Raw genomic sequence first — 126,351 nt, forward strand, 5'->3', positions numbered from 1 at the left:
TTTTTCTGTTGTTCTTGACCTGTTTGACAGCTGAGGGCCCTGCCTGGATTCTTCATTGAAGAGGAGCTGTTGGTTTTGTTTTTTTTTTCCCCTGGGGGTTTTACCCTTTCCCTATTCCCATTTGTTTTTTTTCCTGGCGGTGGTCCTTGTGCACATCAGGGGGAGAGAGGACAGTGCCGAGCAGTTCGACCAGTCGAATGGAGTGAGTTAGGGTTGTCTTTTATGATTGGGAGGATTTTCTTTTTTGTTGTTGTTTCCCTTCCCCCTCTCCCTCTCCCCTTTCCCAGTGTGTGGGAAAGGAAGGGAGGCCCAGTTTTTTTTTTTTTTGGTTGGTTTGGTTTCTCTGGCATACCCCAGTGGCACAGGACACTACAAGTTCTGCATCTCCAGTGATCCAACAGCGCCACCTGGTGACTGGCACAGGACACTACAAGTTATGCATCTCCAGTGACCCAACGGTGCCCCCTGTTGACTGTGGTTGGAATTGCACCAAAGAATGCAAACAAAACTGTTTACTTTTTTTTTCCCCTTTGCTTGTTTATTGGTTTGGTTTTGAAGGGATTATCTGTGGGTATAAGAGTACTGTTTGTTTGTTTTACTTGTTTCTTTTTGTGTTTCTGCCAATACACAAATACCTTTTAATAAAGGGCTGTTATTTTTCCTTTTCCATAATTTGTTTTCCTTCAATCGGAACCTCTTGATTTCAGATTTATAATTGCTTAGAGGGAGGAGTTTGGGTCTTTTCTCATAACTCATCCTCAGCAAAAGACCTGTGTCTCATTTCAACTGGGACAGTCAGGGATGCCTCCCATGACTGTTCACTAAACTCCTGCTAAGTTTTTGGCTCACACAACTCATGCTAAGGCCTGATGTATGCTGGGAGCAACACCATTAGGTCAAAGTGAGAGCAACAGGTTGGTAGGACTCAAAGGACAGAAAGAGATAAAGATGATTATGCAGCCATTACCACTTGCAACTTGTTGTCTCCTGCAGCCCAATTTTTGCATATTGATTGTCTGTCAGCCTATTTAGAATCCACTAACTTGTGGAAATGGTAAAGACTAAACTCCCAAACTGAGACGTATAAATACATCAGCTTATCCAAAAGGTTTTTGAAGGGATCCAATAGCAACTGAACTGTTGTAGTGGTTTTGAGTCCAGGCCTTCCTTGGTAACCAGGTTGTAACCAAGGAACCAAGGCCATGTTCCCAGTATTCCATATGATTTTTACATAAGCAAGAGTATAAATAAGAAGGGAGAGGAAGCTCTCTCTCTCTTTCTTCCGGTGGACTGAAAGTGAAGGTTCTTTGCTATCACTCTACCTGGGTGAAGGAGTGAGGCCTAGTGCGCCTGGTTGGCCTTGAGAAGAGGATAGTGCAGGCGACTGTATGGTGCAGTTCTTTGCTATCTTGAGGAAAATATTTGTTTTATGTCCCTTTTTCCCTTTCCCTTCCTTTTTCCATTTTGGGGGGTTCCCTGTGGTTGATATCTTGTATATAATTCTAAATATATATATAAATGTGTGTTACTTGGAATTTGGTTTGGTTTGGGTTCTTTTGATTTTTATATAGCCTTTTTGGTCTGTCTGAAGACAGGGAGAGGGAGGGGGAAGGTTTGTCACTGTGCTCCAGGCATTTGGCTGGGAACCAAGTCCAACGTGGGACATTTTTTGGAGGTCCCACTGAGATCAGAGTGCGTTGTTTTGGTAACAATTCCTGGGCAGGTGGTCAAGTTCTTGCCAAACATAGACTTTGTTTGGGAACAGTGCCGGGAGAACTACCAAGAGAGGCTTGTTTATATAAATACACCTCTTGTTTAGGAACAGTGAAAACAATCATATAAATAATGGCCACTTTCTTAATTTTCAATGTAATTTTTGCAGCCCTCGCACCTGTTCTGGGCTACTACATGTGGGAACATCCAGATCCAATGGTGTTCAATTGGCGAGACATTTGGGACAGGTATTCCTCCTTCCTTGACATTAAAGGCTAGATGATATAGATTCCCAAACTGACCCTTGCCTCTAATTATTATCTGAATTGTGTGACAACAATTTTGTTAATGATGAAGGTAATGGACATATTTAGAATTGGAAGGATTGTGTTGTGCTGGTTTCCTTGTTATAGGAAAGGCCAAACCTCGAAGGGATTAGCTGGAGATTTGGAAGAGGGTTTGAAAAGGGCAGTTCCTGGTTGGCAAGGAGCATGGGAAGATTTCGGTAAATGGATAGGGTTTGTGGCACCTCCCATTACTTGGGACTTCACGTCAGAATAGGCGTTTGATCCTAGTGAGATAACTCCTCATTTAATGGAGGGTTGTCTCATACGAGGCTCTAAATACACGAATCTCTGCTCTGTGCTGGGGCCTGGCTAGTGCTTATCGAGTTGCCGTAGACCATGCTCAGAAGGCTAAGGCTGATACAGGGACACAAACTCTGCCACTCGGAATCAGTGATGTTCCTATGGAGTCCACCAAGATCAGAGTCCAGGTGCCACTTGAAACCAACGCTGCTTTTAATGAGTCGACTGAGTGTAAGACTAAGGCACAACCTGATGCCAGCACAGCTTCTGTCAAACCCACTGACATTGGAGTTCCAATTATGGACTTTATGAACATGGGAACTCACATGACAACACTACAGCCACCTCTATGACTGAGACCGGGGCCCATACCACAAATTCTGAAATCACTATTGTCCCTGTAACAAAAAAGAAGATGTAGATAAGGGAGGATGCAGGACCCACAAGCCTAGTTCTGAGATTGAGGAGTGTAATTGAAGAAGAAGAAGAGGGAGCAAAGGGACCAAGAATTACACTTTGCAGGGAATTTATCCCATCTGAGTATCGACTGAAGGAAGATGGGATGGCTGCAACAGAGGAAGAAGTAGCCGTGAGAGAAGGAGCACGCCCCAAAGAATTAGGAGCATGTCCAAAAGACAAGGGGACATGTCCAAAGGAAGAAGGGGCAGCAGCACAGATGTCTGATAAAACACAAAAACCACCAAAGAGAATGTTGACACCTGACTATACCCTTCTTGACTGTTCAACAGAGGAGATGGAAGACTATCTGAGATCCTCATCCCAGGGTCTGGAGGACTATTCATTACCTACACCTGTGAGAAGCCCATCCAGGCACTGTGCTCAGTCTCCATCTCCACAACCTAGAAAACCATCCCCATGGTGTACCCAGTCCCTGCCTCTACCTCCACAACATAGAAGTCCATCCCCGTTGCATGCTCGGTCTCCACCTCCATGTGAGAGAGGCAGAGAGAGAGTGGAAACAGTTCCACCTAGATATGTCAAAAGAGAAGTGAAAATGGATAGGAGGGACCTCCATCCTGAAGCGCGAGTTGTGCAAAGGCTTGAAGTATTACGATCAATGACCCCAGCAGAGCTCCGGGATTTAAGAAAAGATTACAGTTGCCTACCTGGTGAATGGATTCTAACCTGGTTGGTATGATGTTGGGATAATGGAGCTAGAAGCCACATGCTGGAAGGTCATGAAGCACAACAATTGGGATCCCTGGTTCGAGACCGTGAGATCTAACAAGGAATTGCAAGACAACCATATAATCATAGTCTCTGACTCCGAGTCCTAATTCTGTGAGAGAGAGATATCCATTTAAAGAATATTTAACGAGTTCTCCAGGAAAGCGGATGACTGCAGAAGAAGGTGTTCAATACCTACGGAATTGGCCATGCTTGAACTCATCTATTGTAATCCGGACTATTACGATATTTTAGACCCCGCGAATCTCCCATGTACAAATCCAATGTGGAGAAAAGTGATTAAAGGTGCCCCTGCACCATATGTCAACTGCTTGATCTCAGTATTCCATCCAAGGGTAGGATGAACCGGATGTAGAAACCATGTGTCAATGGATATGGAGCATAGCAGAGAATTTGGGAGATCTCTCCAATGTCCGACATCAACCCACCTGCTCTAGGGAAAGAATGGAGAGAGATCATGAATATTCCAGATATGAGGATGACTACGAAGACAGAGATGACAGAGATTACTGAGACTACAGAGACAGACCAGTAAAGTGGTCTAGACCACGAGCTCAACCTCGATCTTGATCTTGGTCCAGATCTCAGTCAACAACTCCTCCCCTTACACGCAGAAGGGAAGACCCTAAACGCAAATCACGTAACCAACTGTGGTCTTACCTGCGCAAACAGGGAGAGAATATGAAAAAGTGGGATGGGGAACCCACTTCCTAACTTGAGGACAGAGTAAGAGAGTTGAAGCAGAAGGAAGCCAATAAGAAATCTGTCTATGTGGTTGATGCAGATTTCTTGGAAAAGGAATTATGATCTCTGAGACACAAGAAGGTTGAAGTCCACTTCTGTGACAACAAGAAGGCCTCTGGTGGAGCAAAGAGGAAATCCGACAGTGAATGCTCTGACAAGGACCAATAGAGGGGCCCTACCTTCTGCCAGGAGAAGGAAAGGGACCTGGAAGATAATCGGGTTTACTGGACTCTGTGGGTTTGATGGTCTGGCACATCAAATCCACAAAGATAACGAGCTTTGATAGACACTGGTGCCCAGTGTACATTGATGACATCTGAACATAAGACTACAGAGACTGTTTCTATTTCTGGGGTGACAGGAGGGTCGCAAGAATTGTCAGTGGTAGAGGTTGAAGTAAGCTTGACTGGAGACCAATGAGAAAAGTATCCCATTGTGACGGGGCCAGAAACTCCTTGTGTCCTTGGTATTGATTACCTCAGAAGAGGATACTTCAAGGACCCAAAGGGGTACCAATGGGCTTTCAGTGTAGCCATGGTGACTGAGGAGAAATCCAAGCAATTATCTGCCCTGCCTGGCCTCTCAGAAGATCCTTCTGTTGTAGGATTCCTGCGAATTGACAATCAACAAGTGCTAATAGCCACTACAACAGTGCATAGGCAACAGTATCAGACAAACCGAGATGCTGTGATCCCCATTCATAAGATGATCCAGAAGTTGGAGAGTCAAGGGGTGGTCAGTAAGACTCACTCACCCTTCAACAGCTCCATTTGGCCTGTACGCAAATCCAATGGAGAAGAGAGATTGACAGTGGACTATCGTGGCTTGAATGAAGTCATGCCTCCATTGAGTGCCACTGTGCCAGACATGTTAGAGCTCCAGTACAAGCTGGAGTCCAAGACAGAGAAGTGGTACACCACTATTGACATCGCAAATGTGTTTTTCTCTATTCAGTAAGGTGTAATACAGAGGAAACCCATACTGTGGGGGAGGGATAAGGGAGAATCCCCTCACCTTTAGCCAGAATACTTTGACACTGCCTCTGTAGTTTTTCTTCCTCCAAGGACTGAGTGACTCATATACTTTTTAAAGTCAGAGTCTAGATTATGATTATTGTATTGTGCACTGATTATTAAGAATTTGACCTGATCTGCAGAGGGTCCAGGTGACTGAAAAGTCTAGGTAACTGAAATTTTAGCTAATAGGAAAGACATGCTAATTGCTACAAAATCTGTGTAATAAGCTATTCTGATCACTAAATTATAAGTAATAAAGCTCTAAATATAACTACAACCCTGGGGTCAGTTCTTATTCTACCAAGGATCCTTAAAAGAACCTGCGTGTCCCCTTAGCACTCAGTGATAAACCTTAACAACCCTTTTGTGCACAGATAGTGTTGTCCCAAAAATTCATTACCCAGTGTGCAGTAAGTTCATCTCACACGCAGAGACAAGATATTTGTTTATTTCATATTTGTGCAAAGATGGGTGTTAGGTGGTAAATCCACAAATCAAGTACACTGATTCTCAAAACTTTACATTATTTATACATTTTAGCAAACAAAGGAATCACAGTTCATTAGCTACAAGTTACATAGTTCTCGTTAATTAGTATTCTACCTTCTATTGGTTGAATGATTCTCTCACTTCTCATGCTAATTAGTCCATATGCTCAGTCTTTCTCTTCTTTTGAGTCAGTAAGTTTCTTGAGTTGGTGGCTGTGAGTCAGTGGTACTGATCTACCCCTGTTGGAATTACCTTTTAACCAGTTGGAGCTGATTTAAGCACAGTTGCTCAGTTGGCTTTGTTAGTTTCTTTTTATCTCTGCCAAATGTTTTTGAGGTCTGTCCACTATCAGTAGCACAACCTTCTTCCCAAGCTCTACTGTAAAACCCTAGGCCTAAACAAACTAAGCAAAACAATACATCCTTCCCCTCCCTTTGAGGCTATGAGGCCTGTTTTGCAATTCACTGATAGAGCAAGACCCTGTTTCACAACCCCTTTCACTTTCTTTGTAACTCTCTGGGCATATTATTAATTGTCCGACTCTTGAGATATCATGAGCACCCCCCTTTTAACACTGATATTGGATAGGCAAGTTATATTAATTGTTATGCAAGAACATGCATTTGTGTTTCAATAGCACATTACATAGCAATCTTGAGTTCATGGAAGAAACTTAAGTGAAAAGATAACTCCATCTCAGCCAGACCCAATACAATGGTATGGAATAAGGGTTAGAGATTGCATCAGGTGTGTCTGTAATGGAAGTAATTTTCCCCATTGCAGCACTCATAATGCTGTGCTTTGTATTTATAGCTAGAATGGTGTTGACAAACCCCCAGTATTTTGGTTACTGCTGAGCAATGCTCACACAGCATCAAGGCTGTGTCTCCACCCTCTCCCCCAGCCACAGGGTCCCCAAAGACTGGGGGTAGGCAAGAGGTTGGGAGGGAACATAGCTAGAACATCTGACTCAATCTGACTAAAGGTACATTTAATACCATATGAGGTCGTGTGCAGCAATATCATCATCATCATCATCATGGCTAGGCTTCGCGAACGAAGATTTGAAAGGGCTCTACCCAGGCTTGCTACAAGCGCGCTGATGGCTAGAAAGGCCAATGCGAGATAGACAAGTCCGGTTGCAGAAGGCACAGCAGAAAGACTCCCCAGGTGATACAGACGAGACGCGATTCTTTCTGCGTTGTCTTTTCTCCTCGAGAGTGATCCTGCGTGTGTTCTCAAAAGCAGCAGCAGCGTTATAGATGGTGTGTCTCCAGGCCTCCCGATTGGAGGCCAGGGTAGACCAATGGTGAAGATCAATATGGCCAAGGCTGAGGGATTGTTTCAGGGAGTCCTTGTACCTCCTCTTCGGGGTTCCTCTCTTGCGGTAGCCAGTGGCAAGTTCCCCATAGAGCACAATCTTAGGGAGGCGGTAGTCCTGCATCCTGGAGACGTGCCCTGCCCAGCGCAGCTGTGTTCTCAGCAGCATGGCCTCAATGCTCGTGACTGTTGCCTGTTCAAGGACAGACGTGTTGGTCACATAGTCAGTCCATTGGATGTTTAGAATTGTGCGGAGGCAGCGCTGATGGAAGCGTTCTAAGAGACGCAAGTGGTGCCGGTAAATGACCCATGATTCGGACCCATATAGAAGAGTAGACAGTACAACAGCTCTGTAAACGCTGATCTTTGTACTTTTCTTCAGGTGTTTGTTTTGCCACACTCTTTTATGGAGTTTACCGAAAGCTCTACATGCCTTTGCTAACCTGTTGTCTATTTCTGCAGCAATCTTACCGTCTGAGGAGATGATGCTACCCAGGTAACTAAACTGCTGGACTGATTTGAGTTCTGTTTCACCAATGGTGATATGGGGATGATGGGAGACTTCCTGAGGTGCAGGCTGATATAAAACTTCTGTCTTCTTCAAGCTGACTTCCAGTCCAAACAGCTCAGCAGCCTCTGCAAAGCAGGATGTTAGACGCTGCAGAGCTACTTCTGTGTGGGCAACGAGGGCAGCATCATCAGCGTAAAGCAGCTCACGGACAAGATAATTTAAGGTCTTAGTGTGGGCCTTCAGTCGCCTTAGGTTGAACAGGCTCCCGTCCGTACGATATGGAATGTAGACACCGTTTTCATCATCGAGGTCTGCCGTGGCCCTTTGGAGCATCATGCTGAAGAAGACTGTGAATAAAGTTGGTGCAAGAACGCAGCCTTGCTTCACACCATTGGCTATTGGAAACGGCTCAGAAAGTGCGTCACCATGTCTCACTTGGCCGCGCTGGTCCTCATGAAGCGAGATGATCATTTTGAGGAACTTGGGAGGACATCCTAAACGTTCCAAAATCTGCCACAGACCTTTTCTGCTCACAGTGTCGAAAGCCTTGGTGAGATCAACAAAGGTAACATAGAGTCCTTTGTTCTGTTCCCTGCACTTCTCTTGCAGTTGTCTGAGAACAAATACCATGTCTGTGGTACCTCTGTTGGCTCGGAAACCACACTGGCTTTCAGGTAGAAGATCTTCTGCTATGGTGGGTATTAATCTGTTCAACAGAATTCTTGCAAGGATTTTACCAGCAATGGAGAGCAGAGTAATACCTCGGTAATTTGAGCAGTCTGATTTATCTCCTTTCCTCTTGTACAAGGTGACGATGACAGCGTCACGAAGGTCTGAAGGTAGTTCACCTCGTTCCCAGCAGCGCACCACAAATTCATGAAACTTAGCACAGAGTGCTTGGCCACCGTACTTCCAGATTTCAGGTGGGATTCCGTCAACCCCAGCTGCCTTGCCAATTTTCACCTGCTGTATTGCTTTAAGAGTTTCTCCCATGGTGGGGGCGGTATCCAGTTCAGTTTTCACGGGTTGTTGTGAAATGAACTGCAATGCTGAGTCTTGAACTACACGGTTAGTACTGAAGAGAGTCTGAAAGTGTTCAGACCATCGATTCAAGATGGAAACTTTATCTGTGAGAAGCATTTGGCCATCTGCACTGAGTAATGGGCTTTGAACCTGGCGTGTAGGACCGTAGGCTGTTTTCAGAGCCTCATAGAATCCCCTGTAGTCACCTGTATCTGCGCATAATTGGATTTTTTCCGCTAGATTGGTCCACCACTTGTTCTGGATGTCACGAAGTTTCTGTTGCAGCTTGCTGCATGCGAGTCGAAAGGCTGCTTTTCTTATATGACAAGATGGCTGAGCAAGGTGGGCTTGGTGAGCAGTTCTCTTCTTCCTCAACAATTCCTGGATCTCAAGATTGTTTTCATCAAACCAGTCCTTGTTTTTCTTGAAGGAGAACCCTAAGGATTCTTCAGAGGACTGCAGAATGCTACTTTTAATAAGTTGCCAAAGTGCTTCGGGAGAGGAGTCTGTGGAATGAACTTTGAGCCTGGATTGAAGATTTGCCTGGAATCTGTCCCTCACTGTAGCTGATTGAAGACTGTTAACTTGAAGTCTCCTTCTAGGAATGCTGCCCTTTTTAGGTTTGAATTTAAGGTGGAGGTTAAGTTTACAGCGCACGAGGCGATGATCCGTTTGACATTCTGCACTAGGCATCACGCGGGTGTGACGAACATCGCGGATATCTCTCTGTCTGACCAGGATATAATCAATGAGGTGCCAGTGCTTGGACCTGGGATGCATCCAGGTTGTCTTCAGACTATCTTTCTGCTGAAAGATAGTGTTGGTGATGGTAAGCTGCTGCTCAGCACAAAACTCTAGCAGAAGGCGACCATTATCATTGCAGTTCCCAACACCATGCTTGCCTAGTACTCCTTTCCAGGCTTCAGAGTTCTTTCCTACTCTGGCGTTGAAATCACCAAGGATAATGATCTTATCATCTGCAGGAACCTTTTGGATAAGGTGGCGTAGGTCGTTGTAGAATTTATCTTTTTCAGCAGGGTCAGCTTGGAGGGTTGGGGCATATATACTAAAGAGAACAGCATGTTGCTTGTTGTGTAGTGGGAGGCGTAGGGAGATGATACGATCAGAATGACCAGTTGGCAGATTTTCGAGTTTAGAGGCAATAGAGTTTTTAATCATGAAGCCAACTCCTGAGAGATGCCTTTCAGAACTGGGTTTACCTGACCAGTAGAGTGTATAACCGGCACCATGTTCTCTAAGGCTACCTTCCTCATGAAGACGAACTTCACTGAGAGCAGCGATGTCGATGTTGAGTCGTGACAGTTCATGGGCAATTAGAGCGGAGCGACGCTCAGGACGGCCACTGTTTGCAGTATCGAGCATGGTTCTGATGTTCCAGCATGCAAGTGTTAATTTGAGTACACCTTTGGAGGCAGGTGTGTGCCTTTTGCTCTTAATCTTAATTTGACCGCAACAGAAGGTGCCTGTTGGCCGCGGCTAGCCAACCAGGTGAAGGATGGAGATGAGCTTTGGTTAGGCCACCTTTTCTAGGCCCCTCTCCGTGTGGAGCAAGCAGTGCTCTCCTTGGAAAAGGCTGCTTGGTCATTCAGGATGCTGCCGAGTGAGTCTGTCATCTCCAGGGTGAGACTCAGGCGACCAATGTCCTGAACCGCCTGCATGCAGGGTTAGGACTGCAGCTTCCAGTGCACCTTATCCCTCACCTGTCGCTGCAGGACTTTACAAGTGTGGGTATAACCCTAGAGCCTGCGCTGTGGATTTTTTAGGTGAGGCTCAGCTTGCACAGAACTGATCCCACCCTTTACTCCTGAGGTTCATCTGCCAGGGCCTAGCAAGCTTGGACGGTGACAGTGAGGTCCTCAGGATGTAGGTTTTATTAGAGTATCCTTCTCTTGGATGGATGGCCTTACAGGGCTAAGCGAGCTCCATCTGCCCGGGTTTGAGATTAGAGTTGTCCTTCTCTTAGGATGACCGCCAGAAGGCTGGTGAGCTCATCCTGCCCATGGACACATCTGACCCTTCAGTTTTGACCTGTCTGGCATGGGAGACCCTACCGGAGGCATATGCCACCGTCAGCACAGCTCGCAACCTCATAAGGGCATACTGAAATAGTTTGGACAAGCCCTGCTCTCCCAACTTTTCCTTCACAGCTTCCTACAGTTTAACCCAGGGACACTTCCTTGCCCTGAGCACCCCTCAAGACATTAGGAGAAGAAGAAGGGAAAAAAAAAAAAAAAAAAACCAAAACAACCACACAAACAAAACAAAAACAAACAAAGAACAAAAACAAAACCAACAACAAACACCAGCACAAAAACCCACAGAACAACAACAACAAAAATAAAAGCACACCACATTCCGGGGCAGAAGCCACTAGAAGCCACTAGCAAGCCGAACCCATCATATCCCAATTCCCACTGCGACAACGCCTGAAGAGCGGTGATCCCGGCATACCCCCAGGCAAGGGCGGACACACGTGTAAGAAGTCCCTGTATTCACCCTAGGCTTGGGCACCCTCCGCAACCCCTGCCCAGCCAAAACCCCCCAGCCTCCAGAATAAACCCACTACCCACCCCAAACCTCAGCCCCCAGCGTGCCACTGCAAGCTCCCCTTTGCACTGCCCGTCCGCGGCCCCCAAATGAGGCCGCCCCGCCGGCCCCCCCACGTTGGCCCGGGGAAGCTTCAGGTCCGTCCACCCTCCCCCCTGATCCTGCCCGGCCTGACCCGGCATGGCTCGACCAGGGGATCTCCCCCCCGCGCTGAACGGGACCATCTACCCGCCCCCCCCGACGGTCTGGGGAACCCCCGGGACCATCCGGCCCCCTCCTTGCACCTGCTCGGTCGGACCCGGCGCGGCCCGGTCCCGCGGCCCGGCCCCACATGGCCACCGGCCATCTGCCAACCGCTCCGCCGTTCCGACGTCGAAGCACAGCTCCCGACGGCTTCTCCAGGAGGTCGACTGCACAGATCGGTGCTGCAGCCTTTCCCATGCATGCAGGGCCACGACGAGCCGCGAGAGCAGGAGCGGGTCCCTCACCACCCACCACCCAGCTGCAGGAGCACGCCGAGCACGTGGCCGCCTGCCCGCCCGCCATCTTGGCCCCCCCGCTCCGTGACTACCTGAACAGGAAAAGACTGAACTTACCTAATGGAGTATCTTTTGGGCATTTGGTAGTGTCTGGGAGATGCTGGTAAGGGGTTCTTGTGGCTGCTCATCTTTCCTGCTGGGGAGCGGGCTTATTGTGGCATCAAAGTGATGTGGTGTGTTGTGCTGAGGCAGGTGTGCTGGAGAACCTCGTGTATTGCTAGGGCCTATGATTGCTTGGCAGGTTAACAGGATTGATTTCTCACCCCTACTTCAGCTTTGTTCAGATGAACAGCTCAGCTTTAAACCAAGTGTTTTGAAATCAGTCCAAGAAAAAGTTATTTGCTGCTGAATCTGGGATTTGCCTGGTCTGTTTCTGCAGCAGGCACCCACCACAGCTACCCTGTCAGCTTCTTTTGCTGCCCAGCAGCACCCACAAGCACAATGTCTGGCAGAGCTCCCTCCTTCACCTTGTCTGTAAATATTTGTATCCTTTCCTTGTCAGTCAGCAGCCTGATATTTGCACAGAGAGAAGATAACAGATGTTTGAAGAATTCATTTTCTGTGCAGCCCATTTCCAGGAGCTATGTAGGAAGGCTTCTTGGTGGGACTGTGGTGTAATAAATAAAGGAGAGGAAGCAGCAACGATTCCTTCTCCTATGTAATGCTGCCAAGGGGTATGGTCTCAGCAATGTGCCTCTGGAGCTTTATGGGACACTGAGTTTATCTAGCACCTGCCTGCAAAACAGGAGGTCCTTTCAGCTTGAAGCACTAGTGTTTGTGGGCAGCTACAAAGAACAGGACTCTCTGTAAACTAATCACACCTCTAATCTCTCATCTTCTAGTGCTTTCCTGAATCAAGCTGGTTACAGGTTTACAGTTTCTTTTTTCTAAGACTCACAATGATTCTGCAGTAGCCCAGTTGCCCAGCAGCAGGACACGGTGGGCAAGGCATCTCTTGCCAGCACTCCTGCAGAGCCACGGCTCCTCTGGGATCAACAACATTCCACTTCCAGTGCAGGTTTCTGCTGCCATGTGGAGCAAAGGGAGATGGTGGGGCTCTGATTTGAGCCTCCTTCTGGGATCTCAGTAGACTTAACTTCCTGGGGCCTAGCTTGGCAGTTCCTGCCTGAACACCACCCTCCCTTCCATGTGCATGGATTCATCAACATTGCCTTGGATCCACAGCATGAGGGTTTCTGCCCAGCCTTGTCCCATCAGTGGCTGTGTGGTGGATTGGACCAGGTGTCTGCTCCAGGTTAAAACCCTCTTTTCTCCTGATGGATCCTTCACCATCCTCACAAAACCCAGGCGTACCTTGTTCCATCATACTAGAAAAGTGGCTGATAGTTTTTGAACTGTCATGGCGTCTTGATCCCACTCTTAGGGGTGGTAAAAGGGAGAAGGATGGGAAGACAAGCCAGGCACAGTGAAAGTCATTAGCTTAACTTCTTCATCTCTAAACTGCTGTAATTGCTGTAGAAGATGTGATTTGCACCTTTAGGAACATGTACATGGCAGTCTTTGGATGAAGCTGGTCTGTGGATTGGTGTGTGCTCTGTTAATACCACCCTTGCAGCAGCCTGGAGCATGTCAAACACCCCAAGCAGGATGGTTGTTCCCATGCTGATGCTGAAGAAGGCTCTGTTACCGCATCCTTCTGAAGCAAAAGGAAGCTTAATGTACTGCTTGACATGATTTCATTTCCAGCCTTTTCCTTGATGCTGTTCAGGAATACTAACCCTCTCCCTGCTCAAAGAAAGAAGCTTTTGGGGAAACATTTGCCTAATGTTTCTCTTTGCAGTAACACAAGCTTAACTAATGCTCCCTGTTCTTGCCTCCTTTATCCACAACACCAGAAGTAAAACAGAACTGATCCAGGCTAAAAATAACGTGGTAAAACTGATGGTTTAGGTGTTGTTGCTGACACCGCATGTAACCATGGTCAGAGATGTCAGGTGGACTTTCCAAGAACTGCTCTAGGTTTTTGGGTACAGGCATGTTTTGTCTGAAAAGCTTTACAAGGCTGTTATCAGAAGAGTTTTGAGAAATGTGCAGCTGCTTCTGCTGGCACGTCAGCTTTTGAAGGTAATTACAGCATATTTCAGGGCAAGGAAGCCCACCAGAATTGGCCCAAATGAGTGTGAATGATGCTCCAGGGAGGTTCTAATGTTGTTCCATTTTCTGATTGTCTTGCTGGGGAGATGTTTGCCCTTGTTAGAGGGGTGTAACACTGTCCCAGAGTCAGAAACTCTTATTTTGACCTAGTGAAGGGAAAGACAGCAGCAGAAGAGGTTAGCCGGCATTAGCCCCCAAGGAGGCAAGAAGGCAGCTGGTGTTTTCACTGATAAGTTTATGCCTCCTCCACTTGCATATTTTCACACTGTATATTCCCACTTCCTCAGGAAGTGCTCATTTTTTTGAGTGTAATAGCAGTTTTATTAATGGCTTTGCTGGGTTCAATGGAGAGATATTTGCTTTTTCAGAAATGGTTGTCGCTTTCTTTGCTCAGTGCAGAACAGCTGATGGCCCTGTCTTGGCAAGTCCAGCCATGGTCTGTCCATATTTTTTGCCTGTCTCAGGGCACTAGAAGGAAGATTTTTTTAATACTTTCTTTTTTTCCTTTTAATTCTCCTCATTTCTCACCTTCCTTGTCAGTTCAACTTGGGGCAACCCGTATGAGGAACTAGTTGTTCTTGTTTGCCTGAATGTAAGGACAAACTGGCCTGTGTGATAAAGGTCTGGTTTGCACGTCCTGTTATATGAGACAAGGCCAGTCTGTCTGTAGCCTGGTTGTACATGTGGTTTGGTTCGTAGCCTAGCGAAGCTGGGCAGTGCTCTCCCAGTGACAGCTGGGCCGTGGCTGAAGGTGGTGGCATGCAGCAGGTTGCTTGGGGGAGTGCTGCAGAGCTGGCTCTTTCAACCACCCCCACACCAGGGCAGTAAAACCTGCTTGCAAGAAGGGCTGTAGCCTTCATATGATTTAAGGAATGGGTATTTAGGGCCACAGCAGCATGGTGTGGGGCTCAGGGGAAGTCCTGCCTGCTGTAACATGGTGGGGCTAAGCCACATCTCTGCCTCAGCCAGAGGTTGGTCTCCAGCCAAAGAACGTATAGAAACCCCTGGGAAGAGCTGGAAGTGAAACTGCTGTTCCCTAGAAGGTTATCCTATTCCAGGGGAGAGTCCAGAGTATGCTAGAGGTAATATTTCCTCCTCTTATTCTCCTTGGTTGCTCTGTGCCCATCCTTGAAAATGGTGGAGACTGGTGAGGTACAAATCTCTTGGCTACTTGCATCTCACATCAGCATGTCAGTACTTCTGTGTTTACAGGGTCTCCTGAAAGGGAAAGTGCTGGGAAAGCCCCTTCCCTCAGCATACTACACTTCAGTTCTCTTCAGAGGAGAGAGCTGGGTTTTCCTGAGGACTAGAGGGGAGTCAAGTGCCTGAGCCTGACCAACAGGGACATAATGTCTGCTTCCCTTTGACCTATTTCTGTAGCTCATCCATTTGGTCTGTGATATATTGGGAAAACTAGGCCTGTAGCATGGGTGAAAATTCATTTCTGACCTTTGTGGGTTTTGCATGTAGCCAGTGATCCATGAGAAATGTGCCTCAGTTACAGGTAAGGAATAAATTGCTGTGTGATTTCTGCCCTAGTAGGTATTAGGTGAATGTGTGAATGAGTGTTCTTTGACAAATGAAAACACAGTTGATTTCTGGGTTGAAATGTCCTTGGTTTCTTGGGATGTGGTAGCATCTTGCTGTAAGCTGCCACCACTTACCCCAGCTGTGGCTGTGCCTGAGATCCCTGCGGAAGCGTCTGCTGTGCTCCTCCCTGGAAGCAGAAGTATTTCACTACTGGGCAAAGCAGCTGTGTCATGCTCAGTTCTCGTCCAAAGGCTACCAATTAATTCCTTACAACACAAACCATCTGTTCTCAGTCTCTAAGCTCTTGAGATAGGGGCTGTCTTTGCAGTGTGTGCTTGAGCAGTGCTGCAGAAAGGAGTCCTGGTCTTGAGCATGGTGACAAGGAGAATACTAAACTCCTGGTGAAGTGGCTGTGAGTCCTGGTGCTCCTGTAGGCTGATGAAGCTGTCACAGGAAATGGCCTGTTCTTGTCCTTTTGACCACCTGCAGAAACCACCACAATTGCAGAAGCATGTCTGGTCAGTTTAGAAGTGTTTTACTCTCCCTTGTGTAGCTGCTGTCCTACCATTTTGGGTACTGCTAAACCATGCAGGTCTTTTTTCCTGCTGTTTTTTTACTGTCATGTTTTAAGTTCTTAGGCTCTTCTGGAAGCATGTTAGCATGTAGCTGAGATTAGTCTCTTCTTACGAGTGGTCCTCCCATAACTGTATTTCAAGGCCCTGCTCTCCAGAAGGAAGTGAGGGTAACAGTGCTGCTCATCAGATGGTGAATCCTGTGCTGCCTCCTGTCCTTTGCAATGTTTATTCCCTGGGCTGCAGGCTGTGGTTTCAAAGCTCCTGGTAACAACATCAAAAAATATCCCGGCCCCATGATGCAAGGCACTAATGACCAATGTAAACTCACTTTTCTGGTTCAGATTCATTAAATATTTTCAGCAGGCTGATGAGAGAGCCTTGTGCCACATCAGGAGCTGCCTGTCTCCATGTCCCGCTAACTGCATGTTGGACAAGATACTGCCTGTTTTCCTGCACAGAGACAACATAAGCTCTATTAACCATGGCTAATTGGGTAAAAATTAGATGTTCTGCTCATGCAAAACTGAGATGAAATGTATGGTGTTGAGTGGTTGGAGACCAGTTGTAATCATGTCTCGGTAGACAGTGCTGCTCCATCACTGGGTCTTTTACACTGCTGGGAGTGCAGGTGCAGATGCTGATGTGGCTCAGCTGAGATGTGATAATTCTTTGAGTCCCCATAGGTTTTAACAGTTGAAATCAATTGTTTCTTTCACTGAAAAATTGTTGCTACATGACTTCACTTTGCAGCCTTTCAAATAGGCACGTCTGTCAGACTTCGTTTTTAGTGTTTTATCATCTGGTATTTTCTTTTTATTAAGAGTGGAGCTTTTACCAAAAAAACCCCATCTTAGTCACCATCTCGGTTAAAATAGTACATCTAAAGGTCAGCTTACCTGAACTCATCTTGGGGAATGTTTTAAGGACAGCATATAAAAACCCCAGCATCCACAATTGTAAAATTTGAACAGCTTGTGTCATTCTCCAGGCACTGGCAGAGAGAAGCTGTGATCTGCTTAGTTTTCATCCTTGACTTTGCCTATATGGATAATTTAATGTCTGTTCATTAGGGAAAAAATTATGTACGACACTTTCTGTGTATACATGGAACTGGAGTCCCACAACTGGTGCTCTGACCTTCGCTATGCTCTCCAGCCCAGAGCCTGACATGCCACATCATCCCATGGGAGTGTGAGAAGAGGGCAAGGGAATCTTTTCATAATTGTTATGGTCATCAAAAAGTCAGTCCCTGCAGCAAAACTTATCCTGGGGAGCTCGTTGCCAGCTGTGTGGGCAGGCTTAAAGCCTGGGTCATGTGGTGTGGATGCAAATTCAGTACAACTGAAAACTGAGTTAAGCCGGAGGGCTGTTCAGTAAGCCTGTAGAGAGCAGCTGTTGTGGCAGCAAGTAAATGAGTGGGAAGGGAAAAACACTCTTGTTTCAGAGAGAGAAGAATCTCTGCCTGGGGCCCTGCTATGTAAGGAGCTGTGGGGCTGCATGTCAGGCTGTGGTTTGTATCGCAGGATCGATATGGGAACAACTGTCTTGGCTATAGACCTGAAAGGATGGAAAACCCCACACTTCTGTTTCCCAGAGTATCTAATATGTGTCCAAGAGAGTAGGCAAAGTGATAGTGAGAGGCTCCAATGCCTCCAGAGGAGCAGCTGAGGACTGCTTGGATATCAGAAGGGTTAAGCAGTCTGGACTTGAGGAATGAGCTGTGGTGCTCCTTCTGTGATTCAAAGAGGGAAGAATGTGCTCTCCCTCTCAGATGCTTCCTTCTGTCCAAAAAAGGCTAAATAGGCTTAGTGAAAAACCAGCAGAGGCATTCCTCACGTTCTCTGGAGTAACTGTATGTAAAAGCCCAGATTTAAAGGGCTAGCTTGCAGTAAATTAAATTCAACTCTGAGAGGAATTCACCTTCTGCAGGAAAGGTGGCTGTGGTTTTGTTAAGGAAGGACGAGCTGGGGGCTAACTAGGGAAAGACAAGGCTGTGTACAAGATGGGTATTAACAAACACAGATGATTCATAAGTCATCACAGATTATTAAACACAGGAGGCCTATTCATCTTTTTTATTTTATTAGGGACAGCTTACATGCACAGTAATAACCCCAGGACTCAGCTGGGCTCAGCTGCTACCAAGCACCCAGGTTAACAGCGTTAACCCTGATGCAAAACCTGTTCAAGTCAATGGGGGACTCTCTCCTGACTTTCAACATGCTTTGCAGCACAACCAAAGTGAGTTTACTGAGCTCCTAATATATTCTGTGATCCTTCTGCAGCCAAACAGACTGTGTTTTGTTCCCTGGGCCAGGACTGCAGACACTTACTACACCATTTGCTGGTGGCTGTCTGCCTGTTGCGAAACACGTGTGAGGGCTGGTTTGCAAAATCACTTCCACGAAGTGAAAAGCCACCTCTGCCAGCGAGCAATGAGTCACAGAGGCAACCTGGGGCCTGAAGGAGGGGTGGGGGGCAGACAGATCTTTAAAAGTGAAAGGAAAATTAAGTAAGTAGGAGAAAGGGGGGAGGGTGAAGATGATTGCCAATGTCAGTGTGATGGGGAAGGGAAGAATCTCTGGCAGATAGGTACTATGTTGTGGTCCTTCCCTCTCATCTCGAGCAAGCAAGAGATGAGAGCCCATTTTCAAGGTGGATAGATAGCTGTCTTGCCTTCCCATCTGGACCAGAGCTGGAGAGAGGTCTGCTCCACTCTGCTTGTTGCCCAAAAGCAGAATTTCAAGGAGGCTGGGCTATGAACCATCCTTGTCCTTGGGCCATCCTTGTCCTAGGAGATGAGCAGGAAGGTCTCTCTAGGCCAAGGAACTTTGGCACGGGTGGCACATACCAGCTACTCTGGCAAAGAGTAGAGTGAGGTCTACAACACATCAGGCTTTGCTACTGGAGAGACACTGGACACTTGTCCCATCAGCCTTCATGCCTCTGTGGGGAGGGGTTAGTGGCTTCTTTTCAGATCCCAGTTCTGTTTGAGGTGGAGTTTCCCACTCCTATGTGAGCATGGTTAAAACTGTGAAAAGTGAAGGTTAGGGGATAAAGTGTGGGTAGAAGGAAAGCAATTGGTATGGGGGTTGGAGGAGGTGATCTGGAAGAATGTTTCAGTCACTTTGGGTGGCAGGTTTTTTTATTTCCCTTGGGCAGAATGACTTTCTGGGTGAGTGGGATGCAGAAGACTAGGTTTCTTCAGCCCTGAAGTCAGGGCTGCCTTTGCTTGGACCTTTATATCTGGGAAAGAGCTTTAGGAAAGTATCCAGAAGAGAGACCAGAGATTGCAGGGGGTGGAATCGTGTGTCACTCCTTAGCTGATAGCTGCCTTTGTAGGGTAAGGATTATGCTCTTCACTGTAGTAGCTTCTGCAAATGCCAAGCCTGGGCAGCACATTCTCCCTTGCAGTGCCTGGACAGAAATGTTGCAGTTTCTCAAAATCTAACCTGTATCTGTTGGTGACTTACCCTGCAAAATTTGCTTGCTTATGTAGGATGCCAACCATGGGGCTGCCAAGCTGCAGGTCTTTCCCTACTACCTGCTGGCAAAGTGTAAGTTTTATGGGGTGTTTGACAGAGCAGGGTCTTCTTGCTGAAGGGTGCTACTGGAGCATCTCACAAGGGTCACAGTCCCTTGATCACTTTGCATATGACTTGCAGACACCTTAGGAGCAGACTGCATCCATCCATTCTGGGGGGTACTGTCTATCCTGGCCCCTGCATGCTCCCTGAATGGCACTGACATATTGATGAGGACTTTGTGCAAGGCTGCCAGGAGCAGTTACTGTCGCTTGGCGGCACTTCCATTCCAGTGCTGTGTGAAGGCTGTGGATCAGGTCCTCTCAGCTGGGTGAGAACTTTCTGTGCATCAGTGCCTGGTGGTTCCCTGAGCAGTTTCCCATCTGATTTCTGTGTTTATGGTGTGCCTAGAATGTAATGTATATGCAAGCGTTTTTCTAAGGAAAGGTGTTAAAAGTTTCTACCATGAGCAGCAGGGTTGGCTTCACTTTTTATTACTGGGGAAAGGAAAGAATTGTCACCAAATTCAAGTAGCTTTTAATGTAAACTTGATTGCTAAGTGCTCACCTGCAGCAAGCTTAAACCAACTGAGAAACCACCCTCTCTCCCTCTCCCTCTCTCTCCTGCCAAGTGCCTGACTCTTAAGTAGCACAGATCACCCTACAAAATCTCATAGATCTCCTACTAGGTGAAGCGTTGTCCAGAGGTGGGAATACCCACATGGATTTTCTGTCGGAGCACAGTCAGCCTTGACAAGGTTATGAAGCTAAACACAAGTGTGTTTAAAGGGAGGGAAAGGAGATGGTTTGCCTTGGCTTTTCCTTGCAAGGAAATGCCATTTCAGAGGAGCCTTGGGAGAGGGATGCCAGGACTCAGGGAGCAGGACACAGTGACTTCCAGAAGCTGTAGAGGGGGAAGGACTGCAGTGAGGTTATTTGGACCTCTGCAAACTGAGGGTGTCAGGGAGTGATTCAGCTGGCTGTTCTGCTGTTGACTGCCTGCAACACTTTGGAGCTCTTAATAAGCTCCTGTTGAAGGAGCTTATTAAATGGCAGACACTGGTTAGGTCTGCCTGAAATTATCCAGCTTGGATTTGCCAGATGTGTTCCAGGGGAGACCATTCCTGGCTGGCTGAGGGCATCTTCAGGCAGACTTGTTGGCTTGCCTGCAGCTGGAGATTGCCAGCCAGGGCCAGCATCCCCAGGGCTCTGAGCAAAGAGTTGAGCTGTGGGGGCTGGGTACGGGTGGCCAAGAGCCATGGTGGGAGTCCCCGAGGGCCCAGCGGCTTTGCAGCACTTCCTTCCCATTGTGCCTTGGTGCTCAAGCACATGTGGGGTGCATGGGCAGAGCATCCTACTGGGAGGAGGGAATTGCTGACCCTTGGAAAGTAAAGGATAAAGGGAAGCCTGGTTTAAAATTAGGTTCTCAGCATTTGCCTTGGTTTAGAGTCTCAGAAGGACATCAGGGTGACACTGGCAGAGTCTCTGCTGTCTTGAGTAACCTGGAAGAGAAAGGGAGAGGAAAGAGAAAGTCAGGAAGACAAAATACAAGTGGAGAGGAAGAATCTCCTGCCTGCACTGAGTCTCTTTCTTGCTGTGCTGAAGTTATCTTCTCTCAACTTGTAGACTTCTAAGCTGCTTGGATTGTCTTTCCCCTCACCCCCTGTTTTTAATTCTTCAATCTGAAAAGGCAATTACTAAGTGAAACCAGGCAATTGGAATTTATTTAGGAGTGTGAATCAGTCTTTGCAACAGCGAGTGCCCAAGGCTCCCAGCTGTTGAACTTGCACACCTGGACATAGGTGAAGTGCTCAAGGGGTTTATTTCTATGTCTACAAGTCTCTTATTTTGCTCAGTTTAAATTGGCTGCTGCTCCTTCTTGCTGGTTCTACCTGGCCTTTAGGGGAGTGTGTACGTGGATTGCAGGCATGGTCAGGGTACAGGAGTCAGGAGTACATCTCTCCAACTCACCTCATATTCCTGGCCCTTTTCCCAGCTTTATTCTGCCTTTTATTTAATTTTTATATTTCTATGACTTAATAGTCAGTAGACTGAAATCACAGTGTATATATCACTCTCCTTCCTGTCTGCTTATGATGTGCATCAAATCTCTGCAGGAGGCTTGCATCTCCATTTACCGCTAGGGAACCAGACTGTACTTTTCTGTCTAAAGAACCAACATTTTGATTCCTTGGGCACCAGTAAAATCCTTGACACATGAGCATCACTTTCCTGATACATGAGAATGTCATAAAAATCACAGAATCATGGAAGTGCTTTAAAAACTTGAAAGAGCACTGAGATCTACCTTCTAACAATTTTTTTCTCTGTGGGCAGAAGACTGTCTCTCTTGTATTTGCACTGCTTTAGACAACAGTAGAGATTTCTTTGCAGTCACAACGCTGGTCTTTGAGGAAGAAGCTCCCGTCTTAAGAGTCATGAGTGTTGGAAGCTGGAAAATATCTTCCACTTTCCCTCCCTAGTCTTGCAAAAGGAAATAGGTAGAAACCCTTGCTTCTTTCTTTTTGTCAAAAAGAGCATTGAAAGGGGTTTGCGGTGGAAAATACAAAACCAAGGAAGATTTTGCATGACCTCTTCCCCAAGACTGACCTGTTCCACGTGGCTGCCCTTTTCCCTGGCAGACCTGGGTCTTTTCCACAATATTTCCTATTTGCATCTCTGGGAAAAAGCAATACTTTGAGGCACGCATTTTGGCTGTTGCAGCAGTGAGCAGGGCAGGTTTCTCCCTCTTGGCCACCAGCCCTGGTCCTCTTGACAGTGCTGGACTGGCAGCCCCATGTCAGGGCAGTGACTCAGTGCCTGGCAGAGGCAGGAAGGGCAGGCAGCAGCCCCCAACCTGCAGCCAAACAGGCTCAGCTTTGTACTGAACATCTTAAAAGGAGCTTTATGAGTCCTCTCAGCACAGCATGAGCCCCAGCTCCTGCACAGGCTCCTCTTTGTGGGGGGATGACGTGGCCCCTGGGATGGAGACAAAGCCAAGCAGGAGGTGGGGAGCAGCCCTGCTGGCGGGGTCCATCAAAGGGACTGAAACTGGGAGAGGGTGAGAGGCAGGGAAACAAGACCCCAGGATGCTTAATTCTGATTCTCCCAAGAGGAGGTAAGTGCGCCAGGGATCTGATCCAGCCCTAAGTTGATGGTGGTCCCTAAATGTCACTTAGAGTCACTGAATGCATTGTTAGGTGTAGAAGACTGCAACTCTTGCAAGCTGGTGTCAGAGATCCCAGGAAAAGATAGGGGAATACTTAAGAGGGCACACCTTATCAAGAGTCTCCTAATAATGTGTACATAAGCAAAATCTCATCTCTACAAGGCTTTTATTCACACTGCCTCTGATTGGTTTCACATTAAAAAAAACCATCACACCTCTTGCAACTGCCTTCTCTCTTGATTGCAGGGACAACTGTATGAGCAGTTGCCTTTGCTATTTGTCTCTCAATCCAAAATAGCAATTTTTGTTTTGCCTGAACTGAAAGGTTTCTGGATCATTCTGTCTGCAGATGGTTTCTCACTCTTTTCTCACCTATTTATATCAGTGGGTAATGAGGACATGAGATGTTCTCAGCTCTCTCTTCCTGATGCCTCTGCCCAGACGGCACATGTTCATGCAAGGCACATTGCTTGGAAACACAATGGCCAAAATTCCCCTTGCTGCCTCTCCCACTGGCTGTAAGCATATTAATCTCTCCCTTGGACTCACCAGGCAGACATCTGCTGTTGTTTTTCCAGATGGTGTCATGCTGGGGTGATAAAGCACAGAGACGGCTTCTACTGCTAAGCTGCCTCTTAAGACTACCTAAGACTTAAGCTCACCACCACAGTAGTACAACACGGTCAAACACTGAGACCCATCATGCACCCTGCATTATGCAATGCCAGAGGGTCTCCAGGAAGGGAGCTATTCCATACTTATGCTGATGGACTCCTTCGTCAAGGGCTGCACTGTATCATGTTAGGAGGATATCCACCTGTTGATGGTGTTTATTGCAGCATAGGGGTGGGAAATGTCTCTTCTGCAGCTGTTGTCTAATTTTGCTTGAATTCCACTAAGCAACACAAGAACTCCCAGGCAAGGAGCTAAAATACAAGAATGTTAAAACACTGTTTGCAACCAGGCCACTGCCGACTCCAGTGTTAGTGCTCCATCTCTTCTGTCGTATCACCTCAGTAACTGGAGGGCATTTGCATGGCAGAAAGCTTGGAGTGATGCAAGATGAACCTGGTCTACATGTGTAGAAACACGTGAAAGTCAATAATTTGTCTCCTAGGTATGCCACTGACTCTGAAGACAAGGCTGCCAGGTACTATGACAATACTTGTGTGATAATAGCAACACTAACAGCAGCCATGCTGAGGTCTGCTGGTGCTGGGCTGGTGCCCAGATGGGTGTGGGAAGCACCAGTGTCTACAGGTAAAATACCCCTGCTTACAAATCGAGACCCTGAGCCAGGTTTCATGTCTTTCTTGTGCCCTGCAACTGGGTACAACAGTGATGGCATCATGGACTTGGGAATGGATCTACAAGAGTGCTCTGAACCAATGGATGTGGGGCATCCCAGACCCCCAAGTTCAAGCATGAGTTGCTCTGCTAACCTCAGTGGTGCCCTTGGGTCGGAGCTCATGTCTGCACTCATGAGCTGGCTTGGATGCTCATGTCTACATCTAGTTCCAGCCATGTAGGTGATGTCCCTCCTTAGAACACAGAATTTTTCTCAGAGGAAGTAGTAATAATGAAGCTAATCCTGATCTGACTTAAGGGAGAAAGCTGTGTGAAGGACTCCTGGAGGAAGTAACAAACTGCTTTGTGAGCAGTCACATCTTCCTAGCCTTGACTTACCGTTGTGTCCCAGACAAGAGCAATTTGTGATGGCATTAGCACCAGAGGAGGGTCAGGACAGGCAGACAGTGCCAGCAGAGGTGCCTGCTCGGGTCTTGGTGCAGCGTCTTGATTACCCCGGTGATAGCTCTGTGTATGTACTGGCAGCTTCAGGGGCATTTTCCGTCTCCGAATCACGTCTGACTCCGAGGGCCAGCTCTTGGGCCCAGGAGAAGTGGGCACAGAGCTTGTCATGCTGCTGGACTTGGAACAGCATGGGACCTGTTACCCATCCATCAGGTGATGTCCAGGTGTGCTTGTGGTCACACGATTGGACACAGCACCCACCCTTTCCCAAACTGCTGAGTTACAAAATTTACACACCCTAAGCCTTTTCAGGAGCAAACCTAGATGGACAGAGCACTGCCCAGGTGTGCAGGAACAAAACCATACAGGGTTCTCCCCTTCCTTAAGGCTTACTTGAGTAACCTTCTCTGGATCAGCCCTCAAAGGCATCAAGCTTGTTGAGCTTTGATTGGACCACACAGTATGTACAAGCTGTTACATATAGGGAGAGTCCTGGGAATTCCTCCTGTCTCCAATTAGTCCTGTCCTCTGATTAAATTAGTGATGTTTTTGGACTGGAGAGGATCCATAAATGAAAGGTTTTTCCCAAATTTAGGTAGGAGTGCTTGAGGCTGGCAGGATGGGATCACACCCTTTTGGAAGCCTGGAAATACTTGCTGAGTGCTGGGCTGCTAACTGGCATTTCTGAGAAGCTTTTAAGAAAAATAGCTATTATATGTGGGCCTCTGCCCAGAAACCTATGCAACTATTTAGCTGGGAGGAGCTGGATCACCTGAAACTGCTGCAGAAGAGCATGATGCTCTTTTAAATGTCCTCCTCATCACAGATTACAAGCTCATACTTGAAGTGAAAAAGATAGCATGCCTCTTTAAAGTGGGAAATACTTCATTTGCAGACATGGGGATACTAAAGCCAGGCAACAGCTATTTAACATGGCTATTAGCCATTATTTAGTTCTTGAAAGTGGCAAGGTATATTTTTATCACCAGAATTTTAGAGGTTTTAGGTACAAAACCACCTCAAAGGCTGACAGTCAAGCCTGCTTTACTGAGCCCCACAGCTGTGCTTGGGGAGCCAGGCATTAAAAAAGTACAATCCATGTAGCTGGAGAATTCAAACACCATCTGTTGCAAACCTCATTTGCTAGGAAGATGAGGCAGGGCCAGGGAAAAAATTGTTAAAGGGGCATTTTTCTGCTCTTGTACCTCTGTGTTGAGAAGGGTTTGAGGAGATTTAGTAAGAAAAAAAGCCCAGCTCCCGCAGCAAGAGGTATCATAGCTCACCAGGGCACATACTGTCTTGTGACTCTTGATTTAGGTTGCACACAAAGTCTGATGAAAGATGAGCTCTTGAGGAAGGAGGGGAGTTTTAATCTGGTACTATGAAACTTGCTTTTGCCAAGCTATTTGAGGGAAATATCTGACTATTAGGAGAGAGATTTGTGAGCAGGTCTGCCTTAGAAGGTTCTTCTTTTCTGAGCAGTGACACTAGGGCTCATTGCTGTCTGTGGCACAGGTATCAGTTAAACTAACCCTGTAAAAAGGCTGCAACATCCTCTAAATTAATTTTAAACTGGACTTTCCTCAGGATAGCTGCAGCAGAGCTCTGAATCTGTGCTGGTTGGATGAGTTGCTGGGTGGGTAGCCGGAAGGGCTGATGGGTCTCATGCTCTCCTGCCACACTGTGACAGGACAGTAAATTTGGTTGTAGGGCCTGTGGGATGGCCAGGCTTACTTTTCTAAGCAACCCTAAAACTTCCCTCTCCTAGCTTGCCTCAAAACTCCCAGGAGAGCAAGCAGTCACTTGAGGCACATCCAGGCTCGGTCCCACCCAAGTTTGCTGAGTCAGGAGACAAGATATAAACTCCATCCCACCAAGTCTTAGGTTTCAGGAAAATGCTTTCTTCTTCTTTATGTCACAAAGGAGGTTTCCCTCAGTTGAGAGGACGGTGACATGCAATTTGCAGGACTCCCACAATAGAATTTAGAGGGCAGGAAAATTCCCTCCATTTTGCAGGTCCTGAAGGAGCAAAAGGCCTAAGCTCAAAGTAATGATATTTATACATTAGGATCCAAGACTGCTGGTTGTCCTTGGAGCTGGGCTGGAAGAAATCCCACAGGAATTGGAGGGAGACAAGGTAGGGAAGAGGTAAACTGAAGATGGTGGGAGACAGAGCTGGGTACAAGGAGAGACAGTTTGAGATATTGAACAGGTTATTGAGCATGTTAAAAAATTGTGTTTCCTGGCATGCTGTGCCAAACTCCCGTGATTTACAGGGACAAAATCCATGTTTTTCAGCAATGGCAGTTTAAGTACAACCCCGGGACTGATCTGGACCCTCATGTTCCCCTGAGCAGTCTCACGCATCCTGGGGGGAAAGTCACATGACCTTTAGCAGATCAGGTCCATCAAAGCAGGCTGTTGTCCCATCAATGTCCTCATGTTCTGCTGCCATAGCGACCAGGGCTTCCACCCAAATGCTCAGTCCCAGTGCTCTCACTCTGCTGGTTCCTCTGCTTTGCTGCAAAAGCACTAGTCAGAATATGTGTTTTCCCCTCAATGCGCTTCAGGTGCTTTAAAGAGCTGGGCTGTGACTGGTCAGCCTCAGAAGGAGGGTTGGAAGGAAGATGAGCAGGTGGGTTTCTGTTGGCCATCCCCAAAGTGGGTGGCCACAGGTCAGACAATCCCAGGAGAAGGTGAGCTGTGGTGGGAAAGGTCACCTAGAGAGAAGCCCAGGAGGAATGTGGCCCCTCCAACTACAGAAAAGAGGGACGATAGCAGTGTTTGAGAAAAACGCTTTGTTGCCTGCTAATTTATGTGGCTGATTCCTCCTCACTGAGTCCAGACAGGCCTTTCGGGGAAAGTTAAACAAAGCAAGCAGTGTGCATACAGTAGGGCAGCTCCAATACAGTGTTGGGGGTATGCTGAAGGGCATTCACACACAGGCATAGTGGACGGGGGCCCTCCCCAATGCTGGAGGTGCAGTGTTCAAGGCTGCCTTGTGTTGACTCATCAAATATTTGTTTGCATCTGTGACCTTCAGACTTTCTCATCCTGGGGATGATTTCAGCTGCAGGTGTGCTGGCAACCACTTTGAATTTCAGTATGGGACAAGAGCAGGGCAGGATAGAAGAGCTCCTTATTAGTGCTGTTCCTCTCACAAGGTTTAATTCCAGATGTACCCAGTGCCAGGCCCTGTTAAAACTCACCCCTGCCCTGAGGACAAGCCTTCTACCAGCACTCTTTTTTTCCAAAAGTTTTTTTTGAGCAAAGATGGTTCCAGGGGAACCTCTGTACCTGCATGAACCAGGCTTGGTCACCCCTATTTCCAGCTGGCAGAAATGACTGTTGCTCTGAACAGCAGTGGGGAGCACTGGTTTATCCCTGCTCAGGGCACTCTCTCTCTTCAAGCAAGGAGAGAGTAATGGACTCTCCTCACTGAAGCAACGTGGTGGCAAAAGTCCTCTTTGTCAGTGCAAGAAAAGCACAAGCCATCTCATGATGCTTTACGGGCACGTGGACACCTCTGTTCCTTTCAAAGATCTTATTTGCCCCTGAGGAAGAATTTGAAGTCAGCGGGCTGGAGCTGTTACGGTACAGGTCCTATCACTGACCTCTAGAAAAAGGCATTCCTTCTTCTGAAAGGTGGCTTCCCTTCAGACAGAGTTTTGTGCTTTTAGAAAGGGAGCTTCAGACTTTCACACCTCAGGCATATGGCTCCATTTTATACAGGTTGCGGTGAGGTACAGGACAAACTTTTCACAGCACTGGCTTCTCTTAGGGGCTGACTGATTCTCAGTGTCAGTGTGTCTGTTTCCATTTGTAATTACCAAGTGTAACCTGCAAATCTTATTAATTATGGCAATATCCCCAGCTGCTTATAGCTATTTGGGCAGAACCATTTATGTGCTTTCCACTAGCTAAATGCTGCATTGCTAACTAGACTATTTCCTGATAATATTTTTTTCTGTGTTTTTGACAAAGCTTGCCTTTATCCCAGACCTTTCTTCTTTCTAGCTCAGGACTCTCTTCCCCAGCCTGGCTTGCTCTTGTTCCTCAGCAGGGTACCTTGCTGATTTGGTAACTTGCTTGCTTTCAGACTTATGTGAACTCAGCCGTATCTCTCTTGGCCACTCTGAGTTTGCTTGTTCCTTTGTAGCATGAAAAAGGAACGAGCTGAGCAGCTGGTGATGGCTTCAGCTACCAGCAATTTTTGTTTCAGCTTCTGTTTCCTCTTTTCCAGAAAGGCAAATCGCTATAACTGAGCTCTCAGTGACTATGGACAGAGGCCAGGATTTGGGCTGGCTGTGTGACTTCATGTAGGCTTTTGCTTTATGTGCTAGTTGGAAATTATCAGCAACAGTGCTACAAATCTCTGATGGTGAAGGCTTTTGGCAGTGTTGACAAAAATTCACCTGATTTTATGTTCTGCTCTTGAGGTGCTGCTTTCATATAAATACCCTTAGCAATCCCCCAGGATTTATGTTGAATATAGCAACTGGTCAGAGAAGTGGGCAGCAATGCTCTGCAGTGTTTTCTGGTATACCTGCATGAACAAGTGTCCACGCTGGACTCAGGCTGGACGTGAATTGGGAAAACTTGTGACAGGACCTTTGGATGTGATTTGTTTCAGACAACAGCTTAACATACTTTAACACAGCAATGTGAATTCCATAGAAGACTAATTCTCTGTACTTGAAAACACAGCTCTTCTTCTTCTCTTCCTCTCTTTCTTAAGCTACGTGCTGTAGCTTGACCTCAGTCAGTCTCTCCTGGGCAGGGAGGGGAGAAGCAGCTCTTTCCCTAAGGTAAGCTGCTGCCAGTGACAGAAGGCATCTTCCTGGTTAGTGCAAGCATCTTACCAAAAGATTTTACAAAAATATTTTTGATTCAAACTTTTCATGCCTTTCAGGATTTGTATGGTAGGTGTCTTCTGCATCTTTCAAGGTGGCTGAATTGCTCTAACAGTCACATCTTCCATGAGGTGCTTTGCCTTTATGTCTGGAGAAGGTGCAACACTACTATGAAGTCATTCATAGAAGTCCATCCTGGGACATGAGGTCTCTCTGGGGAGAACAGGGATGAATGACCATCAGACTACATGTCCTGTAAGTCACTGATGCAGTATGTTTTGAATCCACCTGATTTGGAACACTAGCCAAAATAAGTTTTGGGAATTTCCTTTTCCCATCAGAAAACCACTTGAAACCCTCTACAAAGTGACAATTTTCATGAAAACATACACAAAAAAAAAGTGAGCTGGATATTAAAGTCACCTTTTCTATTCCTGCTAGCAGATTTTCATGGCCCTGTGGGTTACTACATCCCATTAGAAGTCACTGATGACAATTTTAATCAGTCAGTGTTTCAAACCATGTTGTGTAACAGCCCCTAGCATGATATGACTTGGTGAGCAGCCTCCCCTGGGCTCTTCTTATTAGGGTGTTATGCACTGGGATGGCAGAAATGCCTGGTTCCACAGCCTAGCAGTGTAGTTAACATCAAAGTTGTCACACAGCTGGCACTGACAGCAGGTCTGTCCTGTAGCCTGGGGTGTTTCGGATGCACCCTCATAGGGAATCTGGATGTGCCCACACTGGACCAAGGAAACCTCTTCATGCCACTTGGTTTGCTTAGAGGCACTTCACCTCCATTTTCCTCTGCATCCTTTCATTCCCTGTGTCTGCCTTCACGCTCAGCTTAGTTGCTGTCTCAGTACCTGTGTTCATAGCAAACAGGTTATCAGTGCTGATTCTGGTCACAATGTGTTGGTTCAATTAATAGTACACCGCACTCTTTTATTCAAGTGGGTAACAATTGCCGAGAAGATCAAGTGTCTCCTGATGTCTCTCCTTTGGAGACACAGTTGTGCAGAAACATCTCTGGTGGGGACACTTGCTTTTGTGTGTTTTGTGTGGCACTTGATCTTTTTTTCTTTTAAACTCTGAACAGTAGCCTTACTGACACGCATCTGTGTTGATGGAGAGCTGTCTTTGACTAGGAAATACTGAAACAAACCTGGGACCTTCTCTGACCAGGTCCTCACCTGTCCTTTACTGGAGAGATGGCTCTCTATTTCTTCTGGGCCATTTTCTGTAATTCTAGGTTGTCCTCTTGCATTTCTCTGCCTGGTTCTTCTGCAGCAATGTAGTTGCTTCTAGCAAACATCATGAATTGCTTTTCTTTGGCCAGAGTGTTAGGCTCGCTCCATGGATTGACCAGCATGTCTCTAGTCTTTGGACAAAAAATACAAAGGGGCAGCATGGGATATTAACTTCTCAAGCCCTTCCTCTAGCAAAAGTTGGGCATCTCTAACTCTGGGAATGGCTAGGATGGGAGACACTCCTGTAATGCTGATTGCCCTTGCACATATGTGTCCCAACCCTCCCTGGCAGACTCACAAACTCAAGTCGTGAATGAAGAAGTCAATAGGAAGAAGAACTGTAACACTGATGAATGCTAGGAGATCATACTGTGCCTCAGTAAAGGACAAAGAAAGAAACCACTCCAAAGTCACTTGGCTTGGATGAGAACAAAGTCTGAGCACTCTGCCCTTCAGGCTGGTTTTCAGACAAAGTTTGGTGCTGAGAGGCAAAGGATGACACAGAGAAGAGGAGTTTCACTTTACACGCATAGTCACCACCTTCTGCAAAGCAGTCCTGGCCAGAGTAAGAAAGATCTGATCTGTTTCCTATGATTTCGTGAGAAGTGAACTGTGATGGGGAAAAACCTGTGGGAAAGAGGCATGTGAGTTTGCAGCAGGGGTTGTCCCCTTGAAACAACTGTGCTCACATCTTCTCCGCATCAGCATCAAGAGTGGCTACCCCCAGCCAGGGCAGTGCATCCGCGGGGGCTTTCCCTGCTACCAGACAAGTGATAGTTTATGTGATGGGCAAATATGAGTAAGCAGAGAGAGACTGACTCTTCTGTAAGGTGAAAGCATGTACATCTGACCTGTTGTGTGGTTTTCCTGTATGGCACCTGGTGAGGACTGTAAAAAAGGGATGTTCCTCTGGAGAAGGGCTGAGTCTGCACCATTTGCACAACCCAGCCTAGACCTTCACGCTGTCAAACAAAGACCTGGCCAAATCCCAAACCCTTCCAAGGAGGGAGACAACATGATCCATCCCTTGTCAGATGTCCATTTTGCTCATGCCACAGGGCTCAAACCCTCCCCCACAGTAGGGAACTGGCAGTATCCCACTGGATTACTACTGTAATTATTGTCAGTAATCCTGAACAGGGCTGATTTTTTTGTTGGCTCTGGACCCATGCTGCTGCTGGCATGATAGGTGGGAAGTACATGGCTTGCAAACCACTACCTGCCTCATTCACTGAGGACATGACCTCCAGGGAGTCAGTGGTAGGCCTGGAAAACCTGAAGCATCTCTACCTTGAAGCAGGCTTAACTTTTTTCCTTGATCACACCCTGGCTATGTGTCTCGTGGTGGCCAAACTGCACTGTGCTGGATGCCCTTGTAACACAGATTCCAGCAAATAATTCTCTGAACCCTTCCAAGCTCATGTCACTTGCATCAGGGGCCCATCCCAGATGGTCGTGCTACTCTGATGTGCCAGGTGTCTGTCACCAGGTCTCTGTGTCCCCTGGAATGGCTTCTCTGATGTGAGCTTGAGCTCATACTGAAGCCTCTCTGGTTGAGAGAGAGGGCTTCATAGAATCTCTTCAGAACTCTTTCTCCAGAAAACTCTATCACTTTGTATAAAATCTGTTTGAGAGGGGTCAGTGGGTTAAAATGCTAAAAGAGGGGGAATGATGAGCAAATGCTGCTCTTGTTTAAGTTTTAATGGTCTTAAGAAACCATATATAAAAAAAAGGAGTTGTTTCCAGGAAAGGTTTTCCAAAGTCTCAACTTGATTTCCAGTCTCAAGAAAGATGCTCTTTGATAAAGACTGTAATTTAAGAACCCAACAGTCTTATTTTTTTCTCCAGTTCATTTTAGTGCTATAAATTCAGTGGACGAAGGGAGTGCTTAAAAAGAAAATGTCTGTATTTTCTCATATAAACATATCATTCTTAGGAAGATATTTACTTCTTTGACAAGGGCCTTTCTGTTGGAAAACCGTTGCTGAGGTTTGCCCTGACAGCCCAGGGACAGTAAAACTTGTCAGCGTGGAGAAACTGAGTGGCTCAACTGGAATGGGATAATGTTCATATTAAGAGGGCAGTTGTGCTTCAAACTCCACTTCGGTGATGCCAAGCAATCCCCTCCAGTTCTCATGACATACACATCCCCTCTTTGGAGCTCTAACCCAGCTGTTGACCTGTGGCACATTTCTTTTCCTAGATGTCACGTTGCTTTTTTTTCCCCGTCCCCTCTGGATTTCTAGGATGCTTGAACTCATTTCTGATTGTGGTATTGCAGATGTGGATGGGCTGGGCTGCATTTTCAGGATCTGATTCAAAGCTCACTAAAGGCAGGAGCAATTTGCTGTTCATATCAGTGGTCTCTGGTGCAGGTACTGTGTAACTGCTAATTTTTATTCCAGGCAATTGCAGTTAAAAGGAGTGAAGAAAGTAACCCAGGTCCACTGGCTGCTGAGCAGCCAAAACAAGGATTCTACTTAAACCAGGGTTTTGCACCAGACCCCCCAAAGAAATGAGAGATAACTAACTGTTCACCTCTTGGGAAAATTGAGGCTGTCCTCCTTAAAACAGAGATTTTACTTTTTCTCTTTGTATTTTGGGCTCTAAGCAAATGAAAGGCTGTATAAAGAGAGGGGAGGAAAAAGCAAAACCCAAGAACTTGCAATGCATCCAGTCAGTTGTGAACCTCTGAAAGGTCTGGCCATGGCAGCACAGCCCATACTGGCCTTACTAGTGAGTAAGTACCAGCTGAGATTGTACCTCCAAAAGAGGGCAGGAGCATACAGAATTGCTACATCTGTCAGCTGGGAGTATTCCTGGGAGGAGGAGGGGCTGTGAGTTATTCCTACTTTTTGGAGTAATTTCCTTACTCACAGAGGCCATTGCTTTCACTGTTTCTGCACTGTGTATAGTGCTTAGTGCCTGTAGGCTGGTGCATCTCACCAGAGACCAGGTTCAGCAGAGAAAATGGTGGGCAATGTAGGTTGGATCAGTGAACCTCTCCAAAGGATGTTTCTACCAACAGACCCAAATTCCTGCTTTGCAGCTCCATATGGTAGTGCAGGGGGAGGCTATGTGTCAGATGAACCTCGTTTGCCATGTGGCTGTGGGGAATCTGACAGCAAGAACTACCCTAAAATTGAGCAGCTATTGCTTGGAGGAGCTAATGTCTGCCTGCTAGCAACAAGAGTCAAATGGTAGGATTAGAAGGGAGATGCACCATTTTGGGATGGCTGAAGCTGGAATGACTCCCCAAGCAGAGAGGGCCAAATCTAGCATGGCAAAGCATGCAGACCTGCAGATGTGAGTGGGGCATTGGGCTACCACTTCAGCTCAAGATCTGACTCATGGCCACATTGTTGTCTTGGAAGGTGGATGACATGAAGTGATTCACTGTCACTAACTGTTGGCATTTGATGTGGTTGAGTCTGGCCTGGCAGGTGTAAAAACTGGTGAATTGGTTAAATGTTTTTGCAAGAGGGGAAATGTTAGGTCTTCTCCTTTGCCTACTGGATTGTGGACCTCTGGATGCTAGCCAGCTTGTGTGTAATGCTTTTCCCAGCAAACACAAGGCTGGTTGGCAGAGTGTGTAACCAGAGGTCAGTTGGGTCTGTGAAGAGCTGACTTTTGCTGCCTCTCAGAGATGCCGCTAGGCCTGTCTTCACTTGGGAAACAGAGCTCTGTGGAAGGCTGGAGGCTTCCATCCTATGATGGGCACAAAGTGATGGGAGTGTGTTGTCTTCAACCTGGCAACTATCTGGCTGCTTCTGTCATGTGTCCTCCCCATGGTGTGGAATGCTTGTTCCTACTGGGTGACCCATACCCTGGGTTTGAGCAGTGTGAGGTTACATGGAAATTTGCTGCTTTTAAGGCTGCTCAGTTTTTGTTTGCTGCCTTTGGAAATCTTTAAGTATGCTTGTAACTACAGGAAGCTCAAGGAGAAACACCAAATGCTCAGTCTTATGACAAAGTCACGGACACCAGAGAGCTGCCAGGGGAGCAGGACTCATTAGCACTTTGTGACTAAAAACATATATGTATAGGTAACCCTCAGTATGGGGGCCAAGCTGCAAGGGGGAGCTGCCAAGGAGGTGGTGTCCTACTTACAGAGATAGGGGTGGAGTTCTATTTGTTCCACACTACCCACAACAAATTGGAAGGATGGGGCTTTCAGCAGAAAATGCTGAAGTGCTGGAAGCCAGGAGCTCATTTCTGTTTTACCTAGGTCGGGAAGGGGTGGACTGCCCCCTTTAATCTAGCAGTGAATTTTCTTTTTCAGTTGCCCACTGGAGTTGTGGGAAATTGTAATTATTGCCAGAGCCAGCGAGTGGTAAATGTGGCCAAAGCTGGCAATCTGGAACTGCTGCCGGGCTCGTGGGAGGGTCAGAACCACCCTGGAACTGCAGTGGCCGGCACCACCCTCACTGAGGAGCTGCCACAGAGCCACTGCCTTGTGACTGGCTCTCGGATGTGGCATTTGCCGCCGCCAAGGCTGCCGCTGTGCCACCGTCCCCAGAGAGAGACACAGAGAGAGACAGAGGGAGAGAGAGACAGAGAGAGACAGAGACAGAGACAGAGAGCACCTGCACCCGCACTGCTCGCTGCCACGGTGGGAGAGAGAGCCTGTGCCTGTGCTGCTATTGTCAGAATCAGCATACCGGCAGTGCAATTCCTAATTCAGATGATATAGCTTCCCAAGTTTTTTGTTTTGCCCCTGTTACCCATACTGTTTGTCTGGTCATTAGGAGGGCGTTAAGCCATGGAAACTCGTTTGCCACATTGCTTTCCTTTGTTCTCTCAGCCCACACGGTCTGGTGAAAGGGCCCTCTACCATACCAGGGGTCTGTGTGGTGTGGTGTACAGGAACATCTGACATCCGGTTTTGCCCTAGAAGGGACCAAGCAATAGCTTCCCTTTGTTGGTTAAACCATTCTCTCTTTTGTACAAATTTCTTTCTCTTGCTGTGTTTATTGCTATTTTCTTCAGTAAATTGTGACTCTAGGTATAATCTCTCTTAGTTTTTTGTTTTCCCCTCCACTATCAAAAGTAGGCAGCTTGAGTGGTCTTAATTTTCCCCAAAGAGTTTTTAAAACCAGCATAAGTGGCTATTTAATTGGAAAGAATTACAGAGTCATTGGGACCAGACTGTATATTTGACTTTCCTTGGGCTTTATATAAAGGCTGCTAAAAGCTAACATGATTTTCTTTTCCACCAACTTCCGTGGGCTTTGGATCTGGATCTTTGTGCCTAAAGGGTTATCTCAGTTTCCTGGAACTCATTCACTGTTTGAATTTGCTATGTATATTTACTGCCGGGCTGCTTTCTTCTTTAACTCCTGCTGGCTGGTTGCAAAAAGTTCCCGGCAGCTGCTGGCTACAGGAGCAGCATTTCTCTCTCAAAATTGGCCATGCACATCCCTGGGTGTCCCCTTCTCCAGCTGACTCCTTGTAAGTCTTAAAATGTCACAAAATCCACTATTGACTTGCCTCTTGTAAATTATTTGGTGAAGTTAGGGAATATTCAGAAGCATTGGGCACCATTGTTAATTTTTTTTTTTTTTGAGCATCAGACAGTTTTCAAATTCCCATTCACAAAGACATGGGCTCCCTGGAAGTGATGTTTGCTCTGTGTTTACTTCCTATTTCATTTACTTGGTTACGGTCAGGCACAGTACCAGATGGAGCATTCCCAGCACTGTCTGCCTGCAGAGGCTGGTGGAGGAACAGGGCTGAGCCACTGGGTTGCCTGAGGGTACTCCTCTTTGGAGCCCTAGCAAACAATGGAGAGCCATCACTGGAGACAATCCACCCCATTGCATCTCCCAAGAGGTGTTACTTCTTGGTGTCACTTCCAGTCTCCCACCTAGGAGCACAGGTGCTGACTGTTGAGCAATGCCTTGATGATCGTGAGAGTTCCTTCAGTAACGTCTACCGACTTGCAAACAAGTACATTACTTGCTTTTCCACTTGAACTAGGGCAAGTTGACAAGTACCTGTTCTTGCTTTTTTAGGTGTCAATGGAAATGTAACACTTTTAGGAAAATGCATCTCATCCAGGAGTCAAGATAGGCCTTTAAAATACAAATAGGAGCAGAGGCAGCAATACAGACAAGCTTTACATTGTATTCCCTTGAGAATACAGAGTCAAAGTACAGCTTGCAGTGTATATATCCAGGGTCAGGCTGCAGCTTTCCAGTGGTGAGTATGCTGGGTTTATTCTGGATCAGTGGTCTCCCCGTCCTCTTCTATTGTGCTCCTGGGACCTCTCACCATTCTAGCACAGGTGACACTAGGAACTCTACCTGAATCTGCTCTTCTAGCAGCACACAGACACATGAAATTACAGCATGTGTCTACCCAGGACAGCTGAGGAAAAGTCTGAGAATTATGACCCTCCTGCCCTCTGTTAAGTTTTAAGCATGTGCTACTATGTCAGAAAGAGCTCAAAATGTGTTATTTGAAAGGGTTCAATGTGGGGGCTTTTCAAGACAATTTTTGTACTTATGTTACATTTAAATGCTTGGATTTTACAACATGTTGATTATAAGTGATTCCCAGAGCTTAATTACACTGTATGAAGAGATTAATTAACTTTACAAGAGTCACTGTCCCTGGCAGTGGAAATGGGAACCACTTCTGCTGGCTGGGAGGGATCCACACTGCATCTACAGGTCCAGGCACTCAGATCCTGGGAGGTATAAGCACACCAAAGGCCATGCCCATTGCCAGTGGGACAGCTCTGCTGTGTCACAGTGCTTCAAACTGAGCAGTGTCATGATGACCTGATTCCCAGCTTTCCCATTCAATTTCCTTTCGCTCCAGTTTTACTTTTAAGGCCTTTGTCAAATACCAAATAACACTGCCCCTTGCCGAGTCAATCAATGGCCAGAAGTCCTCTTTTAAAGTGAACTGCAGGCTTTCCCGTGTTCATAGTCATTCTGGGAGAGCTGAGCCTAAGTGTGAGTGGCTGGGGACATGCCTCCCCCTCCAAAGCAGATTTTATTTCATCACACCTGAAAACTAAGGTGATAGCACCAAGGTGTCAGGCCAGGTTGGAGTTACTGTTATGTTAGGTGGTGCATGAGTATCCAGGGAACTTAAAACTGAGCAGATGAGCCAGGCAAAGAGAAGGGGATGAGCACTGCTACATCCAAGGGGAGAAGTGTTAAGTGTTCTGCAGCTGTCCTTCACAGCTCTCCTTGGAGACAGAGGGGGAAGCCTAGCAGTGCATTTTAGGATTTTGAAGTGCCTTCCCACTGCCAGAGTTCAATGCCACTATCATAGGGCTGGCACAAGCACCCACCCTGGTGTGGCAATTCCATACCAGCCGGTTGTGTCACGGAGGGGAACAAGTGAGATACCTCTGGCAAACCTGAAACTGGACCTGAAACTCCCACAATTCCAAGCTCCCCCCTGCATACCCAAAAACTTTCCCCAAGCCCCAAAAACATGACGTTTTGGCACCCCAACATGAGCATTCATACTGTGCTACTGCAGTGAGGTCTGGGGCTTGCTGCTGACTCACGCATTGGTTCAAGCCCTTCACCTGGTGGAAATGTTGGCCTGGCAGGTGGGTGTAATCGTATATGTACTTGGAGAGGTTTTTTTTTTTTTTCTTGGCTAATATAAAAATCCCTTCTCTGCTAAGAGACAGGATTCTGACTACAAAGCACTGTGTGCAGGCAGCAAGCACAGCGTGTTCTTGGACAGCAATGTGCAGGTACACAGCTCTGTCCTAAGAAGAGTAATTCAGGGTTAGGATTTACCTTGTCATTTTTCAGTGCCACCTCAAACACAGATCTAACCCCAAGTCTGAGGTTTCCAGCTAAATTTTTTGGAAGGAAAAATGCTTAAAAATAATTTTTTAAAATTTTCTTTTCTCTTTTTATTTCTGTTCTTCTTCTTTCTCTGTCCTTTTTTTTTCCCCTCTTACTTCTTCTTATCATGATCTGCTTTATTGGTAGAGTCAGTACACCAGATTACCTGTCCAGAGGCAGTGAGTGTCCCGGCAGAAGGCATTACCTCAGTCTGTAGTTCATTTTACAATGGAACAGAAGAAACCCTCTTAAGCTCTTTGCTTTCTCTTGTGCCAGTATTTTGCAGTTCCTCCAGGTGCACCCAAACCTCTGACTGTGAACATGGTACACACTTTCTCCCTGTTGGTTCCTGGCAAAGCCAGCCCAGAGAATAAGAGGAGCTGGTGTGGCAGGGTTATAACTGCTGTGCTTTGAGCTCCCTCTTCCCTTTGGGTGCCTAGTGGCCCTGAGGCTTTGCTGTGCAGCTTTTGTTGTGTGGGAAGCCAGGCCACCACTGCTGTTCTTCCCATACAGTGTTCAGGCCCCTCCAAAATACTTGTTGTGGTCTTCACCCAGCCAAAGCACTGGTGGGCTCTCTGGCTACTTCTCTGGTTTTCATCAGCCTCTTTGAAGCTTACGGCCCATTGTTAAATCAGTTGGAGATCAGACAGGCTGTCTCTTCCTATCCCTATGCTTTGTGCAGGTTTCACCAGGTAAAAAGCACCTGCAAAAAGCCAATGCCTCTGCTCTCCACAAAGAGTGCTCCAGCCATGGGAGGAGAGGTGTTACAGGAGTTTCATGTTGGAGGTGTGGTGGCAATAGGCAGAAGAGCCTTGTGAACAGCTTTAATCCTGTCCCCAGCTAAGGTGTGTTTCTTCTAAGCCAGAGGTACTTTGTGGCTTTTGATTTAATCCTGCAAGTGCACTCATGTCCTGTACTCATGCTCTGTAGCACTAGCATTCCCAAAATACCTTGCCCTGGGTTTACTCAAAGCTGAGAGCTGTGTTTGTTCCTGGCTTGTTAGGAGGGTCTTCCTGGGCTGTTTTCAGTTGGATTAGAATTTCCAGATGTTGAATCATGCAATGAGCATGAACCCTGCTAAGATCATACATGGGAAGTGAGAAGAGTTCCCTTAATATAGCCAGTGATTGCCCCATCACAGTCTGTTGGTGGTCGAGCAAAACAAGATGCATGTCCCTGAAGTGATTCAACCCTTCTTGGCAGATTTTTTTAAGTTCTGATGAAGTTTCTTGTTAAGCCCCACCTCCAAGAGTCATGTGAGTTTGTGTCCAGCCAAACTTTCAAGAGAAGCAAGAATTTTTCTGCACCTAAAGCCAGTTTGGGGATGGGAAGAAGAGAACTCTCTTGTATCCAGTGTGGATGAAGAGCATCTGGAGGGAAGAGGTCCCAGTGCTTTTTTCCTTGCCCAGATGGAAGTGCCCTTTCTTCCAAGCTGTGTATAGCCCTGGCCCTTCAGACAGGCCACAGGGACACCACAGTGCAGGATGAAGGATTAGTTAATTTCCTTCCCTACTCCTCTGGAAGGTGTTTTGATTAGCATAACCATGGTGTTCCCAAAGTAGCTTGTGCTCTTGCTTTGCTCTTAGGCTGGCTTTTCCTGTTACAAGCCTGCTCTGGCACAGTGATAGTTTTCCACTGCAGTATCACAGCTTACATCAGTATGGATCCAGCCACACTGAGTCTTCCAGCTGCCCTTCCTGACTGACCTTAGGCTGATGCTGAGTCCTGTGCCTGGCACAGCTGCATGGAAACCTGCAAACATCCCAAGCTTTGTTGCAAGGCTTGGGGGACCGTGGCATGTGCTGGACCAAGACCAGCAGCAAACAGGACAATAGTGCATCTTGCTCCTGCCATCATGACAGAGGTTATATTGACTTCTGGTATGGGCTGAGGTGCACAGCTCTGGTATCTCAAGCCATCCTGGCTAAACAGGTCTTAGTCTGTCTCGCAAATCCTCTGCTAGTCACTCACCTGCTTCTGTTTTCCTTATGCCAAGAATCATTCTCAACTGAGACAATGCAAAGTTCTGGGAAAGAACATGAGAATGTGAAATATTTTCCAAGTGTCAATGGGATAGGCACACAAGCACTCAGACTGATTAATCAGGGGCTGCTGATTTCATGGCTCCTGAGCGCCATGGAGAGCAAGAGTGGCTTGCAGAGTAGGCACGCAACTGAGTAGCTGAAGTTACGTGTTGGCATGTCAAGCCTTATCCACAAAAGATATACCTGGGGGTCTGAAATCAGATGGTTAACACACCTACAGTGCTGGCTGAGGCACAGGAGGTGGGGTACCTTCACAACCCTCCCTCTGTGGAGGGAATAGGTTTAAGTTCTGCTTAAAACATCTCCAAAGAGGAATGGAGGAACTGATGAAGCAGATAGATATTTGACCTTGCCCCATTACAAAGCTCATGTCATCATGCCTTGAGGTTACCCAGAGCAATCTTCCACCAGATTTCAGATGGGCTTACATAGTGGGCACCCAGTTATGGCCAGGAGGGCAGAAGAAAGTACGCCCCAAGAACACGATGTTCTTGATGAGGCCAGTGGGCATTATGGGAAGTAGCTGGAGCTGGAGAGAAAAGAAAGAGGTTTGCTTCTCAAACCCTTTATCAGCCCATTTAAATCCAAGCTCCTTACCAATGCCATCTACTTCTGTAAATAGTTCAATCACCAGTGGGCCCAAAGATGAAGTCATTGAACTTTTGGCTTCTGGTGACTGCCCGGTTAGTGCTCCTCCTGCCAGCATTTGGGGCATCTCATGATGCAGAGCTGTAGGGATGGGGGAACAGCAGATTAGGGATCTAAGGTGTGAACACCATGACTTTCCTGGGAAGGTGTTATTTTACAAACACCCAGGGCAAAGCCCAGCTGCTCAGACACAGGCATTTAGTGCCTACTGGGAACTGGGCTGTCCCACTGGTCCCCAGCTGCTAGCCCACCGAAGTGGAGATATCCTGCAGGTCCTGGTTCATATTTCATATTCAGATGGTAACTTCCAATCCCACATGGAGGTAGGTGGAAGGGGAGTTTAGGAGAGGCTGAGCAGGAGGTGTACTGCTCCCGAAGCAAATACAGCTGTGGCACGGTGCATTTTCTAATCCAAGCCGCAGCCATGCCATCGCAGAAACACGGGCAAGGAGGGAGAGGAGCACTCTAGAAGCTCCTGCACTGTACTCTGCTGCAGCACCCACCTCTAATTTCCATCATTAGCGCAAGGCCACTACTTATTAAACCCAGACAAGCAAGCACTTGGCAAGGCACGCAGCCCGCGAAGGACCACCAGGGAGCCAAGGGGAGGCCAGACATACTGATTTCTGCTTTTATGAAAAAGGAGAGGCTGCTTCCAGAGTCTTCAAAGGGATTTGAGTGTGGATGTGGGGCCGCTTGGAGGATCGGCCTGGCTGGCAGACAATACAGCATCATGTCCATAGTGCAGGCAGCAGCTGCATCTGGAGCAAAGGACTACTCTGCTCTTGTTCCTACTAGTTTCTTGGTGTATTCCTGTAGCAGTAAGTATTCCATGGTGGGAGTGAGGGGGGCAAGCACCTCCACACCTCCAGAAGGGCTCAGGATCAAAATGCACCACCAGGCCCAGGAAGAGCTGACTACTCTCCTACAAGAAAGCACAAGCTGTGTCTGTCTGTGTGCTCAGCCACAGCCTGGATGCAGATCTCATGGGGAATGGGATGAAGCATTTGGATGGCTCCCCAAGTAGGATTTCACGGTCATCTCTGCACAACTGAGCCTGGACCTTCAGAAGGAACTGGGCTGCTAGGGACCTCGGGGAGCCCTGTAGACCTTGTGGCAGCATTTGTTTGATGACTGCTGTGCAGAGCTAAAAATACTCCAGCTATGGTTATGAATTTAGGATAACTAAAACATCCACTGAAAGATTTGGAACCATTCCAGGGCTAAACAACAGCTTCTTCACCAACAGCCAAAGACTTGTGGATGCAAAAATAACTAGGAACTGAAAAACTTAAGCTGGATCAGGTAATTTTCAAACTGAACTAAAAAAAATCTTTATAGCAGTGAAGATGACCATGGAAAATTGCCAGCACTTTGGTTGTTTTAACAACAGGGCACACAGACCTCTGGATTTGGGCTGGATACTGCCTCTGGGCAGGAGTTGGGAGAACTAGTATTTAGGGAGAATGCCTTCGTTATGAGGTAAAAGCAAATTACATTGATAATATGTTATCCCAGTGGCCTGGATCAACAGCATAGTGCAAGAATCAGAGGGAAACACCGTGATGGGAGGTATACACTTGATGTCTTAAAAACTGGGGGGAAAGATCCAAGAACAGACCAACTGTGGATGCTTGGAGGAGTGCTGTGGCATGAATCAGCTTCCAGCCATGTTGGTTGGTAAGCAGAAGGCAAGCAAGGGTTTCAGACATCTGTCTACAGACCCAAAACACAGCTGAGGAAGGAGCAGAGGGAGCCATCCTCTGCGAACATCTGTGCCATGGTAGCAGAGGACACCCAGGATCACATCCCAGCTCTATCTGCCTGAGGTTTCAACCCATTGTGTGCATTTCCCCACACATGCCCCTTACCCTGCCCCTGCTCTTGTTCCGTGCTGAAGCAGACACTCAATTATTCATTTGGCTGGAGACTGTAAGAGTGAGCCCAGCTCCCCATGCCCCTGGTGCTTGGCTGGTGCAGTGCGTGCCAGTCCCTGCCCCAGCAAAAAATGAAGTAGTTCGTGCTTTGCTAAGAGAGCTCAAAAGAGCCCAGTCCCATGTCTCTCACATCCAGCAGGCATGAGAGAACAGCCCTAGTCCCCCCAGGATGCTCATGGCAAGGTGGGTGTCTGGGAAGGGTGCCTGGCTGTAGCCAGGGAAACAGGGGCCTGCGGTGCTTAGGACTTCAGTGCTATTCAGCCCCTGCATTTCTCCTTCCAAGTGCTTTGATTTGGAGAAGGTCCTTGGTGAGTTAATGAGCTGATGATCCCAGGTGGACAGGGGCAGAGCTGGATCTCAAACCTTTGCCTGGATGCGTCACAGCAATCATGGGTCTTCCCAGCCCAAGTCCTGAGTGAAGTGATGAGCCCTGCCCTGCCTTCTTTGCCTACAGGCTGCTGAAAAGCTTGTAGAAAACCCAGAAGAGCCTCCAAGTTCTCCTTAGTGCTGAGAAGTGTTTGTGCCTATTTCAGGTCTCTCTGCAGAAGCCGTATTACCATAACTAGTTGAAATGTTTCTCCATTAGCATATTTTTTCACATCAGCCTGCATGAAACAGTAAGTTATTATCCCCTTTGCCATTGTGTCAAGATGTACCAGGCTGCGGGCAGGACCTGCTGCTCTCCCCAGCCTGGCCTCAATAGCATGGCTTGTTGTCTGTGCAAGGGGCAACAATCTGGTGGCAGCTGATGTAAATCCCAGAAACACCACTGAAAGCAGCCCCAGTTGCCATCCCCTGAGAAGGTCTGGCCACAGAAATACAATAATGTGCAGAACCTCCTGAGGATGCCCTTCTCCAACAGTTCAGCCTAATGGTTGGTTCTGATGTGAAGGGAGCCCCTTCCAACCCTTACTTTTCAATTTCCAAGGCACTGGAGCATCCAAATCACTTCCAGATAGCTAACTACCTCCAGTGCGAATAGGCACATGAGTAATAAACCTTGCGTTTCTTCTGCCCTGCCATGGGAGGCACACAGAGGGCATGTATGGAGAGTTCAGCCACTGTACTGGGTGGCACTGGCTATGGGGGGCACGGTTTTGTCCCTGTCCTTAGACCCACAAGCTGATGGATGATGTACCAGTCCTAGCGCTGTTTACCCACACAGCATTTGCAAACCTTGATAAAAGGTTCCTGCCGGGAGCAGTCATCTTTCAGGTCCAATCTGCTTCATGGTGCCCACACCCAGCCCTTGAGGAGGGTCCCAGCGTGGAGCAGGACCTCCAGCCCTTCCAGGGAAGTCCTCGAATTCCCCAACCATCGTCTCCCCGCTACGCCTCATGGATGACGCTGACATCCTCGGCAAAGGCCGGCGGGCAACCACCGCCTGCGCAGACCGGTCCCTGGCAGCTCAGCCCGGGGGCAAAGGTCCGCGGGGCTCCCCGGGTCCGGGGCGCTCACTATCCCCTCCCCAGCCCGCCTCCTCCCGACGCCCGCTCCAGCCACCGGTACGGCTCCGCGGCGGGCAGCGGCGAGGCAGAGACGGGGACCCCGGGACCCCGAGCCCGAGCCCCGCCCTGCCCCGCCCCGCCCCGCCCCGCCCCGCCCCGCCCCGCCCCGCCCCGCCACACTGAGTGGGCCCCGCGGTGCGGAGCGGAGCGGCGGGGCGGGACGCGGCGATCGAGCCCGGCGAGACAGCGGCGGAAAGTGCCACGACTCCACACGTCCACGAAAGCGAGGAGGGACCGCGACCTGGCACGGGTGGGTAGGGGTGGCGGCGGCAGTCCCTTCCCCTTCGCCTGCCACTTCTTCCACGACTCTTTCTCTGTCTGCCCCGTGCTGCGAGCGGGACCCCCCGCTTGGCGTTTCTCCCATCCCCGGCAGTCGGCAGACGTGGAGCGGGATGAGGACTTCCCCCTCCGACCAGCGGCCCCGCCGCTCCCGGCCCCGAGGGGTGTCCCGCGGGCTAATCGGGGCAGGGAGGAAGGTGGGATCCCGGGCTCGGGGTCCGGCCCCGTTTGCGGAGGGCCGGGCAGATGAATGGCCCGCGGCGTGGCCAGGGCTGCGCGGAATGGCGGCGTGTGCGACCGGGGAGCGGGGGAGGCGAGGTCCAGGCCCCGAGCGCCGCCGGCCCAGCCCCAGCGCCGGCCCGATGACACACATTAATCTGATTAACCGCGGTTACAGAAGGTCACGACGTTCGGGCAGTTGTCTCTTGTTTATTTTTTTTCCCCTTAACTAAGCCCCCTCAACAGAACTCTTCTGGCATCGGGAAAACCCCAGCAGTGCGGGGTCCCCGAGCTTTCGGAGAGAGGCGTCGACCCCGTAAGTGGAGACCCCCACCCTGGGGTCTTTCCAACCTGGACATCACCAGGCTTCCCCCGGGTCTGCCGATGGAATGCCCCACTCCTCGCCCGCTGGGAAGCAGGCCAGGGGGAGAGCGTGTGCTGAACACGTGGCTGGACGCGACGGAGGAGCCTCCACACCTGTAATGTCAGCTCTGCCCTTCGCCGAAGCAGTGGCAGTGGCCTCTGCTTGCCTGCATCATCGGGAAATGGCTGGATAGAACTGGGGCTACCTGGAAAGTGAGCCACAGGGAGGAGCTGATGAGGGCCAACTGCTTTGGGCTGGGGAGGGGAGAGAAAATTTGTAATAACTGCCGCAGAGATTAGTCAAACTGCAGCTGTGTTATGGTGCTGTTATACTCTTTATATATATATATATATATATATATATATATATATGTATTTTCTGCCGGTTTTTTCACTCCGAGGCTTAGGAAGGGAGCTGGCAGCTCTGCCAAGCACTGCTGGCAAGCACAAGTCAGCTGGCTGCTGCTGCAAGAGTTAATGGAGCACTAAGACACATTCAGTTAAGTTGAGTTATAGCTGTTGAGGATTGGCTAATCTGGAGTTGCTGTGTAGAGTAACACATGCTGCCAGGAGGCTGCAAGTGCACAGTCACACAGAAAATGTATTTAAACAGAGTAAATGTATTTAAGCAGAGGCTGGGGATGTGGGCAGGATCTGCTCATGGTGTGCAGGTTTTCCTCATTTATTTTTAGTTTTGAGTCTATTGCAGTAGGGCAGAGAGAAACTCCAGGCGAAGTATCTGGTGATTGTTTTTTATCTGCTAGCAGTGCTGTTGTTTCTCCTGCTGATGGGCTGGCTTGCTGTTCACAGGATCAGGCCTCCCAGTTCCCTCTTCCTTGCCCTTTCCCTCCATTTTTTTTAACCTACTGGGAGATGTAGAGGAAAGGGAGCTGCAGGTGCTTAACAGGCAGGTGTTGCCGTGGGCTATGCAGAACCCATCTGCGTGAGTCCAATTCTCTCTTTCCCTTCCCTCTGCCCCCCCTTTACCTCTTGTGTATTGCTCTAACCTGAGATGCCACCTTGACACCATGTTGAAGTGCAAGTTTTGGTTTGGTGGGGGAACTGAGTCCTGCTTGCAGGACTGTTGCACCCATCTGCCGCACCTGTCAAGACCAGGAGGAGACAATGTAGATTTTCCTCTGGCTTTGAAAAGAAATAATATATCTGTAGTTACTGTACAACCTGTCTCTTCCTTTGCTCCTGCCCACCTGACACTTGGCCTGGCTCATTTAGGCCAGGGATGGTGGAGGGCTGGGTTGCAAAGATACCAAATTCCCATGGATTTCATGTGTGGGTGCAGGGGAGGAAAGGCTGAACAGATGGCAAGGTTCTAGCCTGGTTTTTGACTCTTAGCTGTCAGTGACAGATGTGACTACAAGACACTGAGCACGGCCCCGGTGCTGTCACGTCACATGTCTCTGGGTTGGTTCATCCTGGAAATTGGTGCTCAAAAACCAGCAAGGCCGAGTGCTTTACTGGTTTAGCTTCCTTAAGGCAAGTTGGACTTTTGCTCAGGTCAAACAGAGGTGATGGCACATGCAGGGAGGCGAGGGAGGTCAGATCTCTTGGGCTGTTACCTGAGATGTTGGGAAATTTGATGGATAACAAGGCCCAGGAACGGAAGAGTTGGAGAACAGCATTTCAGCCAGCTCTTGTTACATGAGAAGGCCAAATGAAATACCAGTTGTCCAGTGTATTCCTGTTCTTGTGGTGGTGAAAAGCTTTATTAGGGAAGGAGTTTGCTCATGGAAATATTTTGTGATTTCCACTGTTTTGGCTGGGGAAGGAGTAGAGGATGATTCTGCTCAAGAAATTTCATGGAGGTATATGTGCTCAATATTGCACGTGAACTTGATTTTTTGAGGATGGACTCTGATAACTGGTGGTGTCTGTGCACCCCTAAGGCACAACCTTCTCCCAGGGCAATCTGGGCGTCAGATTGAAAAATACCATTGCGGATGCAAAGTCCCATGGAGGACCAGAAGTTACAGAAGGGAGGATGCTGAAGTCTTTGAGCCTCTTCAAAGTGTGGCTGTCAAGCTGAACATGTGAGACTGCCCTTAGGCGTCTGTGAGCAGACAAGCAATGATATCTTTGCTGCCCTATTTTGCCATGTCCTGGCTAAGGCTTAGTGCAGGCAGGAAGCATGGAGGGCTTTCCTGCTGAAGGGCAAGGCACATGCACACCTACCATGGTTCTTGCAAAGAGGACTGCTGTCTTGCTGTGCAAATCCAGGAGCAAACTTTCAGCACTTCAAAGGGCAAAGGTGGCAAGGTCAGGAAATGCCAAAGCACAGCTTCACCCCTGATGCTAATGCTGTGACATAAATGCTACTTGTATCTATGCTTCAGTAAGTTCCCAGAGGAAGACTTTTCCTTATCCCCCAAATGCCAAGGCCAGCCTGCTTTGATTTAAGTGTGTTTTGGTTGTGTACAACCTGCTGCTGTCTTTGCATTCTTGGAGAGATAGGCTCTTCCCTGAACAAGCTGCTGGGCTGGTTGTGTCAAGTCTCGACCGCAGGAGGAACTCTACAGGTAGAACTTGCTCCTTGAAGTCCGCACTGGGTCTGCCAGGACCAGCCCCGTGCTGCAGGCTGCAGGGCATGAGCATTGGGACAGGACGAAAGTTTGCCATGATAGCGCTGCTGAGAGTGATTGCTGACCCGTTGGCGTCTCTCACTCTTCACTGTGGATGTTCTCCTGGCACACCTGTCCTTGGGAACAGCACGGGCTTTCTCTGATCCAGAGGTGGGAGCTTGGATGGCTCTTGCAAGCATCTCAGCTGTTTTCAGCACCTGGCTGCTGCCATGGCTCTTCTGCAGGTCCACAGCTCCTCTATCTAGTGCTCTCAGCTGCTTTTTTCTGGTATTTGTTTTGGTTTGGAGGGGATTGTTGGGGTGTTTTTGTTGAGTTAAGGAAGACTTCAGCTCTAATCTGCATCCTATCTCACCCTGGCTGTAAAGCTGGAGAAGAGGCAAGGTGCAGGCAGCTTTTACTGCAGCTGGTGGGGCTGGGTGAGGCTGCTTGGAGGGGAGAGGGAGCATGGGGCTCAAACACTGTAAGGGCTTCCAGGGTTCAGCCCTGGAGGGTGAGATGTTGGGCAGGCAGAGGGTCTGGTGCTGTGTCCAGCACTGCCATCTTACCAACCTCACCCTCTCCCCCTCTGTCCTTTCACCCATCCTCTGTAGTGGAGAGTTGGATTTTTCTCTCTATTCCCACCATTTTGAGGGTGGCAGTACCAGCTGGTGGGGTGCATTTGTCAGCATTGGGGATGCTCTTACCCGAAGCTGAAGCAGCAGATTTTTATCTATATATGAAGCTGTGGCAGTGTGAAGTCAGGAAGGGTTTAATTTTACTGATGTGATTCAGTTGCTGGGTGAGGAATGCAGGTTGCCTTTTTCTGCTGCTAAAACAGCTCCTGGATGGTTTGGTGTAGCCATAAGCCCAACACAAGGTTGTGGGTATGTGTTCTCCAGCCCTACATTTTATTTACTGCCAGGGAGAGGAAATCCAAGTCCATTTAATCCTATGGGTTAGGAATAATCTGTCTGTCCTGGTTGGGACCATCCCAAAGCGATGCTACTAGTCAGTGACTTAGCACCAGATGTGCTGGGATGGAGTGGGCTAAGGCCATTTAAGTTTGAAATGGCCGGAGTAGATGCGAAATAATGATGCCTGTAGTATCAGCTGTGATACTACACTCGAGTGGTGCCATGGGTTAGAAAATTGGCCCTGACAGGGGAAGCTGGTTCCAGGTGGTGCTGACAGCCCTCCTGCCTACCAGCTTCCCTCTCCTGTTTTGCCTGGGATGTTTGGAGAGGTGGGCAGGGAGAACTGGGCTGCTGGTTAGAACATCCTTCCCTAAGGCATCCTTCTCCAGTGGGAGATGGGTGCTTTGCAGTTCCTCCCAGCTCTGCACTCCCTGATTGGGTGTTGGAGGTGAGTTTTTCCATTACATTGTCCCCAGCTCACTGCAGGAGCAGCTTTGAACTGCAGACGCAGCTGCAAGTTCACTTCTCCAGCTGTTAGGAAGAGCCTCTGAAGTACCTCCTTGCAATCACTATGGTTTGAAAAAAAGCTGATCTCCTTAGTTTTATTCTTATTTTTGCCTCCTCCCTTTTTAGCCCCTCCCTTCCTCCTCAACCCACAACTTCTTAAAGAGGAAATTTGCTAATGAGTACAGGTAAGCGTGGGGATGAGAACTTCTGATAGCTGAGGACTTTCTGCATCTTGCTCATCCTGTTTTGGGTCACAATGATGAGAAACCACAGCCTTGGCAACTCCTTGAAAGTGCCCCTTCACAGATTAACTACCTGACACCAGCAGTCTAGGGGCTCATGAGCCATCTCATTGCCACATGGAAGTGATGACCTGATGGATGAAACACATGCATGGGACAGCAGCAATTGGTGTTGAAAGTAGGACAAAGTTCAATTAGCCATTAAGAAGAGTGGAGGTAATAGCATCTTTCTCCAGGTGTGACTGCACCCTGCTTGCCAGATCTCAGACCAGGCAGTATGGTCTCTGTTGATGCTCTGGGTGTTATACAGGTGGAAAAACTGGAGAGGAGAATGAGAAGTGCCCGGTGAGAAACCCCTGTGCCCGGTTTTCTCCCCAGCTAATAGCAGAGGTGGAAAGAGAAGCACCATATCCAGCACTCCCTTTGGAAGTTTCACTTCTTCCTGCAGAAGTCTCTTTGGAAAATGAGATAATTAATGACCATGGTTGACTTTTTTTGTTAGCTTGAACTTATGACTTTTATTGGTGAAAGTGGTTGAGTTGCTCCTGTGTGTGGTGTCCATGCATACAGCATTGTTGCTGGGGTGGTTCTTCTCAGTGAGAGCCGGGAGCAGCTACCCAGTGGGACACACTGTACATCCTCCCTGCCAGGCTGGACAGAATTCAGCAGTGCCACAGGGTACAGGTGGCAAAGGAAGAAGGGAAGGGCTGCTGCAAAGCTGGAGAAAACTCTCCTGTACATACTTTCTCCTTCCAGAGGGATATTTTATTCCAAAGCTGAGACCTAAATGTGCATCTGGGTTCAGTGAGAAAGTCAGGTGCTCCAGGGAAAGCCCAGATCTTGGCCAACCTGCACCAAATAGTCTGAAATAGGTTCTCTTACTGCTGCAGGTATTGCCTAGGGTCATGCAAAACCATCCCACTGGATATGGAATGAGGCTCGTGGCTGTCTCTGATTGCATCCCTGTTTTTTAATTCCCCCTCTTCGATTCTTCAGGAGATTGCTGCAGCTGGTGCAGTTTAGTCGCTGGGGTACAACCAGAATGCTGTGCGTGGGCAGTGCAGCAGAGGAGCACAAACTTGGGGGTGTGTGGGCAGATCGCCCTCAGTTGTGTGAATCTTGAGTGTTTGTCTTTTCGGTGCGTGGTGCTGTTTGGAGGCACAAATGTCCATGTGAGACTCCCTGCTCAGGGAAGCCATTGCATTTCTTTCCTCCCCCTGCCCTACTCCTAGCTGTTGTTCTGGTGTCTTGCAGGCACAGAAGAATAAGGCAGGATGGACGTGTATGACCCTCAGACACTGGGTGTTGTGGTCTTCGGAGGTTTTATGGTGATATCAGCCATTGGGATCTTCCTGGTGTCCACTTTCTCCATGAAGGAGACATCTTATGAGGAAGCCTTGGCCAAACAACGCAAAGAGCTTGAGAAGACCCAGCAGCAGAAAATGGAAAAAAAGAAAAAAGAGAAACCTGTTGAGAAAAAAGGAAAAGCAAAGAAAAAGGAAGAGAAACCTAATGGAAAGATCCCAGAGCAGCAGATGACTCAGGAAGTGACAGACCCTCCCAAGGATGTGGTTCTTGAACCTGCTGTGGTGCTTGAGCCTCTAACAGTTGAATCTCCAGTTGCAGCAGTGTCAGTTGTCCCTCAGGAAAAGGAGAAACCTATTCCTTCACCTAAGGATAAGAGGAAGAAGGAGAAGAAGGTGGCAAAGGTAGAGCCTGCTTCTAGCCCGATGTTGGCTTCAGCTCCTGTCAGTGTCCCCAAAAGTTCTCCTGTCCTGGAGGTGACCCCTAAGGAGGTGCCTGTTGTGGCTGTGCCCCCCGTTGGCACACAGCAAAGTGCTCCTGTCAACTCTGTCACCATCAAGAAAATCGATGCTCTTCTGACCCATGAGGAGCAGAAGCATGATGGACCTGTCAAGAAGAAGGCTGCATCCAAGAAGAAGAGCGAGCCAGGTAAGGCCAAATTCCTCTACCAAATATCCCCACAGAGTAAGCCAGCAGGGCATCTTGGTGCTGTTAAAACAGGCCTATCCCATTCTGAGATCTCTTCATTCTTGACCCTGTGGCCTGGGGATTGGAACTAGAAGATCTTTAAGGTCCCTTCTCCAAATCATTCTATGATTCTTCAGTGTTGGAAACAGGACAGCTCTAGAAAGGCTGTCTCTGGTGAGATGGGCCATGTGCACCTTGGGATAAGTGAGCTAAAAAAGCCTGTACTGGGGAAGTAGAATTGAAGTCAAGAGTTTATTGACTTATTTTCACTCTGCAGTGTGTTGCCTCCTGATCAGGTACCTCTAGTTGGTGCTTAGCTCCTTGGTCCTGCACACAGGTACTGTTTGGATTTGCTGTTGTGTTGTGGATCTCAGCAGATCTGCACGTGGGAATGAATGGGAAGTGCGTGTACCCATCCTGGGAGAGGGACAGCTGTCAAGGTGCTGGACATCTGGGTGAAAAGCCAAGATAAGGTGTTTTCCCCACACACCTGTGATTATTAAAAGCACAGAGGAGCTGTACCACAGTTCTACGTGGAAGTGGGTCACTGTTAGAGTTTCCTTGTTCTTCAGAGGAGGTGAAGAAGGATTCTTCAAGGAGAGGGGATTGATGGGATTTTATACTACAGGAGATTGATCATAGGGTAATTAGAGGGAAATGACTTTGGACATGTCACAGGGAAGGGAAAACTTACCCATCATCAATCATGCGTCACTTGATTGACTCGGAGATGGAAGAGATTAAAGGAAGTGGTCCTGAACTCTCCAGGTTATAAATAGGTGTAGGAAGGGGGAAATCAGCCCTGTGGCTGGATTCTTGCCGAATCTTACCAAAGGGAACAGTTTGAGATTTATTTTTGGCACTAAAAATATGCATGCTTTCAGACCTGTAGAATTGTTCCCATGTGGACACATGGGAGAAGTCTCTGAGGTGTCCTCAGGTGTGCATAGGTCTCATTTCTTTCTTTATTTACTAAAAAACCCCAACAAACCTACCAAATAAAAACACATCCCTCCTTGCTAGCCTTCTACAGCACATCCAAACCTAGGTTGCTGTGTAAGCTAGCAGTTTCCACACCCACGTTTTGGAAGAGGGCCTGTTTGTCAGCAGGACATTTGCAGCTGCTGGTTTCCAAGATTGGGTTAAAACCCTTGTATCTGTTCCTCTGAGGAAAGGGTTTTACTAAAGGCCATCTCCACATAGTGATGCAGTTTGAAAGGATTTGAGAAACTGCTTCTGGAGCATATTGCCGTGATGGTGTTGGGAAAACTAGAGGTGACTGGTCTGTTGTGTGCATTCACGGATGCACTTCTCTAACACTGGAAAACGTAGCCCTAAATCCAAGCTGTAACAGCTAAGGGAATGTGGATGGGAAATGAACTTTTAGCATTTGTTAAGTTTGGAGTTTTTCTGGCTGCTCCAAACTTGGGTATTCCCTTGGTATGAAGTGCCAATCCTGCATGTAGTAAAAGCCAAGAATGTTGTCTTCTTAGCTGCTCCTGTGGGATTTTTCAAAGGAAAGCTCTAGTCAGTATTTGCACCCTGAAGCCGACTGCAGTTTGACCAAAGTCTTGTGGGCAGCCTTTGGCAAGCTGTGGTCTCTCCTCTTCAAAGACAAAAGCAACAAATTATCCTGTGGCAGATAAAAATCAGTGTTCAAAGACACATGCTCAGCACTGAAACCAATGGCAAACCTGATGAGAGCAGCTTGCGGTGTTTTTCTCTTGCGTAGTTTGTTTCACCCAAGTTCCCTTGGGTGGAAGAAGTGGCTCTTCAGACCCCTTGTCCTGCTGTGCTTTCCCATGGCAGCTTTGCCACATGGCTGGTTCTTGTTCAGCTGCTTCCTTAGCAAAGCACAGTTTCCAGCTCTGTACATGGGCTTGGTGTCAGCATAGGCTTCCTTGTGCCACAGCTTGGCAGGCTGCCCAGGCTCCACGTGCCAGCTGCAAGGTGGGGTTTGCATCATGCCTGCCTTTGCAATGCTCTCTTGCATGACACCACTGGGAGATGGGCAGAGTTTTGCTTTGTGTTGGTCCCTCCACCCAGTGGGACTGAGCCAGGGAATGCGTCGTGCTGTCCTGCATCAGTTCGGTTGCCAGTGTGAGTAAAGTGTGAGCCAAGCATTGGGCCCTGGTTGCACTGCTAGGAAGTGGCTGTGACTGGTGAGACAGACTCTGCTGCTGCTAGGGTTAGTGCTTCCATCTCAAATGGATCTATCAGAAGCCAGGAGCAAGCAGTGTGTGCTGAGGCTGCTAGGCATTCTTGGGCTCTGCCACCAGTGCTGTGGTGGGTTGACTGTGGCTGACTGCCAGAAGCCCACCCAGCTGCACTCTCACTCCTCAACAGAATGGGGTAAAAATAAGAAGAGGAAGCTCATGAGTCAAGATAAAGATAGAGAGATCACTTAGCAATTACTGTCACTGGCAAAACAGACTTGACTTGCAGAAAACTGATTTATTTCCAATTAAACTAGATGAGAAAGAAGATAAAACAATACCTTCCCCCTACCGCCCTCACTCCCAGGCTCAACTTCATTCCTTCCCTTTTGACTTCTCTAACTCCCATACCTGAGTGGTGCCGGGGAATGGGGACTGTGGTCAGTTAATAATAGCCCCTTTCTGTAGCTCCTTCCTCCTCACAACTTTCCCTGCTCCAGTATGAGGCCTTCCATGGGCTGTAGTCCTTCAGCATGGACTGTTCCAGCATGGACTCCTCTCTGGGGGCTACCAGAGAAACTGCTCCAACTCCTGCAGCATCTCTTCCTCCTTCTTCTCTGAACCTTGCTGCTCGGGGTATCCAGGGTTTTTGTTCAAGAGACCCTGGTTTTAATAACTTCGGTGGGGGGGGGGGCTCTGGCGCTACTGACCTCCAAACTGCTTTTTCTTCTGTGATTTTCTAGGAAAATAAGCCCATTGGGCTGTAGATACCGTGTGGTAAACTCCTAAACCACTGCCCAACAACCTTTATCCATCGTGACCATGTGCATGTCGTACAACAGCATCATGGTCCCTGATGCTCCTTGGCTTTCCCAGGTTATCAGAGGGGTAGGGGAAGGGTTGGAGTCATGTTTTATGCCTAGCAAAGAACTTGAGCAAACTTGCCTGGTGAAAGGTGGGAAATGACCTTGCTGCATTCTGCATCAGTGGCACCACTGCGTGGGGTGACGTCCTTCAGCAAGGTTGTATTGCAGTGCAGTCCAGCTTCTGATGCCCAACACATCTATGCACCCTGGCATTGACAAAGCATACCCAGCTCCCGCTGAGAAACACTCAGTTTGCTGACGGGTGATAGCAGTGTGCTGGGACCAGTAGTAGAACCAGGCAGAGGTAGCAGCTGGCTTAAGAAGCACATGTGTGGTGAGTATCACCTCCAGCACTTTTTCATACTGCTTTCACTTAGAGAGGCATCAAACGTGACTGTGGAAATCTGGGTGGATGATGGTTTGATGTGGTAGTTGTGGGGTTAAAGCCAACTGAAATGATACTATATCTCTGCCTCTGTCCCCAGCAGTACCAACCCCTCCTCTCTCCTCCCTAGCACCTACAGATTCAGATGGGCCCCTCTACCTGCCCTACAAGACACTCATGTCCACTGTCAGCAACATGGTGTTCAGTGAGGGTGAGGCCCAGCAGCTCATCGAGATCCTGACGGAGAAAATGGGCATCATGGACACCTGGCACACGGTAGGGCTACCATTGCCATTGTGGCCACCTGCTACCAGGGCTCTGCCGAGGCTCGGAAAGTGGGAGGGGATGGAAGGCACCCCACTTTTGGGCAGGCTGGCCCCTTGGAGACTGGAGCTGAATTCTACCCTGGAGCAGAGGGCAGGATTTTGCGCATCTGCAAAGGGAGGGTATGGGTCCGAAGGTGGTCATCCCCACTGATTTGCCATCCCATGCTGGCAGGCCACTCAGAAGGGTGACCCAGTTGCTGCCCTGAAACGCCAACTGGAAGAGAAGGAGAAGCAGCTCTCAGCCGAGCAGGAGGATGCAGCTGCTGCCAGAAACAAGCTGCGGGAGCTGAGCAAGGTAAGCACTTGCTGCTTTCTACGTCTTACCGCCCTTGCAGGTGAAGCCCTGGGGCTCTTTGGGCTCTTCACCTGTTTGCTGTTTTCTTCCCAAAATGGGGAGGAGATCCCCACCTGACCTCCTCTCCTGGGCCTCATCCAGTCTGGGGAGGCACCAGCCTGAAGAACTGCAGGGTAGTGCCCTTTGGCAGCCATAGGGGAAGCAGGAGAAAACCCTTCCCTTAAGAGATTGCAGCTTTTTTCTGCTTCAGGGAGAAAAGCAAATCCCTTCTAATCTCTGCCTGGATCCCCTGAGCTGAGAATGTGCCTTTGTAGGGAGCTGGATGCTATCTACAGTGCCCTTTCCTTACTCAGACTCACCTCTTTTGGGTGTTGAAGGCTGAACAGACCCTCACCATGCTGAACTTGGTGGCTGGCAAGTCCATCTGTATAATTTTCCTGCTTGGTCCCAAATGTTATGTGATGTTATTGATCCTGGGGGAAGGAGGGAGGTGGGGAATAAAACTCCAGGCTGTCTTACTCCTTTCTCTTAGCTGGCCCAATATGGAACAACAGTGGCATCCAGTGGCCACAGAGCCCAAAACAAAATGCAGGAGGAAATGTAAGTGCTAAACATACCTGGACATGGGGGCACCAGTGAAAGTGCTAAACTTTTTAGTCTTCTGAACTAGGAGGCCAATGGTTTAACATCCCCTTAAAATGGGAAAACCCATACTCTGAGAGCTAACGGGATGACTTCTTTGCTCAAAGGACCTGGCAGCAGAGCGGGCCAGGGCGGTGGCTGCAGAGGGCAAGCTGAGGGAGCAGCTGGTGGCCCGTGAGCGGGAGATGGCGGCGGTGCAGGTGCGCATGCAGGCCAGCTACCAGGACCATGTCAGTGAAACGCAGCAGCTCCAGGTCAAGGTGAGCCCCATGCTGCACTCTGAAGCTTCCTCCTTTAGCTGCCAGGTGGCTTGTGGTGGCAGATGTGTGGTCTTTAGGAGAAGACTGAGCTATGTGAACGGGCAAGAGCCTCTGGAGGAGGGGGGCGAGAGCCTGTGATGCTCCTGGACCATGGTGGTCAAGGGAGAAGAGGCCCATAGGAGCAGTCTCATGGGATGTCATGTCCTTGGGGGCTGTCAGCATCAGCAGACACTCTCCGGCTTTGCCACTCTCTCTTGCTCATCTCATGGGCTTCAACAAGGAGAGTAAAGGGGCCAGTGGTGGCATTAACCCTTGTTGGGCTCCTCTAGATCCGGACCCTGCAGGAACAGTTGGAGAATGGCCCCAACACACAGCTGGCTCGCCTGCAGCAGGAGAACTCCATCCTGAGGGATGCCCTCAACCAGGCCACCAGCCAGATGGAAAGCAAGTAAGGTTGGGGTGAGGGGCTGTTCTCTGGCAAACTCTGAGGTTGGCTGACCATTTGGCATGGCCACTCCCTTTCTCTAAGGTGGAGGTAGAGAAGGGAATGAGGGAGGAAGAGCTTGCCAAATGGCTTTTGGTGGGCTGCCAGGGGAAACAAGGATGTTCTTCCCAAATGGAAGGGCGGGGGGATCCCATCCCTCTCTGCATTGAGGTCACCTGTGCTGATGCTAGAGCTAACAGGCATTGGAGGTGGGAGAGGAGACCAGAAGGCACTCTGGCACTCTTCCTCCATAGGGAAGCTCATATTCTCATACTACTGCATTGAGAAGAAATGCAGCTGGCTCTTTGATGGGAGTGATGCTGCAGAGAATGGAGACCAGCTTGGTGTGTGCAGAAAAAAAAGGAGCTAGGTAGAAGAATTTCAATTTCACACTCCTTTTTATAGGAAGTCTGAAATGACTGGTGATTAACAGCAGTCAAATAATTACAGAGCGGACTCCAGCTGCTTGTAGTGTTTCCTCTTATATCTGGGAAGACAGATCCTCATGTCTTCTACTTCATAAGAAAGGAATGTTTCTCATGGCTGAAATGCAGCTTTTCTAAAGTGATTTGACAGCTCTTCCAGCCTCTCCCTGAAGAACCAGGTGTGTCCTAGAAATAGGCAAGCAAAGCCATTGAGGTGTTTCAGGTCCTGTATGATGACAACAGAAGGATGTGTTCCCCCCTAAGCAACATCAGAGAGGCTTGAGTGGCCTGTGGGCTAAAATAACCCTGCTTCTGTTGATGCAGGCAAAATGCTGAGTTGGCCAAGTTACGGCAGGAGTGCAACAAGCTGATGAGAGAGCTGTCTGAGAAATCGGAGGTACTGCAGCAAGAGGAGCAGCAGAGGAAGAGCTGCGAGATCAAAGCGGCGGCTTTGGAGAAGCAGAACGAGCAGCTGCAGGTCAGGCAGGCACCAGCAAACCTACTCCCCTCACAGAGATGGGCAAGTGGCTCACTTGCGTGGGATCTGTGGACTTGGCCACGGGAAAAGCTATGTTTGGGAAGGAAGCTGCCTTGCAGGCTTCCTAATTGCTTTCCCCCCCCATTAGTTTGTCACATGCATTGTGCATCTTGCACAGGAGTCTGATGTCTTGCATCACCAGCAGAGCCCAGGGAGCATGATCTTGAAGCTCTTCTTCTATGGGTGCTCTCTTGAAGCTCAGATGTTTTTAAGCCTGTTGCTCTCCCTCCCTGGTGCAGGAGATAGAGCTTGTGGCTTTTTTTGTTGTGGCTGGGTTTGGGGTGTTCAGGGGTGTTAAAAGGACACCTCCCAAGTAGAGCCTCTGAGCACACAATGGTGTGTTTCTGGCAGGCTGGCTGTACTCACACGGGGAAGAGCATCTTCTGGGGGGATTGACAGTGCTCTTGCTGGGATGCTGCTGAAGTGGATGCTGGGACCATTAATCCCAGGGTAGCAGAGTGAGGGATATGTCCCTCTGAATTGCTCTGGTCTCTTTAGGAAGGGACTGTGGTGAAGGAGACTTTTATCTGCACGTGCCAAAATGGTTTTGTAGAGGTGTTCCTAGAACAAGGGACCTTTGATATCCTTGCTCTTATTTTTTTCTGTACACATCTCTTTTTGGTGGGCTGCATTTAGCCCCAGCTACTTTTGCAGGCAAGGGGCATGATGCAGACACACAGCTGGTGTGAAGGCAGAAGCCACCTTCCTGGCTCAAAACTCCTAGCTCAAAGCTCTTAGACATGCTTTTAGGAGAACTTCTCCAGGGCTGTCAGCTTGCTGCAACACCTTAACGCTAATTAAATAAATCATACTAGCTGGAAGACTTTGAAGTCAAGGATGTGTTTAAAGTGCTGGGGAGAATGTAACAGAGTAACACCTGGATCTCTGAGCTGAGGATAGGGAATCAAATCCTCAAAGAACAGAGAAGTCCTGCTTTCTTGGTGTACTGGAAGCATCGCTTGGACAGAGACCATCCTGCTAGTTTACCTTTCTCTGTTCCCTCAGTGTTTCTCCATCTGCAAGGGTGCAATTTGTACCTGCAGAGCTGCAACTCATCCTTCTCCTCTGCCTTTCCCCTCAAAATGCCTGCCTTGGCCAGGCCTCTTCCTTGCTGCTTTCCAAGATGGAAAAAAAAAGTATTCCCTGGCCCAAACCACACAGAAAATTCATCCATGTGTGGAAACATGTGGTTGGATGTCTCTGTCCTGCGGAGCACCTCTCTCTGCTGGGCTGAGGCAATGTGTTTGGACCGGAGTTTTAAGCAGTTTTTCAGAGCTTAGGTTTCCAGAGGGGAGGGTGGTCTTGGCCCAGAACTGAGACATGTAGGTATTGTCTGCTTCCCAATTTGAGGGCAAATGATAAAATGTGAGCACGAGGTGAGATGCTTCATGCACAGGGGAAATGTGAGGAAGGGGTGACTTAAATCCCCCAAAGTACAGCTTAAAAATAACATTTTGTGGCATATGGAGCTTTGCTTCAGATTGGCCGGGGTGTCTGTTACACTGTAGGAAACTTCTCTTCCTGCTGTGCAGGCTTCCCAACAGGAGGTGGAGGTGCTGCTGCAGAAGAGGCTGGATGAAGTCGGTGATGAGCTCCGCAAAACCCAGACCAGCTACAAAAGCTTGTTAGCAGATGCAGAAAAGGCCAAAGGACAGCAGCAGAGCATTGCTGGTGAGAAATGGGGATTGGCATGGAAAGAGCTGTGGGGCAGACAGGGAACTTCCAGAGCTGGGTGCTCGGTGGAGCTAGTCCAAGGAGTCTACAAGTAGACCCAAGATAGGCTGCCTGGTGTTGGTGTGAGCAGGATGTGGGCTGGTCCATGGTTCTGTTGTAGGATGTTACTCCAGTGCCTCTCTCCTGTGCTGTCCTGAATCCCTACCTCCCCTTTCTGTGCCTCCTGAAAGCATTCACAGCCAAGGCTTCTTTGGCTAAGATTCTGCTTGGGCAGGGCAGGATGGGGAGTCTCCAGTTTGTTTGCACCTACCCTACCATGTTTCTTACTCTTTCCTCCAAAAGAACTGCAGGCCAAACTACTGAGTTCCGAAGCAGAGGTTAAAAGTAAGTTGATGGAGTTGGACAGTGTGAAAGGGAAACTGCAGGATGCCAGTTCGGAGAATACGAAGCTTCTGGAGAGGATCAAATCCATCGAAGCTCTGCTGGAGGCAGGCCGGATGAGGGGGGCAGAAAAAGACAGAGACTTGCAGGTTATGTGCTCATTTAATTGGGGTGGGAGGAGGGGAGTGGGTTACACTGCTCACATAGTACCTGTGTTACCTTTCTTCTGGGGTCCCCTCTGGAATGCCACAGAAAGGATTGACCTGCATCATGTGCCATGGGCAGGTACAGAAAGTGCTTTCTCTCTTCCAGGCAGCCAATGAAGCAGAAATGAAGCAGCTGCAGTCAAGGTGGGTCTGGCTGCACATGGAGACTGCTATGGCACCTCCAAGCTTGCTGTCCATGTGTCCCAGGCTTCCTCAAGCACTGAGCCTGTCGGTGAGGGCTTCCTCCCTCCAGTCAGGCTTGGGGACTACCAAACTGGGAAATCAAGGTCAATCCTGGCCCATAGTGCTGTTTAAAATATTTATTGGCTCCAGCGCTGACCCCAAATAACAGCCAGTCCATTTTGAAGTGGGACTGAATTGCTGGCAAGCGCGTGGATTCTGACCAGTCTTACAGAATAGGAGGTTGTGGTGGTGTTGGTCCTAGCTATGGGATGTTTCTGATCCAAGTCCCTGCTCAAGGCTGGGCTAACCAGAGTAAGCTTTTTGAAAATGTTTCCGGGTATCTCCAAGGATGGAGACTCACCACTTCTCTGGGTCCCTGTTCCAGTATTTGATAACCTCTTCCCCCATTCCCTGGTGCAGAAAGGTTTCCTGACATTTGAATGAAGTTTGCAACTCATTCACAACTTATGCCTGTTGTTACTTGTCCATGTATTGGGCACCTCCGAGAAGGTTCAGACTCTGCATGGGGGAAGGATTTCTCAGCTGCTACGGTTGCCAGGAAACATCCAGCATTCCTCTAAAGGAAGGCAGCAGTTCTCCTGGGACCCCAGGAGACTTGCGTAGTTCTTATCAAGGACCTGAACCTTCCTTGGTTTGCTCAAGCTGAGGGTCCCTTCAGGGCCTATGGTGGATCTGGGGGAGTGGAGGGAAGCTGCAGGCTCTCTGGTGTCTAACTGACAGCCCTGATTTATGATTATTCAGGATAGTAGGATGATACTTCCAAAACGTGGAGCTGTGGGCTATCTCAACCTAACAAGCTGTGGATAGGAAGAGTCTCAGTTGTGGCCTTTGGATCACTTTTCTTCTTCCTCTTTTAGTATGTGTACAGCCAGACAGCTAGTTGCTTGCTTGTTATTTCTCATAAGATTTTTAAAAACTAGATCCTATTCCAGTGTTGCATTGGCTGTGGTTTTCAGTCCTGCTCCCTCTCCATCCTGCTGTGTGTAGATCCCGGAGCAGACCGGGATAGGAAGGGCTATCTCAGGAGCTTGCTACCCAGGAGGGAGATGGATGCTGAGACTCACTCCTGCATCCTGCTATTCCAGACTCCAGGAGAACACAAACCAGCTCTCATCCTTGGAAAGGGAAGCCACAGAGCTGCGAGAGGCAGTGGAGCAACAAAAGATAAAAAACAATGTACGTGAGTGAACAACAATCCATCACAGTTATATACTGACGGCTCTCTGGTGCAGTCAGAGGCTCTTCCAGCCCCACAGAGCACTGGAGGTGTTGCCTTGTCTCCTGGAGAGCTGAAAACGTCCAAACACCCCACTGGCCTGTGCAGCTGAAGCTGATGGGCTGTAGCAGGTGATGGACTCCTGGGGTAATACGTCTGTCCCCTGTTCTCTTGGGAGGTTTAGGACCTGGTAAGCCAGAAAGATTCTACGTGGCAGGGCCAAGGCAATCCCTGAGGAGGCTCCCTCACATCTCACTGCTCCCATGCTCCTTCTCCCTCTACTGTAAAGTGGTATCGATTAGGTGGAGGCCACCTTATGTCCTCCCTCCACTTGGCCTGTGTCTTCTCCACACAGAGCTTCTGCCCCCTTCCAGCTCTGCCCTGCTCCCTTAAGACCACTTCCTGAGCAATGCAGTGCGTCAAGCCACTGCAAAGATGAAGGGAAAAGGGATGCATGTAGGCAGTGGGATGGAAGACCCTTGAACAAACCGATGGTCTACTGCCCAACTTCCGAAGTGGAAGCTTTGAAATCCTCCTCAGTACCAACAAGCAAGTTCATGGCCTTTGGCATGAATTGCGGCTTATTGCCCTCTGTGTTCTCCACAGGACCTTCGTGAAAAGAACTGGAAAGCAATGGAAGCGTTGACCATGGTGGAGAAGGCGTGTGAGGAAAAACTACTTGCTGCTACAAAAGCAAAGGTAAGCCTGGCATTTTTCTCTGGCAGTGATGCTGGTGTAGGAATAGAAGCCACCAGACATGCTTGCCCTCTTAAGAGCAGTGCTGGCCCAGCCCTCCTGCCAACTTCTCCAAAGTTTGTCTTGAGGGCTGGGTATCCCTGGTTCCTGTTGTGGTTGGGGAACAGGGTAGATGGATGAACTGGAAGTGACGTTTTCATGGTTCCTGAAGTTTTCTGTGTTGACTGGTTTTCTGTGCTGCCCTGTAGGCACGGAAAAGCAGGACCAGTGTTGGCAGCCTGGCTGGCAGGTGCCCAAGACCTCCATCCCATGACAATTTGTCTCTCTTACAGGAAGAGCTGGCCCAAGAGCTGGACGCTTTCCAGACACGAACTAAGCAGACTCTGCTCTCTGCCTTCCCTGGAGTCAATGTGTCCTCACAGCAGGTGGGCACAGGTTTTCTCAGACCCTCACAGAGCATCCACCACATGGGAAGGAGAGATGTCTAAGCATCCTCTTTCTTTGTTGTTCTCTTTTTTTCAAACTCAGGATTATGATACTTGGCTACAGGAGTTTAAGGAGAAGACTGTGAGTGTGCTAAAGCACCAGGTGATTACAGCAGAGCCCCCGGTAAGTGAAGGGGCTGGAAAGTGGAGGGGCAAAGGAAGTGCTGGAAGGTCACGTATTTCTTTTCCTCACCTCTCTCTCCCTCCTCTCCCTCTCTTTTTAGGATTCAGCTCTTAAATTGAAAGAGGCAGAGGAAGCACAAAGCACTTTACAAGCAGAATGTGAGCAGTATAGAACTATCCTCGCAGAGACAGTAAGTTGCTGCCCTTTGTGCTGTGTTGGCCTTCCACTGGAATACCTCTTGAGAGGTCTCCTAGCAGCCCAGGCTGCCCGTGAGCTCAGTGTGAGCATCCCTCGGTATGTTGGGGGGGCTGCCATGTGGAAGACTGTCACTGAGACAGAGGAATAAGAGAAATGTAAGTTTCTAGAGCTCTTCTTCAGCCTAATTGTGTTGGAAACCTTCCTGGTGGTGATGGGATGTGGCACAGATGAGCAGGGTAGTTGAGCCAGAATAGGAATTAGGAGCCTCCAGCCCCACCCAAGGCATCTAATTCTGTCACACGTTCTTCTTCCTGGAGAGGCTTTGGGTATGCCAGGGCTTCCAGCCCTGGCACTGCTCAGGTTAGTGGGGGCTGGAGGAAGTTTGGGCTCAGCTGAGACTTTGCCAACAGGAAGGGATGCTGCAAAACCTGCAAAAGAGTGTGGAAGAGGAGGAGAAGATCTGGAAAGCAAAGCTCACAACCTCTGAAGAAGAGCTCCAAAAGGTACGTGTTTGCAGCATACCTGGGTTTGTTGCTCCTGGAGCTGGACTTCCAGGAGAAGGTGACCCTAAGTGTTCCTGCCTGCTAACTTTGAACCCCACACACGCAGACTTTCTCTTCTCCCCAGAAAATCTACTCCTCCCGTCACCAAAACAACTGCCAAAAATCCCACCTCATCCAGAATCTGCACCTGTCTTCCTCCCAGATTCCACATTTCTGCCTGGTGTGTGCCTAGACTCTGTCAGTGGAGCTGGAGGAAAGGCTTCAGCTCCTCAGTTCAGGCGTGATAGTTGTGAGACCATGTTACCTCTTCAGTAATCCAAGCTCTGATGCTTGGAAATCAGGCTGGACCCTCCTGGTGGGCACTGGCTAGGTGGGAGGAGAGCACTCTTCAACTCTCATTTTCTGGAGAACTTGGCTTGCTCTCAAAACATGGATTGACCTTGGCACTTGTTGAGCCTTGAGAAAGGAGCTCAGATCCAAGCCACGTACTGCACATAGTTTAGGGTCCAGCTATCTGTCTAGCTCTGGGTACTGCTTTTCCTAGTTAAAAAGCCAGTCAGCAGCTGCCAGAGAGCTGCTGTTGCCTAAGGGGTTGGTAGGGAGCATGTTCCATGAGCTCTTGCGACTTAGCTTGAGTCTGGGAGGACTTGGGTGGCTGTGCCTTTTCTGCAAAGCAGACTGATGTTGTCTCCTCCCTCTTGAATGCAGACTGAGTTGAAGCTATTTTCCATGGTCTACCTCTCCCCATCCATCACATGGGATTTTGAAGTTAACTGGGACTGCAGGGAGGTGGGGGAGCTCTTGTACAAGAGATCTTTGATTTCTCAGCCTGTCACTGACTCCTGGAGCACCAGTGCTTGCTGTTGAGGGCTGGTGTAGGATTGCACAAGATGACATGGCTATTGGTGGTGTGTGTGATGGGATGAATGCCTGGTGGCTAGAGCAGGTCCCAGAGCAGTCCTGCCTCTTAGTGGAGAAGAGGTGAATTCCTCCTTCCAAAAAATTTCAGCATCTGTGGAGTCCTCTTCAAAAATCAGCTCAGGTTTAAATGCAAACCCCATGCTTTTTCTGGTAGATTGGCTTCTCTTAATAGTGAAGTCCATGACACCTCACTGGAAAGTCTACCTTGCTGCTTCCAAAGAGCACTTTCAGTAGGAAACTTGTTCAGAGTCTGGTGCCAGTTTTTTGGGTGTTGAAACCTGGCTGCAGCCAACTGAATTCCTGCAGGCAGAAGGTGTTACTTTGCTCCACAACTTATGGCCTGGGCATGTTGGACTCATCCTCCCTTAGAAGAAAAACTCCTCTGCAGGCTGCAGAGCTTCACTTTGTTATCAGGTCTCTTTCACACTTGGGTACAGGATGAAGTGGGAGAGATGGGAGTGAAAAATCAACCAGTTTTTGATTGAACCAGAGCTGCTCACTGTCCACATGAGATGCTGTTCACTGACCTTCGCTGATGCTTTCTGCTTTTAGTCACACTTCCAACTGAAATCCCTTGAAGCCATGGTGGAGAAGTTGAAAGCAGATCTGCAGAACACAGATCAGGTAAGGTTTTGGGGGTACGGGAGAAGGTCTCCGCACAGGTGCCAGGCAGATGGATGCTTTGCTTGGGTTGAGTCTGGTTCTATTGCCATGGGGAAGGCAGACTTTGACCATGGGATGTTTGGGATGTGTTGGACCTCAATCAACCTCTTCCTGCTTTCCTCTCTTTTATTCCAGCTAAAGGAATACACCTCTCTTCTGGAAATGCAATTGGAAAATCACTTGCAGACAGCCAGTTCTGAACGTCAAAACTACACAAAGGAAGTTGAAGTTGTAAGTGTGGTGGCTGTTACCTTCTTAATCACGTTTTTCTTCTAACCCTGACTCACCACCCATGCACATTTTGGGGATTTGAGGAGTGCCCTGGGGATCTGGGAAGTGCCCCAGGGCTCTGCAGCTTTGCAAAGCAGGAGAAAACAGGTGGAGGTAATTGCACCAGTCTAGGTTGTAGACACTGAAAGTCAGAGGATCCATGGGCAAGGTGATGGTTCAGGGAGATCTGTATGGAGATGCTCTCTGCACTGCTTCTTGGTGGCCTCTGTGATTTCTGTGGCTCAGGTGAGACGGAGCTGTCTCGTGGCCATCTCTGTGAGCAGGCGATAACATCATGACCTCTTTGGGAATATGTTGCATTGTAAAAATGCTTCCTTGGGCCAAAGCATTCCAAAATCAAGTGCATAAAAGGACTTTTTTTTTCCTTTCTGTTCCTCCTCAACAGTTGAGGCAGCTCTTGTCAGAGTCCCAGGAGCAGCTGGTGGCAGCAAAGACTGAAACGCAGAAGCAGAGCAAGGAGCTGGCGCTGGTAAGGGGGGTCCCTGGAGCTGCCCTGATGGGATCCCGATGCTCCTCCTGGGGTTGGTTTGCAAACCCAGCCGTGGGGCCAGCACCCTTGCTGTGGATTCAGGGAGGAGAGGAAGAAGGCAAAGCTAGTGCACAGGGGAACCTGGTGCTGCCAGGCACCAGACTTTCAGAGGGGATGTTTGAGACACAGGAGGAGATTTTTATTTTTGTCTTTCCTCCCGTGATTGCGGTGGGAAGGAAGGGAGAGCAGCAAGATTTGTGCAAGCTGGTATGTAGCAGAAAAAAACAGCTGCCCCACCACTGGACACTGGTTACCCCAACACCATCATGAGACAGGGGTTTGGGTGCCTTAAAGCATCCATCCATCCACCTCTGGATGGAGGACTGAGGTTGTGCAGCCCATATGTACAGGTCACTCAGGGAGCTGAAGGATGGGGCTAGGTTTCTGCAGGTAAGTGGTAGGGAGAGGACTGGGATATAGGGCCAGGAGACACACTTGTGTTCCTCCAGCAACTTTCCCTTTCTTCTGGCCAAGGCACACTCAGCCTGCAGCTTGGCTACCACTGCTACCGTGATGCAGGATGGAGACCTGGTGGTCAATGGAGTGTGGGGGGATTGGGAGTGGGCAGTGTTCAAGTAACTGCCTTCCCAGTCATCCTGGCTGTGATCCATGGCAGAATGGGACCTGCCACTCTGCCTTGATTTATTTAACACCTTGACTGTGTTATGCAAACCCTCAGGCAGTGGTTCTAAACAAAGGTGCCAAAGGATCAGAGCAGATGAGCCATGAGCATGTGTTCTGCACGATTGGGAGCTGTGATGCCTCAGGCTACCCAGGTTAGATACCACTGTCCTGCATCTGGCAGGAACTGAGGTGGTTTTTCCAAACATTTTGGCTTGCGTGAAAGCAAAACATCTGGCAGGCTTTATCTGTAGGTTGTTATGAGCTGTGTAAAGCTGCTGCACAGGGATGTGTAACTGAGCCAGGCTTACTGGTCCTCCCTCCACGTCAGGCAGCAGCTGAGTGAGATGAAGAGCCATGTACAGGATGGAGAGGTAGCAGGGTTACAAGCTGACCCAAGCAAGCCTGTACCCCTCAAGGTTAGGATGGTGAGACCACTGCCTGTGGAGGCACTGACCCTTAATTAAGCGTGTCCTGTCTCACCATCTCTTAACTGCATGGAGAACTGCCCGTGGCTATGCTCAGGGCTGTCACAGCTATGTTGTCTCCTGTCCTGTATGCTGGGGAGAAGCTAGCCCCCCATCCCTTCAAGCGTGTTCTGTTCCCACTGGGAATGTACAACCAACTGGCTTCCACCAGGTTGATCCCCTTGGGAGCCCTCCATCATTGCATCAGACTGGCAAGATTTGGGGGGGATGCAGGCAGGGCATGCTGCAAGCCCTTGGGCCAGCATTGCCATGTGACAATGCCCTGTTGGGTTCAGGGCTTGGGTCTTCTTGGAGAAAGGGGACACCCCAACGAAGTTGTGCCAGGATCCCTTCCCAGCTGGGGGGATTAGGATTACAGAGCTCCATAAATTGCTGGAGCTGGGCTCAAGGCATTAGCAGTAGCTGTTCCCTTTCAGGCTGACACCTCTTGCCAGTAGCAGTGCTGCCATGAGTTGGGCTTTTTCTCCTTTAATCCTGTTAACTGTGAGGCCTTCTCCCAAGTATGGGGACCTGCCAGGCACATCTTCCTTATGGGGTGCCTTTCATCGCATGTCCCAGCCAACACTGCCTGAGGAGCAAGCAAAATTTGGCACTGCAAAGCCAAGCCCCCAGACATCAGTATCCTTCCAGCTCTTGTGCTGAGGAAGGATGCTGGTACCTATTGCCCTTTGATGTCCTGGGGAAAGCTTCCATTTTTATTTCTTCTGTCTAAGCCCAGCCTTCTTGGTGATGTCCCTGCTAGCTCATTTCTTGAGTAATTTTTAAATTTTATTTCTGGGTGTTTTCCCCTTTTCTCAACAGTTGAAAACCCAGCTGGAGCAAAACAAAACACTGGTGGAGAAGGAACAAGTGCTGCGGCAAAAGCTGGCATGGGAGCTGGAGGAGGTAGGTGTGGGCAAGGAGGATACAAAGGTTTGCAAAGCCTTTATAAGTTCTTGGCTGCTAAAGAAGCCCAAGAATTAATTTGAAGGTGTTTCCTCATCACTGTCCGTACCTCAGACATCAGTGTATTTATTCCCTTACACTTCTGAAGAACTTCTTACAGCAGCATGTGGCAACACTGGCCTCTCAAATTGCCCCTCTCCCAGTCCCCCCATGTCTTTTGCCAGCTCTTTCCCTCGAGGGTTGAAGGCTCTAGCTGGGTTTCATGCCACTCCTGGTGAGAAATACCATCTTCCTGGTGGAAGCTGGGTCAGCAGAAGCGACGCGTTGGGCTCAGCGTCCAACCAAGGGCAGCTGTACAACCTCGCTCTTTACCAAGGGCACACCCACTGGGGACCCGGCTCATACGGAACACCATGTGGGAGATGCCTGCCACTGTTGGTTCTGTGCTTACTGAGTAGTATGTGTACCCCTCCAGGCCCAGAACTCGGCATGCACGTTACAAGCAGAGCTGGAAAAGCTGAGACTGTCTGAAAATGCAGCAGCTTCAGACACGGAGGAGGCCCAGCATCTCAAGGTGATTTTACTGTGCCAGGACAGCAAAAGTCATGTTTGAGCAGGACTAAGGGCATGGTTTATCATTTTTGAGGAGGGTGGGGCAAGGTCAATGGTTACCCTGCAGAGAGATGGCTGAGAGCTCCACCACGGCTGAAGGACAGCAGGGTGCAAGTCACAGCCACTGCATCCATCTTGGCCAAGATAAGTGCGATGCCCTGAGCGAACGCTCTCACAGCCTGGGCTTTTCACGTACTGGGAAACTGTCCAGTTACCATGAGGTTTTCTCAGCCCATGGCATCTCCAGATTAGATGGCAGAGTGAGTTGTAGCTGGTGGGGTGATGCCTGGTCTCTGCTGAGGGAATTGGGTGCTCCTCTGGCTTGTGGCTACTGAGGCAGCTTGATGCAGACCTGAGGTGACTTGGGGTGTTTTGGAGGGGGGAGGGTCACCAGCTGGAAAAGAGAGACTCAGGCAGATGCTTTCTTTTGACTCCCATGTAGGAAAGACTTGAAAAAGAAAAAAAATTAACAAAGGACCTGGGTCAGGCAGCAGCCAAACTGCAGGAGCTGCTGAAGGTTGCCCAGGACCAACTGGCCAAAGAGAGAGAAACGGTGAAGAGATTGAAAGAACAGCTTCAGGAAACGGTACTTGTTGGTGACCATGGCTATCCCTCCCCTTGATACCAGTGGAGGCCCAGGGAAATGCACATCAGGCAGTGTTTTAAAACTGGAGGCAAGGTGGCCCTTGCTGCCAGAAATTATTTGATTGGATTTTGGGAAGCCCTGGGACCACATGAGATGATGCTCGTGGTTCTCCTTGCCCAGGAGGACCAGGCCTATTTGTGAAATGCTTTGGGGCTTGAGCTGCTATGAGAAAAAGAATGAGATCCAATTGAGTAACCCACCTCTTTTTTTTCCTTCTCCAGGGGAAAGAGGACAGTTCAAAGGAAGGGACTTCAGTTTGATGAGTCTGCAACCTAGACCTTACCATTCAACTTACCAGAATGCCTTACACATTCCTAAAAATAAAAATATATGCTAAATTTACTGTAGATAAGAGATACAAGCCATTAGTGGCCCAAAACCTAGTTTTGAAACTGAAAAAACAAAACAAAAAAACAACAAAAAACCCCACAACACCCCGCCCCCCCAAACAGTAAACACTGCAGTTTGTAAGAAAATCTTCATAGTGTTTGTACAACTCTTTTGTTTCCCAGGGAGCCACTCTGACAATGCCAGGGCAAGGGCTGGGGCTTCACCCTCCTTGTTGCAGCAGAATCCACAAATATGTGCAAAAGGGAACACTGTGTTTGTACATCAACTGGTGCAATTATATTTTTTTTTCTTTTTTTTTTTTGAGTGAAAGAAGTGTGAAAGTAAGACCCACCATGGAAGGATGCCGCTCTTTGAGAGGTGGCTTTTGGCATGTATCCTCTTTTGTATTTCTGGGTGTCGATGCAATTAAAATGATGTAGTGAAAAGAGCTTGTCCTTTCTTGATTTTTCTGGGGTTATGTTTGTGTTGGTTTTTTTAAGTTTGCAAGCTAGGACTCTACCATTCCAGGAGCATATTCTTTATTCCCCCCTTTGTCTCAAAAGCCATACCCTCTGTTTTCGATCCGCTACAAGCAGAGGAAACTGTTTTCAGGGTGGTGGTGCAGGGCGGGGTTCCCTGTGTGGGGGTTTTGCAGAGGGATTGCCACCCTTGCCATGGTGGCAAGGGTGCTTCCCCCTCGCTGTGCAGTCATGCTGAGGTGGGGATGGGCAGGGCAAGGTGAGCCACGTCAGCCCTGCAGGAACCATTCCTCCTGGGAATTGTTTTAAACCTTAGTGCTCCCCTATAATCTGTCCATGGGGGTACTCTGTGATGGCAAGGTGGTGGCCCTTGGTCACTCTCAGCCTTTCTAGCCGTCTGCTCTCCCCTTCTTGTGGCTTTCCATTTTGGTGGGGTTTTTTTTCCTTCTCTTCCTTTTTTTAAATTGTTCTTTCTTTTATTGTCCTTTCTGGTTTTGTTATTTTTTTTTTTCCTTGTTCTTTTTTTATTTTCAAGCTGGTTTCTTAGGAAGTGGCAGAGGCCGTGGGACAGCTTGGTGCCTGTCTCACCACAATGAAGCTGCTGAGCCCAGTACTGACATCAGCAGGAATTTGAGAGAGGAGAAAAAGGCCCCCAAAAAGCTTGGTCCCTCCAGGGTGTGCAAAGAACCAAGGCTAGGAAGGAGGATGAGGGACAGACCTGACTCCATTTTGTCCCTGGGAAAGGCCAGTGTGATACCAATCCCTATATTGCACACCAGAGGCTCTACAGGATTGGGTGGATGTCCTGTCCCTCCCCCAGCCCTGTGGCTTTTGGGGCCATGATGGAGAAATGTGGGGCAGGAGTGTGTGTGATTCATCTTTGACCAGGGAAGTAAAAGGAGTCTTGCTGAATGCTGACTGAGGAAATAGCAGGATGAGAGCCACATCCTGCCCCCCAAACCGTCTCCCACCCTTGTGTGTTTCCCCCCCCCACTCCTCCCAGCATAGGGCTGTTGCATGCAGCAAGTCTCCCCACACTGCAGGGACAAACTCGGGAAGAAGACCTTTGCTCCACAGCCACAATTAACCTTCAGTTTCTCCTTCTGGACTTGGTGGCACACAGAGAGGAATGCATGAATCAAGGACCACTGGTGAACTCAACATGTCAGCATCATCTGTCACTTGCTGCAGACCAGAATGCCCAGCTGTTTGGCTGTCAAGGTCCCCAAAAGTGAGGGAATGCCTGTATTTTTTTCTCCACCCACTCCAAGGCTGGAGAGAGCTGTGGAGCACATCAGAGTGGCTATCAATCACCCCTAGGGGGTCACGGGCAGGAAGGGCCCCAAAGCAGCAGGTGAAGTGATGCAATTCCTTAGGCTTTTCAGTTTCTTGCTTTTGCAACAACTATTTCCTTTATTGTAAGCTCCTGTGCAAATGAGGAGATACCCAGGCATGCCCACAAGAGCAGTAACAAAGACACCAAAACAGCCAATGCAAGGAGGGCAGTCATTGTCACAAATGCCCTTTGGAGTAGGTTGCCTCTGGTGGGGCTCCAAATGCTCCTAAGAGCAGATTCAGTGTGCCCAGCAGGGGGGCATGTGATGTCCTTCTGGGACAATAGCCTGCCGAACAGGCTATTTTAGGAAGAAAGAGAGGGAATGGTCTTGTTAAGCAAACATATAAAACCCAAGTCTCTTCAGGGAAAAATGTTCAGCATACTTTCTTACCTGGAGTTGTTACTTTTTTCTTCCCTCAGCACCTTGGTCAAAGGGGAAGGACATCCTGAGTGCCTAGGAGAAACCCAAGCCTTGCCCAAGAGCACACAGAGCTGAGGACTGGCCAGCCCCCACTCTCCCTGCAGCTTGGTGGGATTTTGCAATGTGCCTGCCCCATTCCAGCGTTATCTCCTTTCCTCCAGGCCACCCAAGCTTGTTACTTGTCAGCCTGTGACTCACAACTGGTATGATCAGCAGCCCCAGCACCACCTTAATAAAGGCAGGAACCTTTATTAATAAAGATCAAGAAATTGCCCAGGTGGAGTGACTTTGGATAGGAACACTGGATCCTTCTGCTGATTCAGCCACGCCCAGAGCTAACTTTCAGCCTGGGTACCTGGGCTTATAAAGGCTTAAGACACTCAAGTTTACCCTTGTTGGAACAGTAAATTGCATTTACACTGCCTGCGGTTCACACTTAGGCCTGAATTATCAGTCTGAATCTCCCTTTCCCATTTTCTCCCAGGTGCAATGGACAGAAATGGCTTTTAGGAAACCACTGCCTGCATGTGGACTTTTAAATATTTCTAGCTGCTCTGCCCGTGCTGCAGCCAAGCTGCACTACCTGGACACATCCTGCTGAATTTGTATGGCTCTGAGATGTTTTCATCACCTGAACCCCTTCATGTTTTTTTTCACATACCCCTGTTAGAAAGTAATTTCTCACCCCAGCAACCAGCCAAGTTATAGAAAGAGTTCCTCATATTCTCTTGCCTCACCTTTTCACATCTGGGTGATTGGGAGAAATCTTAAAAAGTCATGAGTAAACATCTTCCTGTGCTTTCCATCCCCTCCAAAAGCAGCAGGACAACCAACCTCGAGAGGGGGTGAAGTTTGGCCCACAGACTCCAGTGTGGACAAGCCTGAAGCATTATAGCTCTGAAGGCTGAGTTACTGCCAGCCCTGGAGTGCAGTACTCCTCTTCCAGAGAGGCCAGATTGTAATTTCAGGAGTTACTGTGAGGATCCTAAAAGCAGCCAAAGACTCAAATTGGCCTGAACTGTGGCACCACACCTAGCCAAGGCCCAAAGTGCCACCTCAGACCTCTTATCACTTAGTTCTGGGACTAAGGCACTTTATATTCAAGTCCCTGATCTGAGGGCTTTCATGCTGTGGGAAGCACTCTATTGCAGCATCTCCCACTCTGTTTTTTAACCAGGGAAGGAAATCCTAGGCAGAAGTCCACCACAGTATCATCTGAGCTAGATATTCCTTTGAAGATGCCTGCAGTATGGAGGCACTAGCTATCAACTGGATCTTGGCTAGGAGTTGCCTTTGTTTGTCAGGCAGCACTGCTCCCCATGTGTCATACTTATTTCCTTATCTCAACCTGGACTTTGGACAAAGACCAATACTGCAGACACCTAGGCACAGAGGAGCCGTTTATGAGGACAATTACCCACTTGGGCAAGCTCCCAGTTGACTGGAAAGAACCTAAAAGCTCCAGTAGAAACCAAGACACTTTGCTTTGCTCAGAATCAGAAAGTTTCACTCCAGTGGATCCCTTTGCATCAGAAAACCTTTTGCTCCCAATCCTGTGAACTGCATGGGTGCCAAGTTAGAGCAAGCAGTCAATGCCTGCCTAATTTAAGGTTTTAACCATGCAGGATGGTCAGAGAGGGCACATGCTGAGTTAGCAATGGGCCATTATTCCCCTGGCCCCGCAGACACAGCAGCGCAGCGCTAGCACTGTTCTGCAAGGAGTTGCAGGGACAGTCTGTTTTCTGTCCCTGGACAGCTGGGAACAGCTTGCAGAGGAAGGGACAGCCTGTAACTGCCTGAGCCTTGTGGGGCTGGCCAGAGAAAGCTCCCTAAGTCCTCACAGGGAAAGCAGCACAGGGTAACTATCACGTGGCTGGGTTTCTGCTGCTCAGGCTGCAAACAGGGAGATTTTTCCCGGGAAGCTGCCCAACCCATGGACATTTGCACCCAAAGCCTAGAACGCAGAGAGCAGGTGCTGTTCAGGAGCCAGAGCCTGCAGCAGGCAAGGAGTCACGCTGAGAGGGAGTGCAGGGACAAGGAGGAAAGCACACTGCAGAGATGAACGTGCTTTCCCCCCCAACTCCACCAGCTCTTCTTTCCAGCCTGTTTCACCCCATTCCTGTTCCCCTGACAGCAGTACAGGGCAGTGGCTGCAGAAGGCACAGTAGCTCCCTGAGCACACAGCTTACACAGGGCACTGGTGTCCCCAGCCATGGTGCCAGCCCTGCTGCAAGAAGGCTAATCCTAAGGCTGGAGAGGAATCAGTCACTGACCCAGGGGAGGGGAAGCCCATTTATTTAAGGCTATTTGAATTTGGCACACACAGAACATATCACAGTAATGCACTGGAGGCTAATGGTTTTTTTTTTTTTTTTTTTTTTTTTTTTTTTTCTTTTTCTCTACAGACATACAAGAAAACTCTATGCAACTCCCATGTACACATTACACAAAGGAAACAGCTTTAATCAACCACTGGTGAAACATGGAAGCTTTTAAAATCTCTGTAGCTGGCACAGGAATGTTCTCTACCCCCCATACAAAAGGCATTTCAGGTCAAACTTTCTAGTAGGTGATATTTCCATGCATTTCTACAGAACTAAAGAAGCTAGCAGACAAAAAGCCCAGATCAAGCCGTATTAGTTAGGCTGATTCGTTCTACTAAGTTAAATCAATAATAATTATGGACAAATGGACCAAGTGACCAAAGACTGGGGCTGAAAATACCACTTTTCAAGTTGTGGTTCATTCTCATTCTACTACCCATAACTGAAAAGCTCTGATATAAGAATCTGCATTTATAAAAGCCTCAGAAGCATCTGATCCACTAGTAAGTGTGTATTAGAGAAAGTAAGGTAGTTCTAAATTAAAAGCAATTTTTATAGAATCACTCAGGCTGAAAGAGACCTCAAGACACTCCATAACAAGGAAATCGAACCTATAGAACAAGTGAACCTTTAAATATTATTACTGCACCAGGAGTTTACAAGGGAGGGGATTAGGACTATTTCTCCAGAAAAGTGTGTCTGTTTTATCTCTAGCTTCAGAATTAGGCTTTTTTAGTACAGCTCTGTAACTGCAAGCACTAAGAATTTAACCCAGTTTTGCTGCCAACAGGTTGCTTTAGTCTAAGTTTAACTACAGTTTTCAAGTTTTGTCTTAAATGATTATAGGGAAAAAGCTTCTGAGTTTGGCAATTTGGCCAGTAGCCTCAAAATAATTGACTGAATTTTGCTCGTTACAATTTAGAAAAGCAAGAACAAGAACCAGATTGTTCTCACCTCCCCCCCTTTCATGATACACTGCTCAAATTTTTTGAGACCTTTAGTGTTAATCCATTGGGGATAGTATTGGGCTGGACAACCAATGCAAATATTAATACACCAAGATAAATCCTTAGATTTTGATTTATTTAGGGTCATTTGTACATACAAGCTACATCTCCAAAATCTACTTTATTCTACAAGACAGCTTCCCTATTGTTAGTGAAACCCTTGCCTAGAATGTTTGCTTTATATAACTGATATATTAAAACATGGAATGCTTGTAGAGTTGTGGCACTGTATGACATCTACACAGGACTTCCTTCAAAAGCTACGACTAGGGAGCCTCCTAGCTTCTCAGCAATGCAAGCTCGGTTGAGGTCCTCTGGCCCATTTGCTTGGCATTCATGCTTTATGCCTAAAAGAGAGGCAAAACACTCAATAATGCAGTATGCCAACATGCTGATAATCAATCAAACAAACACACTTGGTAGTAATATTAGAAGAAGAAATCCAGTCACTCAAGCACACAAGTCCTGCCTTAGCTTTGGAAATCTATTTTTTTCCTGGCATGCCATTGGAGACATCTGGCTACACACATGTCAATGCAGGGACATGTGGGGAGAAATTTGTCACTGGATTAGAGCTCAGACTGTTGGTCTTTCATCTCAGGCTCTTACAAGTGTCTTGTGCTGCCCTGGATACAGCTGGGGAGGGAGCTACATGCAAGCACATGGAGATGGCTGACTCAGCTCCCGTTGGCTCCGCAGAGGAGCATCTAGAAAGCCGGACTAAGGAATCAACAGTGTTTTTTTGTTTTTGAAGGGTGGGGATCCCAACCCATGCCTGTCTTCTGTGGTGAAAGGCAGAATTTCTTCAGGATTTCTTTTTTTTTCCAACTTCTACATGTGCAGCACACAACAGTCTCCCTGGGTACTTCCAATCCCTGGGGCAAACTGTCCTGTGAGGGCTGGCACTGCTGCCCAGTGATCTTGTCAGTCTTGCACACTGCAAGATTTTGGCCCAGTGCAGCACAAGGAACTTGCACCAAATCCAGCTCTGAGTTATAAATCTAATGGTTTCTAGCCTGTATGGTGCAGATGTGCTGCTCTGTACCATGCAGCTACTGTCACACATTGCAGAACCTGCTCTTGCTCAGAGCACAGTTCTAGTACCTCTAAAATTTACAGTCAAATGGTATAAATTTTAGCTAGACCTCATTTTAGCTCTATCATGTGACATTTCACCTCTCACTAGTTTCTCAAAAAATCAAAAATAAAACAACACCCAAACCCAAACCAATTAGCCAATGGTTAAGCCTTGCTGTGTAAGTATTCTAGAGGTACGGCAGAGCTAGGAGCATTAGCTGTATTACATACCTTGGAACTTCTTTTTGATTGCATCCTTGGAGCTGGCGTAGATCATCTTACTTTTGAGAGGTGCTTGTTCTGGTGCCCTAGCGGGATATACCAAAGAGAGTGCAATTACTGACACGGATTATTCAGCACAGCCAGAAGCAGCATCCTTCCCACCATGAACAAGTGAAACATCTCACAGCTCAGAACACAGGCATCAGGCTGCCCTCTTGCCAGCCCGGGCAATACAAATGCTCAGAGACCTCACCCGCAGTGCTTGGACTGCATGTTAGGAATGAGTCAGTTGGGAAGATGGCTTACCATAAGAAAAACATCAGCTCTTCTTTTTTGGATTCCTTGGTCTCGAAGCTTGCGTCATACAAGGCATAACGGCAATCCTTCTCAGGAAGCATCTGCACAAAGTGCTTGAAAGGGTCGGTGACTGTCACACCGACATCTCCCACCAGAATTTCTTTGCCTTCTTCCACAATAATGCACTTTTTGTCTGGACTGAGGCAGAAGATGACAGCCTTCTTCCTCTTCTTAATTTCCTCAGGTGTAGAGCACTTCCGCACTTTCATGTCATAAAAGATACGGCATACTTCATCAGCAACTTGTACTCCAGATGCCTGCAAAGACATGAGCAAAGACCTTTAGGGCCACCACAGCAAATTTTTACAACTCCATTACTGCACTGCCTTAAATATAAGGCTAGAAGACAGCAGATACTAACAACAGTTACTAGTGACCCAAGAGTCTCCTCAGAAAAGGCTGTAGACCCTCTTTTCCAAAGGCAAATAAAGAATCTGGAGTCTCACTGCTGACCACAGCCAGCTGCGAAACCAAAACTATTCCAAAGAAGGCACAATCCGACTTACATTAGAACATGGTTTTGGCGGAGTTTTACACACATGACCACCCCTTATTCTCCAAGATTACAGAAGCTTAATTTTGTTATCCATTTCAGGCTGGCTAGACAATCAAGCCCACAAGGATCTGCTGTTCAAAATTTCCTAGCCATTTCTAGCATGCTTGCTAGCAGCTTTAGGAACAGAGGTAAAACTGGCTAAATTCCACACCTGTCACATGGACTTAGTTTAGAGATCAAGAGAGATGTAGCGAGAGGTAGAGGGACTGCAGTGATACAGTTTTTAGCCGAACAAACCAACTTTCAGAAGTTGCTCTGAATTCTTTAAAGGACTTTAAAGGGAGAACTTGCAAGCTCCTCCATCAGTTTTTAAAGCCAGCTGCCTGCCTTCAACTTTTGCCCCCCTCTCCACTCCCTCAAAGGAAGGGAGTGTAGTTAGTGGTATGGTATCCATACCACTATGCATGGGAAATTGTAGTTAGTGGTATGGTATCCCCTGTGTTTGCTGTAATAGGAGGTGCACATGCAGCTTTATCAACCTAATCTTAAAGGCAGCTGCACAAAATAAAGAAGACAAGACCTGGCAGGAACGACAAAAGGCTGAGCTGCATTTTCAGCCTGCTTTTTGGGAATAAGACAGAAAAAAATTGTGGCAGGGTAGAAGCATTTTCATCTGAGTGTTGTTCTCAGAGTACAGCAAAAGTTGGAGAGCTTAAAAGCATCTGTGAAATAGCGAATACTGCAAGTATGGAAAGCCAGCTGATGCTGATGGAACAACATCATGGCCAGAGCAGTAAAGATTAAACTGAAGCCCGTCCAATACTCAACAACCTGTTCAAAATTCGGTATGCAGTGTGAACAGTGAGGTTCCTTTAAAATACTGCTTCCTCCCTCACTGGTCTTTGGTCTTCAAATTCCAATGACATTATCCTCAGATATGACAGTTCATATCTCAGACAGAAAATTGCCTTCCTCCCTCTGTGTAAACTGCTACATGTCACTGCTATGAGCACAGTCAGCAGTATTAAGAGTCAGGTACAGCACCATCTGAGATCCGCCAACTGAAAAACGCTAAAAGGTTGTTGTTCATTTTGTTTTTCCTTACCTTCAGCCCCAAAATGTGAGCTCAACAGATTTATTTTGCATCTTAAAGAAACAACAGAGTTTAGTTGCAAAACCAGGGAGAGAGAGGTGCAGGGGAACTGCTCAGTGGTAGCTTTCAAACAGGCTGTCCTTGAAAGATAGTTATAGATTGGGCAATGACTTAATGTGTGGGGGGTTTTTTAAGCCTTGACCAACGACTACCATGGAAGACCTCAGATGAGCCCAGATCATGTCTCCTTCTGTAACTCTGAGTGGCTGACATAGCATTGCTAACCCAGTGAGGAGAGGTGGCACAGGGAGCAGAATCTATTACCATGGGGTTTGGTATCTATATCTCCCAACTGCTTGTCACAGAAAATCTCACCCAGCAGTGAAACTGAGACAGAAGTTTTTCTCTAGTGTGCCAACAGTGCTCCTTCAGGGTTTACCCAAATCCAAGGGGACATCCCTCAAGATTTATAATGCATGGCCTGTCTACTAGGGGTAACCTATCCAGAATTCCTTGCACTTACTTTGGGATAGGAGAACAGCAAGTCACTCACCATGCCAGAGCTCCCTGGCAGGCAGCCATCCTTTTGCATATCACCAATAAGGCGAGGAAAGTAAGCAGAGAAAGCCTATTCCAGGATAAACTCGAGCAAAAGTGCAAACATCGACTCAAAGTGACTCATTCCTCTGTCACCTCATTCATACAGAGATACTGCACTTTGCCAGAGGGTGACTGAGAGCTAATGAAGAATGAAGGTCTTTCCCCTCCTTGTCCCTGTGTTTGGTGTAAGCAAGAGCCTCTCTGGGAAGACTCTAAAAAATACAAAACTGCCTTAATAAAGCAAACAGTGCAGCAAGTAGAGCTACTGTATCATTCACTAGGGACCTATCCACAGGGAACTCGAGAACCTTTTTCGTCCCTGAGGTTTGTAATGGCATATCAATAGCTGACAAAAGGTGTTAAGACTTGACTTTTAGTCACAGAAAATGCACAGAAAGCCTGAACTAAAATGGGAAGGAGGCAATTAATCACTTAAAAGCCCTGTCACTTACCTCTACCTTTGTTCATTCTTGATCTTTGCTCCAACATCACAACAAGTAATTCCCCTGCACCAATTCATGTTAACTTTGAAAGAAAAGGTTAATGCTCAGCAGAGAGCCAGAAGCAGCAGCAACAGAGCCGCAGGTTGATACAAACTGTGCAGTCAAGTGCATATGCTTGTACTACTACACAGCAAGAAACATGTCTCCAAGTAGGGAGACAAGTTGATTCCTTAAAAAGAAACTGAGCACTGCTGGCCAGCCAGTTCAGATTCCAAAAATATTCAGTATTTAGCCTGGAACCCCAAAATTCAGTGTTAAATTGCAGTTTATAACTGGGACAGAACAGAAGCTGAAGGGACAATAGTGAGAACTGGATTTGTTAGCTTTCCAAAGTAAAAGGCTGTCAGTAGCTGGTGCTACTATTTTTTTCGCAGCTGCTGTACAACCCCTGGATTCATCACACAGGCTGACATTATGTTGCTAGGGACAATGCAGATTTGTTCCATCTCAGAAAACCCTATAGCTGTGTCACAGCAGTAGTATGTCACCCACAAATTCCCAGTGCAGTGAACTAATTACTTCCAAAAAGAGGATCTACTATTGCAACCCTCTTCAACTTTGGACTCATACCAGCCACGACTGGCTTCACAAACATATTTAAAAAGTAAAAAACCCTAAATACTAGACAGCTTTTGCTGTAAGATGGCTGAAATCATTCTGCATGGAACATCAACAGGATGACTGTTAAGAGCGCTGGAACAAGGAGAAATGCTATATTCTAAGTACATGTCCTCAACTGACATTTTACCTTCACCTCTGCTCTCTTCTCCAGAAGAAGAGCTGGTGAGAAGCCTCCACCCCACCAGTAACGACAGAGTAAAGGTTTATTTGTTAGTCCGGATTTTCTCTCTTTGGCCAGACACCACTCTGCTTACAGGATACAATACAGCACATTCATTATTATTTTGTGCATTCTGGCTTGAATGCTGTAGAGCTACAGCAGTTAGTCTGGTTTTGTTCCTTTTCCAGTATAAAAGCAGTTATCCAGCTCTGGACTAGTACTCAGGTGCCTCTTAATGCAGTATATGTTGCAGGTACTTGTGAAATACATGACTATGAATCAGCTGGTGACATTTTGTTGTAGGGGACTGAACCTTAACTGCAGGGCCTTTTAACCTCACTGAAACAAGGCAGTAGCAAGGAGGCAAGCCACCTAATTACCAGATGGAAATATGATGCTAGTACAGCATATTCAGGCAAGAGTGTACAGAGTGAGTTTCTCTGAGGAAATCGGCAAAAATGAGTTTTCCCCCAACGCCTCTGTGCAACTATTGCAAATGTGGTCTGTCTTGCGGGCTGAGCTCCTCATACATCGTTCCAGGGCACCTGAACCAGTATCCCCATTGTACTTTCACATGGGCTGCTGTAGGCACATGAGGTAATGATTGCATTAAATGCCTTGTCAGCATGCCCTGGAGTAACACAGCGGCTCTTATTCCCTACACAAAGCCACTGTTCCTGCCTTAAGTGCAAAGCACTGCAGAAGTCTTGCAAGAGTAGAATGCCCTCCTTACACAGGGCAGCCCAAATAGTGAGCCTTCTGTCTAGCACGCTTCCTACTGCAAGAGCCATACGCAGCTGCCTCCACTAAGAGCTTCCAACACTTTGCCTCCATTGCCAAGCACCTGAACTGAAATTTAATCTTAACTGGGGAAGACTGAAGAATAATCTAAAGCTTTCTCAAGAAAATCCCCACATAGAGAAAGCTGTTTCAGGAGCGAGATACATGCCAGACACCTTATAAACTGGATTTGCAGCAAGTCTGCACGGAAACACAACTGTGACACACTTAAATTTGCCTTCTCTTTTGTTAGGAAATGCTGTGCGCTCCAGTATTTTCCTTGAATATTTAAAATATTTTACCTAAGGAGAGTCTTTGTTTCCTCCTCAACTGTAAGACAGCCAAGAAGACTTTAAACTAATGACTTGGTTTGTCTCAAGACAAGTTTGAAGGATGAGATTTGGTTTTAAGTCTTGACAATTTTAGAGTGTTGGATTTCTCCCCTGTGATGAGAATCCAAGAGCTCTCCATAGAGGTGCCTGTGCATCCATTATCTACAGAGACATTTAAAGAACCGGTTCTTGACTTGTTTTGTCTGGGAACCACACACACGCATTGTATACGCCACCTGTGATACTACTCACAGGTACTCAAGTGGAAACTGTTGTTTCTTGGAAAAGCATCATCAATTTTTCCAGAATTTGACACCAAGACCTTTATTAAAGTATGCCTTGTTTAATTGCAAGGGTAGATTTGAGGACACTGTGCTCCAATGTTTGCTAGTCACATTATTGCATGTATTTGGTTCTGAGTTTCTTCAGCAAAGTCTGCTTCCCCTATGCTTGGCATATCATCCTTCCTATCTACCTTCGAAATTCCCTGCCACTGCCAGAACTGCTTGTGTAACCATGTGGCATTTCCATATGACTCAGTCATGTGTCATAGTACATCCCTGCAACAAATACTTTTTCCATTTAAACTATTACCACCCAACTGGTCTGGGACAGCACCCTTCACAGAGCTGTCCCTTACACTGCCACACAACAGAATGCCCTGGGACATCATCAGCACCAAGACCTTGAAGGGCACACTAAGCTAACGTAGTTGTGGGAGCACCCAGCAGAAAGGGAGGGTCACAGCCTGGCTGCACTAATAGGCTGGAAGACAATTTTGCCAAATCAGGCCTCTGAAAAGGGCGTCAGCTAAGGCCAACAAGCCAACTGAAAATGTAGGTGGTCAGAACCACGGATTTTAAATACTGCTTTGCTTTTAGTCTGTTATTTGAGCACTCAAGAAAACACATTGGATACTACCATCCCCACTTTACTGAGTAGGAAAGGTGCAACTGCTTTAACTTGATCCCAGAGACCAGCAAGGGTGATGGAATACCAGTGACTTCCTGAGTTCTGCAAGGCTCACAAACCCTGGTGTCTATAGCAGAACAGAGAGACAGCTCTGTTTACAGGGGACAGCCTGAAAAGTTCAAGGCTTCAATTCAGATGTGAAGCACGATGGGAAACATAACTAACTGCCTTTTACTGCTGTTGTGCAACAGGTTATATTTGCACACCATAAACCAGCAAGAACTACGGACTTATTTTCATATCACTTGTAGACAGATCTTGCCAGCTAGACTCCAGTTTTTTACTTAGCATTATTTGGTCTCTTTTGGCAGGAGGGGTGGAATCAGAACTCTATTCAGCTTTTCTCCCCCCGCACCCCCTTCGACAATAAGAACGGTTATCGACAAGGAGATATGAGAAAGAAATAAATTAATTAAAAAATAAGAAAAAACTATCCCTTGAATTCCTGGAGGTCATTTCCTCAGCTTTCAGCTAAAGAAGAAAAGCTTCTCTGAGCTCCCATGAAGTTCACTCCCACCAAGGTAGGTAGAACAAGCAATACCCACAAAAGGCAATCCCAACAATACTGCTGAAAAACAGTCAGTAGAAGGGTAGAAGTTTTGAGTACCACCCATTCCTCTGTTGAAACGTAAGGTTTTAAAGTTAATGCAGGTGTGAGCTGCTATGCAACAGGACTCTAGCAAACCTTCTTAGAAACATATTCAGCACAGAAACCAGCTACAATGAGCCCAAACGCCCACAAGAATTTTCTTGTAGCCCTCCAGGAACTTACAGCAACCTAAAACTTAAAAGCCACCCTCAAAACCAAGCTTTGAAGGCCTGCTTTGGGCACCACAGATACTTGTTAGTGAGGGATGCTTCCTGAATACTGCATGAATGCTGTACAGGCAGGCGAGTGAAAGCTTTAACAGCTCCACACACAAGTCCTAGCTGCCTGCAGGCTCTCCCGCATGGGATCACTTGGGCCAGCCCTTGCACCCAGCAGGAGCCCCTTGATAGCAACAAGGCAAGCAGGAACACGCCAGACACCCAGACTACTAATTGTCATGAGGCTGTCATCTTGTACATGAGGCATATGTACTTGTAATTACACAGATTTGGGAAGAGTATTGACTAACAACCAAAAAAAAATAATTTGCACAGTCCTTCAAAGACCACGGACTCATTTAATCCAGTAACAAAGAAATTGAACCTTGTGGCAAGACATAAAAGCTGAAGATCCAATGCTCTTTTGATACCAAATGATGCCCTCCTGCTGGCATTACTGTATTTTGCCAAAAGGCCTGCACTCTGCCCAAAAGCAAGTTCATTTCCTGCATCTCAAAAAAGCCAACCCAGACCCCCATTGCAAGATGATCACTGTGAGAAATACTGGTTTTGACTGACTGGGGAATTCTCTGGTTCCAAAACAAGATGAAGCCTGACACACCGAGTAGTCAGTCTAAACTAGGTTTGCATACTGCAGAGGTGGTAGCTGGCTTGCTGAGACAAGCCTGTTTTAAACAAGTGCTGCAAGTTTCGTCAGACTTTTTAACAACTTCAGCTGCAGCTCCCATCAGTTCTGCTTCATGCTGCAGACCAGTCACATACGCTCCAACTTGGGCGTTAGAGGAAGCAGGGAGATCAGGAGTACATCCTGTATGCCAGCCCTATAGGGACTAAAAGTTCATTTACTGGATATACCACACATTCAGTAACCTAATGAGAAACACCATGGGAAGGCCTCAATATGTAACACATCTAGTAAAGGCAAAAACCCCAGGTAAGTGTGTCAAAACACACAAACGTGTGTCGGTGGAATCAACTAAAAACAGGACAAGAGTTAAAACTGCATGAGCTAGTAATTCAGGCGAACATGCCAGTCACAGCTACCACAGTTAAATGGGGATGCAAACTTTGAGCATAGGCTAAGCAATCCGAGAATGAGCCACCAGGAAGTCAAAAAGGTATTTGGTCTATTCCGCTCCATTTATGCAAGCAGTCCTTTGGTACCTTTTTTTTTTTTTTTTGAAAGCCAGGAAACACAGGAAAGTTAGTGTGTATGCTTGGTGTGTTTTTATGTTTCAGCATTATGTAGGTAAAATGTTTCCAGCACTGCGTGGAGGAGCAAAACAAAACAAACAAAAACCACAAAAAAACAAGTCCTTGCAGCAACTACCTTAAAATTTAAGCTTCCTAGAGAGGCCGCTGCGAAACCCTGTTTGTTACGATCAGCACTTCCCTTCCGCGGGTTCCGCTTCCGCCCATTTTGCCCACTACCAGCGCTGTCGGCTCCAACCCCCGGGGTTGGCCAGCGGGTCCCGGCCGTCCCAGGGAAGGCCCGTGCTCGTCCCGGCACTCCCGCGGAGCAGCCGCCGTCTTCTAGGCCAGGCCCGACCCCTCCGGCCGCAGGAAGATGGCTTCCGCCAGCACCGCGCCAGGCTACCGCGGCCGCGCCTATTCCCGAGCAGGGCAGCCCCCGACGACGGGGAAAAAGGGCTCCCACCCGCGGTGCCTTTCCGCCAGGTGGCGGTTCCCTCCCACGCAAGCCCCTCGGGGGGCGGGGCGGGGCCGCTGATGCCCCTCTGCCCACCCGCGGCCGTGCCCTGCGGCGCGGGGAGGGGCCGAGTATCGCCCCCCCACCGGCTCTTCCCGCCTCGCCCGGCACCCCCCGTCACAGGGTGGAATGGACGCGCCCGCCCCAGCCCTTGTGTGAGGCACGGAACGTACCATCACCTACCGACGGGGGGAGGAAAAAGGAGGAAGGACAGTTCCATCGCCTCAGAGGGGGGAGGGTAACCTTCCGCCGCCTCATGGCGGGATGAGGGGTGGCATTGGGGGGGAAGGGAGCAGAACGGATCCGCCGCCTCAAGTTCAAAGGCGAACGGAAACCCGGATTGGGGGGGGTGAGGGTGTGGGGAGGAGAGAAGGAGAAGGAAAAGGGGGCGCGATACCGTGGTGCCGCAGGGCACAGCAGCGGCGGCGCCAGCCGAGATGCGGCGGGCGGTACCGCCGCCCCCCTCCCCGCTTTTCCCTCAAGGATGAAGGCGAGAGGGGGAAGAAACCTAACGCCCCCCCTCCCCGGCGGCGCCCAGATGCCTACCATGGCGTGGGCTGAGCGTGGGGCGGCGGGCACGGGGCGGCGGCGGCAGCTCCTCGCGAGTGTCTGTCTGGGCGCGGCGCGGGCTCCGGCGGCTCAAAGGGAAGCAGCGAGGGCGCGAGCCGGGCGGAAGCGCTGCCGACGTCACGGCCGCCGTGCCCGCAAGAGGAGGAAGCCGTTGCTATGGCGGAAGCCCCGCGTGGCGACGCCCTAGCCCCCGCGCGCACGCGCGAGCGGGCCGGGGAGAGAGCGGGGACCCGCAGCCCCCTCGCGCTCGGCTCCCCCTCCGCCACCCGACCGAGATGCCCAATCACAGGGCAGCCGCCGGCTGATTGACGCCCCGGCCGACTAATGGCGACGCCCCTCAGAGTGGTGGGGCGGGGCTACCTGCCCCAAGGTGTGCGGGGCGGGGGGGAGGTCGCTGAGGGGAGAGTGGGCGGCTTGGGGAGCCTTGTGGGAAAGGACGGGGATTGGGGGGGTGTGGTTATCAGCGGGGCGTAAGGAGGTTTTGGGCTGCTGGGAGCGGGGCTAACAGGGATTGAGACGGGCGTGAGGGGTCGGGGGGCATCCCTGGGATGGCCACGGGGCATCCTTGGGATGGCCGCGGGGCGGGCGGGGAGCCCGCAGGGCGAGCGAGGCGAGGCGAGGCGAGGCGGCCGCAGTAGGAACGGCCAGGGCCGGGCGGGCGGGAGGAAGAGCCGACGAGGCGGAAGTGTGGACTTTGGGACTTTCCTTTCTCTCTCTCTCTCTCTTTTTTTTTCTTTTTCTTTTTTTTTTTTTTTTCCCTTCGAGAGTTTTTCACTACCTACTTTGGTGCGATCTCAGTCTGGCACTCCTGATTGGCTCGCGCTGCTGCGGCAAGAGCCTTGCGCTTCCCACCGGCACCCGCGGATCCCAGATCCCGGCGCCTGCTTCGTCCGGATGGCCGAAACGTCTGGCTTTGTCCTCGGCACAAAGCTGATCCCGAGCAAACGCTGCTGCGGAGACCGGGGCGCTCGGAGAAGCCGCTGTTCTGTGTTTATGGTAGTCCTGCTCACTCCGACCGCTACGACAATACTCGTTCCTTAATGTTTTCAGGCAGTGAAGCTCGGGCTGCTTGTAAACAGAGTAAACAGGCACCGACTGATGTTACGAAAATGTATAGAAAGTTAGGTTTTTATTACTGAATCCTGACTGCAGCGATGTTCCTGGTTTGAATCGATGAGTAAACCCCCCCAGCATCAAGCTTATTTAAGTATGTGCCTACTTGTAAGCAGAAAACAAAACCAAGACTTGGCATGTTTTCAAGGCTAGGGTATGAGGCAACTAACATGAAGCTTCAATTCTAAAGGTGTGAGCCATGCTTACATACCGTACAGTTTTCATCCATATTGCTGTTCTAATTAAAGGGGTTTAATATTGATTTCATTTTTCCCCTCCTTGTAGCCTACCCCAGTGAATGCCCTTTGTAGATGCTGTTAGGCCTGTTCACATTAGATAGAAGTTGCGGAAAGACACCATACAGAAGATTCATGTATTGAAAAAGCAGTCCTATTGCATCAGGCTCTTGTGTGGGGTGACTTACTCTGACCAAGGGTTCCTTTTGTAAGAGAATTTGCAATAGATTTGTAGTGAAACTAGCAAAAGACCTACCAGCATGACCTGAGCTTGAATTGGACTGAGGGGATAGTTTTTCCCTATGGTCTTTTCTGATATATTTAATCATGGAATGCTTAAATTCAAAACCAAATGTTGACTTACGTTGGAAGTATTAGCAAGAATTGAGCAGGGATGTTTTTTATTTTTTTTCTCTTTAAACAAATCAGGTATAATGCCTGTGTAATAGGTAGAGCTTCAGTTCTAAGCATATGTTTCTCTGGACAACTTCTAGTCCTGCCTTCTTGCTGTGACTGTTCTGGTGGGGAGAGGAAATCAAGGCAGGCTCTGTTTGGCAGTGGGGGTCAATGCCATATGGCAGTGCCATGGCTGACCTCTATCTCCAGTGGCATGTAGCAGAGAGCTGGGGCAGCTGTGCTTTTTAGTCTTAATTTATGTGAGTAATTTGCCTGTTTGCTGTTCCAAGCTTGCTCTTCATAGATGGGTTTCGCTATGACAGAGGGTTACAGAAGTGAGACATCCTGGGGAGGAGGGGAAGAGGATGATGTAAAGTCATGAGAACAGGGCTGGGACTGTTTCATGTTGTATACTTATAAGGGAAAATGAGTTGGAACTGGCCTGTTGGCTCACTCTGTTTCAAGAGGTCTTTTTGGAAACACTGCAGCGGGTGGAGAAGGTATCTAACTGGTTAAAGAAACTTCAGTGAGGACAGGAACTCCTTCACAGCAGAATAAGATATCTCATGGTTTGGGAACCACTGCTGCACATAAATCCTGTGCTGCTGTTTGTGTAGAGGAAAGGGAGTCTGTTTTTCCAGCCCTGTGCTGCTCCTCACTCAGCCCTCTCCTCACACATCTGAGACCTTAAGCATCACCCCAACTGTTTGCAGCCCTGCAATTCCCTTAGTGAGAGCTTGCAGTAGGGTCCTCTCACGGCTGCTACGTAGCTGTTGTCTTGATGCCTGAAAATGAAGGGAAGCTCCTTGTTTTGAGAAGGGCAGGAGGAAATTTTGGTTCTATTTACAAGGTCCCTATCCATCAGTCCCACACTTTTGATGGGATAGAGACCTGAGCAGAGGTGAGGAAGTTGTGCCTTGTGGCTTATTGCCACACTGACAGTAACCCTCCCGCTTCTTACTGCACTGCACGCCCTGTTTTGGCCAGCTATTGTGGTGTATGAGTGAGCAAGGCTAGAGGTTTCTTGGGGTGAGACTTAGCTCTTTGTCCCCACCTTTCAGTGCAATACAAGGTTGTTACAAAGACAGATGTGAATTCTGTGACTTGTACAGCATTGTGGAGAGGAAGGGGTTCTTTACTAGCTCTTCTACCTTTCAACACTGAACAACCTTTGTCCTTTTAGCCTCCTGTTAGTGCTATAAATAAGCTAAGCTAAAAGCTCAAGCTGTATGTTTGGATGAACCAATATTGAAAGATGAATTCTCCTCCCTTTTTTAAGGTAAATGGTGTTTGCAATTAGCCTGAAACTTCCTCCTCCCCACCTCAGAAAAATCCATCCCCCAGCCATAGGGGACCCCAAGAAATTTCAGTAATTCTGTAGCTGATGGTGACTGCTGTGGCTCCAGGCAGAAACAACTGGTGTGAACTGCAGTTGACAAGTGTCTGTCCAGTGAATGATCGCTTCAAAATCCAGCATGGTCATTATAAAAAGACACCCACAGACTCCATTTTTGCACAAGACCCTGAATCAACAGAAACCTGAGATCAATACATCTGCCTCACTGACTAGCATTTGCTAGAATCACATTTGAGACTGTGACTACTTGCTTACTTTATATGCTATTTGAACTCCCCCTCCTGTCCTCCAAGCTACTGACTCATTTCCTCCTCTAAAAACCTTCCTTTTTTAGCCTTTCGCTCTGAAGTATTTGGTAGCTGTTTTGAGCTGCATGCTCCATACCTTACTTAGGCAAACTCCTACATGACAGCCCTGAAAGCCTTGCTTTTGTACCATGGAAATCGTTTGTTTTTCCCTATTAGTTTCAGTTCTGAGGGGCAGTCTTAGCTACTGACTGTATTCCTCAGCAAATTGCTTTCTTACTGTTTGAAATCAGGGAGGCAGACAATCAGCAAAGCAGCTGGTGAGCTGAAACTACCACTACTTATGCTAATTAACTGTTGTCTCCCTCTTAGCCCCCACTTTCCCCATCAGCCCTGCATCCACCTGCTGTTTTTCAAACATTTGTCCTGATCTCACAGTTTGGGCAGGGATCACAGAGGCTGCTCTTAGTCTGGACAACCACCCCAGGCCTGCAGAGCACCCAGTGGAAGGATCAGGCCCTGACTCTACGTGCTGTGTCATGTAAGCGAAGGAAGCAGGTGGTGTCCCCTTGTGTAAGGCCTGGCATGGTGGTAGCCCAGAGCTTTGGTCATGGCTGATGGATGCTACTGTAACTGCACTAGATGAGTGTGCCTGAAATGTAGTTCCTTTTTCACAGGGCTTATGGAATATTGGTTCTGTGCTTTTGGCATTGCAAGGATCAGCAAAGATAATTATAGACAGGAACAGAAAGTCTCTGTAAACCTTACATTCGTAGCTATTTCACTGGCAGAAACAAAGCCACAAGGAGCCTATCACTGTGCATTGCTGAAATATTCAGTTTATTAGGTGCATTGGAGTAAAAATTTAAAGGGAAATTTTGAGAGAGAAGGAGAACCTAAAGGTGATTTCCAGAAACTGCTGTGATGCTCTATTCCTTTTCTCAGGAGGCGGTGAGGTGCAGCAAACAGCGTGCAGAAACCAAGAGCCCAGTGTCTCGTCTAATGCTCTGTCCTTGCCCCTGGAGTGAAACTGGGCAAGCTGCTTTTCCCCTTTACATTAGATATTTGGTTTTGAAGCGTTAACTTTGTTCCTGCCTTTTCTATATTGCAATTTGAGATTTGGGGCAGATCAGAGCTAGATGTTGTTTATAAATACTTGCTATTTTTACAGTAATGAAAAGGCTGTCCTAAATTGCTACAGATGAATGCCAGAACTTGTATTCCTTTTAATTTGCTATCAACTTCCACAATTGCTGCAGGTTGTAATCCTTTTAATTTCCATATGGTAAAACCTGCAGGCTATGAACAACCAGACCTGCTTGCTGCTGGGTTAATTTTCATCAGAAACCTTTCTGGATTGAGTGTGATGGGGAAGGTAGCCCAATGCTTCATCATCCCTGGGGCGTTTTTTCCACTGAAAGGACAAAGGAGTAAATAGCACAAGAAGGCAGCTGAGGAATGGAACAGCTCTGTGTTAATTTAAGTATACAAGAATGTCATCAAGCTACTGACCTACCTGGCTTATCTATTTACTTATCTTTTTTCCCCCCCTTTGATTTTGTTGCCACTAAAGGACCTGGATGGTGAGAATGAAAAGCATTCTGCCCCAGAATCAGCTAAAGGACTAGTTGCTGCTCAACTCTCCCCTAAATTGTCAAAACAGGCAATGTGCAAAACTTAAAATTATATTTTCCCTGCTTACATGTGAATTGGATCTTAAATCCTGTCAGTATGAGAAGGGAGGCACATATTGAGCACAGAGGCCTTGAACTCCTCTTAACCAGTAGGTAAAGCTTTAGGCAGCATCTCTGGCCACATTACCTAAAAGCTTTGCAGCATTCACTGTGATTATGCTCCTGAGCTTTTGCTGTGAGACAGGGCTGCAAATGCAGCCCCTTTTATAGATGAGGAGGGCTGAGCTGAGAGAAGCTGCACGACTCTCCCAGCCTCAGGCAGGAAGTCTGTGGTAAGTCCTATGAAGCCTTTGCTACCCTAACCTTCAGGCCGTCTCTTTTCTGCGCATGTAAGATGATAATGCTGCTACATCAAATGTACAATGGCTGCAGAAATTTCTAGAAGAATAAGCATTTTTGGCTTATGTGGGCTTTGTTCCAGGTGAGGAGGTGGTTGCTGATGCCATTAGCAATTGCTATCTGCAATGCTATTAATAATTATTTTATTTCCTGACTAAATTAGCCCCCACTCCTCTCACACCGTGACCTAGACAGAAGGTTGCCTTAGCAGTTTGATTTTCTTAGACAGAATTTACACTTAGGTGCATCAGAATAATAAAGAAGCCTTTTGGAGGTGTGTTGCTCCTGCATGATGGCGGTTCTGGCTTGGGAACTGCTAGCCTGTTTATTTTTGTCAGAGCTGTGGCCACTTATTGAACCTGTGTAGGTTTGGCACTGTGGAATGGGGGAAAGTTGGTTCTTGTTATTAGTGGTTAAAATTGGGAGTTCATTACAAGGAAGGCTTCTGAGGGTAAGATTAGATGGCATGTGAATTAGCCCTATCCCATGTGTCACCAAACATGCAAGGTGCTGTACAGGCGTAGACTGGAAAATCCCCACCCTAATCTGCTTACTGTCTAACCATAAGAAATGCATGGGGTAATGAAAAAGGAAGCAATGAGGCCATATTAGTCATTGCACGAGGGATGTTCATCAACAGAAGCCTTATAGCTGTGGAGGGTTTGCTAGAAGGTAGTGAAGGTCCATCTGTGAAAAGATGTAGCATTGAATGTGATTTCTGGGAATGCAGTGGTGTGTGAGGGGAGTGTTCTGAGAATTTAGGGTGGTTACTGCAGGCCTGAGTTGCAGAGGCAGGTATGGAGAGGTAAGCACTCATTTCCAAAGCACAGCCCTGGCTATTGTGGTGCTGGAGAGAAGCCACAGCACTGCCAGTGCCTGTGGAATACAGCTGGGGCAAGCTGCAGGACAAATCTGCCCACAGCCTGGGATTGGGTGGGTCTAAGCTGGATGTGCCAGTAGTGTGGTGGTAGGTGCTAGGGTGAGCAAGCATACCAGGTTTTTTTTGCCTTCCAGTATATCAGGTAGTCTAAAAAAGGGCATTGCTTTCCTGATGAACCTGCCTCACACATAGATGGACAACACTCCTTGCCACTTCTGCCACTTGGACTGTGCAAGGTGAGGTGTAGGAGCAGGAGGACATTGCAGAGACAAACTGGAAAAGAAGAGGATCTCTCTGTGTTTCCTGCAAATGTGCAGGCAGACAGAACACAGCTATGGATGGGAGCCTCTGACAGTATCCCTGACCTCTCTCCTGTCTGTGTTGTGGGTGCCATCAGCCTGCAGGATGTGGTCTTTGTGTATAGATCATGAATGGAGTTGAGTGGCTTGATAGCTATAGCTCTGCCACCTGGGCAGACAGCTGGGCCATGGTGAGCTATGTGTATGTGCTGTGGTTGTTCTTGTCCAGGGACATGGCTATGGGGAGGTCTCTACTGAAAAACAGGGTAGTGCGAGTGGAACATCCCTTTCCCACCACCCTTTTTAGATCTGTTCTCTGTGTCAGAATCTGTATTGGTGGCCTGTGCTTGGCATGCTGGCTGTCTTCTGGCATGCTGAGTGGAGAAAGGCTGGCTGGTGTGGTGGAATGAACCAGTTTGGTGAGCAATCTTCAGCAACCACTGATCTCTTTCTGAGCATTTGCATTGCTTAAGTTGCACAGATCAGTTCTCCTGATGGGTAATCACCCAACAAGCTGTATGTGGTTGCTGGCAAGAAGCATGACTGCAGCTGCATTTCTGAAGGAGGCCAGGATGGACAGGTTGCCAATCACAGAATATGCTGAGTTGGAAGGGACTCACAAGGATCATTGAGTCCAATCCTTTGCCCTGCAGAGTATTGTCCAAACACTTCTTGAACTCTGTCAGACTTGGCACTGTGACCACTTCCCTGGGGAGCCTCTTCCAGCACCCAGCCACCCTCTGGATGAAGACCTTTTTTCTAATATCCAACCTAAACCTCCCCTGACATGAACTCAGGCCATTCTCTTGGGTCCTGTCACTAGTCACCACAGAGGAGAGATCAGTGTCTACCCCTCCTCTTCCCCTCATGAGGAAGTTGTAACTGCAATGAGGTCTCCCCTCAGTCTCCTCTTCTCCAGGCTGAACAGACAAAGTGACCTCAGCCATTCTGCTCTTCACACGACTTTCCCTTAAGGCCCTTTGCCATCTCGGTTGCCCTCCTTTGGACTCTTTCTAATAAATTCATATCTTTCTTATATTGCAGTGCCCAAAACCGCACACAACTCCTGGACAGTGCTTCCCCTGTCAGATTGCCCATCACAGAAGTCTTACTCCCAGCATATGATGCTTTGCTGTTGCCGTGCTCAAAAAGGTACTTCTGACCTTCACTCCAGCTCCAAGGGCCTTGGCTCCGGGCAGGTGGTTTATTTACCCTCCTCTCCTGGATCCCAACTGACTCGGTCCCAGATTCAGCCTCACTCCAGCTCAGGGTGAGGCGTCCCTACAGCTATGAGATGCCCCGCTGAGGAGGCCAGGCCCTGAGGTAGAGCAAGGCTGCCGTTGCCCTCTCCTGGCAGTTTGAGGACAGTGCCCATTGAATGGAGGTGGAGCGGGGAGCAGAGGGCTGTTGTCCCTTGCCATACCAGCTGCCTGCTGGTGACTGAAGACACGGCTCCATCTGGTGGCATGAAAGGAATTTGTCTGCATGTCTGTCGGAGAGCAGCCCTGACTTTCTCAGCCACGTGCAAACTAGTAGTCTCCAACTATTTTTTTCTCCCTTTTTTTTTTTTTTTATCTTCTGAGGAGTTAGGCCTCTCTGTGGCTTTGCCTACCTGCCTGATGTTCTTGTTTCTCCCCAGCTACTGCGACTACTTCTTACAGAGAGGCTTAAGCTGACAAACGTGCCCAGCTCTGGGTCATTCCTGGAGCGTGGTACAATTTCTCAGTCTGGGAAGAAGCGCTAGAGAGCTGCAGAGGGCATTGCCAAAGGACAGGCTCTCTGCTATGGCCTGAGATGTGACAGCTCTGCTCCCATTAGACATGTCCTGGGTCAGATCAGAGGTCTGTCTAGCCTGGTGTCCTGTTCCTGGCAGGACATGCCTGGGAAAGGAGGGACAAAGGCAGCTGGCAGCATCTATTGTGCAGGCAGGAATGTCTTGGGTTTGTCATTATGCTGCTTCCCTGGATTTTGTCCTTTCTGATTTTGACTCATCACCATCTGAACCCATGAAGACTCCTGGTGTTGCTACACCTTCTGGAGGTGCAGCTGGGCAAGAGACCTCTGCCCTGGGCTAGGAGGTATAAACAGCTGTCCAAGGTTACATGGACATGGTTCATCTGCGTGCTGGGGCTGCAGGTCAGAGGACTCGCCAGAAAGGATTGGTGATATTTTATGTTGCGTCTCTTTTCCAGGTTTTTTGGAAGGGCGAGAGATGCCAGATGTGTCCAGAGGAGGAGCAGAGAGGAGCAGTGGCACACAACTGAGAACCAGGTGTCAAGCTGGCCCTTAAGGAGCAAACCTTGTACATGAGCTCTCTGTATGAGATGGAGTGGTTTGGGTCCTCCAGGTCCCATGAGACCCCAAACTGTTTGAGGGCTACTGGACACTTAATCTTGACTGTTGCCTAAGAAGGCAATGCCAAAAATCAGGTAGGGAAAAGTGGAGGCCTCTTGTTTTGTGAAAATCATGGCAGTCCAAGCACTTTTTCACCCAGATTTTCTTGGTTTTTTGTCTGGGTTTTGCTTCTGTTTTGGCGTCTTGTGAAACCTGGATGGTGAGGATTGAGATGTCTCTCCCTTTGGCTGGCAGATTACACAGCTGCTAGCATTTCTCCAAGCAGACCAATTTCATGTACTTCCCTTTGATTTTGTTATCGGCTTCTCATGAGACATCCCATCAGCTTTCCTGTTGTGTCATTAGCATCTCAGATTCCCAGAGCAGTACTGTCGCCTGTTTGGAGCCACAGCAGCCCTAAAAAACACTCATCTGGTGTTTGCTGTGGATTTTTCTAGGAGAGGTCGGCACGGGACTGTTTTCCTGTTATCTCTTGAGACTTCCATGTGAGCAGACAAAAGTATGGGACCACTGAAAATCCATCTTTGCAGATTCACATTTTGCCACCAGAGAGCTCCCCTTCTCCACACCAAGGGTAAGGAAATAGAGACCAATGTGGCAAAAAAGTCCTTCAGTCTCTACCACATCCCAGCTCTTGTAGTATGGGCTGAATGAACTCTGTGCTGCTTGCTCACCTTAAAAAGAAATACTGTTTTAGTGCTTGGATGAGTTTTGCCCCCTTCATTGTAGGCTTCTTAGGAGATGGAGAACATTGAGGCTGGGAATATTGAGGCTGCCTAATGAGAGAAAACACAGTGAGCAGGTGGAAATCTGATAGCTGCAATGCATTTTTTTCTCACCCTGGTGATTTTGGTCTTTCTGATAGAATAGCAGGACTTGAAAGGGTCTGCCTGCAGCACACCCTTGCTGCTAGTTGACCTACAGAACAGTGTTGCACTTGTGCTTCTAGGAAATGTTGGCACATCCAGTAAGTTTAGTTTTGTACTAAACTGAGTTTACTCAGTTTACTGAGTTTTGTACTAAATTTGGGTTGTAATCACCAGTGATGTCACTTTTTCTGTTTAATTACAGGGTTGAAGCATTTACTCCCCCAGACAGTGTAATTCTGACCTTTTCCATCCACTCTTCTCCCTGTCTGGTTCCTTTCCTGCTCTTACCTGGCACTTTTGCAAACATATATCATCCTCCCACATTTCTGCTTTGCTGAGGAGACAAGTCTTTCACACTTGGAGGAAAAGATAATTGGTATAGTTCATTCAATATGTGAAACTCATAACTGAAAAATTAGTAGTCTGAACACTACAGTGGGTTTGGAAATATGACTGCAATTCTGTTTTTTGAAGCTGATGTGACTGATGTCTTACTTTCCTTCTGCATCTTTCCTCACAGCCCCTTACCCATGCTGAGAGTGTGAGGAAGCCCTAGCTCACTTGGAGCCTGTGAGACATTGGCTAAGGAGCAGTGGCCACCCCCACGGCATCTTGGCAGAGAATGAATCAGCAAACTAATACCCTCAACTCCTGGCTCCAGCAGAGGTTGAAGGGCCCATCCTTGCAACTGCTCTCAATTTGCTCAATCTCCTCCATTTTTGTTTAGACACCCCTTTTCTGTGGTGCCCTGTGCCCAACAGAAATCTGAAAGGAACTGAGGGCTGAGGAGAATAAGGCACTAGGATTCACAACAGTCACATCTCATCAGATCTGCTCTCCCTTGTCCTGTGTTAGAGCCTCTTCAACAAAGGACCTGTCTGCCAGCAGTAGCAAAAGTACCTAAAAAAAGCAGCAGTAGCTGTAAATTTACAACAGCCCATTCCTCTAGAGCCTCCAACCAATGGATGTAAGCTGTGCAACTGTAACCCAAAGACTGACTCCTTCCTCTTCTCACTTTGCTCGCTGGAGATGATGAGCAAGGGCCACACTTGGCTGTAGTCAAGAGGAAATTCACAGCTCAGTGTTGTGGGAATTTTTATTGCAACTTATTGTGCTCTGAAAATCGTCGGGTGCAAACCTAAGCAGTTATAATGCAGGGGAAGTAGAGCCATGGGTAATCAGAAAAGCTTGGTTAGTCTAGAAAGCATGATCTTCAAGGGAAGATGGAGGGAACTGGAAGGTTATTTAGTTCAAGGAAGAGATGACTTCAGAGGTTATAGCAATCTTCAAAAATATGTGAAGTCATCTATGGAAGAATAATGTGTTCTTTGTGTTCCTGCTAGCTCTTAGTATTAGATTATAGCAAGGGACATCAGACTGTGAAATCAGAGAAATGTTTCTAAGGGTGAGGATAGCAAACCAGAAGACCAAGTTCCTTGGGAAAGAAATTAATCTCCTTTCTTAGAGGTTCTTAAAAAACAGTGTCAGAAATGATGTAACTCCTATCCATGTCCTCAGCTGGTCTGTCAGAGCAAAGGATGTTCTCAGCAAATGTTTCTGTAGTATGCAAAGAGAAGAGTGGAAGCACACCTCAAGAGACCTACCAGGCAGATTTTTTCTCCAGGAAACCAAGGACACAGCTCTGGCACTTTTCAGTCCAACATGGCTTCCTTCTCATTGTGGTTGGAATTAGCTGTCTGGAAATACTATCCTAACCTGGAAGACAAGCCTGTTCTGCAACATTATGCCTTCTCTGGTCATGACCATCCCTGGCTGCGCTGGGCAGTAGCATCACACCAAGCAGGATCTCCCCAAGCTAGAAGGAGAAGCTTGTCCCAGTCCTAAGTACAGATTGGCCATACACGTCCCTGTTTGAAGTAAGGGACTGCAGCAGCTCTAGGGAGTTTGTAGGAGGTCCCTGGGGTATTGGTTTTGTTCTTGGGAGTGCTGGGTTAGGCAGGATCGCCAAGCAAGGCAGAAACTTTGTGCTGCCTGACATATGCTGGGAGCTTCATCTTGCTGAGAAGCAAACCAGCTGTACTGAACAGCTGCCTCAGAGATAGACCTCATCTGCAAAACACTCTCTCTTGGTAAGCTCCCTGCTGTGGGTGCAGAACCTGATTCTCACTCCAGCATGTGGGAATTCTAAATGGGGTGGGAACTCATGCTGGTGCCCTATGAAGTGTCCTCTCTTTCTCCTGAACCATGTAAGGGATCTTTAACATTAATGAATTGGCTTCAGTGCTGCAGCAGCTGTAAAACGAGTTCCACTTTTAGTTGAAATAGGTTGCATTTTGACTGAAGAATTTTTGCTCTCCAGATTTTCACTAGAAATTCGTATCTAAAGAATGTATATCTTGTACATCATTGATAGTCAGAACAGCTTCTTAGCCTAGACGAATCCTGATTTGCAAAACAGCTGTCTCACAGGGCCAAAACCCTGGGTGGAGAAGACATGTCCTGGAAAGCTGTCTAACCTATGAGGGTGCATCAAAGCAGCAAGACTCCTGCAGTAGTAAATGTAGTGCAAGTCAGGGGAAAATGTTTCAAGTCAGGGTAAGTTTGGGGTTGTATATTGGAAGACCAGCATATGCTGGCATGCATCTGTGTGTAAATATCCACAGGCAAAAAAGCCAGGGCTCTTCTAGAGTGGAAGAACTTGCTTCATCATTTATTTACACACTCCAACACTTGCATTTTCATGAGGCCTAGATATATTGTGTATTTGCTAGAACAAACACAGGAGAGGACTCTTCTAAGCTCTTGATAGAATCATTAAGGAGCTTCATGTCTACTTGTGATTTTCCACTTCTTTGAGTTTACTTTGAAATGTGAACATAAAATCTGGCACCACAGGCACTATGTGAATTTGTGATGGTCTTGGGAGCACTGCTTCTCCATAAAACAGTGTCTTGATCCTATCCAAGCACAGATGTTTGTTTGTCTGTGACAGCTGTAGTATCATTGATTTGTGCTTGTTGAGCTATCACACTTTAATGGAAATTCTTTAAAGAAGTTGCAAATAGTTCATTTTAGTAGACTGATCCAGCAAACATGGCAGTAAACTCCTTGGAATAGAGTCTGAATTACACAAATAAGAGAGTTACGTGTGAAGGTGAAATGGAAAGCATTCTGTTTTTATGGCATGTTGCAGTGGTTACCAAACCTTATGGTTTTGTCAGCAGTCTCAGGATGTTATATATATATATAATTTTTTTTCTTAAAATCCCAGCTACTGGAAGGAAGATATTGAATAAGAATCTCCATTTTATAATTTTTAAAAAGTAAGTAAGTTTCTAACCTTCATGGTTGCTTAGAAAAACATGAAATCATGAGCTAAATGTTCCAGATAGGATGTTGAAATCAAAACCAAACACAGTGGAAAAATTTCTTCATAGCTTTATACTTCAGATAGTAAGTAAACAGGCTTAGATTGGCTTAGAAATTCTACACTTTGGAAATGTATCAATGTCTGACTTTTGGGACTTGACTGCTGGCATGAGGACACATGTGATTTTGGAATCAGAATTCAATCTCTTTTGTTAGACCATATTGACATTTATAAAAAGTAAATATTTCTGTCAAATAAAAAAAAAATTAATATTTCTCTGATGAGAACACTTCTTTTTCAAAACTTTATTTAACGTTGCTTGAGTCCCATTTTGTCACCTGTTTTGTTTCTCAACTAATTTTGTTCTTCTCTGATTTGAGAATTCCATCCTGAATCTCTTTTGGCGCATACTTCTGGACTTTAATGTTTCTGTCTGGAGATTTGCATTTGGTTAGGTTTTGATGTTGACCTCAAATTTGGTGTTATCTTCCTTTCCTCATTTTGGCTTTTTCATCCTGTTCTTTGCTTTCCAACTTTGTTTTGAGCTAGTGCTGTAGATTTCCACCTTGGGTGATCGGTGGTGTTCTACCTGGACATTGCCTTTTGTCAGCTGAGTGTGTGATGTTTCCAAGTGGCTCAGTGCAGCCACTCAAAGTCACATTTGAGCTCATCTTCTTGTGACTGGGGAAATTGTTCGCTTGTTTTGTTTTTTCAAAGGAGATGAATAAATTTTTGGTGAAAGACATGCACAGTGCAGGAATTCATGGAGAGGGAATTCCAGTTCTCCAAGCAGAACTAGCCCTGAGGGTCTGTAGTGGCCAACTTTGTGGCTGCACTGCTAGTGAAGCTATTGGGTGCTGCAAGAGAAGTTGAAAGATGAAAAACAAAGAGCTCCTCTCTCCTATACCCCACTGTGTGACATGGTAATGGTGACTGTGTAACTTCTTCCATGCTGCAGCCTTCAAATAAAAGCTTGTTCTTGCATTCAGGTTCTGGAGCTCACAGGCAAATTCAAGTTCAGATGTTGCCTTAGCCTGAACTGTGGCACTTTTTGAAAGCTGGAAGACAGATGTCTAAACACACTTTCTGTGGGCCTAAGATCTTGTTCTTAGGAGCTGGCAGAATTGAGCAAGGCTCCATCCACAGCAGTAAGCCTGAACTTAGTCCCTACATCATGAATATTTAGAGGTCAAGCTAGCAGCCAGCAAATGAGAACAGAAACCCTGTTGTAATCCCAGGCCTTAAGCCTGCCCTTTGTCTTGCAGAAGAGTTCTGTTTCCTGACTTAACTGACTATGTTTACAACTATGTTGTAAACTGTATTCCATATTTGCAGAATGAAAATAAATTGCCTGCAAAGCCCTGGTTATTGGAGTCTGAAGGAACAGCAGTGGGATGAGTATGATGTACACAGGACGCTCACGGCAAGAGTATGTTTTGGGGAGGTCCTGGTCCAGAGAAGGTCAGGAACCAGCATACGGCACTGTCCCAGGCTGCCAGCCCATCTGAAGAGGATCTTGAGGTACGTATAACAGCTCTGGCTGCATGAATTAAAGAAAGGCATGATGGTGTGCACAGCCCATCTACAGATGAAACTGTTTCTTTGGAGCCAGTACAGCCTAACGGGTCTCTTCCAAAAACAGTCATCCTCTCTAAACCTGTCCTGCACAATTTTGGAAAGGGTATAGTTTTTCTCCTAGATCGTGGGAGGCAGATTGTTTTTAGGGGAGAAACCACAAGTTAGTGCTTCCGCACAGTTCTGAATTCTGCAACTGTCCCTACAGGCTCCCAGCATATAGGACCATTTCTCCCCTGGGGAAATTTCACCTAAGTGAAATTATGTTTCTAACCTAGACTATACATTGTTTAGGATATACAAAGTACTATCCCTAGTGTTTGATTTTTTTTCCAGATGTTTTTTGTTACTTTTTTAAGATTAGAAATTCACAGAGTAAGATCTGCAGCTCTGAACATCAGATATATGAGACAGAACTTTCTTAATCATAGGTTTGATAGATTTATTAGTCAGAGTCCTTGTCTTCAGAGCCTAAGGGTTTGTATCTATCACCTTGTAGCTTATCCTGTAGTAGACCTCTGGTCCAGGACTTTGAGGTTGCATGGATAATTAGCAGTGAAGCTCTTACATTGCATCTAATTCACGCCTTTCCCAGTATTATTAGCCTCATATGACCCTGTTTGTGCTGGTTGCAAGGCAAGGGCCAATCCATACATTAAGCAATGTATGTCAGGCTGCCAGAAGATAGGGGCAGGGGTAGCTTTACTTCCATTTTAAACCAACATTCCTTTGAGCTGTACCTCAGGTCATGCCTCAAAGCATGGACTGACTTATCTGTGTTTGCCAGTCCTTAATAAGTGGTGTGTACACACATTTCAAAGGAAGCTGTTGGGTGGTATATAGCCATTAAAAGCACTTGAGCAGGTGGTTAGGGAGGTAGAAAGTTAGAAGTGGCATGACCAGGTCTATAAAGATACTGTGGCACTGCTGGTCTCCAGAGCAATTAGTTACCCCTTTTCAAGACACTAATTTCCAAATTGCTACTTAAAATTCCTAAGTGGGGACTTAGTAGAAAGCATGACCTTAGAACGGGACTCAGCATTCTTGCAGGAGCAAGATGCAATAGCAGAACCAGCGAAAAATCCCAGACTTTCTCAGCCTCTCCTCAAACTCCAAAGCATGTTGGAGTTTGACCATCAAAGCCCAAATCCATGAGCTATAGTAGATCTGAAAGGAGTGGTTCCTGACAGATGTGATGTCTTTGGTCTTTATTTCTCCTTCCTTCTCCTCACCCAGCCAGGGTGTCATTGCAAGGTGACTGTGATGTTTCTCAGCAGTGCTTTTGATATTTGTGAGTAATGCCTGTGCCTAGTTGCTGTGTTTGTTTGGGATTGGCTTGGTGGAAGACTCTTACCTGAGTACTGTCTCCTGTGAGATTTTTGTTTCCTGTATGGAGTTTGGTTTTTCCTTTTTTGAAAAACCAGGTTTGCTCTGTAAGAGTATGCAGGAAATTTGTATTTTGGCCTTGTTCTGTAATATTTTCTTGAAATTGACTGGTCCTGTAAAGATTCTTGAAAGTATCAACAGAGAGAGCAAAGTTCTGTTGTACAGTGTAGTAAAAAAATTCTTAAGCATTGGGTATAAGTGATTTACTGAAATGTCTAGTTTCTCGTTAGAATGTGGGTAGGACAGAGCAGATAAAATACAACTCCTAGATATCAGAGATGGAAGAGACCCTGAGTGTCCATTTTGTCCATTTCCCTGACAGCATCTGGGATTAGCCTAAGTAAAACTTAATAATAGCTGTTTGTCCAGTGGCATGAATTCTGTCCCCTCTCCTGGCAAACTCCGCATCTGAACAGAATAAACTAGATGTGCCTATTCCTGCAGTGTTTGTCAGAAATCTGGATCCAGTGTTTCATTGCATGCTGAAAGGCATGAATTCATTCCAGAATAAACCAAGCATGCATCTGCTTTACTTGTGTGCATGTTTGTGCTTCAAACCCTTGTCTCAGTACCTTATGGTGCTGCTGCCTTCCTCTCTCTGTGTTCCCAGACGTTTTGGGTTTTTGAACAGTTATTCTTTGGCGCACTGTATCTCTGTCCTAATGAGAGAAAGTTCGTTCCACCTGGGTGTTGAGGAACACACTAGTGTAAATACCTGGTGTGCAGCTGAGGTGTGAGCTGCAGATTATGTCTGCGGTGGTGGGAAATGGCTGGAGTCCTTGGGAAGGGACTGTTACCTGGCACTGACCCTTTCCCTGACAAAGGGCACGGGGCCTTATGGCTTGACCAGGGGGTAGCTGGTCACCCAGAGACTCTGAAGGAACCAGGGAACAGCGAGAGACCCCAGACTAAATATCACCACTGGAATGAATGAACATACTATAAGAGTACATTATCTAAGGAATTCCTTTGGAGGCACCAGCTCAAGGTGTTATGGTGTTTAAGGAACCAGTTGTGTGCGATTCTGCTATGGAAAACCTGGGGCTGAGCCGGTGAGGGAACTCTGACTGTGAGTGTAGTGTGTGGTAAGTGGGGCATTGCTGTGAAGGGACTTTGGTTCCAGCAGTGAAAATCTGGGATGGTAAGGATGTGACTGTCAGAGTGGTCCTGAATGGTAGGACAGGAAGGTTTCCTTAACACTAGGAATCTGATAAGAGCTGCAGAATATTTTTGGAGAGTTACTGAATGGTTTGGTAGGGTGTTTTTACTGCAAAGATGCTCTGGTGAAAAGTAATGATGTATCTTCCCAGTATAATGCTGGGAAAATTTACATTTATGTCTCCCTTCATTGCCTGGATTGCTTTTTGAGAAGCCCTAGTTTTTGCAAGTTTTGTGCTGTGAAAAAGGAGGGAAGGTTAGCTGTCTGCATCCTAAGGCTAGGAGATGCCTTCCTGTACACATATGGCTAAGGTTCTTCATGATATCTCCACCACCCTTCCTTCCACCTGTCCCCTGCAACCCCTCAGCTGTCTACAAGCTTCTCTTCAGTTCATTAAGCTTAGAGGTTGCCCCTGTACCTCTTGGGCCTAAGACGTGAGTCTCAACCAGAAGGCTTTGTGCATTGGAAGTTCCAGGCTTTTGAAGCTGGGTGTTGACTTTGTCCTGGGGACAGCAGGTGGGGACTGACTTTGGCACTGCAACATCAGGAGGCTGATGATTTGGAAAACTGCATTTTTGGATTGCTATAGACCTGGAGACTGTGTATCGCAGTCGTGAAGAGTTGTGTGAAGAGTTGTGTGAAGAGTTGTGTGAAGAGTTGTGCCTGGACTTATGCCATAGGATAATCATGTGGGTCCCATGTTCCCTAGTTTTCCAACAGGTGTCAAGGAGATGCTTTGAAAACACTGGCCTTGGCACAACTGCAGGCAGAACCATGGTTGTGGGGGTTTTCAAGCAATATGACCTCATCCATGACCCCAGATGCCTTTACAGAATCTGGCATATCACTGTACCTGGTTCATCTTGATTCCTCTGTACTTGGCAAATTGTCAGTGGAGAACATTTCTGCACTTCCTCATAGTCATGTCCCAAGACAGGGTGTGGCTGACTGGTTTGTGTTTATTGCTGCAGATCCAGTGCTTCCTTCTAGCCTTGGTTGATGCCACACTCTTTGCTGTGGACTTGCAGCTCCACATAAATAAGAGGCCTCCCTCAGACTGTCTGTGGGAAGGGGGCTTCCTCTGCCTTATCCCAGCTAAGGGGGTTTGCTGAGCTTGCTTGAGCGACAGGGCTTACATGCCATACTGTAAGTGATTGCTTTCAACAGCCAGCAGGATTGTCTGATTGCTAAGGTGGGCAAGAAGGGAAAGAAGGGAATTTCCTGGCCATGCTGTGAATTTTAGAGGAAAGATCCGTATGTGGGTTTTGGGGAAAGAAGGATGACAGACTTCCATTCTGAGGCACTTGGGTAGTGGAGTTCCAAGGAGTGCTCGTTGTCATGCAGTCAGAGGAAGGGTAGGATTGATGCCCCAGCACCGGAGTGAACAGACTTAAGGCAGGGACTGAACAGGGAGGTTGGCCAGTGTGTTCTCATGGTGAGGGAAAGAGGGGAAAAGGAGGGGCTTGCCAACTTGTGTAGAGTATGTGTACCTGCAAGCAGATGTGAGGTGTCTGCAAAGTTTTATAGACTAGTCTGGCCCTAGGCTTCACAGAGAAGCCAAAGAATGAAAGGGATTAAATATATGTGTGGTTCTGTACACACCCTTGCATCTTTTTGTCTACTGAAAGGGCAGTGCTCCTACCTATGAAGCAGAGAGCTTGTGGAAGGTATTACTTTGAGTGGCTTAGCAGGTTTTGCTGGCTGTCATAAGGATGGTGGCTGGATTTGGACTATGTTCTTTTAGGGCCTTATCATCCTTTGCAGGGTAGCACTTCTGAATATTTTATACCCCCTTGGAAGTTAGCACTGTTGGTGTTTGTGCTTTTTGGTGACATTTTGCTGGATAATTACTGGCACTGCCTGCCTCTGAGCATTCCATATATGCAGCTACAATTTATTTTTTCCCTCTGAAAACTCCCACTGAGAGAACTGGTGTGACTGGGCAGGTATTCAGCTGTGTCAGTCTTCACGGGATGCATTCTCTACAAAAGGGGCAAAACTGTAATTACAGCTAAACCCTCTTATTTCTTCTGTTTAATTGTGTATGGCTGATAGCAAGAATGTCAATGAAGAAGCAGTGAGGTTCTTTTAAAATTGATATTAATGAGAATAGACACATGGGAAGAGATACATGAGCACTGCTTCCAGCCTAAAAGCAGCAGCTGCAGAAACAAGTGTTACTTGTTTATCAAGACTGTGGTATGCCTAATAGGGAAAAAATGCACGAAGCTGGAATTCAGCAGTTAGGTTCCAGGTCTCAGCCCTGCTAATAGCTGCCTGAGAGCCCTATGTAAATGAATTTCTTTCTTCCTGGCCTAGGACTCCTCTGGGATCCTGAGACCAACTGTTTGCTTACTTCTGCTTTGTTTTTTTCTTTCCAGAATCTAATCTTAACTGTTTGGTGACTGCATGACTCCTAAACTGGCAGGACACTTTTACCATTCAAATGCAACAGTGTGGACTTCACAGCAGAGGATGGCTTGTTGAAGGGACTGGTTGGGCTGTTCTCTTGAGCATGGGTAAGAGGGTTTTGGAGAAAGTGCCTTTCATGTGGGGTCAGGATCAGAGAGGACTGCAGAGGCCTCTTCTTCAGTGGGATCTCCCTCCCTTGCTGCCACAGGCTTCGACTCACCCCAGCAATGAGTCACACATGGTGACTAAGCTGATTAAGCCCAGGCAGAGAAGGAAGAACAGCAGGGGATCAGAGATGGAGGAATTTCTGGACTCTACCTGGTCCCCAGGCTGGAGTCAGAAGGGGAACAAAACAGGGGCAGCTTAGAGGTCTCTCATGATTCTTGGGCCACTTTCTCAGCCTCCTCTGGTCTGTGGATTCCCTGCAAACCCAGCTTCTGCCTCGTGCAAAGGGGCTGTGCTTTCCCTGGTATTGCTTCTTTCACAGTGAAAACCCTTGTGCTCTTTCTTCCCCATGCCCTCTGCTAGGGAATGTCCAGTTACACAAACACTGTGTCTTTAAGGAGACTGATTCACTGATCATCCACATCATTTCACCTGCCCTTGACATGATGTTCCCTCACCCACTTGGCTATGCAAACCCCCTTAGAAGGGCCCCAGTGTTGCTCATGATGGAGCAGATGGGGTTTCTAAGCAGCTTAAGTTGTCTCTTTAAGGACTTGTAGAAGCAGATGTTAGAGCCCTTGGGTTTCAGGCAGCTGAGGTATTGTATAGATGTTCTCTGCATGTTTTCTGCTATAAATGCTATCATGGTAAGAGGTCTGCAACCTTCTTTTTCTCTCCTAAAGCAGCCTGAAAACTAGCATTCATAATAGGAAAGATAAGACTGTTTTCGTTTCCCCAGTGATTCTGGAAACTAGGGCCCTAGCACGTGCCTTCATCTGGCTGTGGGGAGAGAGCAGGTGGTTTTCACCTGAATTAGAACCCCCTTTAATCTTGTTCAAGGCTATGTAAGTGAAGAGGTGAATTACATCCAAACCTGAGGCTGCTGAGGTGCCCTTGAAATATTGGACCCTTTTACAGCCAAAATCCTTTGGGGTGGGGGGAGGCTTGCATTTCTGACATTATTAAAGTGGACATTGTTAATTATATGTGAGGTTGGATTACTGCATGGCATGCAGTGAGTTCTTATTGTTAATCAAGCAGAAGTAGATGAAATACAACTTTTGCTTTATTAACAATGACCTCCTGGAGGGACTTTCCCCTGTGGTTGAAAGGAAATATGCTGAGGGAAGAAATAAATAAATAATAATGTGATTAAATGAGATGTATTAAGGCATGTTTTCCATCTCTCTCTCCTGATTCTGGTCCTTGATTCAAATCTCATTCAATGTATTAGCTACATTTTGTGTTATTGGGCAATAGCCTTGCTTGTGCTGGTTTTACAAGCCATCAGTTGTATTAGAAGTTCAACTGATAGCCATACAGACAGCTATTTCAACCTGACACAAAATTATTCAGAATAACTGGAAAGAAAATACCAAGTGTCAATGTGGTTTATTAATTCCACACCCAGCTGCCCAACTTCTCTTTATTCTGTCCTCTCTGACTTTGCAGCTCCCTAGAACTAGAAAAGAGGAAGGGTTGAATGCACAATGTCAATGCATGTTCCACGTGAGAGTGCCTACCTGATTAGAGAGTAATGCTCAAACAGCTGGGGCATTTTGGCCTTTAAAAATCTCTCAAGAGTACAGGATCATGCATAATTTTTTATTCCCCCTGCTGCTCTCACTCAGGTAGTGTTTTGTTTATTGTAGAGGTGTGTGTGTTCATATGGGCATGGTTTTATTAGTTTACTCTTAGTCTAGTAATAAATATATCTTGCATAATAAATATCTCTAAGTACTACATGTTGCTGCTGGGCTGGTGCAGTGACGTAACATCACAGCCTTGATAACCCTTATGGATTTTATTTCCCCTCGGACATATCACAATAATTTGTAGGGGTTTTTTCAGGTTCCAGCCCCAGGACTCACCTGAACATACGCAAACCCAGCTACTTGTTACACTGCATTTGGCTCTGGCTGCCAGTTTGACAGGGGAAAACTGGGAAATCTAACCCTGCTTTATGGCTGATATATTTTAAAAGGAATCAGAAAGCAAGTTAAAAAAGCATTTAAGAGTGTATTAGTTTTGAGATATTTCAAAGGTAATCTCCTACCTTTAGGGAGTGTGATTATTTTTCAGTATCTGAGGTTTGCTATCTCATTACTCAGTGACAGGAAAAGCTGTTGCCCCTCCTGCAGGCCCTAGTTTCCGTTCTGAGTGCCATGCAGAGATTAGAGGTCTGCAGGCTGGCTTTCAAGCCCTGCAGGAACCAGCTAAATGCAGTTATCTTTAGACGAGTGCAGATAGCAGGCCTGGAGTGGAGGTACTCAGACAATGTGCAAGAGGCTGCCACATCGGAGATTTTTCTGGGAAGTGCAACCGAATTCTGAAACTGTCCAGAGAATAGCTCTGCATACATGCTAGGAATTGTCAAAGCAGAGAACAGGTGACAAAATCTCCTACATTTTAAGATATTCTTTCCCTTAAGATCACATGGCCCTTGAGTTAATTTTCAAGTAGCAGCAGACTTGGGGATATGGCCCACAGCAACACTACCCATTGATGTGAGCCATCATATTTTCACCTGCCATTTCTGGTCCTGTCTTTATGGGCAGGAGCCAGATGCAGGCCCCCAGATGGTGTCTAGCACTCCCAGTCTGACCAGTGACTTTGCAGGAGAGACAGACACTCAGACCTTGTGTCTCCTGCCCTGTTTAGAGACCAGCAGTCACCTTTGATGACTAGTTGTCCTCAGACTTCCTTCTAAAGGGCAGGAGAAAGAGATCCCTGACAAAGAAGCTGCAAGAGAGGGGGACAGCAATGCACAGAGTACATCACTTGCCTTGTTAAAAGCAGAAGAGGCAGACCCAACACTTCTCACTTGGCTGTAGATCCCTGCTACAAGAACTGCTTTACCTCTTTATTTTAGAACTCTACTTCTTTATATTAGATGTAGTAAAGTGATACATTAGAGGACCAATAGTAAATAAATCGTATTGAAGAGGACTTCCTGGCCTGAGGATACTTTATAGTTTAATTTTTACCAGAAGAGCAATTACCACGTTATGAATCTTGCCATTAAAATAATACATACACAGTAAGGATTAATTATGTTGTAAAAAAGCCATGGAAATCAACAGCAAGCACCACCATATAAAATATAACAATTTCGATCCAGTTTTGTTTAAAAAAAACCCAGACATTCAATTTTAAACAAAGATTGGATGTTCACAGAATATGTGGAGTTGGAAGGGACCCACAAGGATCACTGAGTCCAATCCTTTGCCCTGCACAGAACCATCCCCAAGAGTCACACCATGTGCCTGAGAGTATTATCCAAACACTTCCTGAACTCTGTCAGTCTTGGTGCTGTGACCACTTCCCTGGAAAGTCTCTTCCAGCACCCAACCACCCTCTGGATGAAGACCCTTTTTCTAATATCCAACCTATACCTCCCCTGACATGAATTCAGGCCATTCCCTTGGGTCCTGTCACTGGTCACTACAGAGAAAAGGTCAATGCCTGCCTCTCCTCTTCCCCTCATGAGGAAGTTGTAGACTGCAATGAGGTCTCCCCTCAGTCTCCTCCAGGCTGAATAGACCGAGTGACTTCAGCTACTCTTCACACATCTTCCCCTTAAGGCCCTTCACCATCTCGGTTTCCCTCCTTCAGACACTCTCTAATAGCTTAATATATTTCTTATATTGTGGTGCCCAAACTGCACACAATATTCAAAGTGAGGCCGCCCCAGAGCAGAGCAGGACAATCACCTACCTTGACTGACTGGCAATGCTTTGCCTGTTTCCCCCCCAGGACACGGTTTGCCCTCCTGGCTGCCCGGGCGCTGCTGACTCATGGTCAACTTGCTGTCAATGAAGACCCTTTCCAAGGCATTGCTTTCCAGTATCTCATTCCCCAGTCTGTACCTCCATCCCAGGTTACCCTATACCAGTTGCAGAATCTGACACTTATTGTGCTATAATACTGCTTACTGTATGGGTGATCATGCACTGGAAGAGATTGCCCTCAGAGGTTGTGGAGTCTTCCTCATTGGAGATATTAAAAAACTGTCTGAATGCAATCTGTGCAATGTGCTCTAGGATGACCCTATCTGAGCAGGGAGGTTGGACCAGATGATCCACTGGTCCTGTCCAGCCTTACCAATTCTGTGATTCTGAACTGGGGTCCACCAACACTATAGCACTGTGGCTGAGCTCTTTAAGAGTGAAAGGTCTGATCCATGCAGCTTTTCCTACAGGAGCTGGACACCTGACTCCCCAGTAAATTACAGTGAAACTAAAACTTCCTTATACCTGCTGTGCTGTCATGTTCATAAAAGCCTACTGGGAATCTGAGAAGAAATATGTTCACACAATTTTATTTTTTCCTTCTCATGTTTACACAATTTCATTACTCCTTCTCAAATTAATACAGTGTATTAGGTCTGTTTTTTACACAAGTATGTGTTATGTAGATTGCTGGGAGAATGTCGTGTCAGTCTTTGTGGACAGCTCAGAGAGTAATTGTTGGCCTCCTAGGTACTGAGACCCATTTTTTGCTATTTTCTCCATCTTCTTAAGATTCCTTTTAGGGTTTGTGCTGGTGACATCAGTTGTGTTGCGTGCTGTGATCTGGCTTTCTGTCTCCTTGCTTGCATGAAAGTTGGAAATGAACTGATTGCCAGCCACTGGATACAAAGCAGTCACCTAACTCACACATAACCACACACTTCTTTGAGTAAAAGAACTGCTCTGAAAGTGAGTCTTCACTTGTGCGCTTGAGCTTACTGAAACCTGAAGGATGGCTAACTATAAATGGGGGATGCAGCACGGCCCGTGGATTAACAGTGTATTAATTAAATAATGATTATAGATGCAGTAATCTTATTAATGTATGACAATACATACCCTTCTGGAAGGCCCTTTCATGTTTTGGAGTAGCCGTTATTTTTGCCAAATGTATATGTATAGAGCAGCAATTGAATTAGACGGGTGAATTTTGGGGTTATTCACAATTTTACTTCTTCCTTCTTGAGGGAAAAAGTGGCCTAGTACCCCAGTTTGTCTGGTATGGGTGACTGGTTTCGTTTGCAAGCTACCTTGACTTCCAACAATTTCTCTCTTGCAATTGTTAAACACAATAAATGTCTCTGCCCCTTCCCAGTGCTTCAAATCCAACAAGCACAATGTAGAAAAGAGCTCAAGTCTTTCCTAATGAGAAGTAGGGAGGAATCATGCTGGCAAGTCAACCCCTTGGGAACAGGCTGTTCTCTGCACTGAGATATTTCATAGACCAGAGTTTTGCTTCCCCATCCCCCGCAAAAAAGCCTTAACCAGGTAGAGCTTTCTGCTCTGAAATGTGGAGCAGACAGAAATTACAACCACTTCAAAACCTAGCACAGCGGTTGTACCTATATCGGGACTGTGAAAATATCCAGGCTGTGCACCATTGGTTTGTCTTCCAATGAGAAATCAATGCAGTTACTTGAGAGCACAACAGTTGTCTCTCAAAAAACAAAACAACAAAACCAAAAATAAAAAACAACCAAACAAAACTAACAAAAAACTCCCACCAGAATCAAAAAAAGAGAAAAAACCCAAACAGGTTGTGTCTGTGCAGTGCAGTGCAATGCAAACCAGCACAGTCTGGCTTGGCTCTGCTGGAATTGTAGCAGAAGAGCTCACTTCAACTAACAGAAATTCGAGGTTCTGGATAGCCCTTTAATTGTGTGTTCTTGCAAAGATTATGGATTTGTAGTCTTGCTCTTAAGAGAGAAAGGGCCTTCAAATGTATGAAGCGGCCTAAATATGTATAGCTAAAGGATGATATCGTGCTTAGTGAACACTCAAAGTTGTGCTATATGCCAAAGCCCTTGAACTTTGAAGTAGAGAAGTTACACTACAAGCTCTTGCCAAGGGAGGACAGGAGTGATTCGATTTTTAGAGTGAACAAAAGTGATGTGACTGGTGAACCACTTTCTGGGGATCTTGGGGGAACTCTGCACAGACACCATGCTAGCTATTGCAGAGGAAGCTCTCCTCTGGGTTGCCTGGGTTCTGCGAAGTCTTACAGCATGAGCTCTAATCCTTCCGGGTTTCTCTGTTACACTTTGTTTCTCTGCCATGTGCAGGCTGTGGCCCAAACTTCAGGAAATATCTTTTGTTATTGTCTGGCTTTAATTTTGCACTAAACTAACTTCTATTGAAACATCTGACCATTTCACTCCTAGTTTAGTGGTTGCTGCTGGAAGAGACAGGAATGAACAGTATTGCAGCAGACTGCTGGAGCACACAGCACACAAGCATACACTTCATTTTAGACTTATTCTTACTCATGTAAAGTCACTGGTGTTTCTCAGAAGCTAAGCTTAAACATACACTTTGTGCTGCAGATGAGATCAGAGACCAAGGGCAGAACTCATTCTCTTGTCAGCTTTGAACCAAACAATTCCCAGGGAAGAAAAAAACTATCTAGTAAGAACTAATGAATACAAATCTTATGCAGCAGAGCTATTTCTCCTGGAGGCTGAGGTGAACAAATACGTAAGAAGAAAGAAGTATATAGAAGAAAAGAGAATGGCCAAATTATTCTTAGTAAATACAAGCTAATGCAGCAGTCATAAGCAACAGTTTGCATAAAATCTCTGGCGATCATTTTGAATATATGCTATTGCTGTGCTGGCATTAATATTTCTTAGAGCAAAATGGATGACGGTGCAGAGGGTTTTTTTTGCTAACATCCCAACTGCAACTTCACTTAAATCAGCACTCATTATCAATACTGTGGCTTCATTGCTTCAGTTGCAGTCTAACTGGTAGCTTTCAGTTATTTGAAATGCAGCTTTTCTGCTGCCAATTACTTTATTTACTGCTTGTGTGTAAAACAATAATGCCTTCCCTCCTGGGCACAAAGGCAGATTAACGTCAGTAATTACTAAGCACACGTCTGTATTCAAATAACCATTTCTTAGAGGCAGATTATCTTCTGCATTGTCATAAGGGAAAGGGATTTAAACAGGTGATGCTGTCATCCCATAAGTGATGTGAGCAGCGTGGGACTTAGCAGAGAGTTGGTTAGCTCCCAGAATCGCTGTCTGCAGGGTGATAATCATTGACCTACTTGAGATCAGTCCTGAGAGTTGTTTGGCATTTAATTCCTAAAAGTAACAGCCAGTGACTGAATAGGGTTCCGTGCTACTTGCACTTGCTTTCTGTTCATTTTTTTTTTTGCTGTTCCCAAGAAATCTAAGGCTGTGCTTTCAAGAGAGCTCAACACCTAGATTGAGGACTTATATTTCCTAATAGCTGTGTTCCCACAGAATTGCCTGAAAGGTGCACTCAGCACTAACTGCTAAGCTTATTTAGGCAGTCATTGAACTTGAGAGTGGGTGGAGGCTTTTGAAGTCTGTCGTGGCACATAGTGTTTTTCAGATGAACAATCACCTTGCAGTCTATCCAGAAAAGCCACTACTGGCTTTTGACTTGTGGTGAGAGCTTGCCAGAATTTGTACATGCCTGTGTACATGCAGAAGAGATGTGGCCTGTGGTCCTGGTTCACTGGGTATTTTCAAATCAGCTGTCTAGATTTTAGAGGCCACCCTTTTGAAGCTGAGAGCCAAGATAGGGCCCTGGTTTTCCTTGTGTGGACAAGTCATGGCATTGCCTCCATTCCTGTTCTAAAAAAAATGCTTCTCCACACCAAAGCAAGGAGTGGTGGCCATGGCCCTCAAAGGAAGGCAGATTCCCTATTTCTCCCACTGTCACTGAATAAGCTGATATGGGATGTGTTTCTTTCCATAAGCTCTTCCACAGCAGTGAAACGGCTTTGCCTTTGGTATTGAATCACTCTCAGCCATGTCTTGTTGTCTTGCTCTCTTGCTCAAGGGGCATTTTTTTTCATGAGCTCCTGGGACTCACATGAACATACGCAAACCCAGCTACTTGTTACACTGCATTTGGCTCTGGCTGCCAGTTTAACAGGGGAAAACTGGGAAATCTAACCCTGCTTTATGGCTGATATATTTTAAAAGGAATCAGAAAGCAAGTTAAAAAAGCATTTAAGAGTGTATTAGTTTTGAGATATTTCAAAGGTAATCTCCTACCTTTAGGGAGTGTGATTATTTTTCAGTATCTGAGGTTTGCTATCTCATTACTCAGTGACAGGAAAAGCTGTTGCCCCTCCTGCAGGCCCTAGTTTCCGTTCTGAGTGCCATGCAGAGATTAGAGGTCTGCAGGCTGGCTTTCAAGCCCTGCAGGAACCAGCTAAATGCAGTTATCTTTAGACGAGTGCAGATAGCAGGCCTGGAGTGGAGGTACTCAGACAATGTGCAAGAGGCTGCCACATCGGAGATTTTTCTGGGAAGTGCAACCGAATTCTGAAACTGTCCAGAGAATAGCTCTGCATACATGCTAGGAATTGTCAAAGCAGAGAACAGGTGACAAAATCTCCTACATTTTAAGATATTCTTTCCCTTAAGATCACATGGCCCTTGAGTTAATTTTCAAGTAGCAGCAGACTTGGGGATATGGCCCACAGCAACACTACCCATTGATGTGAGCCATCATATTTTCACCTGCCATTTCTGGTCCTGTCTTTATGGGCTTGATCATACAAATCATAGTGATGAATTAAATGGGGCATTTTTTCTTTCAGTCTCATGGAGACAGAGCTGCCCATATGACTGTCTAAGTGGACAGTGTCCTGCCTGGCTGACTGTATTTCACAGGATCTTTATGCCCATACAGATGGAAAAAGGCTTTGACTGGAGGCTGCAGAACATTTATTTGAAGGATTTTCTTCAAATAAGCACATATTGTAATGGCTAGACTTGTAAATGTAATGTTTTCATATTTAGGAAATATATTCTTTGAGTGATAGAGATTGATGAAAATGTTACATAATTTATGTCGAAGTACTTCTATGACTTAATAGTCATAAACCCAGCAGCATGCCAGAGACAGTGGAAGAGTCCTGCATCATATCTCTGCAACTCTTCCCACAGGAGTCAGTGACTTGACCCCCCAGTAAATTGCATGGAAGGAAGGCTATTGCTTTGTCCCAGCAGAAGCTGCTGACTATCTTACTCAAGAGGCTTTCAGCCTTCAAAATTGGTCCTTTTACGAAACACTTCCCTTTGTATTACCTTGTGTTAGCTTCACAGCATGGTGGGAGGGGAGGGGGGAACCATGTCAGTACCCCACCCTTTGCTGCTCTAGATTCATTTAGCAGGATGTGAAGCACTGACCTCAGCATAGATTTGGCATGCTTTCCCTCGGTTCAGAGAAGCTGAAACAGATGTTTAGTGTTTGATCATTGTTTCCCAGTGTTCCTGTCTCTATCACAGACTCTGTTGAGGGTCATTCAGAATTCAGCTCTGTGAAGAAACTTGCTCTTCATTAAAGGACTAGCTGCTTTTTCAAAGATCTTTGTCTAATTGTACTTTGAAAGATATGTCACAGTATTATAGATCTTTTGAGGTAGCTACTGAGTAGAGACATATATAATTGGTCCTTTGGATGGTAAAAGAGAGATGAGGGATGTCAAAAGCAAGGACAGTGAATGCAGCAGTTATCTGGAGAAATGAGTATGCCTGGTAACATAAAAAGCTCATCAATCCTGTGTGAAGTTGAAACACAGACAAAAAGGTAGATACAAATATATTCAATATTGTACAAATGCTTGAACCAGCTGTGTAAGGAGACACTAAAACAGTTATACTGATAGCACACAGTATTACAAGCTTTTGCAATGTTATCATGAGTCTCCTGCTGCTTGGTAAGTTCCTCAGTTACTGTATTCTTTGGTCATCTGGGATATTCAGGAACTTCTGCTTTATATTTTATAAAAAGCACCTCTGATAGAATAAGATAGTTGCACCTTTCAAAAACAAAAGGACAAAATGCAGTTTTATTCATGAACCAGGTGCCCTTTATTCATTAACTGTAGAACATAATTTTTTTGCCAAGCCTTTTTTTCTCTCATAATTGCTTTGTTTCAAGTCCTGATTTTGTGGGGTTTGGACTGGCAGTAGCCAGCAAATGCAGCTTGTTTCTGTTTGGGGGTCTGCAGGTGGTCCCTGTCTTGAAGAGGATGATCCCTCCCTGTGTTGAGCCTTTTCCATCCTGTGTGATGAAGAAGTCTCCTCTGCTTCCTCAGTTTCTTCAGCTGGAGTACCTTTGTGGCATCAATTATTCATTGGACCAGTGACAGACTGGCATGTGAGAAGAAACTGAAGCCCTGGGTTTCTGAGACAGAATAGGGCTGGCTGAAGAGTCATGCTGTGGCATTGAAGCAGGTGGGGAGAACATGGTTGTGACCTCCTGTACCTTGTACAATGTCCCCTTGCAGAAATTACCATGCGATCACCAGCGCTGTACTGAGAGCTAACTTGCTGCCTACGACTGCGAGTTTAAACCACGCTGGGATGCCTTAACCCCAGTAAGTTTACCCCAGGCTTTGCTTGCTTGTTTGCCTGTAAGGTCAAAATTCTCTGAATCCCCAAGGCACTGTTTTTTCCTCTCACAGTGCTTGCCTTGTGCAGTAGTGTGAGGCACAAATTCCTGCATGAGGTGTGTGGGGCTGGTGAGCACCTCCAATGGCTGGGAGCCGGGGCAGTGCTCGATGGAGGCCTGAGCTGGCAGGGCCAGAAGAGGGCAGTGCGAAGAGACCTGGTAGGTGACTGATTTAAACCAGAGCTGGCTGTTCCTGCTGGCAGCAGTCACTGACAGAGCCTTTGCCTCTAAAGACACTAGGCAACCTCCAAACTTGAGCTGGAGCTCCAGTCTAGGTCCAAGGTCCATTAAGGAAGAGATAAATGGAGACAGACTCCTGCAGCTGCTAGCAGCTCTAGCTCACCTTCCAATATATCCTAGTTCCCTCTCTGGCACTTTGAGCAGCTTTGAGCAACCTGTCTTGTAGAAAGTGTCCCTGTCCAAGGCAGGGAGGTTGGAACAAGGTGATATTTGAGGTCCCTTTCAACCCAAGCCAGTCTATGATTCTTTCTCTAGCTATAAAAACGCCTGTCCCAATGCCATGTCCCCGTTAAATTAAGTCGCACAGCTTGTTGGCAACTGCAGGGATTTTTCCAGGGGTCACTCATGTTGGATACTGCGGCAGTGCTGGATATTGCTGGCATGCAGGCAGCCTTTCCAGTCAGCACACCAGCCTCTTCCATTTACAAGGCATGCTGCAGATGCAGGTGCAAAACCTCATCCTCTCTCAGCCTAACAACTCCTCGAGGCCTTGAGTCTCACCGGAGCTATCTCCCTCATACTATATTAAGTCCCATCTTTCCAAACTTAAGGTTCCTGACAGGATGGGGGAGATCGGCTGGTGTTTATGGGAGCTGACGGGAGGTGAAACGATCCATCTGGGAAGCCTCCCATGTCGCCGATGGCCCCGGAGTGTAGATGAGGCAACACCAGTGCCGCGGAGGCAGAGGTAGGAAATGACACACGGTGTTTTGTGCTGGGAGCCACACTAGCAGCTTTCCCCTCCGCAGTAGAGGGAAATAAGGGTACGAATAACCCACGGGGGAGGCAGATCCTGGAAAAAGACTCCAACTTCCGATGCCCGGGCGGGAAAACATCCTTCTTCCCCCTCCCTCATGCCCATCCCCCTCCCGGGGAGGTCCTGAGGCAGCGCCGCCGGCGCCGGAAGCTTGGGGCCGGGAAGGCGGGGCTGAGGCCCGGGCCAAAACAGACCGCCCCGGCCCGCCCTGCCCCGGCGGCTTGAAAACGTCGGTGGCCGTGAGGGGCTGGCAGAGCGCGCAGCCATGGCGGGGGTGACCGGGCTTGTGGCGTTGCTGCTCGTGGCTCTATTCTCTGCTGGCATTGTGCGGGCCGCCGAGTACCGCCCGCGGCTCCTGGGGGCCCCGGAGGTCATCGACAACCCCGAGAACGACGAGGGGCTGCAGCGGGCCTTGCAGTTCGCCATGACGGCGTACAACAGGGCCAGCAACGACATGTACTCCAGCCGGGTGGTGCGGGTCATCAGCGCCAAGAGGCAGGTGAGCGGCGCGGGGGGCCGGCACCCTCCGGGCGGGGGGCAGCTAAGAATGATGCCGGTGGGATTCCTTTGGAGACAGGGTAGGCCCCGAGCTTGAGGGCGTCTGCAGGTTTTTCAGGTTTTTTCCCCACGGAAGGTGAGTAAAAGCCCTTTTTTATATAGCTCCGCTCCTCTGTGTGAATGAGCTTGAGTGCTGCGTGTTATTGAAGAAGCCAGTGGTCTCCCTGTGCTGCTGATGAGTTAATACGTGTCTGTTTATTGTTAAGGAAGCTGCTCTGTGAGACGTGTTTATTTGGATTTTGTTTCCTATTTCTGAGAGGGTGCCAAGTGCCACTTTTGTGGAGGTTGCCACATACAATCCCTTCTTTACTCTCGGAGTCTGGTTTCCATCATGTAACAGGAACACCACCGGCCTCTTTGCCAGGCTTGTCTCATCAGAGAGCCCTTCTCTCTGTAGTGTGAATAAAGTTGCCTCTGACTTGTCTTGTTGCAGATTGTGGCTGGAGTCAAGTACATAATGGAAGTTGAGATTGCCCGGACAATTTGCACAAAGCCAGCAGCTGATCTCCAGCACTGTGCTCTCCATGATGAGCCGCAGATGGCTAAGGTAAGCTCTAGGGTATGCACCTTGCTGACTCCCTGGTTTCTAGCCTCATCCCAGCCAAGAACAGAGACCTTATGCCTGTACACTTAACAGGGTACTGCTCTTGCAGAACTTGTCTTGCCAGGTGATGTTGTCAGAGAAGGCAGGGCCTTTTGCCAGCTTCATAAGTGGGGCTCTGAGGCTGGAGCACTGCATGTGTCTCAGTCCTCTTAGCAAGTGCTCATGGTCTGGATCAGAAGGATATGTGGAGGAAGCTCTGCCGAGCCTGTGGGTCTCCTGGCTCTCAGTCCCCATATCTCAGCTCTTCTTTCCCATGGTGATGTAAACATGCTTGGCTTGGCATGCTTTCCTGTAGGACTTGTACTGCTATGAATAGAGCTTTGGGCAAAGCACTGCCCAAAAGAGGCAGATTATCCCTCTTCTCTGTGCCCACCAAGGTGTTACACCTGCATTTGTCTAACAGCAATGCTCTGTAAGGAGTAATTGAGCTTTTTGGATGGGAGCACCAAATATGTCTGCCTTGATCTGGCCCGAGTCTAGTTTTTCCATAGTGTTTCATGGGCAGTATGTGTATGTACCCTTTGTACCTGTGCATGTATGAGAAGTGTAGCTGCACACAAATGATCCACGAAGCACCTCACTAGAATCTGGTGTGTACCACTATGGCAGGTGGTACGTATGGATTAGCTGTCCAAGTGTGCTTAGCTGTGCCTGGGAGCTTACGTTGGAATGTTATCCTTGGTGAAAGCTTTCCTCTGAATGGATAAAGGAGGTAACCTGATCCTCAGCAGTGCTGACTACTCAACTTTACTTGTTCAGGCGTATTTGAGAGACATAACTCATCCTGAGCAGGTACTTACAAGAGTGCTGTTTCAGAATACTTGTCTGGAGAGGGCAAATCTAGAGAACCACAAAAGTGTAGAACAATGGTAAATTACACTGTTTTATGCTCTTAATCTGGTAATTTATTCTTTCTTTCTCTCCTTAGCGCACCACTTGCAAGTTCGTAGTGTTGAATGTTCCTTGGCGAAACCAAATTGAGCTACTGGACAGTCAGTGCCGGTGAACCTACCTTGATTCCAGCAGAAACCAGCAACCAGTTGCTCAGATTTAAGAGAAAATGGCAATAACACAAATAGAGATGGGCTTTATCAATGGCTGTAACTCAACTACTTCTGTATTCTTGTGCTATGCAGATTAAACCATGTAACTTTACTTTTAAAGCACAGTATGATCTCAACTCTTTCTTCTTTTGGAATGATTATTTTAGAGCAGCTGTTCCGATCTTTCTGCAGCTTTCCCAATGAAGTCACTCCACCATCAGAATTCTGATTAAAACCCCTTGGTACCCCTGTTAAGTAACTACTGTAAACATAAAAACTTAATTAATTGCTGTGATGTGTGGTTTTCTTTGATCTTCTCCTGTCTTGGAGGGAGGGTTTGCTTTTATGTGTCACCTAATCTATCCTGCCCAAACAATGGGATGAGAAGGAATAGGGGGTCCTGATCACAGAGTCAAACCATGCCTCCTTGTCCCTTAACCTGACCTCTAGTTTTGAGTAAGAGATGGAAGTCATAGCTGTTTTCACCGAAGGGACACTGCTTTTGAAAACACTTTGTCTTGGGAAGATTAGCCAAAGCTGTAATTGTTTTGGGTCCTGGTTGCAGTACTGTTGTGTTGTAAGGCTGCATGTGCAGCTGTGCCGTGTAACAATTAACCACTCTAGTGTCCTTCTGCAACACGTTTTTTATTTTTCTAGGTTTTAGGAACTCTTGCTTCCTATGGTATCTACTCTTTTTGAGAGTATCCTTAGCTTTTTCTGAGCAGGAATTCTTGGTGCTTTCCTTCCAGTCCAAACGGTAGCATGGCTCACTTCATTTATAAGTTAAACTCTGACTGCTGGGGGAACAGCTTCTTTGGCATGTGTGCCTGACCCATGACAACTCCCGTGTGCAAGCAGAGATGGATGCAGAAATGCCTGGAGAGTATTGGTGATGAACCTTTCTCTGGGGAGACTGAACTATATCTGGCTGTGTGTTGCCTGGGGGTAGCTTGAATGGTCTGATCTGGGCAAAGGCCTTTAAAGCCGTAGGCAGAAAGGATCAGCACTCAAGAGCTCTCATGAGAACTGGCTGAGGTATTTCCTATTAAACTGTGATGAATTTGTATTGAAAGGATACTGGGAATACCGTTACTGCATGGGGAAGGACAGATGACCCTGAAACCCGTAACCTCTTTAGCCTGAGGACAGCCCAGTGGAGAAGCGGGGGGGGGGAAGTTGTTCTCAAGTAAGGACCTGATAGGAAAGAAGTGTCATCAGCTGGTGTAGTTTTATAGCAAATGGATATTGTACACAAAACATGGCTTTGCTCTGTGAGTCTGAATATTCCCAAGAAGTGACCCTCCAAATCCAAGAGTGTATCTAAGTTTGGAGGTGCCTTTCACTCAGTCAACTCATTGCTGCTAGTTTCTGTAAGTGTGGCGCTCTATTTGATGATGTTGTGAGCATCACAGGGAAAGACAACTCCAGATCTAGGGGAGGGGAAAAAAGAAAAAGTGGCTTTTCCTTGTCTTGACATGTGATGTTGCAGATCCCAAGCAAGAGAGACAGGCTTCTCCGAGCAGAGCAGAAGACAAGTGAGACTGGAGCTTGGGATTATGTTTAGGAGGGGTCTTTAGGTTTTTACTCTCTGGAATACTGGAAGAAAAAAGCAGGATCCCCTTAAAAGAAATTTCAGGTAATAGGGGAAGGTGCCAAGTCAAGAGAAAGAGCCTTGGGAGTGGGTGGAGGTATTGAGGTGAATGATGGGGATGCTTCTGGTTTTGCACAGTCCTGATAGCGCATTTCCTACTTCATCTAGTGTCTTTTTGGTTTTCTGCGTTTTGCAGTAAACATATTCTTTTTGGTGTAAATATCACCTATGGTTAAAGTGAGTCCAGCTCCCTGGAAGTCCATCTTCTGTGGGATGCTTTTCCACCTAAAGGAAATGGCACTTCCCCTTATTGCTGGGGTTTGACAAGCTTGCAGTGAACACAAGCCAGATCTTGATTTATGTTGTCAGGAAGATGAACTGGTTGCACAACACTAAGAATCTGAATCTGCGTTGTGTTCAGAGCCAATAGGAATAAGTCCTCATGCTTCCCCACCGTCATCACCCCCATCTCTGAGAGCTCTGTATGAAGGTGACCTCTTTTTTTTTTTTTTTTAACCAACCATGTCAGTAACTATGCATGACCCAGATGACCCTGGGGTGACAAGCTGCTCAAGTGGCCTCACTTGTCCTTTTCTAACTATTCCATTCATACATGCTTATTCCCTGTTTTCCAGTCTATCTATACAAGCACTAGGCAGTGGTGAAAGGGTTCCTTCATGCTTTTGGTGGGTTTGTCTCTGTTTCCCTTTTATTATCTTGCTTGAGGCCTGGTTGGGTAAATGAGGATGTAGATGGACTTACCTAGGCATTTCTACCACTTTGCTGTATGTATTAACCTACAGCTCAGAATAGCATGTGGATAAAAGAGTGGCTGTGCCAGAGAAAATGAGTTTGAGTGTCATGAGCTCCTGAATCTCAAGGTATTGCATTTTCGTGTTGAAATGCCAATGACTCAGGTCATGAACAAATGGCACAGATTAACCCATACTCACAAGCTGCTGAGTGTCAGCCTTGGTGATTATCTCTCCATGCTCTCTGCTCAGAAGTGCCAAAGAAGTCTGACCTAATTTAAACACCCACTGTGGGCTGTATTACTTTGCATTTGCAACAGACTAAGAGCATTAGCAGAAGTTCCTGTGCCAAGAGCATTTTGCTTGGTTGGCTGGCGATGGCTCAGTCAGCTGAACACTGGGCTCTCATTTTTAGCTACTTTCCCTGCCTTTTTCAAACATTGGTGTCAAATATGAACAAGTGACTAGAGAAGTGCTTGATTTTTGTTCTGTCTTGTTATACTTTGCTTGCATCTGATGAATCAATTCTGGGGTCATTCTTCCTGAAACTTAGGGAGATCAGAGCTTTGCTGCTGTTACAGCTCATGAACCCAAGGCTTTTTCCTGGCTCTGGTTCTCAGGGAAAGATTTAAGGCCAACCATGTGAGAAGTCTAGCTCTCCTTAGCAGTGCTTGCACTTGCAGATCTGTGCTCACATGAACTTGTGGCTCCCAGCTCTAGCAAAACACAGCTAAGATGTTGCTGTGGAAGTCATGATGTTTTTGGAGCCTGTGGTTATTACCAGTGTGCCACAGCTTTGGCATGCTCAGCTGAAGACAGCAGGATTATATCCTCAGTGTGAAAAAGCAGTAGATACCCACACACCTCTTTGCCCATGGCCCAGGACCTCATTTAAACTCAAACCTGGGTCCTCTGTCCCTTTCAGAGCTGCATTAAATATGTCCTTACCTCCTGCCCTGGCTGTGCATGGGTTTTGGACCTGCCTTGTAACTTTGTCTCCAGGCCCTTCTCCTGCTCCAGAGTGGGCATCTTGGAGGGACCCTGTTCCTGGTTCATCCTCTCGCTATGTCTGGGGCTGTTTATGGAACCTGTCCTATCCCCAAATCTGCCAGCCATGCAGAGACCCTATGGGGCTGTGCCCGGTTGGGGAGGGCATGGCTAGCACTGGAGTCCCCCCAGATCCTTGGCTCATTTCCTGCTCATGCAGCTCCCCCGGACATGACCCTGCAGGGTTTTTGTGAGATTCTTGAAGCTACATCAGCACTCTTGGCAGGTATGAACACTTCCCTCTGCACACAGACTGAATTGCATTTTCCTGCAATTATGAAAGGAAGTGACTACGTGAGGGTCCAGGTCATGCTGCAGCCCTTTGTCTGGTGCAAAACACAGTGCTTTTGCACATGTGCTCAAGATGCACAATATTGCATAGACACCTCTTAGTGAGGGTTTAAAGATGCTTGGTTGTTTGTATTCATTGTTAACATGCAATGCTTTAGAATCACTGTAGTGTAGGATCCCTCAGGAGATCGGATGTAATGGTCATCTGGAGATCACTTCTAAAGGGTTGAACAGGAAAGTGTCTTAAGTTAGGTCACTGCTGGCAGTGCTGAGCCCTTCCATGGTGCTTGGTGGTAGCCTGTGGGTGGGAAGGTGAAAGGGAAGGTGCCTGGTTCTTCTCTCCAGGCAGCACAGTCCCAGGCTGAGTAAGAAAGAGTGAGGAGAACTCTAGAAAGAGCAGCCAACCTGCAGGGCCCACAATGAAAATCTCTCCCTGATGTCTCCTTCTGGCAAGGGTCATGGCTCATTGGGACAGCAGACTCTGGGGCTGGAACCGGGGATTTGAGGTGACACATACTAAAGGCTCTCTTCTGTGTCACTCAGTTGTATGGCATTGCTCAACCTCAGTGAGCTGGTGGGCTCCTGCTGTAAGATTTTGCAGCAGGGAAGAAAAGGAGAAGCTCAGCTGCTCATCCCCATGATGATTATCCCCATGGTGGATGATCTTGGGGTATGTACTGAGCTGTTTCTAACCTTCCTGGAGATGGCTGTAGGTATGTAGGGCTGATGATGGGGAAACCTTTCTCTGCTTCCAGCTGGAGTAAAAACAGTGACTCATGATGACCTCATCATACCTTAGCGTTGCTAAGAGACACTGTCCTCGCATCCCCACCAGCTGAGAAACGTCATGCCTTGTGCCATACCATCTCCACCACTTTTCTTTTAAGCACCCAGCTGCAAAAGAAACTGGGACTCACGCCTGGCCAGGGATTGATTTTATATCTTGAATATAAAAGTTAACAAGAAAAGAGTTCTGTCAGGTGACGTACTGATGTTTACACTAAGAATGCCCCTGTCCCTTGTCCTAGGTGAAGTCCCTCCATCTGTGCACGTGAAGTCCCTCCATCTGTCTTGTGGGGCCAAGGAGGGAATCCCAGGCATCCCTGGAAGAAAGTTACAGTCTCCTCATGTCAGAAGTGGCTAAAAATGGCTTAAAGCCTGTGGCATTAACACCAATAAAACTCCGTCCTCCAATGTTCCCAGTAATTGCCCTCCCTTGATTGTGGGATGGGCAGTGAGGTTACTGCTGTTGTCCTTAAAGGACTCCCATGACCTATTAACTCATGAGGGAAGCATGGACCACTTCTCTCTGAATGTCTTCAACCCTCTGTCATCTTCTGATCGAGTTGGTGCAACTATGAATTCTGCCAAGCTGCAGGTTCTACAGGGCAGAGATTGTGCTGAAATGGTCAGTCCTGTGTACCAGATGGACTAAGAATGAAGATTCCTCCCAGACAAAACGTGCCAGCAGAGGAAGCTCTATGTGTGCATGGAGTGCCAGGAAGGCTCCCAAATTGAAAAGGGGAGACGAAGGTTAAGAGCTTTTTTCTCTTGGTGGAACTTCATTGGTTTGGTGTCAGAACCCCTGCGCTTGAATGGTAAGTCTGAGTCCAAAGATGGACTCAGAATGAAGATTCCTCCCAGACAAAAGGTGCCAGCGCAGGAAGCTCCATGTGTGCATGGAGTGCCAAGAGTGGCTCACCAACTACAAAGGAGAGATGGAGGGTAAGGCCTTTTTTTCCTGGGTGGAACTTCATTGGTTTGGTGTCAGAACCCCTGAGATGAAATAGTCAGTCTTAGTCCCCAAATTGATTCAGAATGAAGATTCCTCCCAGACAAAAGGTGCCAGTACACGAAGCTCTTTGTGTGTATGGAGGGCCAAGAATGGCTCACGAATTTCACAGGAGAGATGGAAGGTAAGAGATTTTTTTCCGGATGGAACTTCATATGTTTGGTGTCAGGACCCTTGTGTTTAAGTGGTCAGTCTGACTCCCCAAATGGACGAAGAATGAAGATTCCTCTGAGACAAAAGGTGCCAGCGCAGGAAGCTCCATGTGTGCATGGAGTGCCAAGAGTGGCTCACCAATTGCACTGGAGAGATGGAGGGTAAGGCCTTTTTTTCCTGGGTGGAACTTCATTGGTTTGGTGTCAGAACCCCTGAGCTGAGATAGTCAGTCTGAGGCCCCAAATGGACTAAGAATGAAGAATCCTCGCACACAAAAGGTGCCAGTACAGGAACCTCTCTCTGTGCATGGAGTGGCAAGAGTGGGTCAAGAATTGCACAGGAGAGTTGTAGGATAAGGCCTTTTTTTCCTGGGTGGAACTTCATTGGTTTGGTGTCAGAATCCCTGAGTTTAAATGGTCAGTCTGCGTTCACGAATGGACTAAGAATGCAGATTCCTCTGAGACAAAAGGTGCCAGCACAGGAAGCTCTGTGTGTACATGGAGTACAAAAAGTGCCTCATCAATTGCACAGGAGAGATGGAGGGTCAGGCCTTTTTTTCTTGGGTGGAATTTCATTTGCTTGATGTCAGAACCCCTGCGCTGAAATGCTCAGTTTGAGTCCCCAAATGGCATAACAAGGAAGATTCCTCTCAAATAAAAGGTGCCAGCACAGGAAGCTCAAGGTGTGCATGGAGTACAGAGAGTAGCTCATTAATTGCATAGAAGAGATAGAGGATAAAGGCGTTTTTCCCTAGGTGGAAATGCATTTGTTTGGTGTTAGAACCCCTGCGTTGAAATGTTCAGTCTGAGGAACGAAACGGACTAAGAATGAATATTCCTACTAGACAAAAGGTGCCAGTACAGGAAGCTCTTTGTGTGTATGGAGGGCGAACAGCAGCTAAACAACTGCACGGGAGAGACGGAGGGAAAAGGTTTTTTTTCCTAGGTGGGATTTCATTCATTTGGTGTCAGAGCCTCTGCACTGAAATGGTCAGTCCTGAGTCCTAAGGCGGATGAGGAATAAAGATTCCTCCCAGACAAAAGGTGCCAGTACCAGAAGCTCTACTTGTGTATGGAGGGCCAATAGTGTATAAGCAATTGCACCAGAGAGATTGAGGGTAAAGGCTTTTTTAACTGGGTTGAAATGCATTTGTTTGGTTTAAGAGCCCTTGTACTGAAATGGTCAGTCTGAGGTCCCATATTGAATAAGAATTAAGATTCCTCCGAGACAAAATGTGCCAGCAGAGGAAACTCTATGTGTGCATGGAGTGCTAAGAGTGGCTCACGAATTGCACAGGAGAAATAGACGGTATGGGCTTTTTCTCATGAGTGGAACTCCATTTGTTTGGTGTCAGAACCCCTGTGCTGAAATGGTCAGTCCTGTGTACCAGATGGACTAAGAATGAAGATTCCTCCCAGACAAAACGTGCCAGCAGAGGAAGCTCTGTGTGTGCATGGAGTGCCAGGAAGGGCTCCCAAATTGAAAAGGGGAGACGAAGGTTAAGAGCTTTATTCTCTTGGTGGAACTTCATTGGTTTGGTGTCAGAACCCCTGCGCTTGAATAGTAACTCTGAGTCCAAAGATGGACTCAGAATGAAGATTCCTCCCAGACAAAAGGTGCCAGCGCAGGAAGCTCCATGTGTGCATGGAGTGCCAAGAGTGGCTCACCAACTACAAAGGAGAGATGGAGGGTAAGGCCTTTTTTTCCTGGGTGGAACTTCATTGGTTTGGTGTCAGAACCCCTGAGATGAAATAGTCAGTCTTAGTCCCCAAATTGATTCAGAATG

The 126,351-nt window shown here is 47.4% G+C and overlaps 3 protein-coding genes and 1 long non-coding RNA gene across 6 annotated transcripts; 3 read left to right on the forward strand and 1 right to left on the reverse strand.

Annotated features, from left to right (window-relative positions):
• Positions 1-44,529: 44,529 nt before the first annotated feature.
• RRBP1 (ribosome binding protein 1) lies at positions 44,530-70,032 on the forward strand. The gene is made up of 23 exons (XM_050315572.1): positions 44,530-44,694; positions 50,799-51,497; positions 55,074-55,219; positions 55,442-55,564; positions 56,314-56,466; positions 56,796-56,914; positions 57,700-57,853; positions 59,446-59,584; positions 59,930-60,117; positions 60,281-60,318; positions 61,464-61,554; positions 62,201-62,293; positions 62,623-62,715; positions 62,819-62,899; positions 63,000-63,089; positions 63,508-63,600; positions 65,074-65,145; positions 65,320-65,415; positions 65,861-65,944; positions 67,915-67,998; positions 68,474-68,572; positions 69,053-69,196; positions 69,478-70,032. The coding sequence occupies exons 2-23, from the start codon at positions 50,819-50,821 to the stop codon at positions 69,514-69,516; spliced, it is 2,898 nt and encodes a 965-aa protein (XP_050171529.1). The 5' UTR covers positions 44,530-44,694; positions 50,799-50,818; the 3' UTR covers positions 69,517-70,032.
• A 4,226-nt stretch (positions 70,033-74,258) lies between these two features.
• DSTN (destrin, actin depolymerizing factor) lies at positions 74,259-85,614 on the reverse strand. 3 transcript variants are annotated; one of them, XM_050316828.1, is made up of 4 exons: positions 85,449-85,614; positions 76,759-77,066; positions 76,462-76,538; positions 74,259-75,500 (listed from the first exon to the last, which is right to left on the reverse strand). In XM_050316828.1, the coding sequence occupies exons 1-4, from the start codon at positions 85,449-85,451 to the stop codon at positions 75,391-75,393; spliced, it is 498 nt and encodes a 165-aa protein (XP_050172785.1). In that variant the 5' UTR covers positions 85,452-85,614; the 3' UTR covers positions 74,259-75,390. The 3 variants fall into 3 exon arrangements, with proteins under 3 accessions (XP_050172785.1, XP_050172786.1, XP_050172784.1); XM_050316829.1 differs by lacking the exon at positions 85,449-85,614 and adding an exon at positions 84,525-84,542; XM_050316827.1 differs by lacking the exon at positions 85,449-85,614 and having other exon boundaries at positions 76,759-77,078.
• A 7-nt stretch (positions 85,615-85,621) lies between these two features.
• LOC126640741 (uncharacterized) lies at positions 85,622-109,032 on the forward strand. Its single transcript, XR_007629126.1, has 6 exons — positions 85,622-85,842; positions 86,238-93,183; positions 94,224-94,460; positions 94,824-94,960; positions 99,922-100,107; positions 105,088-109,032. It is a non-coding gene; the product is annotated as an uncharacterized LOC126640741 (long non-coding RNA).
• A 7,939-nt stretch (positions 109,033-116,971) lies between these two features.
• LOC126640740 (cystatin-like) lies at positions 116,972-119,229 on the forward strand. Its single transcript, XM_050316831.1, has 3 exons — positions 116,972-117,233; positions 117,726-117,839; positions 118,825-119,229. The coding sequence occupies exons 1-3, from the start codon at positions 117,000-117,002 to the stop codon at positions 118,900-118,902; spliced, it is 426 nt and encodes a 141-aa protein (XP_050172788.1). The 5' UTR covers positions 116,972-116,999; the 3' UTR covers positions 118,903-119,229.
• Positions 119,230-126,351: the final 7,122 nt, after the last annotated feature.

This window comes from Myiozetetes cayanensis, unplaced genomic scaffold (genome assembly GCF_022539395.1).
Source record: "Myiozetetes cayanensis isolate MyiCay16 unplaced genomic scaffold, myiCay2020 scf2-11, whole genome shotgun sequence".
In the NCBI taxonomy this organism is placed as follows: Eukaryota; Metazoa; Chordata; class Aves; order Passeriformes; family Tyrannidae; genus Myiozetetes; species Myiozetetes cayanensis.

Excerpts from the sequence above, each read along its gene's own strand:
- RRBP1 (XM_050315572.1), top strand. The coding sequence starts at position 50,819 with ATGGACGTGTATGACCCTCAGACACTGGGTGTTGTGGTCTTCGGAGGT. Across the intron at positions 60,118-60,280 it reads AAAAAGACAGAGACTTGCAG|GCAGCCAATGAAGCAGAAAT; the intron begins GTTATGTGCTCA and ends TCTCTCTTCCAG. Across the intron at positions 65,945-67,914 it reads AGAGCAAGGAGCTGGCGCTG|TTGAAAACCCAGCTGGAGCA; the intron begins GTAAGGGGGGTC and ends TTTTCTCAACAG.
- DSTN (XM_050316827.1), bottom strand. The coding sequence starts at position 77,078 with ATGTCTTTGCAGGCATCTGGAGTACAAGTTGCTGATGAAGTATGCCGT. Across the intron at positions 76,539-76,758 it reads GAGCTGATGTTTTTCTTATG|GGCACCAGAACAAGCACCTC; the intron begins GTAAGCCATCTT and ends ATATCCCGCTAG. Across the intron at positions 75,501-76,461 it reads AATCAAAAAGAAGTTCCAAG|GCATAAAGCATGAATGCCAA; the intron begins GTATGTAATACA and ends CCTCTCTTTTAG.
- LOC126640740 (XM_050316831.1), top strand. The coding sequence starts at position 117,000 with ATGGCGGGGGTGACCGGGCTTGTGGCGTTGCTGCTCGTGGCTCTATTC. Across the intron at positions 117,234-117,725 it reads TCATCAGCGCCAAGAGGCAG|ATTGTGGCTGGAGTCAAGTA; the intron begins GTGAGCGGCGCG and ends GTCTTGTTGCAG. Across the intron at positions 117,840-118,824 it reads ATGAGCCGCAGATGGCTAAG|CGCACCACTTGCAAGTTCGT; the intron begins GTAAGCTCTAGG and ends TTCTCTCCTTAG.